Source organism: Balaenoptera ricei, chromosome 15 (assembly GCF_028023285.1).
Source record: "Balaenoptera ricei isolate mBalRic1 chromosome 15, mBalRic1.hap2, whole genome shotgun sequence".
Taxonomy (NCBI): domain Eukaryota; kingdom Metazoa; phylum Chordata; class Mammalia; order Artiodactyla; family Balaenopteridae; genus Balaenoptera; species Balaenoptera ricei.
In genome coordinates this window covers 73,384,287-73,496,686 of record NC_082653.1, presented here as the reverse complement: position 1 = coordinate 73,496,686, position 112,400 = coordinate 73,384,287, and the positions used below count along the sequence as shown (strand labels likewise).

At 48.6% G+C, this 112,400-nt stretch overlaps 6 protein-coding genes and 1 non-coding gene across 18 annotated transcripts; 2 read left to right on the top strand and 5 right to left on the bottom strand.

The window, feature by feature from the left end:
• The first annotated feature begins 3,151 nt into the window (after positions 1-3,151).
• ZNF629 (zinc finger protein 629) lies at positions 3,152-11,971 on the top strand. 3 transcript variants are annotated; one of them, XM_059897446.1, is made up of 3 exons: positions 3,152-3,307; positions 5,815-5,922; positions 6,077-11,971. In XM_059897446.1, exons 2-3 carry the CDS (start codon positions 5,850-5,852, stop codon positions 8,608-8,610), a joined length of 2,607 nt encoding a protein of 868 aa, XP_059753429.1. In that variant the 5' UTR covers positions 3,152-3,307; positions 5,815-5,849; the 3' UTR covers positions 8,611-11,971. The 3 variants fall into 3 exon arrangements, with proteins under 3 accessions (XP_059753429.1, XP_059753432.1, XP_059753431.1); XM_059897449.1 differs by lacking the exon at positions 5,815-5,922; XM_059897448.1 differs by lacking the exon at positions 3,152-3,307 and having other exon boundaries at positions 5,826-5,922; positions 6,058-11,971.
• Positions 11,972-15,383: 3,412 nt separating this feature from the next.
• On the bottom strand, positions 15,384-27,436 carry RNF40 (ring finger protein 40). 2 transcript variants are annotated; one of them, XM_059897444.1, is made up of 20 exons: positions 27,355-27,436; positions 27,043-27,246; positions 26,447-26,614; positions 26,171-26,312; positions 25,311-25,517; positions 24,628-24,749; positions 24,360-24,506; positions 24,186-24,260; positions 23,328-23,447; positions 23,051-23,230; positions 22,709-22,844; positions 21,748-21,869; positions 21,234-21,661; positions 21,030-21,147; positions 20,758-20,907; positions 20,372-20,584; positions 20,166-20,291; positions 18,779-18,919; positions 18,586-18,687; positions 15,384-16,650 (listed from the first exon to the last, which is right to left on the bottom strand). In XM_059897444.1, exons 2-20 carry the CDS (start codon positions 27,172-27,174, stop codon positions 16,474-16,476), a joined length of 3,006 nt encoding a protein of 1,001 aa, XP_059753427.1. In that variant the 5' UTR covers positions 27,175-27,246; positions 27,355-27,436; the 3' UTR covers positions 15,384-16,473. The 2 variants fall into 2 exon arrangements, with proteins under 2 accessions (XP_059753427.1, XP_059753428.1); XM_059897445.1 differs by lacking the exons at positions 27,043-27,246; positions 27,355-27,436 and adding an exon at positions 26,769-27,014.
• Positions 27,437-27,751: 315 nt separating this feature from the next.
• Positions 27,752-32,365, top strand: CFAP119 (cilia and flagella associated protein 119). 4 transcript variants are annotated; one of them, XM_059897458.1, is made up of 9 exons: positions 27,752-28,142; positions 28,475-28,506; positions 29,089-29,154; positions 29,327-29,496; positions 30,039-30,109; positions 30,294-30,410; positions 30,492-30,561; positions 30,640-30,729; positions 32,142-32,365. In XM_059897458.1, the coding sequence occupies exons 1-9, from the start codon at positions 27,939-27,941 to the stop codon at positions 32,318-32,320; spliced, it is 999 nt and encodes a 332-aa protein (XP_059753441.1). In that variant the 5' UTR covers positions 27,752-27,938; the 3' UTR covers positions 32,321-32,365. The 4 variants fall into 4 exon arrangements, with proteins under 4 accessions (XP_059753441.1, XP_059753442.1, XP_059753440.1 ...); XM_059897459.1 differs by lacking the exon at positions 30,294-30,410; XM_059897457.1 differs by having other exon boundaries at positions 30,294-30,561.
• Positions 32,366-32,435: 70 nt separating this feature from the next.
• On the bottom strand, positions 32,436-44,548 carry PHKG2 (phosphorylase kinase catalytic subunit gamma 2). Of its 3 annotated transcripts, none has more exons than XM_059897454.1 (10): positions 44,471-44,548; positions 43,954-44,066; positions 37,097-37,272; positions 36,787-36,841; positions 35,692-35,757; positions 35,446-35,609; positions 33,553-33,643; positions 33,304-33,457; positions 33,106-33,231; positions 32,436-33,007 (listed from the first exon to the last, which is right to left on the bottom strand). In XM_059897454.1, exons 2-10 carry the CDS (start codon positions 44,046-44,048, stop codon positions 32,714-32,716), a joined length of 1,221 nt encoding a protein of 406 aa, XP_059753437.1. In that variant the 5' UTR covers positions 44,049-44,066; positions 44,471-44,548; the 3' UTR covers positions 32,436-32,713. The 3 variants fall into 3 exon arrangements, with proteins under 3 accessions (XP_059753437.1, XP_059753436.1, XP_059753438.1); XM_059897453.1 differs by lacking the exon at positions 44,471-44,548 and adding an exon at positions 44,398-44,467; XM_059897455.1 differs by lacking the exons at positions 35,692-35,757; positions 44,471-44,548 and adding an exon at positions 44,398-44,467.
• Positions 44,549-48,922: 4,374 nt separating this feature from the next.
• TMEM265 (transmembrane protein 265) lies at positions 48,923-52,374 on the bottom strand. Its single transcript, XM_059897467.1, has 3 exons — positions 51,878-52,374; positions 50,658-50,828; positions 48,923-49,393 (listed from the first exon to the last, which is right to left on the bottom strand). Exons 2-3 carry the CDS (start codon positions 50,823-50,825, stop codon positions 49,232-49,234), a joined length of 330 nt encoding a protein of 109 aa, XP_059753450.1. The 5' UTR covers positions 50,826-50,828; positions 51,878-52,374; the 3' UTR covers positions 48,923-49,231.
• A 62-nt stretch (positions 52,375-52,436) lies between these two features.
• SRCAP (Snf2 related CREBBP activator protein) lies at positions 52,437-85,688 on the bottom strand. Of its 4 annotated transcripts, none has more exons than XM_059897436.1 (33): positions 85,605-85,688; positions 83,864-83,937; positions 83,037-83,299; positions 80,925-81,176; positions 79,417-79,602; positions 79,039-79,179; positions 77,706-77,928; positions 77,313-77,590; positions 76,583-76,676; positions 76,355-76,444; positions 75,674-75,862; positions 75,257-75,585; positions 74,604-74,781; positions 73,562-73,698; positions 73,166-73,335; positions 72,855-73,047; positions 71,164-71,300; positions 70,889-71,075; positions 69,185-69,354; positions 68,494-68,759; positions 68,003-68,290; positions 67,310-67,474; positions 66,366-66,632; positions 64,513-66,020; positions 61,109-61,374; positions 60,769-60,971; positions 58,449-58,618; positions 58,103-58,299; positions 57,893-58,007; positions 57,565-57,684; positions 55,901-56,095; positions 55,661-55,744; positions 52,437-55,557 (listed from the first exon to the last, which is right to left on the bottom strand). In XM_059897436.1, exons 3-33 carry the CDS (start codon positions 83,088-83,090, stop codon positions 52,867-52,869), a joined length of 9,543 nt encoding a protein of 3,180 aa, XP_059753419.1. In that variant the 5' UTR covers positions 83,091-83,299; positions 83,864-83,937; positions 85,605-85,688; the 3' UTR covers positions 52,437-52,866. The 4 variants fall into 4 exon arrangements, with proteins under 4 accessions (XP_059753419.1, XP_059753417.1, XP_059753420.1 ...); XM_059897434.1 differs by having other exon boundaries at positions 85,379-85,686; XM_059897437.1 differs by having other exon boundaries at positions 57,565-57,681; positions 85,379-85,686.
• LOC132350050 (small nucleolar RNA SNORA30/SNORA37 family) lies at positions 76,765-76,891 on the bottom strand. The gene has a single exon (XR_009497807.1). It is a non-coding gene; the product is annotated as a small nucleolar RNA SNORA30/SNORA37 family (small nucleolar RNA).
• Positions 85,689-112,400: the final 26,712 nt, after the last annotated feature.

Genomic DNA, 112,400 nt, shown 5'->3' with positions numbered 1-112,400 from the left:
GAGTGGCCTCCTCCGGCTTCACCTTCCCAGTCCTTGCATCATGCCCTGAGAGCGTCCCCATCCATAGAGCAGGGGATTGGAGTGTCTAGTCGTGGCCCCAAGTCCTCCCAGATTACTCAGGACATGGTTTCCAGACTCCTGGCTCTCCTGCCCACCAGGCTGAGGGCTGTGCCCTCTGATGAGGAAGACTGAGGCAGACCTGGCTAGAGCTGGTCAGCTCCAAATTCTTGCATCATCTCATTTAACCCTCCAGTCCCTTGGAAACCAAGGCTCATCCTCTTTCCAAAGAAGAGGAAGTTAAATCTCCAAGAGGCAAAGTGAGTTGCCCAAGATCATACTGGCAGTGAGGATGGAGCAGGGTTTGGATCAGGATCTACCTGAGGACCTCACTGCTCTCAAAGCAACCTGGGCCTCAGGGCACAAGGCCCTGTATTAAGGGGCCATGTGGGAGGCTCGTGAGCTGTGACCAAGAAGAACATGGCGGTGGGTTGTCCATGAAAGGCGGGGAGTCAATCCAATCCTCATCCTTCCAGGAATCCCCCTGCCAGGAGGGTCTCCTTCATGGCCACTGTGCCATCTGACTATAGGCAACAGGACAGCACACTGTCGTCTATAGTCAGAGCGCCCTTTGCCTCCCTAGAAGCAGGACAGGAAACTTTCTGGAAAATGGCTTGGCCCACCCGGAGTGCCCTGCCCTTCCCGATTCCTCTCTCCAGCTTCTGGAGCAAGATGAGGAGAGAATGGCGGGGCTGAGAGGCTTACCCTGTGGTCCCAGAAACACATACACACACAGACACGGACACACACACAGACACACATACACACGCAGCCAACCTGAGCCCTGATGGTTCTGAAGTCAGCATGCCTGGGTTTGAATCCATCTCTGTCACTAGTAAGCTGTGTACAAGTGACTGACTCTATCCTCAAATAATAATTATATTGGTTTCATGAGCTCTTTTGAAGGTTCATGGAGTTACTACACGTAAACCCTTGGAACAGTGCCCAGCACGTAGTGAATAATCAAAGGAACTACGTCAGCAGACATCATCCTCCTATTTATTACTCTGAACCTGGTAGACACAGATCAAGGGGTACAGAATCAATAGCTACAGTTAAGTGGGTGCTGGAGCATCAACAGTGAAAGATGATTAATATACTGAAACCACCTTTCAGCCTCACGGTTGGGGAACACAAGAGGAGTGACAAGTACTGTGACAAACTGGAAAGCCAGTGCCTCTCTAAAGAAGGAAGCCACCGCCCAGCCAGTTGTTGCCATGTGAAAATTTGGGTGATGTTGCCACATCTTTGGATTTTCCAAAATTTGAATTTTTATATGAAATGTACCAATTTTTAAATGTGGCAATTAATTCAGTTTAAAAAAAACCCCAAAACCTTGTAGGCCAAATTCAACTCTTCTGTGAGCCTCCAGGGTACAGCTTTCCTGTTGACTTACTGCCCCAGGGCCAGGTCAGGCTTTTGCAGCCCTGGGAGGGCAGAAGAGAGCCCTGGGGGCCGGATCTGCCCACAAGCCTCTCTGATCCCAAGTCGGCCTCCTTCTCACCTGTCCCTCAGAGCAAAGGGGAGAGTGGGGATGTCTGGGAACGAATGTGATTGTGCAGTGGAGGCTCTGCCCAACTCTGCCCCATCTGTCCAGCCTAGGGATTAATCCAGAAACAGATGGAAGATGCAGGAGGATGACTTCATTCCACGCACTGAGCACCTACTACCTGCCAGTTACTGTTCTAGGTGCAGTGGAGACAGCAGTGATTACAAGAGGCCAGGCCCCTGCCCTGATGGAGCTGATCTTAACCCCTGTGTGTGCGGGAGGGGAAGGCAGTGCCAGAGGTGATACATGCTTCGAGAAACAGAGCAGGGGAAGGGGGACCAGGAGGAGCAAAGGCCCTGAGGCGAGACTGAGGTGTCAAAGGTGACAGAAGCCAAGGATAAGATGGAGATATGCCTGCTAGGGAAGGTGGAAGGAGACAGCTCTGATAAAGAGCAGAGGCAGGGCCAGCAGGGCCTCTTCGGCTGGTCACACTCTCTAAACCGCAGATGTAGGCCCAGAGGAGTTGCGTGCCCTTAGTAATTTCTGACAGTTTGTTCCTCCCCTCACTCCCTCACATCTCTGGACAGATAGCCCTTTTCACATTCTCTCTGTGAATGTGATTTGTAATTCCTTTGTGTTTATCACACACACACACAAACACACACAATCAAACCCCTTGAGTTCTTGAGGGTAGAGAGCCCAATTTTTGTTCAGCTCTGAGGTCTCCCTGCCGTTATGTTCCCCACAGTGCCCAGAAATAACAGGCTTCCATATACCAATGTGTTAAACTGAAATAATGGCATGGTCTTAAGCACGTTCCCTCACTTCTCACACCTTAGTTTCCTCTCCTGTAAAATGGGGATAATCATTGATTGTGGTGAGGAGGAAAAGAGAAAAAGGCTATAAAAATTGGGGGCCTAGAAAACCTGGACTTGAGGCCACCAGGGTTTCCCTCTTGCTCTGAGCTGGGTGCCACTGGAGCTACTGGGAAACGTTCTTGCCCTCCTCCCTCCTGCCACCACGGGGCCTCAGTTTCCTCCTCTGAAGGGAGCTAACTGGGGAAGAGGGGCCAGCACACACGTCCCAGTGAGGCTGGGGCTAGGGACACAGGCTGCCACAAATCTCTCCTGGCTGCGCTGGTCCCCTCAGCCCAAATGCTTGTTGCTGTGACTTCTTATTTCACCTAAGCCATTTTTGGTCTGTAGGATGTTCCGTCTCCAGGTCTGTCCTGCTAGCCCTGGCTCCCACCCCACAATCCAGGCATCCAGGACCCATGCCTGGGTCTGAGTCCCAACAAAGGCAGGCCCCGGAGACCAGCAGCCAACAAATCTGAGATAGGGCTTTCTGGGAGCGGCAGGCGGAGCCCCTGAGAAATGGAGGGTGGCCAGAAATCCGGAACCCCTCACTGGTATCTGGGTTCCCCCGAGAACTGGCTTCCACTGGAGACGGAGAGAGGGGCGTCGTCTCGGCCACCTCCCTGCTTCCCCGTCCTCTTTTTCTCCCAGGCTGTGGGAGGCAAAGGGTTAAATCCCATAGAGCTGATGCTCTGACTCCAGGCTAGAGGGGCCCGGGAAGCTGGGGTCACTTCCTGCTCCGTCCCAGTCACCCTGAACTGGTCCCCGGGTCCTCAGCCTGGGATCACCCCTTGAGAAGGACCCCAGAGTCCTCGGCATCTAGCCCGCCCCCCGAGGCAGGGCATTCAAGGGGTTAAGTCCCCTGGGGCTGGATTCTGCCTTCCGGCCTTTCCCAGACCCCAGAGCCGTGAGTTGGGGGCGCCTGGGTTCCCGGGGGGTTGGCCAGGAGGGCCCGGGACGGCCGCCGGGGAACAATGGGGCGCGAGAGGCAGGGGCCGGGCGCGGGACTGAGCCCCCTCCCCCGCCCCCGGGCCGCCCGGGTTAGGGGTGGGGGCCGGGAAGGGGCCGTGAGGGCCGAGGATTCTGGGAAGAGCGCGAGGGTCTGGCTGTGGGGGAGGGGAGGGCGTGAGCATTCTGGGAAGAGGGAATTCGGCCTGGCCGGCCGGGGGCCGGGGCGCCGCGGGAGAGCCGGGAATCCTGGGTGCCCCGGGCGGGGGAGGGGAGGATGCCAGGCTCGGGGTTGGGAGCCGGAAGGAGGGTCGTGGGGACCGGCTGGAGCAGAAGTCCAGGGTCCGGGCTGGTGTGGGCGTCGGGGGGCCGGGGCCAGGGTGGCTGTATTCCCGCGGCTGCCTCCATGTCAGGGTCACCCTGGGCCGCTCTCCACACCTCTCTGTGAGGCAGCCTCCTCCTCTCCTTCCCTCCCTCCCTCCCTCTCTCCGCAGTGGGGCTGGCCTGAGGTCGACGCCGCTGCAGGCCCAAGCACTTCTTGCCTCCCTCGGTCTCCCCACTTTCATACTCCATGTCGGCCTTGTCATTAACCCCTTCCCTTCTACCCTGGACCGCTGAGTTTGAATTTCTCGAGAGACGATCATGGTACATAAATTCTTACCTGTCCTCAGCAAACACAGCAGGCCTCTTCAACATAGTCAGGCAGCCCCCAGCTTGGCAGAAGTCCCTGCTTCCACCTTCCCAAAGACACTTACAGATGGGGGTGGGGGATTCTCATAGCCTAAGGAGCTGCGGAGATGAAGAAATTCATTTACTTCCTAACATCTAAGTCCTGTCTCTCCTACTGCTGTTTGGCAGGCTTCAGCTAGCTCCTGCTTCACTTTGGTCACCACGCTGCTGCCTTCTCACAAGTCCTTGCACCACCGCCCTCATACACAGAGTGGTCATCCCACATGGCCACTCAAAGCCCAGGCCCTCCCCAGGGTCTCTCTTAAGGGTCTAAACTTTGTGGGGAGTTCTCCTCCTAGCACTTAGCTCCTGTGGCCCTGTTCCCTCATCATGGAATCATATCACTGTCTCTGAAGTGACAGCTGCCTATGTTTTACTCTGAACTCCTGCTCCTCTGCTGCCATCCCCTTTAAAGGCATTGGACCAAACAGGTTTTCTAGGAGCAAGGGGCATCTCATTCATTCATCTTTCGTTCATTCAAAATTTACTGAGCACTTATTACGTGTTAGGGATGGGATACAGCAGTAACAAAAGATGGATTAGAAGAAGGGGTACCAGGATGGGAGTGGTAGTGGAAGGCTTCAGTGGGGCAGTACTCTGTTTCGAGTTCACAGCTACAGATTGTCAGGATCCAACCCCTCCTTTTACAGCCAGGGAAACCTCTTGATCCCAGGAATTTCTCCATCCCGTTCCCATGGCCAGCAGGCTCTGTCTGAGCTTCTTTCCCCAGCTGCCCACGTTTATGAGTTTCACATGACTTTCAAGGTCATTTCCCTCTCTTAGAGGCTGCGACAAGCCAGACACAGAGCCTGGCATATCTGGTCTTAGCTCTGCCACTTCCCAGCCTGTGACCTTGGAGAAATCTCCCTGGGCATTGATTTCCTCATCTGGAAAATGGACAACCTGATTCCTGGGTCTCCTCACAGGACTGTGGGGAGGATCGGGTGAGACAATGAGGACAGCACAGCAGGCACTGTGTCAGCTAGCTGTCAGCTGCCAGGTGGTCTCCACACACTCATCCCGTCTCTCTTTTCCTTTCCAATTCCCTCTCAAGGTAGTTCCTGCAGAAGCCCCCGATGGCTTTAAACTGCCCCCTCTCCCTACCTCTGGCCCGAGCTTCGACCTTCTTTCTGTGCTTGGATAACGGGAAAGTGCCCCAGTCTTTTGGAGGGCCCTGTCCCCTCAGGGAAATCAGGGTGGTTACTTTCTTTTTTTAACTCTTTAAGTGTTCCAGGCAGTCTTGATTGTCTATGGGGCTCATAAGGAAAGTTTATTGGTCCCAATTAGCAGCCCCATTAAGGAGGAAAATTAGAGTCTTTAATGAACTTCCTCTGATTAGCAAAATAACAGGTTTCCCAGCCTCTGGGCATCAGAGGGGTAGGGTGAGAGCCTGCTTCCCCTGTGGGTGTCAGATAATACCTCCCCAGCCCCCAGTCTGGGTTCAAAGGGTTATGACTGATGAGCTTTTAATTACACTCTTAAATTCACCTACTTGCTTAGTTGTGATCTGAAGATCTGGAGCAGGAATCTGGCCTGCGGGGGCGGGGGGGGGGGAGGGGGGAGGGGGGGTGGGCGCGGTGAGAACTGATGCCCAGAAAAATGGGGAGGTAGGAGACTGCAGTTCAGATCAGGAGAAATAGGGGCTGGGGGGTGGGCAGGTGGGGAAGTGGGGCTGGGGGAGTAAAGGAAGGCGGGAGGTCAGCTCCCATGGTGTGCTCTCTCCCCTCCCCTCCCCAGGGTCCCTGGAGCACTGGGCAGTCCTGAGTTCTGGGATGGAGCCCGAGGCAGCGCTGTGGGGCCCTGATCTGCAGGGTCCTGAGCTGAGCCCCGACGATGCTCATCGAGGTGAGGGACACAAGAAGGGACTGCGGTCCTGACAAGACAGTGGCCCCAGTTCAGGGAGGGGCGCAGACTCTGGGGGAAACCCAGGGGAGGGAAGTGACGCTCGGCCCGTGTTCTGAAAGGAAATGGGGGCTGGAGACTCCCTTTCTCTCTGTAGGTGCCGACAGTGGGAACGAAGAGGAGAGCCCTCAGCAGGAAAGTTCTGGGGAGGAGGTCATCTTGGGAGATCCAACTCAGAGTCCAGAATTCAAGGACCCACCAGAGATGCCCCTGGAGACACCCTCCCAGGATCCCTCAGTCCCCCAGGACCCCCCGGCCCCGCTGGGTCACTCCAACCCCTCAGACCACCAGACCCCTCTGGACCCCCCCACCCCCGAGGTAGTCCCGACTCCGTCTGACTGGACCAAGGCCTGTGAGGCCAGTTGGCAGTGGGGGACTCTGACCACCTGGAACAGCCCCCCGGTGGTCCCGGCCAACGAGCCCAGCCTGCGGGAGCTGGTGCAAGGCCGCCCTTCCGGGGCCGAGAAGCCCTACATCTGCAACGAGTGCGGCAAGAGCTTCAGCCAGTGGTCCAAGCTGCTGCGGCACCAGCGCATCCACACAGGCGAGCGGCCCAACACCTGCTCCGAGTGCGGCAAGAGCTTCACGCAGAGCTCACACCTGGTGCAGCACCAGCGCACGCACACGGGCGAGAAGCCCTACAAGTGCCCCGACTGCGGCAAGTGCTTCAGCTGGAGCTCCAACCTGGTGCAGCACCAGCGCACGCACACGGGCGAGAAGCCCTACAAGTGCACCGAGTGCGAGAAAGCCTTCACCCAGAGCACCAACCTCATCAAGCACCAGCGCTCTCACACGGGCGAGAAGCCGTACAAGTGCGGCGAGTGCCGGCGGGCTTTCTACCGCAGCTCGGACCTCATCCAGCACCAGGCCACCCACACGGGCGAGAAGCCCTACAAGTGCCCCGAGTGCGGCAAGCGCTTCGGCCAGAACCACAACCTCCTCAAGCACCAGAAGATCCACGCCGGCGAGAAGCCGTACCGCTGCACCGAGTGCGGCAAGAGCTTCATCCAGAGCTCGGAGCTGACCCAGCACCAGCGCACGCACACCGGAGAGAAGCCCTACGAGTGCCTGGAGTGCGGCAAGAGCTTCGGCCACAGCTCCACCCTCATCAAGCACCAGCGGACTCACCTGCGCGAGGACCCGTTCAAGTGCCCGGTGTGCGGCAAGACCTTCACGCTGAGCGCCACGCTGCTGCGGCACCAGCGCACGCACACGGGCGAGCGGCCCTACAAGTGCCCCGAGTGCGGCAAGAGCTTCAGCGTCAGCTCCAACCTCATCAATCACCAGCGCATCCACCGCGGCGAGCGGCCCTACATCTGTGCCGACTGCGGCAAGAGCTTCATCATGAGCTCCACCCTCATCCGCCACCAGCGCATCCACACCGGCGAGAAGCCCTACAAGTGCTCCGATTGCGGCAAGAGCTTCATCCGCAGCTCCCACCTCATCCAGCACCGGCGCACGCACACGGGCGAGAAGCCCTACAAGTGCCCCGAGTGCGGCAAAAGCTTCAGCCAGAGCTCGAACCTCATTACGCACGTGCGCACCCACATGGATGAGAACCTCTTCGTGTGCTCCGACTGCGGGAAGGCCTTCTTGGAGGCGCACGAGCTGGAGCAGCATCGGGTGATCCATGAAAGGGGCAAGACCCCCGCCCGAAGGGCTCAGGGCGACAGCCTCCTGGGGCTCGGGGACCCTGCCCTGCTGACCCCACCCCCCGGAGCCAAACCACACAAGTGTCTCGTCTGCGGAAAGGGGTTCAATGACGAGGGCATTTTCATGCAGCATCAGAGGATCCATATTGGAGAAAACCCCTACAAAAATTCAGATGGCCTCCCTGCACACCCCGCCCCCAAGCCGCCTCAGTTTCGAAACCCCAGGCTCCCTTTTGGAGGAAATTCCTATCCAGGTGCTGCGGAGGGCAGAGCTGACCCCCCAGGACAGCCCTTTAAAATGCCTGATGGGCAGGAGAGCTTCAGCCAAAGGCTGGGTCTGCTGTCCTCCAAGTCCTATATCTGTTCCCACTGTGGAGAAAGCTTTCTGGATCGCGCTGTGCTCCTCCAGCATCAGCTCACCCACGGCAACGAAAAGCCCTTTCTCTTTCCTGATTATAGGATTGGCCTAGGGGAAGGGGCAGGGCCCAGTCCCTTCCTAAGTGGAAAGCCCTTTAAATGCCCCGAATGCAAAAAAAGCTTTGGCCTCAGCTCCGAGCTGCTGCTGCACCAGAAAGTCCACGCCGGCGGGAAACCCCAGAAGAGTCCGGAGCTGGGGAAGAGCTCTTCGGTCCTCCTGGAGCACCTCAGGAGCCCGCTGGGGGCCAGACCCTACAGCTGCTCAGATTGTGGGGCCTCCTTCCTCGATCGCCTAGCCCTCATCCGGCACCAGGAGACCCATAGCCAAGAAAAGTCCCCCAAACCTGAGGACCCCCTCCCAGAGCCAGGCACCCTGTCCACAAGCCAGGAAAGTGAGGAGGAAGCCCCCGTCCCCACAGAGAGCAGCAGCCATGGGGAAGGCGGAAGCCCCAAAACCCTTTTGGAAGAAAAGCCCTATTTGTGCCCCGAGTGTGGAGACGGCTTCACAGAAGTCGCAGCCCTCCTCCTCCATAGGAGCTGCCACCCAGGGGTCACCCTGTGAAATGGGTCTGGAGACCAGGGGCCTCTCTCTCCTGAGAGGAACACTGGATCTCCCCAAAAATTATGTGGGGAAAGGAGGAAAACTCTATCAGATTGTAGAGAGGCAGAGGATAAAGAATGGTGGGTAAAAATAGTGCTTTTACATCAGTGATGAGAAACCCTTTAAAATTGTTGGTGGGAACCACTTATAAGGCAGTAGAGAAAAACTGTTGGGTTAGAAACCCTATAAATACGTAGGAAAAAAAAGCCCTTTAAGTCTGTAGCAGAAAAACCCTATAAACCATAGTGGATAAAAGCCCTATTAATTGTAGGAAGAGGTCCCAATATGTCTCTAGACAACCCTATAAAACTGTATTGAAATCCTTGTGAAACTATAGGGTCAAGGAAGTGCAGGGAATATGACAATGGCGTTGACTTGGGAGGAGTGACCCTTAGAAGGTGTAGAAGAACCTCCCATGAACTTGCTCCACAGCATTCTCTCCCCTTGGAGTATGGGAGGGAACCTCTCTCCCAGAGCCGTGGACAATTACACTGAGGAAACTGCTCGTCTGGGGAGGAGCGCGGGAATGGGGTGGAACCAGAAAAGGAAGAAAACAGGAGAAAAATAAGTGATGAGGAGCCCTCAGATCCACAGAGGAGAAATGACCCAGGAACTAGGAAGAGAAGGTGTAGCTCAGGACACTGGGGGCTCCTTGGGGTACGAGGGCAGTCTTAGATGATTGTGTGTGTGAAAGGAAGAGGCCCATGGAATTCCTAATCAGAAAGAACCCAAAAATGGGGAAGAAAGAAATATCCAGCCTTTTTAAAGGCTGAAGTTTGGGGTGCATAAAAGCTTTAAGTATAAGGAGACCAGAAAAATTAGGGAGGAAGAGTAGGGGGTTTGTTAGAGTGCTTTGAGGAAAGCAGACCAAGGTGGAGAAACTGTTCCGATGGAACCCAACAAACTCCAGGCTGCCCAGTCTTCCCTGTCTCCAGGAGCTTGTTAAACTGCAAGTACAAGCAGATCCCAGCTCAGGCCATCAGGGTTCCCCCCACCCCCAAAGCAGGCAGGACTCCCCTCTCCCCAGCCCAGCTGGGGACGTCTACTCTCAGAGGCCTCCAGGGATGGAGGGTCCCTCCTGCCACGTTCTCAGGTCTCACTGTCAGGAGGCTTCTCCTGAAATCTAACTGCCACCAGTCCTGCTGCAGTGGCAGCCCGTTTCCTCAAATTCTGTTCTCAGTCGGAGAGGGAGAACCGCTGCTAGTCGACCTCCAAAGAATAAAGCCCTTCAGAGACTCAAGGCCTATGTGTGGTTAAATCCTCCCCAGACTTCTCTTCTCCAAGTCAAGAGAGCTATGTGTGGGCTCTCTGTGGCAACGAGGGACAGCAAGTTGACAGAATAGAGAGCTTTCATTAGCCAGCAACCTGATTTTAAACCTCACTCTTTCATCTGAGCTGTTAGCAAGGCTGCTGGCAGGACAAGCCAGCCTGCACACTGTGATGGGTGTCCAAACACCCCACAGACTGGACCGTGGGTCTCTGAAGAGTATATGGAGACCCGACCACCTGGCCACCTCACCCTGGTACCTGGAGCCCTCTGAGGTTGTTAACAACCCAGCCCGACTGTGGGCTTGCAAAGGGACAGATTCCACCCACTTGGCTCCTCTCCTCCTTAGCCAGAAACCTTCAGAGGGAAATGGAAGGATGAGAAACACACCCCCTGGCCAGGCTTGTCTCCAGTCCTCACACACCACACACAGTGACATACTTTCATTAACCCAGCCAAACCCGCTCACATGACTGCGAGTGTGTGGCAGGGGAAACAGACGGTTTTCTTCTAAAATGGTTGAAGAGAGAAAACTCTTGAAACATCCGTAACGAGAACCCCATCCCCTAACCCTGGATACCCTTAAAGAAGGAGAGGACTCCGTCCAGTGCTGGGTTCAAAGGAAGTGCCCACTGACCCCAAGCTGGCCCCAGTAACGCACTGTGGTCCTGAAGTAAGAGGACTGAGATGCCAGGTGAGGAGTCACATCCCTGGAGAGGGTGACCCAGCTTCCTACAAACCTGTGGAAGAGGCCTCTGATTCCACTACCTAAAAGTTCAAAAGGTGAAAGTCCTTCACCCTTCGTCTATCCTGTTCCCAAAGGGATGACCCTCAAATTCAAAGATCGAAATCTAGAACGCTGTAGGAGGAAAAAGGGAGGCCTGCTGGGGAGAAGGAAAAGGCAGGCCTTGGATGACTACGGGGAGACCCTTGTTAACACCTGCATAAAGCCCCACCCCACCCAAGTGCCAGGTCAGAGAGCACCACCGAGAGGGGAGAAGAAGGCTGCCTGCCTCTACTGACAGCATGGACCAAGACGGTGTCCCTCTGAGACTGAGGAAGAGGAGACGATTCTCCAAGCAGGTTTTTTTCCCTGTAAGATGGCAGCAAGAAAGAAACTTCAGTTGTAGAGACAAACCCCTTGTAAAGCTAGAAGCAGATCCTCTCAGAAACAGGTCTGAGGAATCTGTCTCCAGAAGGGTCCTGGAGAGCCCTTGGGGCTCCAGGGTCAGTCCAGGGGAAGATGGTCAGTGTGGTCAAAGGCCGACTGAAGGCCAATTGAGGACTAGGGTGTGGCATACGTAGTAGGATGCTCGCATGTTGTAGGGTGAGGGCCAGGGGTCTTGGCTCCGGTACTGAATGGATGATGTGGACACAATTAGTTGGGGTCTGGGGTTTCATAGCAAGAAAGGGGGCAGAGTCAGAGACCTTTGGGGTGTGACCTGTTCTCTGTTGCCCACCTCCCCAAACTCTTTTAGCTGGGTACTTTCCTCCCAGAGCAAGCTACATCTTGGGAGGAACTAAGCAGGGAACAGGCTGGGGGAGGTGGCAGTGTCCAGAGTCCCTCTGACCAGCTCAGGCCAAGGCCCAGGGGTCGTGGCACTTTCCCACCAGAACTGGGTCTGGAAGGCAGAGTGTAGCCAAACCCTCTCGTTCAACTCCACGCAAGCCTGACTCTTAAGAAGTGCCCTCGTGGAGGAGTGCGACACAGGGTCACAGCGTCATTGGTGAAAGCAGAGGGGAGAGTAGAAACTGATCTGAGCTTAGGCTGAAACTTGAAACTGCTATGGATATGGAGGTCACAAGGGAGCATGGGCATGAATCCTGAATGGTGGGGCAACTCGAAACCATCACAACCAAGAGGTGGGTTCCATGGCACCCGCCCCTCAGGTGAGCAGCCCCGACTCCTTTGCCCCCGTGAGGGAAGCCCCACTCACCTGACTTGTCCCCCTGGAGTGAAGAGAGGCCCCACTTTTGAGTGTTGTGTGTCAATAACAGTGTTGTGTCACTGGTGGTCATGTTGATTAGTTGAAGAGAATAAAGGGAATAAGATTTCCCAGGTGTTTTCTGTCTTCTCTTTCAAGCCTAGAGCCGGCTGAGAGAGCCCGTCCTCTCCCAGGGCAGCTTCCATGTGTAACCTCAAAAGCTCAGCCCAACCCCAGGCCGCCCTTGCAACCCTCTTCCCAGAGGCCTAAAATCCCCATCCAGAGCTTGCTGGTGGGAGCCTGAGGGTTTATGGAGTTTTAAAATCTGCCCCCTTGGGAGACAGGGGGAGAAATGTGTTGAGAAGGTGGCAGAGCCAAGCAGCACGACATGCCGACTTCTGGATGGCAGCCTGGTGACTCTGGCACTGGCTGACTCGGGTCCAGCTGTGCTGCCCCAGGGAGGCCTCTCGGGCCCCAACACCCGCACCCTCCCCAGATGGCCACAAGGCAAAGTGCCTAAGATTCTAGTTCCAGAAGCCGGCAGCCACCTCCCGTGGTTCGCCTGGGTCCTGGACCTGGCCCAGCCCTTCCTCTGGACCAGAGCCTCCTAGACCCCGGGGAGAGGTGGGTGGAGACCTGGCTCGTCATCTCACTCTCAGGATGTAGCCCATGAGCCCTCAATGTGTGGACAGGCCGAGGCTAACAGGAGGCAGCCATTTGCCTAAGATCTACTGCAAGGTGGTGAGGGAAACCAGAATGGCCAGGAGCAAGCTCTGCACCCAACCAAGCCTCTCCTCCCCCACCGCTGGGCCTGCCTGGGCCTGGCCTGGGCTCCACACTATCTGGGCCAGGCAGGGGTTGCTCCGCTGAATCCGCCTTGCAGGCTTGCCTCAGCGCTATCTCCTGAGCCTAGACCTGGCCATGGCCCCTGAGTGGCTGCTTGAGGTCAATACTTGCTCTGACCCGTTGCCTGCCTCTGCCCCAGTCTGCCGGGGGGCCCTGCCCCAGCCAGGAAGCTGTCTCCCCACCTTCCCTGTGCTTCTCTGACCCAGACTCCCAAGGCAGACTCAATTGTCTCTCCTTCCCCTTTTCCATCTGGAAAGCAAGGGGAGGGGGCGGTGGGGAAGGGGGAAAGAGAGGAGGGAATTGCGTTTCATGTAGAAGCGAGTAATGAAGGCTATTCTATATTCCCTGGGGACACTGAGGTGCCTCAGCACAGGAGGATCCTCAGCAAAGTGAGGGGACTACAGGGGAAGAACAGACACTGGAGCACACTGCTTCATACTTAGCAGAAGGGGCTGTGGATCCAGACGTGGTACCTGCCACAGCAGAAGGTCAGGAAACTGGCAGAGGAAGTGACCTGAAGGTTGAGGGCTGCAGGAACAGGAAATAGTAAGTGTAGAAGCCAGGGGTGTGGTGGGGGATAGAGGGTGCATAACAGTTAGGTGTAGGCTTAGAGCATAGTGGAGTGGGAATTGAGAAAAGGGAGAGAGCAGAGCCTGGAGTGTAGAGCATCCTGTTTGAGTAACTTGGGAATAAGGGCACCATTGGCGGGCGGTGTGGGGGGCTGGGTGTTAAGGAGAGTGACATGATCTTATCCCCCTCCCCCAACCCTGGCCACGAATGATGGTGATTTACCAGGTCTGGAGCTTAGGAAAGACAACTGGGTTGGAGGAGTTGGGCCTTAGCAGCCTAGCTGTAGCCATGGTCCTGGATAAACACACCCAGGGAGAGCAGTAGAGTAGAAAGGAGAGGGTCTAGCTTATAGGTAGAGGAGGAGGACCATGAGAAGATAAAAAGTATGAGGAAAAGCAGGAGAGTGTAGCACCACAGGGCCCAAGGGAAGTTTTAAAGAGAGTGGTTAATGTCAAATGCTCCCCTGGACCCTGTGGCCAATCACAGACAGTAGCCTTAATTCTGGCTAAAACACGTAACTTTGCCACTGAGGCCAAACATCTGCTTACCCCCAGAGGCCAGCCAAGGTCAAGATTCAGGAGGAGCTTTGGCTTGCCCATCTCAAGGGCCCAGGGTATCACACAGCCACTGAGGTTACTGGGGGTTGTAAAGGGATCAAACATCCTGAGTGGAAGGGCCTGACCAGCCCCTAAGGCAGATCCTCCCAGCACCGGGCAGGCTCATTGCAAACCAACGTTTATGGTGAGTTTACTCTGTTCTTCCTGCAGCATCAGTGCTTGCTCCTCCCACAAATTCTGGGATTTTTATTCCACTCCCTTGGTCTGGAGCTTGAGAAAGTGGTTTGGTGCCGACTTTATTAAGCATGGGGACTCAGAGATTTTAGCCCTTCTGGATATGGAGACTAGCCCAGGAGAGATATTTGGAGAGGTGTTGCAGTCACTTGCATTTATTAAGGAGCCCACGTGGAGATGACTCCCGGGAAAGAGGGTAGTGCTCACAGAAGATTGGCTGACTCCGAACCACTCCAGGGCGCAGCGCTCCTCTCAGAGCCAGGCGGCATCTCTATGATGCAATATGCTGCGTTTTTTCCCACCCTGGCCACCACTGCCAGGGGCCACGGACACTTCCTCGACGGCCCGATGCCATCTCCCGCCACGGCTCGCGCCTCGGGGAGCGCATTCTCTGCCGCCAGCCCTGCGCCGGAAGTCACTGTAGCCCGCGTCTCCGTCTCCGGTCCGACCTGGTCCAACCGCTGCGGCCCCGCCGAAACCTTGGGCGCCAGGTGCAGCCCGAAAGCGGACAAGGCCGCGAGCCCCAGCGAAGGTGCGACCTCTGATAAAGCCGCAGCGTCGCGCAAGGGCGTGACTGCTGACATGTCGGCTGCCGCTCCCGTCGCCATGGCTGCAGTTCCAGCTCCAGCTCCGGCACCAAGCCCGGTCAACAGCGGCCCAAGCGCGAGCCCCAGTGCAGCCTCGGTGAAGGCTCCGGCCGCGGACGCGACAGCACACTGAACCCACAGGCGCCGCTGGACACACGGTTCCCGAGAACAAGGCCAGTGGCCAGTGCAGGTCGCAATGAAATAAGTCACCCGCTGAGGCGTCCTGGCTGTCCGTCCGACGGGGAAGGGCGGCTGAAGCCACTGGGGAGAGACGGCCCACAGACTGGGTCCAGGCCCGCCTCTGGCCAGCACAACCGGGGACCCGGCTCTCCCCTCCGAGAATCTTGCCTACAGGTGCCAATACGGAACTACATTTCCCAGGATGCACTTCGGGGCTCCCAGCATCCCTGCCGCCAATGACTGCGCGGGCTGTAGCGAGCCCGCACGGACCGGGCCGGCAGAGCTGCAGAGATCCAGGGTGTGTCAGCCTTTCCCCATGGGAACAGGAAGGGCCGGCTGGCGACAGAGTGCTGACCAAGACGCTTTCTCCCTGCAGACGCGCCCCTCCCACGGGCCCAGTCTGGGATGACGGACGACAGTATAACCAGGTGTTGGGAGTGGGCAGGAGTGGGGTCTCATCTGTGCAGGCCCTCCAGGTTCACATGCCAGCCAGGGCAGCGCCGGGAACAAGTGTAACAGCCAAAATCCAGAACCACATTTAGGTCAGGAAGCCTGGCTACTCGGACTATAGGCTGAGGGTTGGACGTTTATTCAAAACAATTAACAGCCTATACAAGACATCTCTAGAGCAGGGGCTGTGGGTCCGAGTGGAGCCTTGCACCTCTCAGCAGCTCCACCTTCCAGGCCCCTGCATACTGCCTTCACAGCCCATAGTGTTTGCTTGGGCAGGCAGCACAGGAAGCATTGTGGGTATAGGCTCAGTCACAGGGTGTTAGATGAAGCTCTTCTACCTGGAATGATTGGAAGTTGGCCCAGCAGGCTATGTCTGTCCCTTTCCCCCTGGAAGTTCGGCCTCCACTAAAGTTAAGGCCACCAGGATGAAAGCAGGGTCAGGGCTGGGGACCCAGCGGAGCCCTGGGAAGCATCAGGTGGGTTTAAGTGGGGCCTGGGAGTGAAGTAGAGATTGGGAGGGGTCTGATTAGAATAGAAACTGATGATCTTAGTTCAGCACTCCCAAGATGAGTGCAAGGTGACTGCAGCAACCTTAGAGAGCTTCCCAGAAGAAGACAGTGCCCCAACCAAGGAGGTGCTCTTAGTATAAGACCAGACCAAAGAGCCCAAGGAACTCCACAGGAGGGAAGGTCTGCCCAGGCCTGGGGAGCAGAGGGTAAAGAAACTCCCCGGGCCCCAGAGCCCAGTCTCAGAGCAAGGAGCTGAGATCTGACCCACCCCTGCTCCTTACTTGTGGGTGTGTAAGCAGGTAGTGAACTTCCACTTGCGTGGGAAGTCACAGCCTGGGGAATTTCCCCTTTAGGGCTGGGATGGGCCCGTGGACTCAGTTGGAGAAGGTTTAGGGCCAGGTTCCAGGAAGTTCCGTTGTGTGCTCTGGGCCCCTCAGGCCTCTCACAGCAGACCTTTCGTGCAGGGGAAGTGCCCCCTAGGCTGTAGTTCTGACCTTGGGGAAAAGGTGAAACTGAGCTTGGTTAATCCCACTCCCACTAGCATGCACTGGGGCCCCCAAAACCAACTACATGGGGAGGGGCTGGGCCCACAGGGTCCGGAATGGAGGGTGGGGGCCACTGGGTGTGGGGTGGGGAGGGACTGGAGGCACAGCCCCCAGGGTCCATGGGTGTTCCAAAGTCCCCTGAGTTATGGGTTCAGCTGATGTAGACACGGTGGAAGTCATGGGCACCAAAGGCTGCGTTGCACTTGGGGCACTTCCTCTGGCGGGCCTCATAGCGGCCCCGTACACACTCGAAGCAGAAAACGTGGAAGCACTTGGTGAGGACTGCATCCTTCTTGCGGGTGTTACAGCAGGGGCAGGTCAACCGCGCCTGGGCAGGGCAAAGGCATCAGATCAGGAACAATCCTGACAGGGCCCGGATCCCAAGCTGATAGCAAGAGGTGGTCCAGACTAAGCCCACCACAGAGCAGACTGCACCTAACTCTCACCATAGCCCTAGGAGGTAGGGATAAGCACTCTCCAGATGAGGAAACTGAGGCTCAAAAGCCCAGGTTTCAAAACTAGAAAGTAGCACAGTCTAGACTCTAACCTGGATGGTGATGGCCAGTGGTCACATGTCCCCTCTAAAGGTCAATGACCCACAGGCTCCAACCTGAGCTCCTCTGCCCTGGGGCTTCATCTCTTGCCCCTCTGGCCTTCTCTGGCAAAACCCCAATCCTGGCTTTAAGCCGACTGTCTACCTTCTCTCCACCTGCACCTGGTAAGTCACAGCTGGGCATGGCAGTGCCACTAGAAATCTGCTGTTCTCAACCCTCAACTGGGTCCATCCCTAGTGCTGCCCAGAGATCCTGCTGTGGGTCCCGGGATTCATTTCTCTCTAAGGAGGTTTTACAAATCTACTCTCCTATCTTGAAACTTCCCACCTGCCACCAGGTCTCACTTCCAACTCCAGACAGGAAATTCCCTCAACTCAGCATTCCCAACATTCATCCTCTGCCCTGCCTGAAATCCTAGCCCAGCCGCCACCTCAGCAACTCCCCACAAGCATCACCTCTTCCCTAGCTCTCAGAACCCTATCCATCAGCATGTGAGAGGCTGCAAAGTCTGCTGCTTCTCCAAAAACCCTTCCCTGCTCCCTCATGGCTGCCTCGAGCTGCCTCTGCCCCTTCAAGGCCAAACTGCTTCAACAGGTTGTCTATTTACTGACTCACTCTCCACCCTTTCCTCACTCCAGTAGGTAAGGGTCCAGGTGATCCGACCTCCACCTCCACCTCTGCCCAAGAACTCCCGCCAAGACTGCCAAATCCAAGAGGCATCTCTCAACACTTGCTTCATTTGCCTTCTTGGCAGTTCTGAGCTCACCCCTGCCTCCTTGAAACTCTTCCCCAATCAATTCCCTCTAGATCGCTCTCCTTCCTCCTAAGCTACAGGCTTCTCTTCCTCTGTCCATCATTTAAGTTTCCAGGCTCCTCAGGGGGAGTGACCCCTGTTCCGTGTCATGCCACAGACCCTCCCTGGGTGACCACAGTTATATGTGTCTTCTACCTTTGCCTCTGTTGACAATCCCCCACAAACTCCTGTCCTCCAGACCAGCCCTTTTGCTTTGAGTGCCTTCCCAGACAGCCTCCCAAGAAGTCCCACAGGCACCTCATCCTCAACATCCTTGAGATGTCGCTCTCTCCACACTGATTACAGGATACGCCAAGCAGCTCAACCTGGTTTACAAACCCTTCAGGATCTAACACTGCCCAACCCCCACCAGGCTTGTCACTCACCACAAAACCCATGTTCTGTCCTCCAGCACGCCTCTCTCAACCAAGGGCCTCCACCTCTGCCTTTCCCTCTGCTGTAACCCTTTCATCCCCATTCATCACGGCCAACCCTGACTCACTCTTCAGTTTTCCTTTGGATGATATTCCTTCCAGGAAGCCTGCTGACCACCAGGGCTGTTAAGGGGCTCCCCTGATTTCCCACAGCCCCTCTGGCCTCTGCCATCACACTGCTCATCACTCAGATGGGAGAATTCCTTGGCTGCCTCCTCCAACAGACTGTCACTTTCAAGAGATCTGAGACCAGGTCTAGTGCCTAGCCCTCTCACACCTAGCCAGGCACTCTGCCTGGCACATAGTATGTGTACCATACTTGATAGTTATCTGATTCTCCACAACGGGTTCTGCCCAGGTTTTGCCATCCTGCCTTATTTCTGGGTTCCCCAGACTACCCACCAGAGCTCTCACCAACCCCCCATCTAAGATTCCTAGGTCATGTAAGATTCCTGGAGCACAACCCAGCCCCAAGGCCCCACCTTGTACTCCTTGATCTCCTCCTGGAGGATTTCATCGGCATCTGCGTAAACCTCCACCTTCCTCTGCTTCTCCAGCTTGCGCCGCAGCCGTGAGATGTCCTCCTGGGGCAGGAGAGGGGCTAGGCTGAGTGCAAGGGTCCTCAATCTGAACCTCCTGCCCCCACCCCGCCCCCACCCCCTGCCCGCCACACACCTGAGCCCTCTTGAGGTTGAAGCTCTCTTTCTCACGGGCAGCCCGGCTCTCTGCCAGGCAAGGCTGGATCTCTCGCAGCCGTGTCTGCACGTGCTCCAGCTGCACCTTCAGGTCCTCGGCCAGCTGAGCTGCTTCCACAGCCTGAGGTGGGTGGAACGGGGAGGAGGGGCACCGTTTGCCTGAGCCTGGGGAGTCAGGCATGTGGAGCCATGGCCCGCAGATGCTTGTGTCAACCATCCAGTGATTCCTGCTCTCGGGATAAGTCCAGTATCTTCACTGGAACTGGTTCTGGCTCCCGACCTCTGAACCCTCACCTCCTACTAGTCTACCTCATTCCCAACACTCTCAGTTCCTCACCTGCATAACGCTCTCTCCTGTCTTTGAGGCTTCACCGGGCTCCTCTCTCTGCTCCCCTCAACTCCCTCAACACACGTATTTTTTTCCTGCAACCCCCTGAGGCCTCAGCTCAAATGTCACCTCCTGAGACAGGCTGTTCTATTTTTCTTTCATCCACCTCTATTTCCTTCATAAGACACACTGGGAGCTCCCTGGTGGCCTAGTAGTTAGGATTCCAGGCTTTCACTGCCATGGCCCGCAAGCTGTGCAGCGTGGCCCTCCCCCGCCAAAAAAGACATGCTATGATCTGTAATAATGTTACTTTATCTGTGGGATTATTGGCTTGCTATCTGCCCCTCAAAACTGGAAGTTCCCACTTCCAGCAGGGCGTTCTTGTTCCCGTGATCTCCCCAGCACTCAGTGCAGGTCCTGGTATGTAGCAAGGGTATGACTAATACTGCTTAAATGAATGAGCCAAATGGAGAAGAAAAAAAGTCCAGGAGGGGAAAAAAGATGAAAGTCAATGTTAATCTTAAGCCTTTACCATAAGCTAGAGGAGTGACGTCACCAAGAGGGTGCCACAGGTCATTCCTAACTCTGTTACCCTCAGAAGAAGAACAACTACCACAAGCTAAACATTTCTTAGGTTTAATACAACTACATGACAGAGACCACCATGCCCATTTCACAGCTAACCAATGCAGTGGTCAGGACGTGGGGCTGTGGAGCCAAGGAGACCCGGGCCCAAATTCCAGTTCCACTCTTGAGCAAGTCAACTACCTCCCTGAGCCTCAGTCTTCTCACTTATGAAAGGTAACAACGAAAACTGTTGTAGGATTATTTTCAGACTGAAATGTGACCAAGCATGGAAAGTCCTCCAGCACACAGTCTGGGACACAGTAAGTGTCTGAGACATGACCTGGGCTGTGAGATGAAGCAGAGCCAGACTTTGGCCCAGGTCATCTGCTTCAAGTTCTCTAGGCAGAGTCACAAAGTGAGGCTGTGAGCCAGCATCCCAGGTTACCGTCCCCTCCCATAGGTCTGGCCTCACCTTCCTCTTGTTGAGCTCCAGGGCCTGGCTGCGCAGTGTCAGCTCCTTCTCCACACCCCCGAGGCTGCCCTGCAAGGCCCGCTCTTTCTCCTCCAGCTTCTGCACGGTCAGCAGCTGGGCATCCACCTGAGGACAGGGGTGGGGACTCAGTGCTAGGGAGCCCCTGCCTCTCCAGCTCCACCCTAACAAGCCCAGGGCAGCCATACCTGGGACTTGAGGCCAAGAACCTGCTCGCCCAGCTCATCCTTCTCCTCCCGCAGTAGCTTATGAATCTGGTTGGCCTTGATCCGCTCTGACATCAGCTTAAAGTTGGCATCGTCCTTTTCCCGCAACTGCTGTAGCAGCCGCCCATTCTGCTCCTGCATGTCTTCAAAAGCCTGGCCTGTCACATCCATCTCTGAGAGCAGAGCCTCCTCCTCCTGCAGCAAGTGGGCAGGGACAAGACGGAATGTAGTAGATGGACGACAGTGGGGAAACCACAGGAAAACATGGCTGAGCAAAGAACCACAGAATGGACCCAGGCCATGTGCTAGAACAGGAGGTTAAGGGAATTTCAACATTCAGAAGCAAGGGGACCAGAACGGGGTTGCACCTGCTTGGTGGCACCCAACTTGCGTTGCAGGTGTTCTATCTGCTCCTCTGCCTGACGAATGCGCCGCAGGGCATCCTCATCCGCGATCTTCTTGCTCTCCCTCCGATCCCTCTCCTCTAATTCCCGGATACGGCTCCGTAGCTCATCGACCTATAACCACCAGAAGGAGGGAGCTCTCTTGTCACTGCTTCCTGCTGACCTAGGGCTCTGCTCTGGTTACAACCCCCCTGGGCAGCCTCTCTGCACACCCCATAGGCCCTACCTGCCCTCACCTCAGCCTTTGCCTTGCGTTCCGCTGCCATGAGCTGCACCTTATCCCGCTGCTCCTTGGGTGCAGACTTATACATGTCCAGCAGCAGTTTCATCTCCTTCTGACTTTCCTGGGCCTTCCTGGGGGAGGCACAGGAGGAAGGCTTGGTGAGTAGGGTTGGAGGCCACTTGGCAGGGGTGGGAAGGAGAAAGGAACAGGGCCTCACTTGAGCTCTGCTCGTAGACCTTTGAGGAGCTCTGACTCCTTCCTCTTGGCCTCCTCCACCTTGACTTTCTCCCGATCAGTCCTTGAGAGAGCTGAGGCTACAGATGGGGATCCCAGCCCAGGCCCTTCCCGCTCCCGAAGCTCCCGCTTGGGTTTGGCCTCAGGTTCTCGGCCCCGGGAGGAGGGGCCCTGGGCCCCGGGGGTCAGGGCCTGGGCCTCTTCCTCAGAAGGGACCAGGTCTTCCTTCTTCACCAAGGAGGTAGTAATGGCAGAGCCAGGCATTGAAGCCATCTCCTTTCTGGCATCAGGGGCACCAACAGGGCCTGGCCCACCCTCTTCTTTCCCTGCAGCTGGGGCACTCAGGCCAGAGTCCTCTGGGTGGCCCAGGGTGGGGATGGAGTGGGTAGAGCCACTGGCCTGGGCCCGGAGCTGCAAAGCAGAGACAGAACAGGGCTGAGGTGAGACGTGCTCACTGGGGTCTAGCCGCAGCTTTCCCCAGGCAGCCCCCTCCTCACCTTGGCAATCTCAGCCTGCACTTCCCGCAGCTTCCGCTTGTATCGCTGAGCGTCCCCCTTTAGCTGGTGGTTGTGGTTTTGGAGGCTGCTGATCAGGTGGCGCATCTCCCGGTTGATGGGCCCTGGAAGAGGACAGGAAACCAAGGCTGGACTGGTCCCTGGGTTAGGGGCCCAGCCCCTCAGCGGGGGAAGAGGCAGTACCAGAGCCATCACTCTCATTACAAAGAAGATAACAACTGAAGCCTTATGTAGAGTGTGTGATCTCATCAAATAAACGAAGAGAATTCACCTGAACATAACTTGACACTGCCTATGTGTGTTATTTCTGCTAATACAGATTTTTTAAATATTTGCAAATTTCCTCTCGAAGGAACACATAACTAACTGTAAATTCACAAAAGTAAGTTAGTCCACTTCTTTTAACTTTTTAAACAAATATCATCTTCTTAGTTACATTTCCCTGGCATTTCTCATAATACTTCCTGCCTTCCCTCCCTGCTTTATTTTTCTTGGTATATTTGTCACAACCTAATACACACGTTAATTTTTTCCTCCTTTGTTGTCTGTCTTCCCTCACTATAACACTGCTCCACAACAGGGATTAGTCGTGTTTTGTTCACTGGTATCATCCCAAAGCCTAGAACTGAGCCTGGATCATAGAAAATGTTCAATAAATCTGTGAAAAATGAATTAGTTTCTCAGAGAGGCACCATAAGGCCAGAGAAGCATGGATGAGGGTGAGAGCTCCCGTTCTGGCTGAGTCTGCTCCATGAGCCACCTCATCTGGCTGTAAGCCTCACTGCGCCTTTGAGCCAGGTGGTGTGGTCCCCATTTTCCACAGAGAGACGAGGCTCTGAGAGAAGAAATGACTTAACCTCCTACATCTGGATAAGCATCTGGCCACACCAGGGGCCAGCAATCCCAGATAAGGCCCCACCTCAACCCTGTCCTCACCACATACCCGCCTGCTCGTTGGCCGCCAGGTTCTGTTCAAACTCGATGCGCAGCATCTCGTACTCCTTGCGTACCTGGGCCAGCGTATCCTCCAGCTGGATAACCTCTGTGCGCAGCTTCTTCTGCAGCCCCAGCTCATCACTCTGTGGGATGAGGCATTAAGGACCCACACAACCCCTTAGCTACCGGCAAGCCCCCCCTACCTCAGGCCTCAGCAGCTCAGGAAGAATTTACTCCCAAGGGACCTCTGGCAGGCACATAGGGCCTCTGACACCCTTGACCCAGGAACAACCTGACCCTAAGGGTCTGGTCTTTACCCCTGTCCCCGGCCCCTGTTCCAAGGGCATACCTCCATGTGCTCAATGTGCCTCAGGTGGGAATTCTTGGTGGCCAGCAGCAGCCCACGGGCCTCGTCCAGCTGGGTCTTCACTTGCAGAGACTCATTGTAGAGCAGTGAGAACTGCGCCTGCAGCATTCGGTATTCCCCTGTCTCCCGTACCACCTCCTCAGGAAGGCTCCGCAGGGCTACCTAGGGGTAGGGATGTCCAATGGCAATCAGCAAAAGGTTTCAGAGCCAGCTCCTACCGTGTAGGCTCAGTACCCTCCCAGCCCCAAACACAGCTCACCTTGAGGCGCTCATTGGTCCGCACAGCCCCCTGAAGTTCGGCCTGCAGCTTCTCCAGCTCTGCCATGCGGCTATTGGCCAATTCCTGGTTTTCCTCCAACTCCGCATTCAGCATCTCAAACTGTGGAGTGGGAAGGGCCAGGCCAGGATGCATGCTTCCCTCATAGCCCCACCATATGCCCTACCCAAGCTCCCCTCTGCAGAGCAGTGATGTATTCTGAAGGCCCAGGGACAAGCCGGACCCAGGCACTTCCCTAAGGGCTCCCAGACAAGTAGGAGAAAACTCAGTACTGTCTGATCAGTGCTGGGAAGCAAGGCTTGTAACTGACAGGGGGTCAGCGAAGCCTTCCTGGAAGACCTGAAGAGCAAGCTGAGCAAGGGGAGACAGGGCCCAGTGACCCTGCAGCACCAAAAAAGTGTGCAACGACCAAGAATTGAGAGAGCAAAAGCAGGACAAGGAATGAGACAGCGGCAGCAAGGCCCTTTCTCAGCTAAACAACTGAGAATGCCAGTTGACTCCAACATACCCCAACATCTCTTTTCTAAGTGGTACTTTTAACCAGCTAATGTACGACCTTACCTAATTGTCAGTTACCCAAACTAGAACTTAAGCTCCATGAAAGGTTTAATTCCTGTTTCGTTCTCCAAAATGCCTGCTTCCTATACAGTACCTGGCACTTAGTGTTCAGCAATTATTTACTGAATACACATATGAAAGAATGAAATAAAGAGCACTGTGAGTAACGGGGAAAGACCTCCGAGACCACAGTTGGACGTCTGTCCTTAATTCTGAGGGGACGTTCAAGGGTAGGGTAGAGAAAAGGTTGTAGGAGGGACTAGGAAGAATGCTGCTGCTCACCTTCTGCATGCTGAGTGTGATCTGGCCCCCATGAAAGCCTGAGGAGCTCCCAGATACATAGTAGCCAGAGTTGAGCTGTGGAGAGAAGACAGAGGAACAGACAGGTGTGGAGGAGAGAAGCGAGGGCCCCAAGTACCCTGCTCTGGCTCCATGTGACCCAGTGTCTGACCCTACCTGCTCCAAGGCCTCCGCTAGGTGCTTATTGAGCTTTTGCTCACGCTTCCGCAACTTCTCAATGTCCCACTGCAGGTCTTCTACTGTCGTCTCCATCTCCAGCACTTTGGTCTCTGCAGATGTCACTTTATCCTGGAGCTCAGAGTACTGGGGACAAGGAAGGGGATAGGTGCTTAGATAAGAGACCCGGCTCCCTGAGATCCTCGGGTGCCCATCTAATCCAAACCCTGCCCTGGTTCTAATCCCACCCTAAAAGCCCAACTCCCACCTCCAACGAGATGCGGTGGTGCTTCTCCTGTAGCTGGGTGGCCAAGTCCTGTAGTCGTCGGTTCTCACGGCCCAGCTCCCGGGTGCGTGCCCGAGCCGCCTCACTGGGGGGCTCACTGTCCCCTGGGAAGGCAGGGCTCGGGTAAGAGCCAAGTCCAGGGCAATGGGTCAAAGTACTAACTCATTCTGGAGTCTGCTATGTGCCCAGTGTGATCCACCAGCTGTCTTGCCATTTTCTCATGACAAAGCCAGGAGTCTTTGTCCCCACTGCACAAAGGAGGAAACCAGCTCAGAGAGGAGAGCCATCTGCTCAGAACGCCCAGGCTGGACTGACAGAACTAAGGCTGGGAGAAGTCAGTCTGCCTGCAAAGCCTGGGCACTTGCTGCTATGCCTCGTGGATCAGCAACTGCCGCCAAGATTTGTGCACAATGCTCCCAAGAGGTCTCCAGCCACAAGGGGGAGGCTCCCCCAGCACCAACAACTCCTCCCACCCATCTCTCTAGAGCTCAACTCCAGGAATCAAAGCGAGAGCCACCATCAAGCCTAACCCTTCCCCTGAAAACATGGCTGATTTATTCCTTGCGGAACTGTGGCTGCCTCTGGGCCAGAAGCACTGAGGAGGGGATACCATGAAGATGCAAATGGAGTTGGACACCTCTGGGGTGGGGGCACAAAGAACTAACCTCGGCTGTATACTCGCTGACAGAGTTCCTCCACCTGGCGCTGTAGGCGGTCGGAGGCCTCCACGACACGGGACACAGCTGCCTTGGAGAATTCCATGCGGCCCTGCAGCTGCAGCTCCACCTCCTCACTACTGCTCGCACCCAGGGCCACCACAAAAGCCAAGGCTGGCTCACTGAGAGGTGGCCGCAGCTGCATTGGCAGGGGCTCTGGGAGGGACGGACAGACCCTCATGAGGATAATGGTAACAGTTACCACCACTCTGTACCAAGTTTCAGATCGCCTCCTTCAACTCTCTATAGCTCACTGAGTCAACATAACCAACACCTGTAATACTATGTTATCCCCGTCTTAAAAGTGAAATAACTACAGTTCAGTGAGGTAATTTCCTCAAAGCCAGAGAGCTACCAAATCACTTCCTCAGGGAAGGTCTTCTCTGCCTTCCCAAGCTAAACTATGTGCACACACACTTAATTCCCATTCAGAGACCCCTATACTTTTTTCTTTTGGTTTATAATCACTTTCTCCCTAATGGTTGGGGCAGTAAGTATTTCTTTTTTATTTTGTTTGTCTCCTCCAAAGCTACAACAACGTCAACTACACAGTCAACGTTTAATACTTTTTTGAACTGAGTATCAAAACATGAATTGCACTCTTAACCATGTCACTCAGATTCCAAAACGTGTGTTCTTACCCACTGCCCTTTGCTGCCCAGATATGAAATCAATTTGTGTGTGTGTGTGTGTGTGTGTGTGTGTGTGTAGGCAGAGAATTCAGTAGCCTAATGTCAAAGTCCCCTTCCTCTCCAGGACCTTCCCCAGAACTTAATTAAGCTTCCCAGATCCCAGGGCTCTGGCCCTACCCCTCAGCTCCGATGTCCCTGGCTCTGTGAGAGGGGTCTCATCACGTGTTGGCCCCTCCTGGGTCCCAGGCGCCTCTGTCCCTGAAGACAGGTCCCCCTGGTTCTCATGGTGTCGGAGAAGGGCTTCCACAGTTTCATCCAGCTGAAGGGAGAAAGCACCAAAAATGTTATGAATCCCTCAGGTGCTTCCCAGCATGATACTCCTTTCCTAGCAGAGGAGTCTGAGGATTGGCAGCTGGATCAAGGCCAGGTCTTGAAAAGTAGAAGGGCATCCACCTGGGCCCAGTAGCGATTGACAATGAGGAGTGTGGCATCATCTGTGGCCTGCCGCTTCTCCAACTTCTCAATTCGTTCTCGGAGTTCATCTTCACAAGCCTGTCTCTGTTCCAACCGCTCTGCCAGTTTCTTATTCTTGAACTGCAAAACCTTCAAGTCCATCTCCTCCTACCAATGAAACAAAGGGGCCGAGGAGATGGTCAAGCAGGGACCAAGAACCCAATCACAGCAAGAGACAAAGAAAAGCAAAATGGAATGGGTGGGAGAGGGGAGTATCCCCATACTAACTGCTAACAGGATTTAAAGAGGCTCAGACACCCACAGAGAAAGCGTCTCGGTTGTGAGGAGGGTCACGTTCTGCTTCTGCCTCTTCCTAACTCTGAAGTCTTTGACAAGTCACACGCCCTCTGGGAACCTGTTTTCCTATCTGTAAAGGGAAGGCAGATGTCGTGTCCTCGGTTTCTTTCAACAGAGTGTTCTGAAAAGTGGATCTTGCTAAACCTGGGGAACTGGGAGTAAGGTTCTGGACGACGTGGACGGAGAACAGAGATGGGAGTTCTGGCAAGTTGTGAGGCCTGAAACAGGAGCCCACGAACCGTGGAAGAGATGCCCCCAAGACGAATGGGCTCTATAAGCGTGGTTGTGGTCTTCTCCTCGCGACTCAGCTTCTTCTCTGGAGGCCCCGAGCCCCCATCGCCGGCGGCGCGTTTGTTGCCGGGCCCAGACATGGCCGCGGCGGCGAGGAGCGGCGCAGGCTCTCCCGAGGCACGTCAGGCAGACGAAGGCGACGCTTCCGTCACCTGCAGAAGACAGAGAGCAGAGATGTGGAAGCGGCCGAAGCTCCGTGGCCCCGAGCCTCCCCCGCACCCACCCTCTGGACCCCGCCCCGCCGGCCCCGGGCCCCTCACCGGCAGCAGAATCAGCCCAACACCGCCATCTTGGACTCCCCTGGACGTCACTAGCCTCCCCAGCACAGAGCGCAGGCGCCACAGGCAGTACCGGATGTGGCGAAATCTTCTCCACTTCCTGTTTCTATTGGTCGCGCTTTGTCCCGCCTTTCGGGTCCCGTTTGGTGTCTTTCTGAACACCGCCTCTTTCTCTCAGTGATTGGCCAGTAGACAGTTTCTATGGTAACCGACAACACACTTCTACTCTCCAGTCCTAATGACATCGCCTGCCTCAGAATAGCAACTTTGAAGCGAGGGCACGGGGGCGGGCCTTGCAGCTTATTACGCACGCGCATTCCCTTCTCACTGATTGGCGAGCGCCGTACGCTTTCTCCCTTGCTCCAAGAACCCCCTTAGCAACGGTCACTGTTGAGACGGAGGAAGACGCCCCCAGCGGATTGGCTGCACCGGGCCTCTCTGCAGCGTAGATTGGCTGAAGCGTCGATAGAGGGCCAGACCTTGGCAGCCGCTGCCGGAGAACCGGCTGTCCCAGAACCGAGGCAGGACAGAACCTGTGGTGCCCCGCGGCACAGAGGAGCGACAAGATGATCCGCCGGAAGTCCAGCCAATTCCAGGGACTGAAAATGCAGTCGGAGCTTGAACAGCACTACGAACTGCGGAGAGAACCCAAGAAAGACCTCAGATCATTGGATGAATCGGCCACGCGGATGGGAACAGGTGTGCATACCGAGTCGGGGACCGCGGCTTCGGTGAATGCGGATGAAGATCCTGCAGCCAACTTGTTCCCGGTGAGGACTGGACAGAGTGGTCCACTCATGAATGTTTATAAAAGGGTTCCCCAGCAGGGCGCCACCCGTCGTTATGCTTTCTAACGTTCAAGACGTTTCCCGGGCTGCCTTGGTGAAGAGACAGGGGTGTGTGACTCCCCCTGTTAATATGTTCATGAATAGTACTTAGGGGTCGCTGAAGCCTAGCCCGCCAGCATTGCTCGTAGCTTAGTCTTTAAGATGAGAAGGCAAGTTAGCGCGTTCTTAGGCCCGCTAGAGATTCGCAACGGCTCAAGAACTAGGGGCCATGAACAACACAGCTCTGCCTTTCCCAATCCGCTTTCTCTCTGCAGCCGCCACTGCCCCAGCCCCGGATCTGCATATGGTGAGTGTGAAGAGCTTTGGGGGAAAGTTACCCTTCACACTTGTATTATTCCTTTAGGGCTTCCCCACAATCCTGTCAACAGCGACGGTATCCTCAGTTTACAGATGAGGAGACTGAGGCCCAGAGATGCAATTACCCGAGATGACTAAGTCAGGTCTCCTGCTGCCCCAGTCCAAAGAGAGTGTGAGAAGAGGGGAGCCAAAGACTGAGAATGTAAATGTAGTATCAACGCCTCTATGGAGCATTGTACAAATGGGGACACTGAGGTTCACAGAGGGAGACTTGACCAGTTATACAGTAAGGGAGTGGCAGAGACCAGAACTCAAGTTTCCTAACCCTACGCTTTAGAAATGAAGAGGATCATAAGAATTCATTTTGGCCATACCCTCTGTTTACAGATGGAGAAAGTGAGGCCCAGAGAGGGAAGTGACCTGCCTAAGGTTACACAGCAATTTAGTGGAAGGGCCAAACCTCTAACTCAGGTCTCTTGGTTCCCAGTCCAATGCTCTAGCCATCATAGCCCTGTCATGAGATTAATGCATAATGGCCACCAACACCTTTTCCCCTCTTTTCCTATGACAGGAAGTACCTGGACATCCATTCCATGCACAGGCTGGAGAAGACAGCCAACGTTGAGGAGATGAGGGAGTATGCAGGGGGAGCAGGGAGGGGAATAAGAGCTAGCTCTTGGGGAAGGCTTGGGGGTGGGTGGGCTGGGAAGGCATGAGGAATGCCTGGTTCCAAAGCCTGCTGTACACTAGTGTGGGGCGGTGAAGGGAGGCTCCGGTTGTCACTCATTCCTTCCTCTCTCCCTTCCAAGGGTGCTGGCCGAGCTGTTGGGGCTAGGCTCTCCTGCGCAGAGCCTTCGGGACGCCATCACCCTGGACCTCTTCTCCCATGCACTCATCTTCTGCCGCCAACAAGGCTTCTCCCTGGAGCAGACATCAACGGCTTGTGCCCTGCTCCAAGATCTTCACAAGGCCTGTATTGGTAAGAGGAGGCCCCCGAAGGCTTTGAGTCCAGGGGAGAGGAGAAGGCTGGCACAAATGACCAGGGGAAGTAAAAGCAGGATTAGCACCTGAAATCTTTGTTCCGTCATCACTAGCAGCAGAATCACACCCAAGTTATTTCACCTTTGAAATCCTCTATTTCCTTATCTATAATAAGGCTACAGCACTAACATTAGGAAACTGTTCTGAGAAATATTATATATAATATATGTAGATATATGCACAGTGCTCAATAAAACAGCTCTTGCTTTACTCCTGGAACTAAGTTTCTACAGAATGTTTAACGAGGGCTAAACTATGTATTTCTTGGTTTACTGTCCGTCACTTCCACTAGAATATACGCTTCTTAAGGGCAGGAACTTGTCTGGTTCGGTGCCCAGAACAGTGCATAGTGGGTACTCAATATTTGTTGCCTATATCTTTCTACTTCTAAAGCTCATGCTCAATAAGTAGCTGTTGAGTGACTAAAATGAATGATTATCAGGGAGGGTACTCACTGTCACATCTTGCCTTCCCTCCCAGCAACCCCCTTGGGCAACGTGGAGGAATGTTACCGCTACTTCACCAGTGTTCTTTTTTGCCATGGAATCAGGGTCAGTTTCACTCTCCCCCCAGATAAGGTCTAGCCCAGCCTCCCACCCTGTCTTACACACATGACCCTCATCTTCCTCTGAAGGCCACAGTGGGCTCTTCCTGCTCCTGGATTGCTGGGCACTTGGAGAAAAGGTGAGGGCTTCAGGAGGTGGTCAGTCCTCTAACTCCCAATCATCCCAACAGCGGCCCCCTTTCAGTATCAACCTCTTTAAGGAGGAACAGCTGCTGGCCCTGGCAGATTATGTGGTCAACACCTACTTCCGCCACTTCAAGCTCTACAAATACGTCTTCACACCCCAGGTACTGGGCCATGGACTACAAGAGGCCACCCCTCATCTCCCCCCTTTCCCTCAGTGCAGACGTCTTCCTCCCTCTTCCCAGGTGCGGCTGGATCTATCTTTGACTTACGTGGGGCTACAGGCACCCAAGCTCTGGCCAAAGGATGAGACGGGTAAGGGAGAATGCCGGGGCGAGGGCTGAACTGCGCTGGGGCTGGGGCTGAAGCCTCCTCCTGCCTTCTGGCTTGCAGAGAAAGAAGAGGGCGAAGAGGTGGAGGAGCAGGCAGTCACCCCAGAGGAGGAGGAACCGGAAACAGTGGTCCAGCCAGAGCCAGAGCCAAGTGAGGACCTGGAGGGGTTAGGGTTCCCTGTGACTTTGGGCAAGTGTGAAATGAAGGGTTTAGACCATATCAGGACTTCAGACTTTTTGTTTTAGTCATGGTGTCCTTTCTCCAAATGATTCCTTATGCAGAAGTCCAAGATGGCAAACAGATAAAAGCACAGCTGCTGGGGGTGAGGCAGGAATCCCAGAAAAGGATTATAAAACCAATGACAATAGGGCTTCCCTGGTGGCGCAGTGGTTAAGAATCCACCTGCCGGGCTTCCCTGGTGGCGCAGTGGTTGAGAGTCTGCCTGCCAATGCAGGGGACACGGGTTCGAGCCCTGGTCTGGGAGGATCCCACATGCCACGGAGCAACTAGGCCCGTGAGCCACGATTGCTGAGCCTGTGCGTCTGGAGCCTGTGCTCCGCAACGGGAGAGGCCGCGATAGTGAGAGGCCCACGCACCGTGATGAAGAGTGGCCCCCACTTGCCACAGCTGGAGGAAGCCCTCGTACAGAGGCGAGGACCCAACACAGCCATAAATAAATAAATTAAAAAAAAAAAAAAAAAAAAAGAATCCACCTGCCAATGCAAGGGACACGGGTTCAAGCCCTGGTCCGGGAAGATCCCACATGCAGTGGAGCAACTAAGCCTGTGCGCCACAACTACTGAGCCTGCGCTCTAGAGCCTGTGAGCCACAACTACTGAAACCCGCGTGCCTAGAGCCTGTGCTCCACAACAAGAGAAGCCACCACAATGAGAAGCCTGCACACCACAAGGAAGAGTGGCCCCCGCTCGCCACAACTAGAGAAAGCCCACGCACGGCAACAGAGACCCAACACAGCCAAAAATAAATAAATAAATAAATAAAAATTAGAAAAAAAGCCAACCCAATGACAATAGCCAGCACACATTTGACAACACTATGTGCCAGGCAGGCCCCATTTTAAGCATATATATATATACTTTTTTTTTTTTTGCCTGTGCCATGTGGCTTGCAGGATCTTAGCTCCCCGACCAGGAATCGAACCCATGCCCCCTGCAGTGGAATTGTGGAGTTGTAACCACTGGACCGCCAGGGAATTCCCACATTTTACATATATTAACCCATTTAATCCTCTCTCAATCCTAGTTGCTAGGTGCTATCACTATCTGCATTTTACACAGAGGAAACTGAGGCATGGATAGGTTAAGTCACCTGCCTAAGGTCACAAGGCTACTAAGTAGCAATCCAGAAAATGCAGCAGCATAGCTACTCTGCCCATCTTTCTCTCACAGAAGGGCTGGCTGACATTTCCTGAATTGAAGCAACACTGCCACTAGTGTAGCTCCCAGGGGCACCCTGGAAGGTTGTGTTTGCCTGGCTAGGGGCAGTCCCTCAGCCCCAGACGGCATCTCTTCTGACCCATCCCTTCTTCCCTGCCCCTGCAGGCCAGGTCTCCGTCCTCCGGGCCTACATCAAGACCCAGATGAACAAGGAACTGGAGCAGCTCCAACAACTGGTGGAGGAACGGCTCAAGGCCAGTGAGGAAAGGCTCGGCAGCAAGCTGACCGCACTCGAGCGGCCCCTCCAGCTACCTCCAGGCAAAGGCAAGAACAAGACCAAGTGACCCCCAGCGTCTTCCCCAATAAAGGCCTGGACCAAAGTGGCCCTACCCCGCCCCCCTCCTGAGCACCTTTCTGGGCTTCCCTGCCGAAGCCAGACACCAGACACAGGACGCTGGCTCTCCCTGGCGTGTAGCAGGTTTTATTGCATACGTGGCACAGGCAGCATGGATAAGGCCAGGCATGGCACTCTGGGTGGCTCTCTTCCACCTCAGCTCTGATCTCAAAGCCCTGGCCAGTGGGGGTAGGTGTACAGGGCTGGTCTCTATGATAGTTTGATCAGTGGCGGGCCTGGCCAGGCATGGGGGGGGCCTGAGGCCAGAGCCCAGAGGAGCTGGAATGATAAAAATCCTCCTCCTGGAGAGTTCTGCTTCCTGGGATTCCTCAGGGCTGAAGTACTAGCCCAGCACCAGCATGGCCTCGTCTTCAGTGATAGTAGCTGAGTCCCCCTCCTCTTCAGGGCCCATCATGGGAAAAGGCCCTGGGGGCCGGTGCTGGAAGAGGGCTGCCCGGTTCTGCTGCTCACCCTTCTTCACCCAGTGTCCATAGAGCCGGAAGGCACAGCTGTCAATGAGGCGCCGCACTGGCCGCAGCGCATAAGGGTCCCTCAACAGTGCACTCTTGGTCAGTGGCCGTACACGGTGGGTGCTTAAGGCCACCCGTCCAGCAGCCAGCACTGTCCACACTGCCACCTGGGAAAGGGGGCAGTGTGAGCTCCACTGGCACATCCACCACAAGAAGAATCATGGGACAGAGGAGCAGGCCCAGACCCTGACACTCTCAGGCTTACCCGGAACCGCTGGCGGGGGGTGAGGTTCCAGGGTTGGCTGCCTTCACAGCGCTCAAAGAATGGGTGCTGTAGGGCTTGCTCAGCTGTCAGGCGCTCCTCAGGATCCACCTGCAGCAGCCTCGAGATCTACGGGAAATGCCAGAGCATGAGGGGCAGCTCTTGGGCCTCCCTCCTTGCCCTCTCATGGCCCCAGCTCACCAGGTCTTTCACAGTGTCAGAACGGTCATCCCACTCAGGTGAACTAAACTGGTACTGGCCCTCCATGATCATGCGTAACATCAGGATCTGGCGTCGGTGCCAGAATGGTGGTGAGCCAGCCAGGAGTGTGAACAAGATCACCCCACAGGCCCAGCTGAGAAAGAGACCACAGGCAGGGAGGACTAGGTGAGCGAATGTGTTGAAGGACACTACACGAAGGAGGAGGGAAGGGGGAGACCAGAAACTCACAGATCGACCTCCTTGCCGTAGCCTGGGTGGGTTTCATCCATGGAGCACTTAAGGATCTCTGGTGCTAGATACCCTGGAGTCCCACACAACTCTGGGGAGAGAGGCCTGAGATTGATGGGATGTCACAGCCCCCTCAAGGACCCTTAACACCAGACCTCTGCTGGAGCCTCAACACCACCAGGGCCCCAAGTGTTCCCATTCTGCTCCTGCCTGCCTTCTGCCAAGTCTCGATATTAGACCCTAGCCCTGCTGAACAATTCAAGGACCCACCAAGGCTCCTGGTGGCCTTCCTGGGAAAACCTGATTTTTAGATTGACTTCAAGGTGCTATCCAACTGTACCACTTGCCTCCCCCAACCCTCCAGCCAACCCACTCCTTACACAACTTTTTATCACGTTTTTACATATATACACACATAGAAAACAAAACTTAAATCTTTTCTGCATTCCTTTCTGCCCAAATCTATTCCTCCTCCTATAATCTCTACTGCGGTTATTGGAACCACCACTCAACCAAGGGGAATGAGTAGGAATATGGGATTTCTTAAGGCACATTCTGGGTAAATTGTTTGTTTAAAACCCTTCCCTGGCTTCCCATCATGGCCTCAGGATAAAGTCTAGATTCCTACAGCACAGAGCCCTCCATGACTTGATCTAATCCTGTATTTTTAGTTTCTTCTGGCACCAATTCTTCCATCCCAGCAATTTCCAAACTGTGATCCATGGCACACTTCCAAGAGATCTTAACAGGCCTGAATTGAGAAATTGAATTTCTCTTGGGAAATTCATTCCAACTCAAACTATTTACTGAACGCCTACCATGTGCCAAGCACCACACTAGACACAGTGGCGAATTTGATGTGCCCTTACCAAGCTCACCACCTACCAGAAAGCAAACAAATAACAGAGTAAGACAGGTATCATGAAGTGGGGGAGATATAAGAGCAAAAAGCAAGGGCTCTAACCTGACATAGAGCTTTAAAGTAAAAGTTGAATTATCCAAGCCAAGGGAGAGGCTGGAGTGGGCAGGGGCAGAAATGATTCAGAATAGGGAAGTGTATGTGGCAGCCCAAAGGTACACAAAGCACAGCATCTGGAAGATGTGTAAGTCCACAGATTAAGACCATGAACTCTGGAGTCACACTGCCCACGTTCAAATCACACCTACGTGACCTTGGGCAACTCACCTCACCTCATTAAGCCCACTTATAAAATAGAGACACAAATACTATTTCAGAGCTGTTGAGAGGATCTAGAGAAATAAGCCATGTAGACTCAGCGTGGTGCCTTACTCACAATAAGTGCCCAGTGAATGTTAGCTATTATTAAGTCCAATGCAGAGCCACTGAAGGAGAGGAAGTAGTATATTAAAGGCTCTGAGGAGTCTCACAGTTGAACTTTGTTTAGTTTTCCACTTGCACTAGAAACGGCTGTCACAACAAATGTGTGGGCACCAGGTGACAAGGGCTGTCGCGCCACACCAGGCTCCTCATAGCACCTAAGCAGCACACTGTGGACCTGCCTCCGCCAGACCCCAAAGGCACAGCTGAGCCCTGCTATCCCTCACTCCCTCTTTTTCCTCCTGCGACAAGCCCAGCCTCCCCAGGCTGAGGTCCAAGCCCCTTCCTCTGTGGGTCCCTACAGCTGAATCAGGTACTCCTTCCTGGCATGGCCCCTTGCCTGCTGTGTGCCATGATCTGCTCACTTGTCTGCCTCCAGGTCAGGAAGCCCACATTGATTTGCACACAAGGCTCTGCACCCAGTGGGGACCTGGCAAGCGCTCAATGACCTTCCTTTCCTTGGTACTTGGGACCCAGTTCTCAGACCCAGCCAACCAGCCCCAGGCCTGAGCCTCTTTCCCTCCCAAGCCTCTCAGGGTACCAGGTCCCCTCACCTCGAAGCTTCTCGTCAGGTTCCAAGTGGCAGGAGAACCCAAAATCTGAAAGTCGGATCTGCATATTGTCATCTAGGAGAATATTCTCAGGCTTCAGGTCTCGGTGTACAATGTTGTTGGCGTGGAGAAAGCTCACTGCTTCCAGCAGAGACCTCATGATGGACCTGAGGGAGGCACAGTCTCCTTTGCTTCTCCCTGCCCCGCCCCACCCCTGCTCATCCCAGGGGCTGCAGGCTCAGCCATTACCTGGTTTCCTTTTCTGAGAGGGCCACCTTCTCTGTGAGATAGTCAAACAGCTCTCCCTTCCGCATCCTAAGGGATAGGAGGGGTTGGGAGATAGGTGCACCTCACAGTGGCAGCTGAGAAAAGAAGCCAGTGCTCACAGAAAATACCATGGAAAGGGCCAGTAAAGAGATCCCTCTGTAGACAAATGAAAGGGTCTCGAGACAGAGCACTCCAAGAGCGAACCGGATGTCAGGGGCACTTTGGCCCAATGCGGTGGCCGTCGAAATATCTGCACTGTGCCACAAGGGGGCTATTTTAGCAAGAATAAGTGCCTTGTGATAATAATCATTTACAGGAAGTCTGTGTTATCTGAGAATACACTCAAAAAACGCCTTTTGAAGTGAATCTATTTAGACCACGGACCAAAATTTTACAGTTAATAGTAGCAAGAAAGTTGAATGGGACTTTATTTTGAATTTTGCTTATTTTATCTTGTCTTTAAAAACTGAGGCTATAATTGCAACTCTGCGTCAATCCTTGAAATAAAGAACACATCAGGTTCCACAAAGTTGCATGGTGGTGTAACAGATACTTCCCACTTCCCCACAACTCTTGCAGAGGGTCATTTCTGTCTGAAGACTTTGTAAATTTCTTCCAAGGGCCTCTCTTAAACATCTGGTATCCAAACCATTCTCTTTTGAAGTACCTTTGCAACTGGTTTGCATTATAGCACTGTATAATATCTGACATTCAGCTTTAGACCGACCAGAAAAAGAATTGATGGGCAGAGAGAGACTCCAGTGGAGGGTGTTGAACACCGGGCGACTGGTGAGGGAGAGTCAGTTTATAAGTGGTCAGCTCACGGATGAACACTCTCCTCCTAAAACAGGGTCTCATGAAGACCCTTTGTACTTAGCTGGTCACTATGACTCCTGAAGAACTTGCCTCAATCTGGGCACCTAGGGAGAAGGGCCAGAGCCCTGAGCTGGCAGGCAGGCCTGAGCGGGAGCAGAGGAAGGTGTGAGCAGGGTGGTCTTCAGCCCACTGTGCTGTAAGGCTGGGTCCATGCATGGAGGTGAGGAGGAGGCTTCTCGATTGGGGCCGGGAGATACTCACAGGTCAAACACCAGGAACATGAAGCTAGAAGACTCGTAGGAATCGATGAGAGTGACTGGGGAAAGAGGCAGAAAGGCAGAGAGACAGAGATGGAAAGGAGCAGATGCATATTAAAGGGCCTTTTCCACCCTGAGGCAGCAGTGGGCTGTTACTGGGAAGGAAGGAGAACCAAAGGAGGCAGTAGGGACCCAAAGGCTGGCCACACTTTGAGGTGCAGCGGAGCCAGGAGTAAGGGAGCAGAGGCGTGGAGGCAGTGCTGGGGGAAGTGGGCTGTGGGCAGGGCTAACAGGAGCAGGGAATGCAGCCTCACTGATGTGGGGGTGGCCGGCGACCTGGCGAAGGATGTGTGTCTCTCGCCGCGTGGCTTCTCGCACCTCCTCCAGCTGCTCAGGACTCAGCCGCTCAGCTGTCACCTCCATGATCTTCACCGCAAACTCACGGCCAGTAACTCGATGAACGCAACGGCGGACTACAGAGCTCACTCCTCTGCCAGAGTCAGACAACACACAAGTCAGGGCCTCCTACTCTCTCATTTCCACGCAGAGTAGAGCCTCGGCAGCCTCACACCCACTACGCCAGACTCTGGAAACCCATTTAGACAACAGGGCGAACTCCCAAGGAGCTCACCCTGGCCTGCAGGAGCTTCACAGTAGCCTCAGCAAGCAACCTGGGCACCCAGCAAGGTGCTACACAAAGCTCATAGGGCAGGCAGGCAGGGGTCCTGGGTTCCAGTCTCTGCCACTCCCTCCATGGGTGAGCCTAGGCACTGGGCCCCAGAACCTGCCCCTTGCCCTAGAACCCCACAAGGAGAAAGTGGGAAGGCTCCCTCCAGATTTTACCCACTTCCACGGTTACCCCCATCTAAATCCCAAAGTTCCCCTACAATACCTCAAGTGAAGGAGGCTCCAAATAAATATTGGGCCACTGACCAGAAGACCAAAGTTGAGAAGTAGGAGATCTGGGTTTAGGCCCCAAATCTGTCACTAATTAACCTCCAAGTGACCCACTGACATAATAAGGTCTCTGGGCTTCCACTTCACCTGCTCTGAAATGTAGCCAACAATATCTTGAAGGGATGCTGAAAGGCGTTAATGAGGTAGAGACAGGAAAGCCCATTTGGCTTTGTAAAGACAAAGTCCTAGGGAATTCCATGCGGTCCAGTGGTTAGGACTCCACGCTTCCACTGCAGAGGGCTCGGGTTCGATCCCTGGTTGGGGAACTAAGATCACACAAGCCGCATGGCACGGCCGAAAAAAAGAAAAAAAGACAAAGTCCTAGACAAGGATCTCCTTGCTTGGGCTCTGTCACCAACTCTGTGTGACCCTACAAGTATTTCAGGCTAAGGTGCAAATCTCTCCAGGATCTGACCTCATACCACATTTCGCATGCTGCTTCCCTGGCTGCCCTTCACACAACCTCACTGCTGTGCTCCCAGGGCCTCCTTGCCTTTATGTAACTCCTTTTGCTTGAAATGCCTGTCACCCACATCTCTGGTTCAATCAGTGGATGCAAACTATTGACCCTCCAGGCAAACACAGCCCACAGATATATTACACTCTGGTCAGTGCATTGTTATTTACAAGTCTGAATTCACATACCTTAGTTGGAACAAGAACGCTCCAGCTGCCACAATGCTCACCACTTCCTACTCTTTTACTCTTGGTCACTTCACAGTTTTCATTTTCTGCCCAACTACTAAGGGCACCTGAGTTTGAGGTCCCTGGTCTAATTATTACTCATCTTTTAATGAACCTCTGAGAATTTGTGGAAAGCTGGAGACCTCTGCCACATATATCCAACATTTTTATTATTTCGGGGCGGGGGGGTGGTCAAAGATCCTTTGAAGTCATAGAGCAAAGAATCCCTGCTTTAAGGCCCAAAATGAATGCTGCGTCTACCAGTTCTTTGTTTATTCTCCAGGAGGGAGGGGCCACTCCCTTCGCTGGTATCCTATAGCATTATACCTGTAGGAGCATTCCCCTTTTTTTTTTCTTAATTTATTTACTTTATTTATTCTTTTTTTTTTTTTTGGCTGCATTGGGTCTTCGTTGTTACACGCGGGCTTTCTCTAGTTGAGGCGAGCGGGGGCTACTCTTCATTGCGGTGCGCGGGCTTCTCACTGCAGTGGCTTCTCTTGTTGCGGAGCATGGGCTCTAGGCAGGCAGGCTTCAGTAGTTGTGGCTCGTGGGCTCTAGAGAGCAGGCTCAGTAGTTGTGGCGCATGGGCTTAGTTGCTCCTTGGCACGTGGGATCTTCCCGGACCAGGGCTCGAACCCATGTGCCCTGCATTGGCAGGCGGATTCTCAACCACTGTGCCACCAGGGAAGCCCCTACCTGTAGGAGCATTCCCTTTTAATTAAGCCTTCCTACTATGTGTCATGACTATCTACCTGGGAAACCTGGGTCTTCAAAGTCCAAACTCTTCCTACTGATGCACCCCAGTACCTTGTTCTCTGCCCACCCCTTAAATGTTAAGACTTCCCCAGGATCCCATCCTTGGCCCTGTTCTCAGGCTATATACACTCTCAGTAATCTTATCCACCTCCATGACTTCAACATTCATGCCCAGATTGTCTACCCCAACCCCCCAGCCATTTTTTTTTTTTTTTTTTTTTGGCGGCACCACACAGCTTGCGGGATCTCAGTTCCTCAACCAGGGATTGAACTCGGGCCATGGCAGTGAAAGCCCAGAAACCTAACCACTAGGCCACCAGGGAACTCCCCCAGATGTCAGGCCAACACATCTCACTGAATGAATTGCTTCCCAAGGATCCTAGAGACCTCTCACTGTCATCATGACCACTGAACACTTCATCTTCCCGACACTAGCTCCTCAATTCCTGATCTCAATTAATAGCAATGCCATTCAATCCGACTCCCAAACTAGAAACCCTGGTGCCATTCTTGGCTTCGCCCTCTCCTCCACAATCTACCACATCCAACCAGTCCAGCCCATCTTGTATTATCTCTCAAATCTGTTTCCTAATACTCCATCCCCACCACCACAGTGGTCTCCTAACTGATCTCCCTGCTGCTAATCTCAACCACTGCCACCTATCTGCCACACTGCTTTGAGAACTAGCTTCTTAAAACAGCCCCAATCGTGTCATTCCCTGCTTAAAAACTTCCCTGTTTAAATTCTTTACTAAGTTCTGTGTCCCCTCCTTCCTCAGCAGTACCCCTAAAGCAACTGTCCTCTTTTTAAATGATACCTAATACTTTCAACCTTACAGTTACCTGTGGAATGCATTCAAAATTCTTGTTTTCTTTCCATACTGCCTCCCTATTACTTACAAGATAAAAATCAAATCCGAATTCCTTCATCTGTCACTCAAGGCCTTCACCAACTTCTTAGTCTCTTTTCAGCCTCATCCCTGGCTATAACCCTGCTCTTCAACCTTTGTTTCAGTGACTTATAACTTATCACCAATTTCCAGCTCTTTTAAAGCTTCAGGTCTGAAATTGGTACTCTGGAAAAAGTAATTTAGTTAGAGCGTGCAGGTAATTTACTGTGCAGGAAAAACAAGAGGGAAAAGGTAGAAGAGAGAGACGAGGGATGATGCTACCACAGTAATCTTGGAATGAAATGATAAGGACCCTACTCTCTGATCTGCCTTCTTCAAAACTGGTCTTTCTGTGCCCTTGGCAGTGGAACCACTGTTTTTACCTAAGGGCTCTTCCTAGCCTCAGTGCATCTTCCCTCACCTGGTCCTGAAACCTTGCAGCATCTCAGGACTTGGATCTCAGCTCTCTTCTTTTCCCAATATTCTCTCTTCCCTGTGACCTCCATCCAGACCCAGGGGCTTTTTTTTTTTTCAATTTTGGTCACACCACGCGCAGCATGTGGGATCTTAGTCCCTGACCAGGGATCAAACCCATGCCCCCTTCAGTGGAAGCACAGAGTCCTAACCATTAGACCGCAGGGAATTCCCCCCAGGGGCTTTAAATACCAACTATGTGCAAATGCTTCCTGCTACGCTGTCTCAAGCCTTGATTTCTCTCCAGAATTCCTGATTCCAACAACCTTTTTGACATCTCCATGTGCTATCTAAAAGGAGTCTGAACAAATCTAATGGTCACACCCCCATTGGATTTCCTGGCCTCAGCAGCATGTGTCACAGCAGACCACGCCAACCTTCCAGAAACATACTCTTCCTTTTTTTTTTAAAGTTGGTGGTTTTTTAAATTAATTAATTAATTAATTTATTTATTTTTGGCTGCGTTGGGTCTTCGTTGCTGCGCGCGGGCTTTCTCTAGTTGCAGCGAGCGGGGGCGCTACTCTTCGTTGCGGTGTGCGGGCTTCTCACTGTCGTGGCTTCTCTTGTTGTGGAGCACGGGCTCTAGGCGCGCAGGCTTCAGTAGTTGTGGCACGTGGGCTCACTAGTTGTGGCTCACGGGCTCTAGAATGCAGGCTCAGTAGTTGTGGCGCACGGGCTTCGTTGCTCTGTGGCATATGGGATCTTCCTGGACCAGGGATCGAACCCACGTCCCCTGCACTGGCAGGTAGATTCTTAACCACTGAGCCACCAAGGAAGTTCCAAACATACTCTTGTGTTTTTCTTTTTAACTCACAGATGGCATCTCTATAGTTTCCCTTGCTGGCTCCTCCTTCTCTAACTCCTTAATGGTGACATGCCCCACGGTCTGAGCCTAGGCCTCTTTCACTACTCTACATTTCTCTTGCCAACTACTATCTATATGCTGATGCTTCCCAAGTTAACAGCTCTAGCCCAGCGCTCTTGCTTGAGTTCCAGACTCACACGCCCACTGGACAGCTCCAGTTGGTGGAACTCTTGACTTGCTCACACCTCCCTCCAGACTGATCTTCCCCAGTCTTCTTCATTTCAGTAAATGGTACTCAAGCACTCAAATCCAAACCTTAGAATTTATTCTTGTTTTCTTCCCTTTCCCTTGTGGTCCATATCCAATCCTTCAGGAAATTGTATCAACTCTCCCTTCAAGCCATCACCTAAATTATCCACTTCTCTCCATCTCTACCACTACCACTCTAGTCTAAACCATCACCATCTCTAGCCTGAATGAATCAGTAGCTTCCTAGCTGGTCTCTATGCTTCCATTCTTGCCCCTCTCCTATGCACTCTCCACATAAGAGCCAGATGATCTTTTTTAAATGTAATAACACATCTGTATTGAGCACTCACCATGTGCCAGGATGTGTCCTGAGAGTATCATATTAACTCTTTCCTTCCTCACAGCAACCTACAAGGTAGGCTCTTTTCCTAATTCTCCCATTTACAATGGAGAAACTTTGAGGCATAGAAAGATTAGGTTCCTAGGCCCCAAATCACAGAAATGTAAATCAGATCACATTACTACCCTACTGGAAACCACCAGTATCACCAGAATAAACTTTACATTCCTTATCCTAGGGAATTCCCTGGCGGTCCAGTGGTTAAGACTTTGCCTTCCAATGCAGGGGGGTGCGGGTTCGATCCCTGGGGAGCTAGGATCCCACGTGCCTTGCGGCCAAACAACCAAAACATAAAACAGAAGCAATATTGTAACAATCAATAAAGACTTTAAAGATGGTCCGCATCAAAAAAAATCTTAAAAAAAAATTCCTGGGGCTTCCCTGGTGGTGCAGTGGTTGAGAATCTGCCTGCCGATGCAGGAGACACGGGTTCGAGCCCTGGTCTGGGAAGATCCCACATGCCGCGGAGCAACTAGGCCCGTGAGCCACAACTACTGAGCCTGCGCGTCTGGAGCCTGTGCTCCACAACAAGAGAGGCCACGATAGTGAGAGGCCCGCGCACCGGGATGAAGAGTGGCCCCCGCTTGCCGCAACTGGAGAAAGCCCTCGCACAGGAACGAAGACCCAACACAGCCAAAAATAAATAAATAAATAAATAAAAATAAAAAATATGAATATCTGCTTAAAAAAAAAAAATTCCTGGAACTTCCCTGGTGGTGCAGTGGTTAAGAATCCGCCTGCCAATGCAGGGGACACGGGTTCGAGCCCTGGTCCGGGAAGACCCCACATGCCGTGGAGCAACTGAGCCCGTGCACCACAACTACTGAGCCTGCGCTCTAGAGCCCACGAGCCACAACTACTGAAGCCCACGCGCCTACAGCCCGTGCTCCGCAACAAAGGAAGCCACCGTGATGAGAAGCCCGTGCACCGCAACGAAGAGTAGCCCCCACTCGCCGCAACTAGAGAAAAGCCCGAGGCAGCAACGAAGACCCAACACAGCCAAAAATAAATAATAAATAAATAAATAAATTTATTTCTAAAAAAATTCTTTATCCTGGCCCAAGGCTCTACATAATCCAACCTCTATGTACCTCCCCAACTTAATTTCCTCCACCTTTTCCCACTCTTACAACATTCTAGTCACTACGATCTTCTATCTATTGCTTGAAGAGGCCCTTTCCTATCTTGAGCCTTTGCACACGGCAGTTCCCTCTGCTCGGAATATATCCTGCCTCAGCTCATGACCTGTTCATTCTCATCGTCCAAGTCTCAGCTCCATTAATTACTCTTGTTCCATAACCCTATTTATTTTCTCCCTAGCACTTACACTGAACTTTAACTTGTTTTCGTGTTTACTGTCTCTCTCTACCACTAGAACATAAACTCCAGGAGAAAAGAAACCTTGTAAGATGTTAAGGTGTGGGTCTTACATCTCCAGTGCCTAGCACAGTGCACCCAGCACATTGTACATGCTTAGGAAACCTTGATGAATAAATGTATCGGCCACTGCCTCTACAGGTGACGGCTTCCTTCTATTTGGTGTGTGCTGAACTCCTACTCATCCTTCAAGACCCAAATATCACCACTTCTGGGAAGCTGTGGTTTTCTGAGACCCAGCAGCACTTTTTACACAGCCTGATACTTTTTATACGTTCATGTGTCTCCTTCAGTCACATCACTTGGAGTACCTCCAGGGCATAAACATCTCTTCTACCCTCCCCATATTTACCTTTGTGTCTGGCACCCAGCAGGTGCTTGAATTATGTTTGTTGAACACATAAATGAATGAATTCGTGAAAAAATGGGGGCTGACCCAGAATAAGAGTCTAGCCACCAAATGTTCCTCCACTCACCACTGACCCTTCCCATTTAGAACTCTTCACCCCTCAGAGGGAACTGTGTACCCTAGCTAGGACCTGACCTCTCTGGACCTCTGTTTCCCTGCCGTGGGCTCACCTGCCAATGACGTCCTTAGGGTCGTACTTCTGGTAAAACTCCTTGGCCGCAGCCCAGTCAGGCAGCTCATCCTCCGGCCCCACGTCCAGCGTCATTTTGAAGTAGGTGGGGGCCTGTGTGGAGGAAACGGAGGGCAGTGAAGGCAGGGAGGCCCACAGGCTCTGAGAGGACGAACATCGCGGCTCGCGGAGGCGCAGCCCTTGCGGCTGGGGAGCCAGGATCCTGTGGGATGGGGACGGGGTGGGGGAAGGACAGGGACTAGGGAGACCCCACGAAAGGGCCTTAGGGGTCGGGACGGGATGGCAAGGCAGGGAGGGGGGCGGGGGAGAGGAAGGGAAAAGGTGCGGAGGAAGAGGGGAAGGGGTACTCGGACTGGTGGCTGTTGCTGCGCAGGCGCACTTGGGCGGGCGCTGGGAGGGGGCGCGGGGTCTCGCGCGGGCTCACCCGGGGGGGCGGGGAGAGAAGTCAGAGTCGACGCGAGGCCGCCCTGTTGCCGGGTTCGCCTCTAGTCCCTTACCTTAGCCACAGGCAGTGCCGGCGACGACCTCAGGTCCCGCCCCCATCCTGTCCGCCAATGGCCAGCGCCACCCGAAGACTGAGGTTCAAACACCCTTCCGATTGGAAACTGGTAGTCCAATAAGAAGCCGACAGTCCCGAGGCTGGCGCGGGAGTTGGAGCTCGGAGTTACCTGAGGTTGCGACGCTAGGGCGGGGCTTCAGATACGGCCAATCAGGGCATGGCATCTGCTGGGGCCAGCAGGGGGCGGAGCTTATTGACCAGTGGGGCTGGAGGCCTGGAACGGGACCCGGAAGTTAGAGTTACCGGTAAGTGTGACCTCCGGGTAGCCGGTACGCGGGGCTTGCTGCGCCTCCGACTCCCGGACTTGGGCATGGTCCCCTCAGTCTCTCAGAATCTCTATCTGAATTCGGCTTTTAAAAATATTAGCAGCCTAGTCCAAAGCGCCTGCTTTGAGGGGCAGAGCATGCAACTTGGACCTCAACTTGGCTACTTGGTACGAGCTTGTACGAGCCACGGCCCGTCAGCCAGAAGAGGCTTTCTCGTCCTGTGGCTGCTCCGACTCTTGAATACCTCCAAAGCCCTAGTGCTCACCATCTGGGGTTATACATTTTCCCAGTCTTCCACCACCACCTCCCGAAAGCCTTGGGGAATATCACACTTGGTTCGAAGCCTACCAGGTTATGAGATTCTGCCAGGAGCGACTCACTTCATAAATCTCAGTGCACAGCTCAACCCTGGCATTCACTTACTCATTCAACAAATATTTGTTGAGCGTCTAAGAGTTAGACTAATAGCAATGAAAAAAAATAAGGTCCCTACCCTTGTGGAGGTTGTGTTCCAGGAGGCAGAGAATGAATTCATTTAATCTTCTAAGTATCTTAGAAATGTCACTTTGGGATTGCAAGCATGTAAGAGGAGAAAAACGAATCCAAGTAACTTTTTAACAGAGTACTTTGACCTTATACCATTAATCTAAAGACAAAATAGTTGCAAAGAAATCTTGTACTTTACTTAGTAGACTTGTTGTTTGGTAGCATAATGGGATAATTATTTTGAAATTGAGCAAGTGAATAAACACTGATGTAGTTGGCAGCCTAGATTCTTACTGTGGGAATATGGAATCTGGAATAGGGAAAGGAGAGCACCTTATGATTGATTGAAATTGGAGGTATGATTTTAAGAAATTACTTTAGATAAAATTAGATATTTTCTAGCTCTAACCTCTGAAAGGGCCTAGAAGCAATAATGTCCCAGCAGAGTGAGCAAAGCTAGTGTCTAGATACTGATTTCAAAGTAACAGTCCTCAATAAAAGAAACCAGGGCTCCTTGGGAGAAATGGCCAATTCCCAGGCTGGAGCAGAGAAAGTACAAAATGAGCCTGGAATAATTTGTGCCAGAAAGCAAGTGAAGAAAGATGGGGACTTAGACACAAGAACCAGGTTGAAATCAGGGACAAAAATGATAATGAGACTGAGAGGGCTATGAGGGAGCCTTCTGATGTACTAGAAATGTTCTGTTCACCTAGGTGGTGATTACACAGGTGTGTTCGTGTAAAAACATTCACCATTCGGCACACATAAGATCTGTGTACTTTACTGTAAGTAAATTATACCTCAACAAAACAATTTAAGAAGCCTAATGACAGTAATGGATATAACAAATTGAATTTAAAAACAATCTGAGACCATACTGACACTAAAAATTGTAAATAAATAAATGAAAGCGAAAAAGACCTTCTTTATAGTAGAGTGCCAACTAATAAGTATAGAAAGAATGATAAAGTTAAATCATCAACATTTTGTAAGCCTCAGAATAAATGACTTGGGCAAAATGGGCATTAAAGTTACTGGTAAAAATTTGCTGAGGTATTTATACAGATAACTTTTTTTTTTTGGTAAATTTATTTATTTATTTATTTATTTATTTTATTTTTGTCTGCGTTGGGTCTTCGTTGCTGCACGCGGGCTTTCTCTGGTTGCGATGAGCGGGGGCTACTCTTCGTTGCGGTGCATGGGCTTCACACTGTGGTGGCTTCTCTTGTTGCAGAGCATGGACTCTAGGCTCGCAGGCTTCAGTAGTTGCAGCACGCAGGCTCAGTAGTTGTGGCGCACGGGCTTAGTTACTCCACGGCATGTGGGATCTTCCCGGACCAGGGCTTGAACCCGTGTCCCCTGCGTTGGCAGGCGGATTCTTAACCACTGCGCCACCAGGGAAGTCCCTATACAGATAACTTTTTAATTACAAAGGAAAAAAAGTATCTTTACCTCTGCAGAAATCTGACAGACACTACCTTAAAATCAAGTTGTCAATGTTACCTCCACCAATAAAAGGGCAAATTGACATATGCCTCTCAATGTGATGTATTGAGGACATACAGCTTATGTAATATTTCAGCCAAAAATGCATAACCTGAATTCAGTCATAAGAACCCAAACTGAGAGACATTCTACAAATGGCCTCACCTCAAAAATGTCATGAAAGACAAAAAAAGAAAGGGTAAGGACCTACTAAAAATTGAAGAATGCTAAAGAGGTATGACAAACTAAATGCAGTTAAGTGTTCCCACACTGGACCCTAAAGCAAAATTGCTATACAGGACATTATTGGGACAACTGGCAAGTTTGAATATGGACTATATATTAGAAGATAATATTGTACAGATGTTAACTTCTCTGAATTATATAATTGTACTGTAGTTATGTGAGAGAATATCCTTGTTCTTAGGAGATATAGATCATGAGGTATTTAGAGATGAAGGGCCTTCAACTTACCCTCAAATGATTCAGCAGTAACAATTATGTATATTTAGAAAGATATAAAGCAAATGTGGTGAAGTGTTAAACATTATAAATCTAGGTAAGAGTACACGAGTTCATTGTACTGTTATTCTATAGATTTGAAATTTTTTCAAAATAAAGAGTTAAAAAATAGCAAGACCTCATGTAATCAGTTTGGGGAAATGGGATATTCTAGTTAAACTGAAGCTGCTAATTAATCAAATACTAGCTTTAAAAATTTTTTGTAAAAAATCTCTCTAAAATGAGTTATCCTGATGCCCAGGCAGCACCTCACACAAATTAAATCAGAATCTCTGGGGGGGTAAAGCTCAGGCATAAGTTACTTTTTAAGGCTCCCCAGGAGGTTCCATTGTGAAGTCAAGGTTTAGAACCACTGCTGTTTATATGGCTTCTACCCATTGTTGTAGTTCTAACCTCTGGACCAACAATGGATTCCCTTCACTTTTCCTTCCTGAAACACTTTGGAACACTGAAAACAACCATCATGTGCCCCTCCTTCCCCTTTAATCTTCAGTGTGCAACATCTCTAATTCCTTTAGGTGCTCTTTTGGTCTCTCTGCTGGTGAAATAACCCCAAAATTTCATTCCCAGGGTACATGTACTTCAAAAAACATGTACAAGAATGTCCAAAGCAGCATGATTCATAATATCCTAATGGGAAACGTTCCAAAAGTCCACTAACAGAAAATGGGTAAATTGTAATATAGTCATATAATGGAATACAATACAGTAATGAAAACTACAGCTACACCAAATATTGATCAATCTCACAAGCAATGTTAAGTAAAAGAAGCAAGACATAAAAAGAATACATATGATTCCATTTATATAGTGTTCAAATGCAGGCAAAACTAAACTACATTGTTAGAAGTCAGAATACTTGTGGGTAACAAACAGAAAGTTACCTCTGGGAAGAAACGAAGGTGTAGTGATTGGAAAGGGTATAAAGGAGGCTTTGGAGTGCTGGCAATGTTAAATTGGTTAAATTGACTGAATGGTGGTTTTTCAGATGTTTTCTTTGTGTTAACTTATTGAGCTGTATATTCTGTTTTGGATATTTTGCTTTATGTACCTCACAATTTTAAAAATGTTTAAAATATTATCACAAGGCCCAAGATAAAGGATATGAAAATTCATTATAATCATACAAGTTTCTACATACAGGGTGGTGGTTGCTATTATCCAATCCTTTCACTCGTCTCTCAGCTCTGGAACTAACTGTCTAGGTTGAATTCCAGCTCTGCCACTTACTAGCTGTGTGACCTTGGATAATCTGTGCCTGTTTCCTCAACTATAAAATAAAAACAGTAGTACCTCCTACTGAGTGATTTTGAGGACTGAAGAAGTTAAGAAATATAAAATGCTTATTAGCACACAGCCTGGAATATAGTAAGCACTCAATAACTAGTAGCTGCTGCTACGACTTTTCCTCTGTGGCCTAAGGGTCTCTGTTGATAGGTAAGGGAGAAGCTTGGGTCTTTCCAAGAAGGGAAACTTCCAGAAGAAGAAGGAAAAGGGGGAAAAAAATCCTTTCCTCCTCTTGAAGCTCCTAGGTAAGGGGAGATGCAGGCTTCTGCCATCAGTCAGATGTCCAGTCTGGCTCTCACTAAGGGCCCAGGGAAAAGCAGGGGAAGAACAATTAGACAGGAGCATTTCGCCACTAAAAAAGATTTTTATTACAAAACAAATACTAATAAAATCAGGCCTGGGCTTCAACCCCACCTCCTAGAGGCCCCTAGGATGGAGGAGATTGGGGGGAATAGGGGATGGTGGGCACTGAAAGAACAGAGCAGGCTGACCTCCCCTCATCAGTCTCAGCTGCTGCCTCTCTCTTCCAAAGCCCTTTGAGAGAGGCACCATCCTTCCAGCCAGGAAGTACCATTGTTGGCACCAGACCCTAGCAATGCCGCATTGCAGGATCCAGGATGTCTCGGCTGACTCTCAGCAAAGGCCAGCCAGGGTCACTCAGCCTGGGCGATGGCGTAGGAGAGCAGCCATAGAAGCAGCGGGCCCAGAACAAGGACAGCAAGCCAGACGGCAAAGCTGGCCAGGATGAACCTCCGGGCCCGGGACCCCCAGTGCACTGCCTCCTCCAACCGGCCTGCCTTATGCCGCTCTTCCGCCTGTGGGGGCAGGTTTTTGGTTAGGTTCTCCCCCTGCTTCTGCCCCAAAATGCCCACTGCCCCACTCCAATCCTATATCCTCGTCTTGGCTCAAAATCTCACACCCAAACCCTCCACCTCCCTTTCCAGTTTCTAACTCTCATGTCTCAACTGCAAAGTAAGGTACCCACTCTGCTCTGCCTCCTTTTCAGGACGGCTGTTGTTTGCTCAGAAGATCACATATGGGAAAATACTTTTCATTTTATTCCCCATCCTTTTCTCATTTCAGATTCATTCAGAATTTGGAATTCTTGGCAAGAAACAGTGAGCAATCTTGGAGTATTTCACTCATGTCCAACCAAACAGCACTCCATTCTCATTAGCCCAATGGGCCTCATCTTTTTCATTAAGGATTCTTTTTATGATTTTGCCCTAATGAAACCCAGAAATTATGATGATAAGAAAACAGTTTGATAAAAATACAACTAGGGTCGAGGAAATTCCAAAAGGTACACGTGCGGTTTCTGTTAGATGTTTTGAAATGGTGAAGCCCTCTCAAAAACTTCATAGCTTCTTCTGAACTCCTATACATTGTTCTAGTTACTGCTCGGCTGCCCTGAGTCTTGCCCCTTCCCATTCTTCCTCTTTATAGGCCTTGAGAGTGGACCTTACTGCAACACAAATCTGACCATGTCATTCTCCTTTGCAAAAATCCTTGAAAGGCTCCCTAGTACTTCCCAGATAAAGCTGAAACTCCTAAGCACAGCACTGGAGGCTCTTGGGAATCTGGATCCTCTGGCTTCATCTCTCACTATTCCTTACTGGTTCAGTCATGCTGAACTAACAGTCCAGGTTGCCTTTGTATAGGCTGCCTGTGCTCCCTTCGCCTGGAATGCACTTTTACCCTTATTCACTCATCCTTTAAGATTACTTTCTTTTTACTCCCTTAGGATGCCTTTCCTGTCACCTACTCTATTATACACGTACATGTACTTACATACATATACATACACATACATAGCTCCTGGAATACCCTGTGCTTCCTCTATCATAGTACTGATGAGCTGTATTCCATTAATAATTACCTATTTTCACAGCCATCTCTTTTGCTAGACTGTGGGCCCTTTGATGGCAGGAACCATGTCTTATTCCTATTTCTGGCACGAGGCCCACAGCCAGGCTCTGGCAGGTACTTATTGTTTGATCAATGTAGATAGATCAGGTATACAGAACCATTGCCTTACTACACCCACACCCCTGCTCCCATAGGAATTGCTTTCCTCACCTTGATGGCAAACACAAGGGCCACGACTCCCAGGCAAGAGCAGCCACATATAATGCTAGTAGCTGCCAAGTAGCGGAGGCGGAGCGAGCAGCAGCGAATGGGGGATGGAGAACAAGCAGCTTCCGTGTTGCTCACCAAGCTCTCCACTGCCTTCTCCTCGTCCTCCATCACCTGTGGGCGATACAGTCAAGATACTTGTAAGCCCAACAACTGAACCACTGGTAAAGTCTTGCTCAGACTCTACCCGTCTCTCTGATCATGTCATGGCCTAGTCGAACTCTCAGGAATGCTGCCTTACCTGGGGAATTCCCCTAGTGACTCATAGACTGAGAGGAAATGTGTGTCTGGAATCCTTTTTCCTCAGCCTAAGGTTCCCAGTCTTTAAAGGCAAGCTGGTGTGAATGTAGCATTATCTGTATTACTTACTGTTTTGGCAAGTGGGGAAAAGCAAAATGACAGGTGCATGCTGAGAGACAGTAGAAAAACACAGAATCTCAAAAACTGCTAGGAGTCTGAGACTACCCAATTCAGTGATTTTAAACTGTATTTCAAAGGGCCCTGAAGTTCCTTAGAGGCTGCCCTCAAATATTAAGGAGGAATCAGAGAATGGCATCCTAGGTCCTGTACTCCACTTTAAGAAAATCAGCCATTTCATGTGAAAACAGTCCTGGGGATGGGGGAAAGGAGGGGAAAAGTACCCATCTAAGCTCTCTTTGTAGCTGAGGAAACTCAACTTCAGAAACACCTCACCCTCCCCAAATCAGAGCTTCCCTTGCTATGCTCCCTTCCACTTCCTCTCTCCATTTTACCCAGGTCATACAATACAATCAGATTAACACCGAGTCCAAATGACCTCATAAGCCACACAGAAACCTGCATAATGATGCCCTACTTAATCATTTTTCATCTCCCTATTTCCCAAGCCCTCAGAGCCCTGGCATCAAACTGCCTTTCTACCTTCATCCCCAACCATTCCCCTTCACCCTAGACAAAATGAAAACATTTGCAGTTCTCAGAACACAAGTAACAAAGGATAGGAAAGGTTAAAGAGAAGAGGCAAGACAAGAGCCAAGAATGATATGTGCCACAAAGCTGCAGGAGAATGGATATGAGGAAAGAACTGAGATGAGGTAAACAGTACAGTCATCAGGGGAGAACACAAGGAGAGGGTCCAGGGAACTGAGATCAGAGAAAATGTAAAAACAAACGGGGACTCTTACCTGGCTATTAGGCCTTGAGGAACTGTGAGTTTCGGCTCCTGCCTCAGGTTTGATTTGGCTTGGGTGGAGATGGAGCTGACTCAGGGCTCCAAGCCAAGCCCAGGGGTGGGGTTGGGTGGCCAGCCACCATCCGAAGAGCCCCAGAAGCTCAGAAGGGGGTGTGGCTGATTCAAACCAGTCTGGCTAGATGGAGTAACTGGAGGTAGAATGCCTGCCTTCTGGAAAGGGAGTGAAAGCACCTGAGCAAGAGGGATTAAAGCAGGGAAAAGTCTGAGGCATCAGATAGCTCCCAAGGAAAGTCCAGCAACCAAGGGAATAGAAGGGAGGAGAGGAAAAGTATGAGTCTGAATGACTTAAAATTGAAACTTTAGGGAAAGGTACCCTACCAGATAAGATTTGCCATTCTTCCCTCTTCTTGCGTGGAGATTTCTGCCTCAAAGATACATAATTCTGAGTTAGAGATCAGGTACTAGGGTCTTAGCAAGAGCAAGAGAGAAGAGAAAAATGATACCCAAGTTCCCACCCAACCCTCCACCAGACCAGAAAATCAGAAGCCTCCTTACGCGGATGCTCATACAGAAACTAAGTTTATTATTTTTTTCTTCTTAAAAAAAAAAAAAAAAAAGAAAAAAGAAAAAAAGGAAAAAAAACTCATTGTAGAGAGAAGCCCCTCCCCCTTCCCCTAAGGGTGGGGGGCTGTGAAAGATAGCTGGGGAAATCAAGTACAAGGGGGTGGGGACAAAGACTATCTTGCCACCCTTAACACTGCCCAGCCATGTGGGGTGGAAGGGAAGGGGATATGTGAAGAGCCCCGTTTCCATGACAACCAGTTGCCTACCCCCTACTTTGGTGGAAAGAAGGGAGAAGGCCCCTATGTCTCCCTGGAGGATTCCCCCCTCAAAAGACTTCAAGTAGTGGTTAAGAGCCAGGCCTGGTCATGGAGGGAGAGGGGCCATGGCAGAAAGCCTAGGTGAAGGGGGGCAGCCCACTCACGTCTTGGCTTTACGGCCTCTGTGACTAATGGTAGGGCCAGCCAAGTGGGAAGGGGCACTGCTGCGCAAGATACGCTGGTCCCCTTGGTTGGTGGCCCCACCAAGCCGGCGGGGGCCAGGCCGGCGCCGTGGGGTCCCATCCCCTTCCTCCTCCTCACCTGAGGCTTCAGCCTCAGACTCCTCTACTGAACCCTCAGGCCCCAGGGGACTTGGGGGCTGCAGGCGGCTCCGCTTTGCCAGCCCAGGACCACCACCAACTGGGGCTCCTGCCCGTTTGCGAGGCACCTTCTCAGTCTCTAGTGGGGGAACTAGAGACCCTGGACGCAGCCGGGTCGAGCGCAGTTTTGGAGCCAATGAGACCACGGGAGGTGTCAATTCTAACCCGCCTGGCCCACTATCCGCTAAATCCAGATCATCCTGAATTACAGCTACTACCATGGACCCTTCACTCTTTCGTCCCCTCATTCCTTCTGCTTCAAGACGTAAGCGGGCCAGGCGGGTGAGGGGGCGGCTTCCATCCTCATCAGATGAACTACCCTCACTCTCCCCCTGGCCCTGGGGTTGCCGCTGCTTCCCCAATCCACAGCTCTCAAGGACAGAAGAGCTGTCGCGGTCCAAGACAGGGAGCTGGCTGGGCCGAGGTGATGGCGGATTCTTGGGAGGTCGGCCCCGCTTCCGCTTGGGTGGGGATGTTGAAATGGTGAGAGTGGTGACAGTGTTGGCGACAGTAGCAGTGGGACAGGCTAGGAGTGGTGGGAGTGGTGGCAGGGGTGGCGGTATCGGGAGTGGCTGTGTCCGGCTCTCTAAGCTGCCATCCCCTGGAGAGGAAATGGTCCCAGGAATGGGCAAATCTCGGGCCTTAGGGGGCCGCCCACGCCTTCTTTTCTCCACAGGTGATAGGATGACAGGCTCGGGTCTATGAACTGGCTGGGGTCCAAGAGGCTGGGGCCCAGGAATAAGCTGGGGTGCCAGGACAGGCTCCGCAACAATAAGGGTCTCAGCCCCAGGGACTGAGTCAGCCCCATTGGTTTTTCCCTTAGAGGTGGATGAAGGTGCCTCATCCACCCCTCGCCCAGCATCTGCTGGAGACCTGTTCTTCTTGGGGGGCCTCCCCCTGCGACGTTTCACAGCAGGAGGGGTGATGGCAAGTAGTGCCCCTTCTCCATTTTCTGGGCTGCCCCCACCGGTCAGCCCCAGCTCAATGCGACGGCGAGCTATGAAGGGCTGCTGGGTTGGGGTGGGCAGTGTGGATGGGGGAGCAGCTTCACAGGGACCACTGGTGGGAGGTGAGGATTCTGGCCCCGACATGCTGCGGGTAGATGGGCTTCCCGGGCTGGCACCAGTCTCAGAGACCCCAGGCACTAGGGTGCTGGCAGTTCCCCGCTGCTGTCGCCGTCGCCTCACCAGTTCCTTTTCCTCTACCACAGTCACTAGCCGTCCTGGCAGCTTGCGAAGCACTTTGGGACCTGGAGGCTGCCCTGGCCGACCAGCCCCCTGACCCCTAATTTCTACATCGGCACTGGTGCGACGCCGAGGGGGCCGGGCAGGCGAAGGACCCTCAGGTGTGGAGGTGGCCGAGGATGAGGTTGATGGGGCTGCGACCTCAGCTGAAACAAGTTCCTGTGGTTTCTCTGGGGTAGACGTTGGGGTCTGGGCCTCCACCAGCTCTTCTGAGTTCTTGTCAGCCTCCAGTGGCTCCTGAAGTAGCTCATCAGATGCTGCTGAGGGTGGGAGCTCCAGCCTATTGCTCTCACTCAGACACGTGGCCACTTCCTCACCATCAGGCAGCACTGAGAGGATGGTCGCCTCGGCAGGCTCGGGCACCTCCTGCTCTTGACCGTTGGGGACGCTGCCAGCTGCCAGGTTTGGGCTAGGTGCAGAAGAGGTGAGAGAAAGGTTCTTCTCTGACATAGGCAGGATCTCAACAGCAACTGGCAACAGATCCTTAGGGGGCACAAGAGTAATTGGGGAAGTCTCGGAACTGGCCATATCAGCCAGCTCCAGGGACTCAGTAGATGCCATTGCTTGTGCACACAGCTCTGCCTCAGGCCCCATGCCCAAGGGGAGGTTGGTGACTGGTGGGGAAATGGGCACAGAAGGTAGACCAAGCAAGAGAGGGGAGGAAGGAGTTAAGAGAGAAGTTTGGGCTGGAGGTGGGGTATGAGCTGGTGGAGGGGTACAGGCAGGAGGAGGGGTACAGGCAGAAGAACAAGAGGGAGGAATCTGTGCAGAAGGAAGAGGAGGAGAAGGCAAGATATGGACAGGAAGCATGGTTATTGGATTTGGGGCTGAAATGGGGATTGGGGCAGAGACTGGGGCAGGGACTGGGGCAGGAATTGCAGCAGGAGCTGAAGCTGGAGTGGGTCGAGGCCTAGGCGCTGGCCGGGGAACTCGGTCCCTGGCAGGGCTGCAGCGGGGGGGTGTGGAGGTGCTGCGGGTATGATGCGTGGATGTGACAGGAGTGTGGTTTGCCCCTTGAGTTTCAGCCCGGGCTCCACGAAGACGCTCACTGACGCGAGTCCCTGGCCTTTCGGGGGCCTTGGCCTTCTTACTGCGCCGGTGGCTGCCTCCACCAGTCCCACAGGAAACCTCATCCCCAGCCCCTGGCCCCTCCTCCTCCTCCTGGGGTAGGCGGAACACCTCCTCCTTCGCTTGGTCCAGGTCCTTGCGGGCAGCTTCCACTTGCTCCTACCAAAAACAGAGCCCAAGGAGTGGTCAGAGGGAGGCAAGCGGCATGGGAAGTGGGTGGAAAGCAGCCACTTTCCACTTTTATCCCCACCCCCATACTCACTTCTGCCTGCTTGAGCTCCTCTCGGCTCACCTCCTCCAGTGAGGCTTCCAGGAATTTCATGGCATAGCGCTCAATGGGGGTCAGCTGTGGGGAAGAGCAGCGATGATGAACATAGGGACCTGGTGCCCAGGGCCCATCACCCTTGATTATTTTCACCAGAGAAGACAGAAAGAAGGTCGCAGAGTCCAGAGGAAGGAGTTGTGGAGGGTGAGGTTGAGAACTAGTGGATCCAACACTGACCTGTTCTACAAGGGCAGCAATTTCCTGCTCAGCCCGGGACATCTCCTCATCTTCAGCCCCAGGCCGACCAGCCTCCTCTCCGTCAGCAGCAGGAAACCCATCATTCTCATTGAATTCTGCAAGCTCAGCCACCTGTTCAGCCTTGGCCTGGGTGGCCGCACGGATATCCTCTTCATCCTCTGCCCGACACAATGCCTATGAGGGTGTAGGGAAGAAAAACCATGAGAATTAAAGAACTTTACATCTTGTGATTTGATTCTGGCAAATGTTTGAGGCCGCGTTTACACCAAACCAGATTTAAATCAGAACTCAACTCTCTCTGGGCCCCCAAAATTACCAAAGCAACACAGTGGTCCACATAGGATGGAACAGATTCAACCAGGAGTGCCACCAGGGACAAAATAACTGTTTTAGAGACCTCTAGTTCCACTTACTTTCTATTCAAGTCAGCCTCAAATCTCTTTAAAAAAGCAATCCCAGAAGTTTTGAATACAAAATAATCCACAATTCTTTTTTGCACTGAGATGCCTCATGACAACAGATTAACATATGATCATTCCCCTGAGGTGAATATCCAGGGAGATCACACCAAAGTCACTGAGGGAAGTAGCCTAGAGCATGAGAGGAAGGCACTTGGTAGGGGAAAATTTCTCCATGATAATCCACAACTATAGTTCCTAAACATCTGTCTACTTCTGAAAAAATACAGATGCCCAGACCTCACCACTCAAAATCATGATTTAAGTAGACTGTGAGATGGGACCCAGGAATCAATCTTTTTCAAAGCCTTCCAAGTGATTCTAGTATGCATTAATGTTTGGGAAATGAGTTTTACACCATATACAAAGCGCTTCTTACATCCACTATGCTATTTAACCTTCAGTTACTTCCTTCTAATTTAGCATTTCAGAAAAGTGGGAAGTGAGGCTCAGAAGATTAAATGGATGTGGCTTAACGAACACTATTAAGAAGCACTGTTGGGGCTTCCCTGGTGGCGCAGTGGTTGAGAATCTGCCTGCCAATGCAGGGGACACGGGTTCGAGCCCTGGTCTGGGTAGATCCCACATGCCGCGGAGCAACTGGGTCTGTGAGCCACGGCTACTGAGCCTGCTCATCTGGAGCCTGTGCTCCGCAACAAGAGAGGCTGCGACAGTGAGAGGCCCGTGCACCGCGATGAAGAGTGGCCCCCACTCGCCACAACTAGAGAAAGCCCTCGCACAGAAACGAAGACCCAACACAGCCAAAAATAAATAAATAAATAAATTTATTTAAAGAAATAATAATAATAAGAAAACAGGCCCATAACGAAGTTGCTTTAAAAAAAAAAAAGAAGCACTGTTGGAGTTCAAACCTAGAACCGTGGACTCCATATCCTGTGTTTCTATCTATGAAATCACGTGAACCAATAAGCAATCTACTCACAACTGTCAAAGGCCAACTGTAATCTGGGAAGCAGAATAGTTCTTTCCCCTTGGACAAACTCAAAAGACAGAGAGACGACACACACTGCAACCATTAGCTCTACTCTAGGGACTGCCTACTCTTTTTCTGCGGCGGGATCTTTGTTCCCCGACCAGGGATCGAACCCGTGCCCCCTGCAGTGGAAGCACAGAGTCTTTTAACCACTGGACGGCCGGTGAAGTCCCTGCCCACTCTGTTTTCACCTGCTCCAGGATATGGGTCTGCTTGCTGGCCACAGTCTCTTCCTCATCTTCAGGGGCAGAGGGTATAGATGAGCCAGATGGTTCCTCCAGAGGCATATCAAACAGCTCTCGGATGGTCTGCTTTGGAAAGAACATATGAGAAGTGTCAGAGCCAACGGAATGTTGGTCCCAGGTCTATAGCTATGAAGCTGATAGCTCTTAGTAGTATCAGAAGTACCACTGGTTGAAGAGGCAGATCTGTGGAGGCCAAAGCATCCTTTTTAATAAGCAGCAGTAACTCCTACAGGCATAGCAGTTCTCTCTTGCACAGACTGGAAGATCTTAGTACCTGTTTAAAATAGGCTGTGGTGAAGTTGCCTCCCTCAATTGCCATGTCTCCCAACATTCTCTTCTGGTTTGCCTTTTTTAGGATGTTCTCTTCCACTGTCCGTTCACTGATAAGCCTAGGGGGTGATAAAGGACATGTATAAACAGCCAAATACATCAATAAAACCCTATTAGCAAAGGGAAAGTAAGGTAAGGGGAGACTAGGCAATACCTATATATGTGGACATCTCGGGTCTGGCCAATTCGGTGACAGCGATCCTGGGCCTGAGCATCCATGGTAGGATTCCAGTCGCTGTCATAAAAAACAACAGTGTCTGCCCCCGTCAGGTTCACGCCCACACCCCCACTCCGAGTTGAAAGGATGAAGCAGAATATGCGTTTGTCTGCATTGAATCGTTCCATCAAGGCCTAGAGGAAAAGGAAAAAAAGATAGTATTGGGAGACATATCCCCAAAAACAGACCAAGGCTTAGTGGGGGCCCCTCCTGGGACTCTGAGCCCTGGAAAAAGGAGACAGAGCTGAGGCGAGCCTCTAAGGGCCGGAGATGCCTGGGTTACCTGTCTCTGTTCAACTCTAGTAGACCCATCCAGACGCAAGTAGAGGTGGCCATGGTAGGTGAGAAACTGCTCCAACACATCCAGCATTCGGGTCATCTGGGTGAATATGAGCACCCGGTGGCCCTCTGCCTTGAGCTGTCGCAACAGCACTGCCAACGTCTGCAACTTTCCTAAAGAGATATGAAGGGGTACAGGAAGCTAGCTATAAACTGGAGTGGGAAAAACACAGCACTGGAAGCCTGTGTAGTTGAAAGATCAAGTTTTACGCCAGGGTTTCGATCAACCCAGGGGAATCAAAAATATTTAACTTTATATATTTTCTTCCCTTAAGGGTTCTTCCTCTTCAGTCTGCTCCTGTCTTGGATCTGACTTCTTTCAGTCTAACTAGGGGTAGGGTAATACAGACCCTCAGAGGGAAAAAAGAAATCCTCAATGGTGTATGAGCAAGAAAAGACCTTCAAGTACTACACTGAGTTATACCAGCTGCAGCACAAGCCATTCACAAGATAAACATCAACAAATCCACTTATGTCATAGCTCACTTGACATAATGGATGGAAGGTCACTGAGATAAGAACCAGAGAGGCAGGATCTTATGAGGTTATCTAGTTTAACCTCCCATCAAACACGAAAATAGTGATTCAATCAGCTTGAACACTTTTAACAAAGACTTTCAACCAATCAGCTTGAACACTTTTAACAAAGACTTTCAACTCACCTATTCTGAATGGTTTCAAATGTTACAAAATTATTTTTTTGCTAAAATATTTATTTAACACATATTAATAAAAATTCTGCTGACTTTCTTATGTTCTAAGACATTTAAGAAATCTGCAAACATGTTACTATAGAAATACCTGTGCACAGTTGTGGCAGAAACTATTCACTACTGTCCAACAGCCATTCTCGGTTAACAGAACCCGATTAATCCTATGGACACCTGGCAGAGATCCCTTGATTCCCAGGGAAGACGCGCCCCAAACCAACCCCAGAAGATGAATCATTATTGTTCTAAATAAGCCACAGTTCCTTTTTCCCTTTGTCAGTGATTACTCTAAGGATGGGCATATGGCCCAATCTGAGCCAATGAATTCTGAATCAAAGTCAACTGGGAGGGCTCTCTTTCCCAGAAAAAAATGAAAGACTTGCGAGAAGTGTTTTGTTTCAACCCCTTGCTTCCTGCTTGGAGCATGGGTGTGCTCCCTGGAGTTATAGCAGCCATCTTAAGACCATGAAGAAATAACCATGAGAATAAAAAGATAAAAGCTAAGGATAGTAGGTAAAGTCCTGGGTCCATGAAGACACCACTAAGCTGCTAAACCAGCCATATACCACCGTTCTCGGCATTTCTCATTTAGTAAACAATAAATGATCTTGTGTGGGGCTTCCCTGGTGGTGCAGTGGTTGAGAATCTGCCTGCCAATGCAGGGGACACGGGTTCGAGCCCTGGTCTGGGAAGATCCCACATGCTGCGGAGCAACTAGGCCCATGAGCCACAACTACTGAGCCTGCGCGTCTGGAGCCTGTGCTCCGCAACAAGAGAGGCCGCGATAGTGAGAGGCCCGCACACCACGATGAAGAGTGGCCCCTGCTTGCCACAACTAGACAAAGCCCTCACACAGAAACGAAGACCCAACACAGCCAAAAATAAATAAATAAGTAAAATAAAAAGTTACCTGGATTAGTCCTTTAAAAAAAAAAAAAAAAAAGATCTTGTGGTTTAAGCCGTTGGTTGGTTTTCTGTTACCTGCAGCCAAATTCCTTCTAACCAATAAGATTCTATTCAAAAGACAAGCATCCTTGTTCAAATCTTTCCCCAAAACAAAATCTACTATTTACTTTTTTTTTTTTGGCCATGTGGCTTATGAGATCTTAATTCCCCAACCAGGGATGGAACCTGTGCCCTCAGCAGTGAACGCGTGGAGTCCTACCACTGGACCGACAGGGAATTCCCCCAAATCTACTATTTATTGTGCAGTCTTATACCACCACACACCTTTCCCCATAAATCTGAAAACTCCACGCTGTGCTATGTCATTTGCCATTGTATCCCAAATGATGTAACAGATGTTCACAAAATAATCACTGAATAAATGAGTTAGCAAACATTTTCAACTTTCATCAAAGTCAAATTCATGAATGCCAAGAATCTATCATGAGGCCTACATTTCTTCATCTCACCCAGAAGCATAACCTAAAAGACTATCTAATGTTTAATGAAATCCACAGAGACCTTATGTACAGCATCCCTTTGATATAACAGTCTTCAGGCTAAGACAAGAAAAGAGGTCAAGAGACCCTCACTGGCCAATGAACTCACCGCAATCATACTGGATAAGCCTCAAGTCAGGAAACTGGGTACGCATGTTACACACAATACGGTGCAAAGGACGAGCCCGGGGCCAGAGCTCACGAGCCAATTGCTCCTGAAAGGCTGCCTGACGTGGGGCCAGCCAAGGAGGTGGGTGGCAGGCGTGCAAGGAAGGGGGAGGTGCCTCCACAGGAGGCATGACAAAGATGAACCTGTAAAAAGAAGGCAAGCAGTATAAAATATGGAACTCTGAATGGCCCCAGAAGTTAGCACCTTTACCAGCCCTAACCACTATATCCACTCAGAGGCCCCAAGACCCACTTCCCATTAAGCACTTAGCCCTGCCAACCTCTCAATGATTTCTGACAGCTGGTCTAGTCGTTGCTGGGGAAACAGTACAGCCTGGCGGGCAGCCTCGGTATAAGTCCAAAAGGTGGGGTGGCTGGGGCCAGGAGAACGAGGGCCGATGGGGCTGGCAACAGGTTGGGGCAGGGTACAGAAATCCAAGACTTCAGTCCCATACACGGGTGCCAGGGCCCCATGAGCCTCACTAAGTTGGAAAATCCGTTCCAGGCGTTCAGACCGCTGCTGCTTCCGCTTTTCCTCCAGAGAGTCCTGAGGATAAGAGGAGAAAAACACAGAAAAAGTAATCAGCGTCCTTATAGAAAACCTGGCAGTTCCTCCAGAATTAAACATAATCTGTGGAAACCATAAGATTCAAAAATACACTATTTTAGTTCTTCCAAATTGTCAATAATGGGAGTTATTCTTTTCCAATGTTAAACGAAATAACTTCTCTGCAAAAGAAAACTGATCTTCCCTGTATGCTACCAAAGCAGATGCCTGAATATTCAAAATTAAGATCCATATGTTTGACAGACTTATAGAATGGATGATTTGCGTGAGTTTTCCCATGTAACACTTAAATCCAGAACATCCAAGTTAATTTATCTTCTTGCAGTAGATCCAAAACAATTATTAAAATCCCTCCTCAAACCACTGACCAGGATACAGAGAGGCTAATCAAATCCATGGCAGGTTTCTGTCAAAGGTCAAACTGGAATGGGGTGGGATGGGAACAGCTAACCAGACATCTAGGTAACCCCGAGAGAGAAAAGTGGAGTGCCCTGGCTGACAGGATACCTGTATGACTTTGACCCAATTGTTTCCCATCTTTGTGCTTCCAGTTTCACAGGCTATAAAACCACCTCTTTTGTAGCACTTATCACACTTGTAGTTTTACATGTATAGGATTCTTTGATTAACATCTTCTACCCACTAAACTGTAAGCCCCTCACTGTAATCATCCAGTATCCAACTCAGTATCTGGCACAAAGTAGGCTCTCAATAAATATGTTATTAGAATGAACAAATAATGAAGGAGACTGGACCCTACAAGATGGTCCTGAAAAAAAGCAGTGTCCCAAATCTCCCTTCCTGACTGCTACCTTAAGCTTGACCTCTTGGCTCCTGGTGGTCTAAGTGAGGAAGGAAAGCATCCTGGCAGAGGGAAAAATCATTAAGGACAGCTCTCATTAAGTAGTAGCAAAGGAGACAATATTTGCAAATCATCTACCTGAAAAAGGACTTGTATCCAGAATATATAAAGAACTCTTACAACTCAATAACAAAAAGGAAAAGAATAAAATAACCCAACTAATAAAGGGAAAGGATCTGAATAGACTTTTCTTCAAAGAAGATATACAAATGGCTAACAACCACTGAAAAGATGCTCAATATCATTAGCCATCAGGAAAATGCAAATCAAAACCACAAAAGGGACTTCCCTGGTGGTGCAGTGGATAAGACTCTACTCTGCGCTCCCAATACAGGGGGCCCAGGTTCGATCCCTGGTCAGGGAACTAGATCCCACATGCATACCTCAACTAAGAGTTCGCATGCCACAACTAAGGAGCCGGCGAGCTGCAACTGCAGTGCCCTGGAGCCACAACTAAGGAGCCCCCCTGCTGCAACTAAGACCCGGCGCAACCAAATAAATAAATATTTAAAAACCACAAGATACCACTTCAAACCCACTAGGATGGCTATAATCAAAAAAGACAAATAATAACAAGTTTTTGGCAAAGATGTAGAGAACGTGGAACCCTCACAAGGGCTGGTGGGAATGTAAAATGGTACAGCCACTTTGGAAAACAGTTTGTCAGTTCCTCAAACAGTCAAACATAGTTACCATAACCCAGTTAATTCCACTCCTAAATTTACATCCAATATAACCAAAAACATATGAAAAGATACAAAATCTTATACATGAATGTTCACAGCAGCATTATTCATAACAGCCAAAAAGAAGAAACAAACCAAATGTCCCCCAATCAACTGATGAATAGATATATAAAATGTGGTATATTCATACAATGGCATATTATTCAACAATTTTTAAAAAATGAAGTACTGATATATATACATATATATATGTCAGTTATAGCATAACATGGATGAACCTCAAAAATATTAAAAGAAGCCAGTCACAAAAAACCGTCTATTATATGACTCCATAAATAAATCTACAGATGCAAGTTACTTAGAGCTAGGAGGGATGGAAAGGTCAGCGATGATGGCTAAGGGTGTGGGGTTTCTTTTTAGGACCATGAAAATGTTCTAAAGTTGATTGTTGTCATGGTTGCGTAATTCTGTGAATATACTAAAAGCCAATGAATTGTATGGTTTAAATAGGTGAACTGTATGGTATGTGATTTATATCTCAAAACTGTTTAAAGAAAAAGGATCAAGAAGCTGCTACCTACTTGCAGAGCAATGAAAATTTTAACAAGACCATGGGGTTGCACCCTTGGGCTAGGATCTAGGCTCTCTTCTCTCTACTTCCAAAAAGCCAGACCAACCTGGCAGCATTAGAGAAAGACCAAAGGTGGAGGCAAGTGGCAAAGATGGAGGGTGGGGGACTGGGGCCGAGAATAAGCAGCAGCTCTATTATCAGAGTGAGAAAAAGACAAGAGGGCCTGGAAGGACTCACTAGATCTTTCTCATTATTAGGTCCTGGGTTATACTCTGAGTTGCAACTTTTATTTAACCAAATATATATACAACTATATATATGATAGAAAAAAGTGGCTACCAGAAAGCTCATGAAGGGACAGAGAAGAGTTTTTATTGCCCACTTAATCACCACGGAGGTAGAAAACTACAGCAAATGACCGTCAAAGTCAAACGCTCATGATCTTCAGGGAACTGTATTCCATGGTGTCCTTTCTCCCCTAGAAGTTCAAATACTTAATGGTGACAGTTTTAGCAACTGAGAAAAATCCTCCTGTCTCTGAGGACTGCCTCTTGTGGGGAAGAAGAGAAAGCAATGGAGTCAGCACATCTGTGTTCTCACAAGTTGTATGAATTTTAAAACATCATTTAGTAGGCTAGTTTCATCTGTAAAATGGGGCAATGAGATGCCAACACTAACTCAAAAGAGTAAGCAAGAACCAAAGAGACCAAATGTAACAAGTCTTGAACACATCAGTGAGTAATAGTTTTAAAAGCACATTATGTCCTCAATTACTCCTCTGTGAAAAGTAGGACATGGATTATTCTTCCCATTTTACAGGTAAGAGTAAAGGCCCAGGGAAGGGCTTTGTCCAGTGGCATTCAAGTATTAGGTCCACAAAACTAGGCTTTGTAATTTACCAAGATAAAGGTGACATTATTTTGTTCCATCCACTCTGTAGCAACACTCCAAAGAAATTCAATTTCCTGTTCCCTCTCCTTTGAGGCAGTAAAACTTACCAGATAGAAAGGGGAACGAGGTGGTGGTGGGGGCTGGCGTCGAGGTCGGGGACCACTGAACGAGGTAGCAGTGGAGGGAGGGCTGGGGGGACCAGAGCGTAATGTCAGTGTCTCAGGCTCATCCTTGGAAACAGGCAGCCGGGATACCATGGTGACAGGCAAGGGAGCGGCACCGGTTGCCGAAACCACGAGGGAAGATGCCTGGGAAGCTGGGGCCTGTGTTGAGGCTGGGGCCAGTGCCAGAGTCTGAGCTGCCGCTGGGCCCAAGGTGGGCACCGGCACTGGGGCAGGGCTCAAGGTCAGTGTTTGCACTGAAGCTGGGGCCAGGAGTGAAGCAGATGACGACACCGTAGCCAAAGTCAGTGTGTGAGCTGGGGCCGGGCCCATCGGAGAAACTGGAGCCAGAGGGGGTGCTGGAGCCAAAGACAACGTCTGAGATGGACACAGTGGTGGTCCTGGTGCCAAAGACAGTGTCTGGGCTGGAGCTGGTACTAGGGATGCTGCTGGAGTCAATGACAATGTCTGAGCTGGAAAAGAACCTTGGGGGTTCCCAGTTCCCAAAGACAGTGTCTGAGATGGAGACGAGCCGCCAAGAGTGGATGCTAAAGCTGGGGGTAAAGCCAGTGTCTGCGTAGAAGCCGGACTCGGGAGAGGTGACGGAACTGGGGCTGGTACCATAGTTTGAGCTGATGATGGAGCCAACACAGGAGCTGGGGCTGGCACCAGTGAGGAAGCTGAGGCTAAAGGAGTTCCTGGAGTAGATGATGAAGCCAGAAGTGGAACCGAAGTCTGCGATGGAGCCAGGACAGGAGTAGGACCTAGTGATGGAGCCAGGACTGGAAGAGGAGCCAGAGAAGGAGCTGGAGAAGGAGCCAGGATTGCTGTCTGTGGAGCCACCATGGGAGCCAGAGAGGTGGCTAGAGCCTGAGATGCAGTAGGTGCTGGAGCCAAAAGGGAAGCCTGAGCTGGAGCTGGATTTGATGCTGCCGGAAAAGGACTGGCCAGAGCAGAAGCTGGCACCAGCACAGGTGAACATGCTGGGGCCACGGCTGAGTTCAACCCTGGAACATGTGAAGAGGCTGGAGCCAACAACAGAGGATGACCAGGTGCCTGAGATGGGGACAGGGATGGAGTTGTGGCCAAACCTAGAGTCAAGGCTGACGCTGATGGAGAAGCCCCAACTGGTGCCAAAGAGGGAGGTCCAGTAGCCGCTGAGACAACAGGTGCCAGTGTTGGAGTCACATTAGTCAACAGAGCTGGGCCCGAAGCCGAAACAGGCAAGGGGGCTGAGATGGGGATGGTGAGTGGAGCTGAGGCTGGGGAAGGAAGCGTTGTGCAGACAGAGATGGGGAGTGAAGATGATACCGGAACTGGGACTGTAGAAGACACAGGACTAGCAAGGGGAGAGGAGTTGGGAACTGGCATTGGAGAAGAGGCTGGCCCAGGGAGTGAGGATGGCACGGGGAGAGGAGAAGAGATGGTCAAGGGAGCAGCTCCGGGTGCTGAAGCTGTGGAGACAGAGGATAAGTTAGCCCCAAAATTCTTTTTTTGCTCCTTCTATTACCCTGTCCCACCCCTTCCCTTACCCCCAAGCTTCACCTGTTTCCCAGAAGACCTTCACTCCCACACCATGAGATCAAAGATTCAAGGAATCTAACAATTTAACATTTCCTTTCCCTCCAAAGTTCCAACTTATGTATCTTGGAATTAGGCAAGGGCTCAGCAGACCATTTGGGGGGCTAATGCAAATCAGTATACTGATAACGAAAGGATCTACTGTGACGTAGAAACCCTCTGGGCCACCCTATCTCCATTCCTGGCAAAAATTTTTGGCCTCAGCCACCTGAACTCACCACTGACTTCAGGCGTAGGACTGTGGACCAGCTTGAGAAGTGGCCTCACCAGAGCGGACGTGGGTATGGGGGCTCGGGCAGTACCCAGAGCAGGTGTGGGTAGCCGGCCAGGGGTTAATGTGGGGCGTGGAGTCAACACAGCTGGAAGCCCAGAGCTCGGAGGCCGGGGTGCTGGGGCCAACGGAGGAACAGGAGTCAGTCCATCCCGAGGGGCCTGTCTCACTACAATCTTCACCACGCCTGTATTATTCACCATGGTTGGTGGCACTGCAAGAGGAAGCTAGATTGAGGGGAAGGTAGAAAAGAAACAAGAGACCCAAAGGATGGAAGAAGTCCAAGGGCAGGAGAGGGTAGCAGACAGATATCAGAGATACTGGCAAAGGAAAACAACACTGAGGGAAGGCTAGACAGACAGTAGCCCAGGGCACGCCTGGAAGGACCAAGGCCAGCAGGGCTAAGTAAGTAGGAAGGCCAGAAGCCTCACCCTGGTTAGCAGCAAGCGGAAGGCTGAGGCCAGTGGGGGCAGGGGTGGTGCTGGGGGTCGAAGAAGGCAGCACAGAGACAGGGGTAGGGCCAGGGGTCGGGGCCACGGCCTGGATGAGGGCCACATGGGCAGGCTGGCTGATGAGGTGGTGCTGCCCCCCTGCTGACACCAGGTGCACCACATTCCCTGGGTTAAGGGAAGAGAGAGAGAAAGAAAGAAGCAGCTATCAGCCGGAGGAGGGCAGAGGCAAGAGAAGAGAGAAAGAACGAAGAGGGAATAACTTCTCCAGAATAAACTCATACCTATCTTGATCAAAAGACACCCTCCAACCATTCCCCTTGGCCCCACCCATCAAAAGGTAGGGAAAGAAACATAAAGGCTGACATCTGAAAAGAGCCACAAAAACAAAGGGACAAAGAAGAGGAGGAAAAAGGCAGGACAGGGGGTGGGTTTTACCTACTTTGCAGCGGGCGGGGCTGCCCCACAGCAAGCTGGCGCACCTGCGCACCAGTCAAAGTCAGCTTGTTGCCCTGGATTTGGAAGGTGAGAGGTTTGCTTCCCCCTGTACTAGCCACTGGCCGTTGTGCCAGTGAGGCTAACTGCCCGATGCTGACCACTTCACCTGCTATGAATAAAGAAGAGGCTTAATGTACATGGGGCTCACTCTGCTCAACCTCACTTCACAGACCTTCATGAGGCACAAGTCTCCAGTTTCTCCAACCCTCCCCCTCAACTTACCATGTTCCAATAAACTTAGCCTCCACCTACAGCCTTTGAGCTTTTGACATGCTACTCCTTCCAATCCCACCTGTTTGCTTTGCAATCTCCTTTACATCCTCTAACAGCTTTCCACCATACTGAGCTAATCACCACCTGCCTCCACTATGCTGCCCTTTTACCCCAAATAATTGTTTACTGGTAGGCTTACCACTATTTATTCATCTATGGGTCATCTCCCCAACTAGAGACTGTGAACTACTTGAGGGCTCTTACTTGATTATGAATTACCAGTGCCTGGCAAAATACCTAATATACGTTAGCTACCTAGAATTTGATACACTCATGGTCCCGAGCTTTTCTTCTCCAGCTCCATGGCATATAGGCTTTCCTCCCATCTCAAGTCCTTCACCCTCACAGAGCCCTGGGAACTTACAGGGCAGGCGAGCTTGCATATCAGGAGACAGGATGAGGCGCTGTGGAGCAGGAGTAGGAGCTGGCACTGCCGTGGTGGGAGCCGTGGCTGTGGTGGTAGAGGTGGTGGTGACAGCAGCAGAAGGGAAGGTATAGCCTGGTGGCACTGTAAGGGGCTTCAACAGGCTGGAGGAGCCTGGGGGTGGGGCAGGGCTCAGGCGAACAGGAGCAGGTGGGGCCGGCTTCAAGGATAGGGTTGGCGTGGGAGGTCGTGAGGTCCCACTCAAGACCCCCAGAGGGGATGGCATCACTGTAAACACAAAGCAAACACCTGTCAGATATACCTTGACTAAAGCCTCAGCCTGGTCCTAGAAACCTCCATACATAATCCCTTGTAGCCCATCAAACACCACACCCCTGTCTCCAACCCAGCTCCTCAAACCATTACTTCTCCTCCAATCCGAACAATCTGCCTGAAGTACCCTCCAGCATCCTGGCTCCCTTGCAACTCACCCTGGGGGAGAGGCCCACCGTTTGGCTGCAGTGGGGGCAAAAGAACAGGGCCAGGAGGCCGGGATGCCGGAATGAGTGGGGGTCCGGAAGGCGAGGCCGACACCATCAGTGGTGCTGGCAGCACTGGGGGGGTTGGGCCAGGGGTGGGCTGGGCTGAGAGCTCAGGGCCTGGAGGGGGTCGGACTGGGACAGGGCCCAGGGGAGTCCGTGGACTGTTCACCACCACCACTGTCCGGCCTTCTTGCTTGGGCATTGGCTGCAGCATCCTATGAGGAAAAAACAAGGGGATGGGTAGGGAAGGAGGGAGAGTGAAGAGTAGGAAAAGAAATTAATAAGGAAGATGAGGCAGAAAAACAGACAGATTATAAAAGCAAAGGAGGGAAAGGTAAGACCCAATGGAGAAAGAGCGAAAGAAATCCGATAACCAAAAAGCACAAAGCAAAAAAAAAAAAAAAAAAAGCACGAAGCAGGGAGAGGAGGGAAAAAAAAAAAAATCAATGACAAACACAAGGGCCTCTCCCGAAACCATCTTCTGGTTATTCTATCCCCCGATCCCTCCAAGTATTTTTCATCCATCCATATGAACATTCCAGCCTAGCCTCCAACTCTTTCCTTTCCACCCCAATTCCCCCCAGCCAGCTGCAGCCACTTTTTTCTAGGAACCCACTTCCTTATTCCTCAGCCCTGGTACCTGTTGACCTTCATCTTGACTGGCTTGGGCCGGGGTGGGGGGTCAGGAGCAGTAGCCACCTCCAGCAGAACCCGGCGGGAAAGGCGGTGCTGGGGTAGAAATGTGTCAGCCTCATATCTAGAGACACGACCCTCCAGGCCAATGAGATCAAATCGACCCATGTCTATCCGCTGACATAAGAAGGAACACAAGAGCACAGTGTCAAAGGAGCCAATCTGGCAATGATTTCTTGGATATCACACCAAAAGCACAGACAACAAAAGAAAAAAACTGATAAATCAGACTGCATCAAAAGACACTATTAATAAAGTGAAAAGGCAACCCATAGACTAGGACCAAAATTATTTGCAAATCAGGTATCTGGTAAGAGGCTAACATCCAGAACACACAAAGTCCTACAACTCAACAAAAAAACCAAACAATCCAATTTAAAAACTGGCAGGAATTTCCTGGCGGTCCAGTGGTTAGGACTCTGCACTTTCACTGCTGAGGGCCCAGGTTCCAGCCCTGCTCGGGGAACTAAGATCCCATGGGTCCCACAGCGTGGCCAAAAAAAAAAAAATTAAAAATTGGCAAAGGTCTTGAACAGACATTTCTCCAGAGAAAACATACAATAAGCACGTGAAAAGATGTTCAGCATCACTAATCATTAGGGAAATCAAAATCAAAATCACAATGAGATACCACCTCACCTACTGAGACAGCCGTTATCAAAAAAACAGAAAACAGTGTTGGTAATGATGTGGAGAACTCAGAACCTTTGCAAAATGCTGGTAGGAATGTAAAATAGTGCAGCTGCTATGGAAAACAGTATAGCGGTTCCTCAAAAAATTAAAAATAGAATAATCATATGATCCAGCAATTCCATTTCTGGGTATATATACCCAGAAGAATTGAAAGTAGGGACTTAAACACATATTTGTACACCTATGCTCACAGCAGCATTATTCACAGTAGCCAAAAGGTGTAAACAACTGCCGTGTCCACTGATGAACAGATAAACAAAACGTGGTATTTGTCTCTAGGTATGTAAATGTATACATGTGTATACTCACATACATAGACACATACATGTATACACATACACAAAAACATGTACAACAGAATATTACCCAACCCAAGGAAATCCTGACACATGCTTGAAGACATTCTACTAAGTAAAATATGCCAGTCACAAAAGGACAAATACTGTATGATCACACATACATGAAGTACCTAAAACAGTAAGTTTATAGAGACAGAAAGTAGAATGGTGGCTGCCAGGTGCTGGGAATAGAGGGAGAATGGGGAGTTATTATTTAATGGGTATGGAGTTTCAGTTTAGAAAGATGAAAAAATTTCTGAAGATGGATGATAGTGATGGCTGTACAACTATGTGAATGTACTTAGTGCCACTGTACCATATGCTTAGAAATGATTAAAATATTTAAGCATTATTAACATGCCAGGCAATTCTAAAAATATTAACACAATTCTCACAAACATACTGCAGAATAGGCCTTATAACCCCCGTTTTGAAGGGCAAGCAAATTTAGGGTTAAAGGTTAATAATTAGCTTGCCCAAAGTGACACAGTTAGAAAACGATGAAACTGGAATAGTGCTGAGGTGACAGGGGAAGTAAGGATGCAAAAGGTCAGACTCCAGCATAAAGAAAAGAGGTGCAGGGTTGGGTAGGGCCAATAACCTTGGAGGCAACTGCTTACCTGGAGAGGGTGGACATCAGTGGCCCTTAGCACCAGAGAGGCGGTGCTGAAACAGATGCCTGGAGTGATGAAGGGGGAGGTAACGGGTCGAGGGTCAAACAGGTTTGGATGATTGCAGACTTTTCGCAGCTGCATCAAAATGTTGATGACGCTCATGAAATGGCCCGTGGCTAGTGTCTCCTTAGTTCTGGGAGAAAGGAGAAATAAATGGGACATCTTGATAGTCACCTCAGCTCCATTGTAGGGTCCCAGGCCCACCCTCAGTCCTCCCTTACGTGGTCTGTGCCATGAAGTCATCATAGAGACAGCGCTGGCGCTTGGAGAGCCGGCAGCGGATAACATGCTCATATTTTTTAGGCATCTGCTTCTCAACATCCACCTTAACTCGGCGCAGCAAAAAAGGCCGCAAAACCTAAAAGCAAATAAGCAGAAGGCTGACAGGAGAACAGCGGGCACTATGCCCCAGCCTAGACCCTCTACCTGGGTCTTGGCCTGATGACCAGCAGAGCGCTGGCTTAGCCCATCAGTAAACTCTCATGGAGCCATGCAGCGTGCCGGGAACCAAACACACAAAGGTGAATCAGATGCAAGCCCTCCTCTCAAGGAATTTACTATAATGAAAAAGACGAACATAAAGATAATACCACAACACAAGAAGTGATAAAGCACTGAGGACAGAGCAACTAACTAAGCAGAAGGGATGAGTCAAACTATAGTTCCAAGGAGTAACTGTAAATTTACAAGATTGTGAAAGTAAATCCAGCCAAGAAGCTGAGAACAAATCTGTGGCACTGACAGCAGCACAGAAAACCAAAGGCAAATCTGAGATCTCAGGAGATAAAATCTGATATGACATAGTCATCAAGTTGACATGGAAGAAGTGAAAAAAGAGAAAATAAAGAAAGATATAGTTTCACTAAATCTAGTGTGGTAATCATTTCATGATGTATATAAGTCAAATCATTATGTTGTACACCTTAAACTTATACAGTGCTATATGTCAATTATATCTCAATAAAATGGGAACAAATAATATTAAAAATATTTTAAAATTTTAAAAAGGAGGAAGTATAGTTAAGACTTCTTGGTTTCTACTGATAGTGTGATTTACCAAAATGATGGTGTGACTGACCAAACTGGAGTAGAAATAATAGGCTATAAGGCTTGAGATGTTTGGCTTATAACAGAGTGAGTTCAAGAGGAACTTTCTGGCAGGGTAGGCGACAGCTGCCAAGGCAGGGCTGAGCCCCAGGGGCTAAGGAGAGAGGGAAGTGCCCCCTGCATTCCAAAAATGTCAGGCTGAAGGCACCAAGCTGAGAGGGAAATTTTTATTGTTTTCTGTATAAAAATGTCCATCAGATGGGGGTCAAAGAGGTTGGGGGCAGATAACAAAAATAAATAAATAAAATTTTAAAAAAAGAGGAACTTTCAATTAAAGACGTTATCAGAAATTTAACTACAGGTTGAGTGGTCTAGAGAGTCAAGGAATTATATAAATCAGTATGCCGATGAGATAAGTAAATTGGGTGACAAAAAAAAAGTAAAGATCAGAATGCTGAGAAATGTTATTTAAAAGCTGGACACTGGACAAAGGAAGAGGAACCAGAGAAGACCAAAAATAAAAAAATAATAAAAAATAAAAAATGAAAAGAAAAAGAGAACACAACAAAAATATGTAGTTGTGTAAAGTCAGTCAGGTAAAGAAAAACCCAAGCCAGGAACTGATCAGCATTATCATTCTACTCAAGGAATAAAAACAGAAATGCTACCATTAAAGAAAACAAGCAGAATGATGACTAAGATGAGGTCACTCAATCTGGCAATGAGTCAGTCACTGGAACACTGCAGCTTGACAACTGGGTAAATTCAGCCTAGCACTGACTTCCCTGTTCCTAAGGGTTTTCTGGGTATTGCCCTTAGTTCCTTGCCATTCCCAATGCCCTTGACAAACTGGTACAGGCCCTACCTTGTGAAGGCGTTTGACTAGACCTTCATTGTACTCTTGGCTGCCCTCAATCATGCCAGTTAGGGGATTAGAGAACCATTCTTTGAACTCGCGATGAGACTGGAAGACATGGGGCATCAAAAAGTGCATCAAGGACCACAGTTCCATGAGGCTGTTCTGCAAGGGTGTTCCTGTCAGGAGCAGGCGTCTCTGGCTGCAAAGAGACAGAGGGAATTACAGGGAGGATGGTCAACCAAGTCCCAACTGTCCAAGCATCCCACCAGTCAGGCCAAGTCAACCCTCCCACGAATCTCAGACATCTCCATCTCCACCTGTTGAAGTTGAGCAATGACTGCCAGCGCTGAGACTTGAAGTTCTTGATGTTCTGAGCCTCATCCAGAATGAGATAGCGCCAGTTCTTACGGCGGAAGGCCTGGTGGTCCTGCAGCACCAGCTTGTAAGATGTGATACACACATGGAAGGCATTGGGCTTGGTCCAGCCCTGCAGTATCAGGAGAAAGTAGCAGAAAGTGGGGTGAAAAGAAAGAGCAAAAAGAAGACATCCTAAGATCTTCAAGGGACAGAAATCAGGTTGGGAGAAAGGAGAAAAGTCCCAGGAGCAGAATGGGGTAACAGAAAGGGAAGGGAAAGGAACTCACTTGAGGAAAGGGCCTAAAAATATAGGAAACATCAATAGGGGAGGGGAGCAATCACATGGGGAAGCAAACCTGCCGCTTGAGCTTCCTCTCTTTCTGGGCTCCATAGTAAGTAAGGATTTTAAAGCTGGGGCACCAACGTTTCAGCTCCATCTCCCAGTTCAACATCACGCTGGTGGGGACAATGATCAAATGGGGACCCCAGTTACCTGTTTAGCAAAAGAATGAGAGATGTACAACACGGTGACTGCAGTTAATAATACTGTATCGCACATGTGAAATTGCTAAGAGAGTAAATCTTAAAAGTTCTCACCACAGGAAAAAACAAAACGTTTTGTAACTATGTATGATGATGGATGTTAACTAGTCTTACTATGATGATCATTCTGCAGTGTATACACATAGCAAATCATTATGTTGTACATCTGAAATATAGTGTTAAATGTCAATTATACCTCAGTTTTAAAAAATAAAGTAAGATTCGGAGAGATCTGGGGCAGAGGAATTTTAAAAAAGATGAGAGAGAGTAAGGAAATACAAACTTTGGGGTTCTGGAACTAAGGTATAAAACCCTGACGATTCTGTCCTAATGGCCCTTCCTAAGAATCCTAGCACCATAATACAAATGAACTTATTTACAAAACAGAAACAGACCTACAGACACAGAAAAGAAAATTATGGTTACCCAAAGGGAAAGGGGAGAAGGGATAAATTAGGAGTATGGGACTGACAGATACACACTACTACATGTAAAATAGATAAACAAAAAGAATTTACTACATAGCACAGGGAATTACATTCAGTATCTTACAATAACCTAAAAGGAAAAGAATCTGAAAAAGAACATATACATACATATGTATAACCAAATCACTTTGCTGTACCCCCTGAAACTAACCGAAAATTGTAAATCAACTAAGTCAAAACTCTGGGGTGGTGGTGGTGGGGGGTTAATCCTAGTGCCTACAATGACCTCTCTATACAGTTACTGACCAGAGTCAATGAAGCTACTTAGCAGCGAGACTGTTTCACCGTGCTACAGCTGAAGTCATTAAATAAGCTTCCCAGGAAATTGGCCAAGGGAGACCCAAGAAGAAGGGCCCGGCCTAGTTACCTTTCTCACAGGCCAAGTGGGCAAGCAGGGAAATGGTCTGGATCGTCTTGCCTAGCCCCATCTCATCAGCAAGAATGCCATTAAGCTTCTTCTCATACATAGTAACCAGCCAGTCCAGCCCAATGTGTTGGTACTCCCGGAGCTGGCCCCGTAGGAGCAGGGGGATGGGTGTCTTCACCTAGTAGGTAGGAAGAGAGGTAACACAATGGAATTGAGGAATCTGTCACTGAGAAACAGGAGAGTCAAGATACGAGAAAGCAGGGGCTTCTCTGGTGGCGCAGTGGTTAAAAATCCGCCTGCCAATGCAGGGGACACGGGTTCGAGCCCTGGTCCGGGAAGATCCCACATGCCGTGGAGCAACGAAGCCCGTGTGCCACTACTGAGCCTGCACTCTAGAGCCCGCCAGCCACAACTACTGAGCCCGAGTGCCACAACTACTGAAGCCCGCGTGCCTAGAGCCCATGCTCCACAACGAGAAGCCACCACAATGAGAAGCCCGCGCACCACAAGGAAGAGTAGCCCCCACTCGCCGCAACAAGAGAAAGCCCGCACGCAGCAATGAAGACCCTACGTAGCCAAAAATAAATAAATAAATAAATTTATTTAAAAAAAAAAAAAGATATGAGAAAGCAGAAGCTTGGGCCTGGAAATACCTGGGTAGTGGCTAAGGTGTAACCCTTGGGCTGGAGACTTTCAGCTGCTGCAGCGATGTCAGTAATTTCTTTCTTAGGGCCTAGAGTGGTGGTGGGCCCTGGGGTGGGAGGTCCACTGCCCCCATCTGCCTCACTCTGCTCTTCGTCCCTGGCAAGCAAGTACTCCACCCCAAAGTCATCATCTTCCTCCTCTTCCTCATCTGCTTGGCTCTGTGATTGGGACTCCTCAGATTCCTCAGACTCAGATTCCTCCGATTCCGAACTCCCGCTCGTTTCTTCCTCTTCTGAATGCTCATCTTCCTCATCCTCACTCTGTTCCTCAGCAGAGTCTAAAGCACAGATCAAGGCTTAGTGTTCACCATACCTACTCCTCCAGTCTTGCCCTCCCCAGCTCTTGCCTCATGACCACACATTCACCTGACTGACTGCTACTATCCTCTTGAGTAGCCTCTTCAGCTTCTGTGGCCCCCTCTGCTTCACAGTCAGAGCTGTTAGCATCAACTTCATCTTCATCTTCCTCTTCACTACTCCCAGAACCTGGGGCAGAGGCATCAGAGGCATAGGCTCCTGCATACTGCTGCAGTAGCTCCTCCACAGACAGCTCACCTGGAAGAGAAGTGAAGGGTAAGCCTTTACGTGCTTCATGGGGAAGAAGGGGAGGTCTGAGTGGTGCCAGTTCATTTTACCTCAGCTTCTACAGACACTGCTAGGCCCAGGTCTGAGGGGAGGCAAAAGAGTTTACTTTCAGCACCAGCTATTCTCAGCCAAGCCCCGTAACATGGGCTAGAACTGTGGATGGCCCTGCCTTCCATTGGGAAGGACGGTATCAATCTGAGGAACCTCCCCTTTAAGGTTCAGATCAAACATGGCCACTATCCTCTTCCAATAGTTCTTCCCTCCACTCAGTTCTCCCATCACTTTGTTCAAACTTCCATCATAACCAATCATAATTTTCTACTTATAACCATCTATAAATCTGTCTCTGTCATTAGATCTGGAGTATCTCCAGGAGGGATAAAAGTGTCTTATTCATTTCTTTATCTCTGGCATTCTGCACAGAGACACCAAGTGGATACTCAGTAAAATGTCTGGTGTCACCTTCTCGAGCCAACTCGCTCAGCTCCATGGCATGATCCACCTCCCCTTCCAACTGCTCCTCAGCTGCTATGGTATCCTCTTCATCCTCCGCTAGGAAAGAGAATGAACCAAGATCAATGGGGACAGAGGCTCAGAACACAGTCCAAGTGGAAGAGGTGAGAAAGCCTGAAATATTAGGTCCAGACAATTCAAGGGGTAAGAGGCAAGAGGACTGAGAACAGGCCTGACCTTCATCTTCATTGGCAGCAAACTCTTCATCATCCTCATCTGGATGCCAAGGCTGTTTGTTGCGCTGTGTGACAGAGGAGGGTGGGGGCTTTACCTGTTTGGCAGAGGATGAAAAAGGAGAAGGCCTATGGTTAGAGCAGCAAGAGAAAGACACAACGTTGAATAAGATGTCACAGAATAGTCTCTGTCCCACTGACAGTTGCCACTGACACAGTCCCAGGGCAAGGATACAATCAAGGGTTTTCAATTTCAATACCAGCTACCAGATCCTGGCCCCACTGCCCAGGGGAGGACCTGTGAAAGTGCTAGAAGAGAAACACAGGCCCCCAACACCAACCCCATGCACTCGGACACATGGAGAAACAGAAAGCTTAGGTCCAAAAGAGACTTCAAGGTTACCATCTCAGCTCCGAACCTACAAACCAGCAAGTGAGTATTAGGGCCATTTCACAGAAGCAACAAGGACCAAAGTAAGTTTTTCTTCAAGCTCACACAGCAATTCTAAGAGTACAGTACACTCTTCCATGCATCAGAAATCTGCCCATCTCAGACTGTAACTTGCCCCAAACCCAGGTTCTTTCCTATCCATCCTCAAATGAGAGCCCAACTGCTCAGACCAGGGAGGACTCCTAAAAATCACAACCAACCTTATAGACCGGAAGAACTCAGTCCTTAAGGCTCTCCCTTTGCTCCCACTCTGAACCCACCTTCTATCCCCTTCTGCCCATACCTTCAACACCTGAGAGGACTCTTCTTCACCACCTTCTTCAGGCCCATCTCGGGTGTCACTATCACGAGATGAGGGGGTTCTTGAGGGGCTGGAAGGCCCTCCTAGCAGCTGAGGGGGGAGGGAACGGAGCAGCTCTTCCAGTGGCAGTTCTCCCTCACGTCGAAGTAGCTCAATCTCACGCCTCTGGGTCTCTGCATCATTGCCTTCCTGTTGTTCTTCAACCTCAATCGTCTCCTCATCATCCTCTTCCTCCTCCTCTTGGGGTTGGAAGTCCCCATCTATAGCAGGAGAACAAGGTCACAAAGTCCACGGGGCCCTGCAAGCCACAGGGTGGGTTTTCAGCTCTGGAAAGGGTACATGAGGAAGAGTAACAGAGCTAAAGAGGACACACACCTTCATCATCCATCCGGGAAACTGGGGGTGGAGGACTAGAGGCAGCTGAGGAAGAGCCAAGGCAAGGGGAGGAACCAGCTTTGCTGGAGGTCAGTGGCTGGTTGAGGCTTTGAGACAGAAGGTCTGAGTACTTTTCAGTTTGCCCCACGATGAAGTCCAGGTGCAGGTCCAGGGCTTTTTTCCGCTTTTCCTCGAGCCGGGACTGTTGTTTGAATTGCACCACCTGACACAAGCATGAAACGGAGGGATCACCAAGATAATCTTTTACTCATGTATTCTTACTCAACATTTAGGGAAGCCTCCTCTATGCTAGGCCCTGGGCTGGCTTTTCAGGAAGGAAGAGCTAAACGACCTTAAGGGTGCGTCTGAGGAAAGCAGAAAGGAAGCACAGGATAGAGAAGAGCCAGCTTAGTCTCAGGCAGTGGGGAAAGACTTACAAATGTATCTGGAGCTGAATCTTAAAGATTAAGTAGGTGTTCCCTAAGTGAAGATGAGGAAAAAGGCATCCCCTGCAGCAGAAGAAGCATGTGTAAATGGCCACGGACATACAAGAGAATGTTTGAAGTGGAAAGAAGAAAAGGAACTGGCAGAATACAAGAATGAAAATATAGACAGAAGCCAGGTAATACTTAAGAAACAATTACAGGGACTTCCCTGGTGGTCCAGTGGTAAAGAATCCCCCTTATAATGCAGGGGACACGGGTTCGATCCCTGGTCAGGGAACTAAGATCCCACATGCCGTAGTTCAACTAAGTCCGCACACCAGCGCGCCTCAATGAGAGAGCCCACGTGCTGCAAACTACAGAGCCCATGTGCCCTGGAGCCCGGGCGCCACAACTAGAGAGAGAAAACCCACACGTCACAACTAGAGAGAAGCCCACACACCGCAACTAGAGAGAAGCCTGTGCACCACAACGAAGACCCTGACGCAGCCCAAAAAGATAAAAAAAAATAAACAAAATAATATTAAAAAAAAAGAAACAATTACAACTTAATAAATGAGAACAATTAACGAGAACTTTGATGGTATTTAAGCAGGTAAATGGCACACACATGAAAAAGCATACTGAATGGGCTGCAAAGGACAGATGGCCTAGGGGAGTCAAGAAGTCCTATTAGCAATCCCCAAAGGCAGGGCCCATATTTTTCCACTGTACTTCTCTCTTCCGCGTAGAACTCAATGCTTGAAAGGTCCAGCACGCAACAGAAATGTCATCAGAGTTGCATGAAATAATTATCCACTCTCTCGAGGAGAACTTTAGATCATTCCTGCTACCATGCTACCCACCAGTCAACCCCAAGGCATTTCCCTTTCCCAATCTCTGCTGCCTACCTTCTCCACATTGCTCCAAAACTGCCTAACATCCTTGGCCATGGTGGAGGCGATTCGGCGCAGCTTGGCCTGCTCCTCCCTCCGGGCCCGTTCCTCTTTCTGCCGCTGCTCCTCGTGGTGCCGGATCACCATTCGCACCACCTGTGGGAATGAGGTGAAAACACTCCAAGGCCAGACCCTTGGCCCGTCCCCAAGTCAAGGGTAAAGAGAAAAGTCAAAGTCAAGAAACCTGGGAAGTCAGAGCTTGCCTCTTGAGACTAGAAGCATTTACAAGCACTGTACACCATTATGTTTGGTTCCCTTCCAACCAACCTACCCATCAAGAAAAACCAAACCTGAAAACAAAATGGAAGGTAGTAGGTCCAGTTGAGGACATACCTTACGGGCCACACCCCGTTTCCAACGGCGCTCCTGAGCAAAGTCGGCAGAGAGCCACTGCATCTCCTCACACAGATAGTCCCAGTGGCCCTTGGGGCGGGGAGGCTCAGGCACTTTAGGCAGTCTCTTCAGTGACCAGAAACCCTCCTTCCGCAGCTCAGCAATCCGAGTCTCAATCTCAGCCTCCTAATGAGGAAGAACTAGGTCAATCAAGTTACTTGACATATACTTTACCTCATGACCATGGCTGAATCCCTGAGCTCTGACTGCATACAGGCACTGACTGGACTGAGTGTTATATGCTTGTCTTGAGTCCACATACCAATCCTACGAGTTGATATTATATGCTCTTCAGGTGAGCAAAAAAAAGATCAGGGAGACTGAGTGATTTACTTGAGATTACACAGATAGGAGGTGATAAGTACTGGGAATTAAAAATAGGTCTGACTCCACACACCAGATTTCATGCTTTTTCCATTTTTTTACACTCCATACCTTATGAATATAGGCAAAACTTAGGAAAACATATCCCAAGGGAAGCTTCCCAGAGAACAAGGAAAGCATGCTTCCTTACTGACTCTAGATACAGTGAAGGGACCTTCACGGCCGCAGAATTCTACTTACACAAGAATATGTTCGTACTTAGAAATATGCTATAAAATCCAATTTACACAATCCTGTTTCTGCTTTTGAAAAATATTATTTTTATAAAAATGTACTTTTTTGTGGAAAATACCGAACAGTTATACACAAAAAGATTAACAGTGGTTAGTATTACAAAAAGATAACACTGTTTCTACATTGATTATATCTCATAAAAAAAAAATGAAAGCACTTGAAATTTTTATTTAAGAGGTGACTTATAAACTCAGGACAATTGCCCTCATTATTTTTGTCCTCTCCTGACAAAAACTAAATCAAAGGAACTAACAGCCACAGATAAGACAAGGAACTAAATGGCCTGATGGTCACCAAGGAAACACCAAGAAAGACATGGATATTAGACCAACGGCTCTCAAGTTTGAGCATGCATCAGAATCATCTGTAGTGCTTTTTAAGACAGTGCTAGACCCCATGCCTAGAGTTTTAAATGGGTAGGTAGAAGAAAGGTACGAAGAATTTGCACTTCTAATAAGTTCCCAAGTAATGCTGATGTTGCTGGCCCAGAGACGACATTTACCTCTGGTAAGTTTATCAGAGACTATAGAAGAAAAACGTGAAGTAGAAACCAGTAAATCTTAGGAGGCTCAGAGCTTACAAAGCACTTTTTTGTCTATTTTCTCCTTTAACTTAAACCTTTTAACAGCCTATTCACTATTACACCATCCCTATTTTAAAAAAAAGAAAATGAGGCTCAGAGTTCAAGCAACTTGCTCAAGATCACGTAAGTCAAAGCAGAGCCTGTATTGTAAATCAAAGATAAGGAAAGAAATGTAAAATACCCATGGGACATAGGCGTTCAGGGAAGAAGCCTCCTAAGAAGCCTCATGGGCCTTCCCAATACGTACATGCTTGGCCTGCTCTGCAATCTCAGCATGGCTCTTCTCCCACTTTGGGCCCTTGTTAGCCAGGTCAGCAGCCTGGGGTAAGCTGAGCCCCTCCAAGGGCACTGTGGCACCATCTGGGGGCCCTGGAGGTCCATCCAAAGAGGAATCTTGAGCTATATGCTGGGGGGAGATGCCACCTGCCCCACTAGAGGCTGGGGAACTGGATGAGGCAGGGGACACAGGATTGCTGCCTGTCATGCCGTCCGACACCATCTAGAAAAGGGAGAAATGATAGATAAGGTGAATGCTTAGCAGCACTCTACCATGGGTTTTAAGTACATTACTTCATTCTATCTCCACAAAAAAAAAGCTCTGGAGTAAGGTATCAACCTCATTTTTATAAACACAACATTTGGGATAAAGTTTTAATAAGGTACTCAAGATGGCAAAGCCAAGTTTCCAGTAAACATATGCCAGAGGAATTAGAGCCTGACATTTACACAATTCCCAAATTCAAGACTACTACTATAGCACATGACTTCAACTTTTAATGATCTTTTCAGAACCTCAATGATTTCACTCACATAAACAACTCCCTATTTTTCCCTCCTTTTCACAGCAAGTATGGCAGATTCACCCATGCAAATAAATCTGAGCTACCACCAAATTCAAAAAGCATCAAAAAGTCCAAGACCACCTAAACCTCTTTATGTTCATCACCAGTCTCGGTAGTTTCCTTTACTGGAGAGGTAAGAGGGGAAAGGGAGGATTGATCACTGTTCTCGAACATCCACCTATTACAAGGTACCGCATAAGCAATAATAAGTAGAGAACAAAGTCCTACTTAAATGTGGATAGTGAGGGAACTCATGAAATTCACTCTGGCACACAAGCCTCACAGCGTGCCACTCAAATTCCTTCCTCAACTAAATGAAGAAAGACATTATGTCACATAATTTCCCAGCTGCTCAGGAAAATAATATCAAACCCATAACCATCAAAAGCCTACTGTACGGGAAACCTAGGTCTGTCCAGTTTTTTAAAAGTCATGGTTTTCCCATAATTCAAAAAGAGTCATGTACCAAAATGTTCATTGCCGCTCTATTTACAATAGCCAGGACATGGAAGCAACCTAAGTGTCCATCATCGGATGAATGGATAAAGAAGATGTGGCACATATATACAATGGAATATTACTCAGCCATAAAAAGAAATGAAATGGAGGTATTTGTAATGAGGTGGATGGAGTTAGAGTCTGTCATACAGAGTGAAGTAAGTCAGAAAGAGAAAAACAAATACAGTATGCTAACACATATATATGGAATCTAAGGAAAAAACAAAAAAAAAAGGTCATGAAGAACCTAGTGGCAAGATGGGAATAAAGACACAGATCTACTAAAGAATGGACTTGAGGATATGGGGAGGGGGAGGGGTGAGATGTGACAGGGTGAGAGAGTGTCATGGACATATATACACTACCAAATGTAAAATAGATAGCTAGTGGGAAGCAGCCGCATAGCATAGAGAGATCAGCTCGGTGCTTTGTGACCGCCTGGCAGGGTGGAATGGGAAGGGTGGAAGGGAGGGAGATGCGGGAGGGAGGAGATATGGGAACGTGTGTATATGTGTAGCTGATTCACTTTGTTATAAAGCAGAAACTAACACACCATTGTGAAACAATTATACTTCAATAAAGATGTTTAAAAAAAAAAAAAAAGTCATGGTTTTCTTCTCCTACCTCCAGCACTCCCTCAGTATGAGAAAAGAATGAATACTACACACCATCCATAAGGCTTACCTCGTTCCAGTTCCAAAAGAAACCAAGCTATTCTCAAAGTACGCAGTCTTAAAAGCATTTTGTCACAAACCCCATTTCCAACCTGGCTTAATTCAACTTTTTTCAGGTAATGAGAAATTTCCATGCTCTTAGAGATCAACATTACACTAATGTCAAGTAGAATATGAGTATCCAACAGGCTTGACAGCCCACCTGAGCAGCAAAGATTCTCCAAACTCAGCTACCCAGGTAGCTAGGATCATGGAAACATGGCTAAGACCTGCCACATTCCTTCTGCCTCAAAGCCAACAGCCCACAAAGCAGAAGCAGAGAAGGAACCCTCCCCACTTTCAAACCTGTGTTTGCAAGATTGGGAGCTGAGGGTGAGCAGGGGAGGGGCTGCTCTGCATGGTCCCACTCCCAGGCTCCTCTTTGGATGCCTGAAGAACGACTGGGTCGTTGTCACCACTGCTGCTGGCCGAGGGGCTGGCGTCCGGCTGCAGGGCATGCTGGGAGCTGGCCTCATTCTGGGCCACCGGCCACCGGGACCCGCCTTCCAGGGCCCGGGGCCCACTAGGGCGTCCCAGCCTCCACTCAGGTTCACCGGCCTCTGGAGCACCTAAAGTAGGGTAAAAAGAGTAGAAATGGGATTTAGAAAGATTAAAGAATCTTTTTAAAAAACAGGGATAACACTAGCAAATAAAGATAACCGAACACAGTGATTATAGCTTATGTTTCTTGAGCATCTACTATGTGTCAAATACTTTACTGAGTACTTACTTGATGTGTTGTATAATCCTCACATCTACCTTATAAACCAGATACTTTTCATGCTATGATAAATGCTTAGTTCCTTCTACATACCAAAAACAGAGCTATGCAGAAAGACCACTGACATAAATGTAGTTTACATTCTAATATTTCCTCTGTTTTATAAGTTAGGAAATCAGAATACAAAGAGACCAAAAGACTTGCATAAGGTCACAGTAAGGAAGTAGGAGGAGGAGGACAAACCTAGACAGTCTGATGCCAAAACCAAGAGAACGTGCTACTCTCCTTGGTAGAGTCAGGGTGATCAGATCTTTCTCTCTCCATAGTCCCAGATCTGTTGTTGCACCACAATCATTATCTCAAACATCTTTCCCATTAGCATCAGCACATGAAATGGTATTTGAGCCCTCACCTGTGTGAGCTGAGACCACACCCCCTGTGAAAGTCTGTACTTCCACGGTGCCGCCGTACTGAGGGGAATCACGCCTGAAACAAACAGGGAAGAAAACAGCAGTGAGGAACTAATCCACATTTACCAACACTCATCAAAGCCTTCTTTACACCATCTTTTGAGGCTTTTAAATATACCCAAACCAGTTCAAAGGTGGAAGTGAATTACAGTAATAAATAAAAATCACATTTCAGGAAAATAAAATCAAACCATGTTTTGTGAAAACAGAATTCCCTAGTAACATGAGATTCTGGCTGGGGACGAGAAGCAGGGAAGTGAAGTCCCCCAAACAAGTTTAAAAAGCTTAAGGGTAAAAGGCTCCAACTTCTGAATGGAGGACAAATTAACAAAGCCAAAAAAGCTGTCACATCCAGAAGCTCAAAAGGTGCTGGCTGCCTGGCAGCCGGCTCTCCTTTCCAGTGAGGGCTAAACATAGGAGGATCCACCCTTCCTCAGGGCAGGCCCTGCGACTCCGATACCTGCGCCATATGACACTTCCCCAAACACCAGAACTAGAGCAGGAGACCTTAGAGAAGCAGAGGTAAGGAAGCCCGAACAGCAAAGAACCATACCCCGGAAATAGGCAGGGTAAACCCACACAAGGCCCGGAAGTGTTTCCCCAGTGTTTAAGGAAATTCTTTAACCACGGTGCAGCCTTCGATTCACTCCACCTTCCACAACAGAGTCACTGGAATCGAGCTAACCAGAATCCAAGAAGCTTGAACTCTCGACCCCCGGCTTCATTACCGTCTCCCAACCCGTCCCCACAGCCTGACCCAGCGTGACCCCTGACCTCTGCCCCAACTTGCCACTAGCCCTAAGATAGCCCCGCCCCCTCCTAGACTCCCACCCCACCCAACGTGCGCGACTGGGGGAGGGGCCCGCGCGTGCGCGCCTGGAGGCGGAGAGAGCCGGCTGCGCGCACCGCCCGGGGGCTCCCGCCAGAACCCAAACCCACGCACCCAAGGGTCGCAGGACTAGGAAGCCTCTCATCCCTGCCTGTCGGGGAGCCCCCACCACCAGACCGCGAAAAGCTGAGATAAGGGAGGGCTCGTGCCGCCAGGTCCTGGCTCCTGACTGGATATGGTGGGCGCGGGCCCCGACTATTCGTCCCACGCCCCCCTTCCTCTTCCCGCGCGCCCCTTAGGGGGGACTGGGGTTGGTGGGCGGGCAGGAGCGCACCTGGGTCCGTCCTCTCAGGGCTCGCTCGCTCGCTCAGGCACGCGTGCGCAGACGGGCGGGAGGGGAGAGAAGACGCGCCCGGGCCCAGAGCCGGCCGGCCTGGCCCCCCTCAGCCTGTCTCTATGGGCGCGCGCCGATAGCCTCGCGCACCGGCCCCGGGGCCCCGGCCGAAGGTGCGCGCGCAGCACCCCGGGAAGGTGGGAGGGGAGGCGGTGGCGGAAAGATGCGCGCGCAGTCACCCGTCAGGGGAGGGGGAGCTGTGGGGCGTCCGCCATCTTGTCTCCCTCTCCTTACCTGCGTCCTCGGGGGCGTGCGCACCACCCCCCTCCCGCCGAGGAGGGGGGGAGGGCCCCCTCTTGGCCGCCGCCTTCGCGGCCTTTAAATTCCCCTGGGGCCCGCGGTTACTGCCACCGCCTTGCTTCCACTGCTTCCTCTCGCGGCACAGAGATGCGGGCGGTGGGTGGGAAAAATGGGAGACGCTACTCGCAGCGAACCGCCACCGCCGCTTCCGAGGCCTCACCAAAATGGCCGCCGCCGTCTCGGCCGCCACCACCAACACCACCGCCACCACCACAGCTCACTATCGCTACCGCCAGCGCGGCCCGTCCTCTCGCGAGAGACAGTAACTGGAGGTTCGGGGAGCGGAGAGGTTCGCGTGCTAGCGTAGGGCGCTGCCCGACGCGCAAGGCAGGTTGGGAGGTGTAGTCCGCCCGGAGGCTCGGCGCTTGCCCCGCGGCAGAAAGCTTTTACCCTACACGGCGGAACCTGCCGTTGGGGCTGCTTTGCGGCTGCCAACTCGGATCGATGCACCCCACTTTTTTTTTTTTTTAATAGATCACCCAGAAAGCTGAAGCAATTTCTCAGGTACTTTCAGCAAGTTAGCAGTGGAACCTGGGCCTCTGGATTCCCACGACAGTCCACTTATGTAGAGCTGCTTCGTTTTACGCAAGGGTGGTATTCCCAGTAACTCCTAAGCACTTATGCCATCTGTTAGCCAACTTTTTAGGTTAAGAACCCCTTTGAGAATATGATACCCTCACCCCGGAACAGAATAATAATAATAACAGATACCTTCTATTAAGGCCACTTTGTACACTGATTATCTCTTTTAATCCTAGCAGTGCTCCATTTTACAAATGATTTGAGGCTCATAGATTAACCAGTGACAGAGTCCAGAACGAAGGTTCATAACCAAGCAGTCTAAGTCACAGGATACAAACACAAAATTTACCACCTAAAGCCCACCTTAGGAGCCAGGTACAGAATCCCAGATAAAGCTCTCATTCAGCTCCTCTTCATCCACTCACTTGAGCTCTTCCCCATTCTACTCAAAGGGTTGATTCTCTCTCTGCGTTGTTGATTTGAAGTCCAGTTTTTGTTACAGCAAAGACCAGGGGTTGAAAGCTCAAAAACCTAGGAGGACCAGGAAGGTAGTGTAAATAAAGCAAAGAGGGGCAAAATACATCAGATTCAGCCACAGGCTGTCAGTTTGCTACCTCTGTCCTATGCTGGAGCCTCAGGGCACACAGAAGCATCCAGGATGAATTGTTTGATTGAAAAAGTGGATAAGTGCCCATCCATTTAGGCCCAGTTCAAAATCTTTCTTTCCAGGCCAAGCTTACATATTTCCGAGACTCCATAGAACCACACTGAGCTCCCAAGAATCTCAACATTTCTTGGCCTTCCCATATACTTTTTTATCCTTTTTCAATATTTTTCCTTCAGAATTTAGCTCAAGGGCCACAACCCCCAGATGATCTCTCTTGACTACCCTTAGTCTGGTTTAATACTCCTTCTGGCTCCCATAGCCTCCTGGGCTTCATAAAGAACTGATTGCATTGTATCTGGATTCATGGTCTGTCCACCCCACACCCAAAACTGTTGTTAACCCCTTGAGGGTAAGGACGTGGTTTATACCTGACAATTCACTATACCAGTCTCAGAAAGATTATTCAGGAAATTTACTAGTATTATCATACCTTATGAAACACAGAAATAACTGGTATTGGATATGTGAGCTCAAACTCAAGATAAGTCTAAAGTCTATCTTCCATTTTCATTGACTATAACCCTGGTCCAGCCACCGTCATCTCTTGGCTTGGATTACTCCTGACTGGGCCTCCCACTTCCACTCCTCTTTCCCTTTACTCCGTTCTCCACACAGCAACCAGAGTGACCTTTTCATATAAATCAGATCATGATGCTCTCACACTTAAGATCATCTTAGTTCCCTTAAATGAAAATTATGTATCATGGTTTAAAATTCCCATAGGACAGACATTATGTTGAGCTGAAGAAGCCAGACACGAGAGTAAATGCATATGATTCCAATTATATAAAGTTCAAGAGCAGACAAAATTAACTGATGGTGATAAAAATCAGAAGAATAACCATTGGGGGAGAAAGATTTTAACTGGAAAGATGCACAAGGGGGATACTAGAAATGTATCAGAGGTTGGTAAACTATGGCCCAAAGGGCAAGTCCTGCCCACCACCTGTTTTTGTACAGCTGGCAAGCTAAGAATGGTTTTTACATTTTCAAATGGTTGAGGAAAAAATCAAAAGAAGAAAAATATTTTGTGATACGTTAAAATTACAAGTAATTCAAATGTCAGTGTCCGCAACTAAAGGTTTATGGGAATCTGACCATGCCTCTTCATTACATAGCAACTATGGCTGCTTTCCTGCTATAGTAGCAGAGCTGAGTAGTTGCAGCAGAGACCATAGCCCACAAAGCCTAAACTATTTTCTATCTGGCATCTTACAAAAAAAAGTTTGCTGACTCCTGTTCTATATCTTGATCTGGATGAGGTCACATCCATGGGTGTATACAGATGTAAACATTCCCTGAAATGTGCACATAAAATTTGTACACTTCATGTATCTCACAACATGTATTTTATACTTAATTTTTTTCAATAAAATAACCGTACAGGATATGATCCCTGTCTATTTTTTTAACCTCATTTACCCCTCGTTCACTATACTATAGCCACCATGCCCTTCTCCAAACCATCCATCCAATTCACTTCTGCTTCCAGAGTCTTCATCTCCATTGTTCCCTCCGTCTAAAAATTTTTCTTGGAATTCCCTGGCGGTCCAGTGGTTAAAACTCAGCGCTTTCACTGCTTGGGCCTGGGTTCAATCCCTGGTCGGGGAACTCAGATTCCCAAAAATAATAATAAAAATAAAAATTTTTCTCATGGCCAACTCTCCCTTTTCATGAAGGTCTTAGTTCAAATGTTGCCTCCTCAGAGAAATTCCCTGATATTAAATAGCCCTTTCACTGCCTGTCGCTCTTTATCACATGGCTTTTTCACAACACTTACCTGAAGTTATTCATTTATTTGTATGTTTGTTTATTGTCTGCCCCCTTCCCACTAAAAGATAAACTTCTTGAGAGCAGGTACATTGTCACAGCGTCACAGTATCTCTAGATAATTAATATATGAAAAACATTTCAAACAACCCTGTGAAGAAGAGATTGTTCCATTAGACAAATGAAATTTTGGTTGAATGAAAAGTGAATAATGAAGACTCAATATTGTCAAGATGTCAGTTCTTCCCAACTTGATCTATAGATTCAATGCAATCCAATCAAAATCCCAGCAAGTCACTTTGTGGATATCAACAAGCTGATTCTAAAGTTTGTATGGAGAGGCAAAAGATCAGAATAGCCAAAAGACTATTGAAGGAGAACCAAATTGGAAGACTGACACTACCAGACTTCAAGCCTTACTATAAAGCTGCAGTAATCAAGACAGTGTGGTATTGGCAAAAGAATAGACAAATCAATGGAACAGAATAGAGAGCCCAGAAATAGACCCATGTAAATATAGTCTACTGATCTTTGATAAAGGAGCAAAGGCGATACAATAGAACAAAGGTAGTCTTTTCAACAAATGGCGCTGGAATGACTGGACATCCACATGCAAAAAATTTAATCTAGACACAGATCTTATACCCTTCACAAAAATTAACTCAAAGTGGATCACACACTTAAATGTAAAGCACAAAACTATAAAATTCCTAGAAGATAACACAGAAGAAAATCTAGATGACCACTTGTATGTGGCAATGATGACTTTTTTTTTTTTTTTTGGCTGCGTTGGGTCTTCGTTGCTGTGCACACACTTTCTCTAGTTGTGGCGAGTGGGGGCTATTCTTAGTTGCGGTGCTCAGGCTTTTTTTTTAAAATAAATTTATTTATTTATTTATTTATTTTTGGCTGTGTTGGGTCTTCGTTGCTGTGTGCAGACTTTCTCTAGTTGCAGTGAGCAGGAGCAACTCTTCGTTGCGGTTCGTGGGCTTCTCCTTGAGGTGGCTTCTCTTGTTGCGGAGCACTGGCTCCAGGCGCGCGGGCTTCAGTAGTTGTGGCACGTGGGCTCAGTAGTTGTGGCTTGCAGGCTTCTAGAGCGCAGGCTCAGTAGCTGTGGCGCACGGGCTTAGTTGCTCTATGGCATGTGGGATCTTCCCGGACCAGGGCTCGAACTGTGTCCCCTGCGTTGGCAGGCAGGTTCTTAACCACTGTGCCACCAGGGAAGTCCAATGATGACTTTTTAGATGCAACAACAAAGGTATGATCCATGAAAGAAATAATTGATAAACCGGATTTCACTGAAATGAAAAACTGCTCTGTGAAAGACAATGTCAAGGGAATGAGAAGATAAGCCACAGAGGGAAAATATTTGCAAAAGACCCATCTGATAAAGGACTGTTATCCAAAATATACAAAGAACTCTTAAAACTTAAAAATAAGAAAACAACCCAATTAAAAAAAAATGGGTCAAAGACCTTAACAGACACCTCACCAAAAAAGATACACAGACAGCAAATAAGCGTATGAAAAGATGCTCCACATCATATGTCATCAGGGAAATGCAAATTAAAACAAAAATGACATACCACTACACATCTATTAGAATGCTCCAAATCCAGAACACTGACAACATCAAATGCTGATGAGAATGTGGAGCAGTGGGAACTCTCATGCATTGCTGGTGGGAATGCAAAATGGTACAGCCACTGTGGAAGACAATTTGGTGGATTTTTACAAAAGTAAATATACTCTTACCATACAAACCGGTAATCACTCCCTTTAAACACCCAAAGGAGTTGAAAATTCATGTCCACACAAAACCTGCACATGGATGTCTACAGCAGTTTTATGTAGAACTGCCAGAACTTAGGAGCAACCAAAATGTCCTTCAATGGGTGAATGGTTAAATAAGCTGTGGTACATTCAGACAATGGGCTATTTATTATTCAATGCTAAAAAGAAGTGAGCTATCAAGCTATGAAAAGACATGGTGGAATCTTAAACGCAGTACTAAGTAAAAAAAATAAATCTGAAAAGACAGCATACTGGGACTTCCCTGGTGGTGCAATGGTTAAGAATCCGCCTGCCAATTCAGGGGACACGAGTTCGAGCCCTGGTCGGGGAAGATCCCACATGCCACGGAGCAACTAAGCCCGCGCGCCACAACTACTGAGCCTGCGCGACACAGCTACTGGAGCGCACGCACCTAGAGCCCGTGCTCCGCAACAAGAAGAGCCACCACAATGAGAAGCCCGCGCACCACAATGAAGAGCAACCCCTGCTCGCCGCAACTAGAGAAAGCCCGCGCAGCAACGAAGACCCAATGCAGCCAATAAATAAATGAATTTTAAAAATTAAAAAAAAAAGACTGCATACTATATGATTCCAACTATATGACATTCTGGCAAAGGCAACACTATGGAGATAGTAAAAAGATCAGTGGTTGTCAGGGATTGGGGGTGGGGAGATGGGACGAATAGGAGCACAAAATCCTCTAAAAATAGAGGATTTTTAGAGCAAAGAATACTCTGTATGATACTTACTGGCGGGTACGTGTCATTATACATTTGTCCAAACCCATAAAATGCACACCAGGAGTGAACCATGATGTAAACTATGGACTTCGGGTGATAATAACGTGTCAGTGTAGGTATGTCAATTATAACAAACGTACCACTCTCATGGGAGATGTTGAAAATGGGGCGATACTATGCATGTGTGGGGGCAGGGGCTATATAGGAAATCTCTGTACCTTCCCCTCAATGCTGTGAACCTAAAACTGTTCTAAAAAATAGTCATGGGGAATTCCCTGGCGGTCCAGTGGTTAGGACTTGGTGCTTCCACTGCAGGTACCTGGGTTCTATCCCTGGTCGGGGAACTAAGATCCCACAAGCGGGATAAATAAATAAATAAATAAAATAAAGTCTTAATTTAAAAAAAGGTGAATGATGCCCATCTTTTTAGACCCTCCTCCCATCATCCTCAGAAGATGAGGCCAAGCCAGAGTCTGAATGGATTGAACATAGCCTTGTACTACTAATTCCTTACTATGTGACCTTGAGCAATTCACCTCACCTCTCTGAGCCTCTCTCTCCTCATCTGTAAAGTGGGGATAAAGTTGCTGATGTAAACTTGCTTTGAAAGCTCTAAAGAACCAGCTAAATGCAGGGGGTATTTTGAACCTCTATTTCAGAGTCTCAAACTCATGATCTTCAGGTCAAGTTTAGCCTTCAGATGTGCTTTACATAATGTATTGATATTCTGAGTATTATTAATACTTTAGGCAGGAGAGTGAAGGTTCTTACTTGCCATAAGCCCCACCATTTCTAATTGTCTTTTACTGGGCGACCTCACACATTCGTCATATCTGCCTGGCTCCTGAAGGCAGTTGAATCTGCAACTTCTTGTTCCTACACGTGAGTGGGAGAGACGGGAGCAAAGATGACACAGCCCTTGCTCTCAAGAATTTAGTCTCATTGCGGAGTGAGCTGTGAGCTTGGTAAAAAGTCAGGGCAGAGCGTTTTGATGCCACGGTGGTCAAGGGTTGTGTCAGATCCAGTGGGGAGGACTTCCAAGGGAAGTTGTCGTTTGAGTCTGACCTTGAAAAATTTAGGCATGAAGGGTAGGCACTTCAAGAAGATGACATGGCCTCAGTGAAGCTGAGGGTTGTGGGGGACAGTGAGTAGATCAGCTTATTTTCTTTATAAGGGAACAGATTGAGACAGATAGGTCACCTGGAGCCAGGCTGCCAAAGGCCCAGCATGCCACGCTAGGTAGTAAGGGATTTGTTCAGAGGTTACAGGGAGCTATTGAAAGTTGTTGAGCAGGAATTGGCATGGTCCAGCCTCCACTTTCCAAAGGACAATCTAACAGAATGAATGGGGTGGCTGTAAAGATAGCTGTAAGGCTGGAGATAAGAGAGGCCAGAGCTGTTACCCAGTTGTAATGGGGGCTACTGGCCAGCAGGTGGCAGTGGAGATGGAGGGAGAGACACTGCAGAGGAAGAATTAGCAGGATTTGGCAGACAGTTTACTGCTAGTGATAACGATCCTCTAAACAGCAGTTCCTCTTGCCTTCTGTGAAGCTAGCCTTTCCCAGTCTCCTCCTACCTCCCACCTCCCTGGACGCTCCTTCTCAGTCTTGCTTACAGGCCACTTCTCCTGGACACCTCCATCAACTGTAGGGGGTCCTCAGCATACTTCCCTCAATTGCCTTCTCTCATCCAGCACGTTCTCAAGGGCAGAGGCAGGTACCCCAAAGCTTCAGGACCCCTCCCTTACAGGGACCCTTAATTACTCGAAGTATCTGGGGGTTATAGAACAGTCTAGGTGAGGTGGGAAAGCCAGGTTGCAACCCGAAAGCATTTGCACGTAAGCATTTCTGATAATTTGCCTAAAGAGAAGAAAAAGACACTAATCCCTAAGGCTCCAGTAATTTGTCATGATTTCATCATGCAGTCTAATGACCACCTCTTAAGCCAAGGACTCGCAAGGATTATTCCCAGCTTGGAACTTGGTTTCCCATCTAACTCGTGGATTCCTCCTGCAGGCATCCCAGGCACTTTGGACGCATACATTTAAAACTAACTCTGGCGGTCCAGTGGTTAAGACTCCAGGCTTCCACTGCAGGCGGCGCAGGTTCGAACCCTGGTTGGGGAACTAAGCTCCTGCATGCCTCATGGCGCGGCCAATAATAAATTAATTAATTAAACTGAACTCATGATCTGAACCACAAATCCGCTCTGCAGTCCACCACTATCCACCCAGTTCAAACCAGAATGGAAGGCAACACCTTCCCTTTCCCTCACACCTCACATCAAGCCACCGAGTCTTTTCCATTACATCTGAAATATTTCTCTCCAATGGATATTTCTATCCATTTCCCTCCAGTCCCACACCCAATTCTTAGCCCTTGATGACTTATAATCAGTGACAGTACCAAGAACTGGCTTGTTGGGACGGCAGGGACTTTAGTCCTCCCCTGCCCCACTACCAGTATGTCTAACTGCCTCCCCACCCCATTCTTTGATGTGGACAATGACTGTTTTCTCAGTCTTACGTAAAGTGATATGCAAACGAAGCTTCTAGGGGAGTCTAGTCCTCTAGCCTCCTGCTCTCTACCAGCCAGCCAGCTGTTCCTAACCCTCCTAGGGCTTGGGCTGTCTGCACCAGCCTCCTGAGTGGTCTGTCTCCCTGTGGCCAGTCTCTCCTCCTGCTAAAGTCCCAGCTCTGGCAGGGTTTCCATTCCAATGGGGGTAAACAGAGAACAGGCATGAGAGAGTGTAGTACAATGTCAGGGCCTCATAACGTGGTAAAGCAGGTGGAGAGGGGCAGAGATGGGGGGTCTGGGAGATGCCATTTTAGACGAGGTAGTCTCTGGTGAGGTGGCAGCTGAACAGAGACTTGAAGGTTTCTCCTCCACGCAGCAGCCAGGGAAAACTTCTCTAACTTCAAAGCTGATAGAGTCACTCTACTTCAAGTCCTTTTATGGTTCCCATGAAACTCCTTTCTGAGACCCACAAAGCCCTGCTTGGTGGCCTTTGCGAAATCCTCCAGCCTCATCTCTCCCAGCCCTCCACACTCCAGCCACACTGGTCTTCCCACTCGTGTCCCTTTATAGGCTCTTTCTCTACTCTGGGCTTTCTCACACATGGTTCTCTTTCCTTTCCACCCAGTCAAAGCTTACAGGGTAACATCACTGCCTCCAGAATCCTTCCCTGGTTCTCAGACTACATTATATCTCCTATAACTTTCTGTGCTTTTTTTTTTTTTTTTTTTTTTGCCTCTCAGCACTTTAACACTGGAAGTAATTACTCGACTTCCTGAAGGCTCATGGCAAGAGAGGGGTCACATCTGTCTTGTTCACTTATGTGCACATGTCTATACTCATTGTCTGGAAGAGTGACAGGCACATACTAAATATCAATGGATAGGGGTTGGTTGTTGTCTCTATGTTTTTTATTTATTCTTTTTTTTCTTTTTTTTTGGCCGGCTTGGGTCTTCGTTGCTGCGCACGGGCTTTCTCTAGTTGTGGCGAGCGGGGTCTACTCTTCGTTGCGGTGCGTGGGCTTCTCATTGCGGTGGCTTCTCTTTGTTGTGGAGCACGGGCTCTAGGTGCACAGGCTTCAGTAGTTGTGGCACGTGGGTTCAGTAGTTGTGGCTCACGGGCTCTAGAGCGCAGGCTCAGTAGTTGTGGCGCACAGGCTTAGTTGCTCCGCGGCACGTGGGATCTTCTGGGACCAGGGTTCGAACTGGTGTCCCCTGAATTGGCAGGCGGATTCTCAACCACTGCGCCACCAGGGAAGCCCGGTTGTTGTCTCTATGACCCACATGTGTGAGATTCACTCAAAAATTATAACAGTGACAAACACTGTAAGCACCAACCTGTGTTTTTACACAAATTAATTCACTTAATTCTCACAAAACCTTACTGAGTAGATTGTCATCCTCTATTTTACAGATGATAAGAAAAAGATGGTTAACTAACTTGTCCCAAGTGACAGAGCTGGAAAGCAGCAGAGCAGGGACTCGAACCCAGAGAGACTGGCTCACGTGTGTGCCCTTAACTGCTGTGCAACACAGCCTAACGAATCCAGGTCTATGAAGCTCCAAGTATTATTCTAGGCACCAGGAAGACAGTATTGGAAAAACAAACCAGTAAAAAACTTAACATTCAGGTTTTTATTGAGCTGATATTCCTGATGGAGAAAAACAAAAAACAAATTTATAAGCAAGTAAAAGTATAAAATAACGGTAGGTAATACGTGTTATGAAAAAATAAAGTGGGTTGGGGAGAGGGAGTGAGGGGCACGGGTGGTGATTTTTTGGACAAGGCGGTCTGGTAAGGCATCTCTGGTGTGCTGACATTTGAACAGAGAATGCTTTGGGGGAAGAACATTCTAAGTGAAGGTAAGTTAATACAAAGAGGCTGCCCAGCTTATCCTGACAGGAAACAACCAGAAGGCTCAGGATGCTGCAGGGGACAGGAGAACAGTAGGAGATGAGGCTGGAGAGGGGGGTCAGGCTTGGATCTAGTAGGGTTTTGAAGGAGTTTAGATGGAATTATAAGTGTAGCAGGAGGGCTCTGAGCAGAAGCCAGTGTTGAGAATGGATTATAGGGGTGAGATTAGAAGGCGACTGCTGTAGCCTAGGTGAGAGGTGATGGACACCAAAATGTTTAAGTAGAATGGGAACCCGGGGATAGGGTTGCCAGATTTAACAAATAATTCCTCCAGGGGACCTCCCAGAGGAGCCTCCAGAAGTCAGCTGTGCAGTGGGTGAGGTCCCAGGGGCCTAGGAGAGGGTGGCAAACTGCTAGAATACCTCTCTCGTCTCTGGGAGGACTGGGAACTTGTGAGAACACAGCCAAGTACAGAGACTTTATGGGTTGATTCCAGCACATCTTAAGTAAGCACAGCAATCAAAAACATCCCCAACCCTAAAAGAGGGAAACTAAAATCATGATGCCCGGTTCTAGGAAGGGTGTGAAGACAGGCACTCACATGCTGCAGGGGGAGTGTACATGGGCACAATCATTTTGATTTGGTGTGTTTTATTTTTTTTTCTTGGTTGTACCAGGTCTTAGCTGTGGCTCGCTGGCTCCTTAGTTGCGGCTCGTGGGCTCTTTAGTTGTGGCACGTGGGCTCCTTAGTTGTGGCATGCAAACTCTTAGTTGCAGCATGCATGTGGGATCTAGTTCCCTGACCAGGGGTGGAACCCGGGCCCCCTGCATTGGGAGTGCTTAGTCTTATCCACTGCGCCACCAGGGAAGTCCCAATTTGGATTTTTTAAAAAGACTGTTTTTTAAAAAAGAAAATAAAGGTATTAAATTTTAAAACTATTCTTTGGGACTTCCCTGGTGGTGCAGTGGTTAAGAATCCGCCTGCCAATGCAGGGGACACGGGTTCGAGCCCTGGTCCGGGAAGATCCCACATGATGAGGAGTAACTAAGCCCCTGCGCCACAATTACTGAAACCTGTGCGCCTAGAGCCCGTGCTCCGCAACAAGAGAAGCCACCGCCATGAGAAGCCCGCTCACCTCAACGAAGAGTTGCCCCCGCTCGCCTCAACTAGAGAAAGCCCACACGCAGCAACGAACACCCAATGCAGCCAAAAACAAATAGATAAATAAATTTATTTTAAAAATTAAAAAAACACTATTCTTTCCCCAGAAATTACACTTTTAGAAATTTATTTAAGGAATCAATCCGAAAAATGAGCAAATATCCATGGACAAAGAAGTCCATCACAGCATTGTTTATAAAGGCAAAAAAATTTGGATATGACATAAAGGTTCAACAAAAGAAAAATACGGAATTCCCTGGTGGTCCGGTGGTTAGGACTTGGAGTTTTCACTGCTGGGGCCTGGGTTCAATACCTGGTCGGGGAACTAAGATCCCACGAACCACAAGGTGAGGAAAAAATAAATAAATAGAGACAAGTATGTGAAGAAGTAGTTGGGAGACAAGGAAAGTCAAATCACCAATAAATATATTGAAAAGATGGTCACCCTCATGAATAATCAGGGAAATGTAAAAGTGATAACATTACCATTTCACAGAACTAAGAGGACTTCGCCTTTACCTGTAAAGTTGCATTTTATTTAACAATTCTGCACCCCAACAATGCACCTTAGCACCCAGATTATGGTCTCTAACTAGGGCTGGTTGCAGAAAAGGCCAAGTCTGTGTCTAGGGCTGAGAGGTACAAGATGAGCCTGGAACATCTTGTAGAGCCAGGAAGCAAGGAAATTTTCAAAGATTAACATAGTCTTGTTGGAAAGACAAGAATCTTGACAAAGGGGCTCCCACTGGCCAACGCTAAGACCATTAAAACCCTAAAAAAAACTGTTGGGCTGAGGTCAGTATTGGGCTTGGTCCACTAAAATATTCACAGAAGAGTGAACATAAAGTACTAAACTCTTTAAAAAGGGTGAATAGAATAAAATACATCTTATTTTGTTGTCTTGTTAGTGAAAAAAAAATTTTTTTAATGGAAGCAAAAACATAACAAAATGTGTGTTTGTTAATTCTAGGAGATGGTACACAGGTGTTTGTTTTAGTGTTCGTTTTTTAACTTAAAAACAATTTTTAAGTGTGTCTAGGATAGAGGTAACACTAATGTTTGCTTTATAATTACTTCGTAAGAAGTACATACACTTTATACATTCTTCTGATGTATGTTGTATCTTACAATTTTAAAGTTTTTGTTAAAAAAATTCAACAGCTAGGGATTGCTTGATTAAATTTCAGTGTAGCTGTTACATGGTATAATGTGCAATCATTAGAATGATGTACTGACATGGAACATATTGAAAACAGCAGGGTACAGAGTAGTGCATTTTGTATAATTGCAACTTATAAATTGAGAGGATGAATATATTTGTATAGGCAGACAAGGAAATGTGAGCGTGCTCACCAATGTGTCGACTGGGGTTATCTCTGCGTGGTAGGATTTGGGATAATTTCAATTTTTTGTGAGCTTGTCTGAATTTTAAAGAATTTTGATCACAGGCATGTATCATCATTATAAAAGCAACATGCTATAAAAATCCAAACAACCTCAATCCAATCTCCCATACATAACTACTCTAAACAGAGTTTAATGACTATTCTCCTCGACTGTTTTTTCAGACCTTACACACACATGTTTTCATTTTTCTTTTTTTAACAAAAATGAGAGGACACTGTACCTATTGTTCTACAACCTGCATTTCTTATTTAGCAACACAGTTATAGAGATATTTTGTTTCTGAATCACACTTGTACAGTCAGAAAAAAGTACAATTATTTATGGTTTTGGAAACAAATAATGCTGTAGGTATATATTATTAACATGATAAAATGTGAAAAAAAGACTAACAACATATGTAATATGATTCCATTTCATAAAAATAACTAAATCTAAATAGGCAAACAAAAAAGCAGACAAAAATTTTTAGAAGAATATACCAAACTGTTAAATGTGATCATCTTGTTGAGGATGAGAAGGCAAAAGCTGTTGATCTTTTCTTCTTTATATTCTTCTTTATTTTCTTTAAAAACTTTTTTGCAATGAGCATACATTGCTTCTTTTTAATTTATGAACTTTACCCCCTCCCCAGATTTATTGAGATATAATTGACATTGTGTTTTGAACTCTTAAAATCTTTTTTTTTTTCATCGCGGTAATAAATGTTTGCTCTTTGTCAAACATAAAATCCAGTACTTTGAAGTATAAACCAAAAGGTATGTCTTTCCTTCACCTTCTTAATTCACTCCTCAGAGGTAATCAGTGTTGTTACTTGTATTTCCTCAGAAATTTTCCATGAGTATGTCTTTTATACCTAGAAATGATATCATACTGTATATATTGTTTTACATCGTGCCTTTTTACACTTAATATATGTGTAACATCTTTCCACATCAATACATACAGACTTTTCTCTTACATTGTTTTAAGATAAATTTATTTATTTTATTTTTATTTTTGGCTGTGTTGGGTCTTTGTTGCTGCACACGGGCTTTCTTGAGTTGCGGCGAGCCGGAGCTACTCTTCTTTGTGGTGCACAGGCTTCTCAGTGCAGTGGCTTCTCTTGTTGTGGAGCACGGGCTCTAGGCACGTGGGCTTCAGTAGTTGTGGTGTGCCTAGTTGTTCCTCGGCATGTGGGGTCTTCGCGGACCAGGGCTCGAACCCGTGTCCCCCGCATTGGCAGGGGGATTCTTACCCACCGCGCCACCAGGGAAGTCCATATCTCTTACTTTTAAATAGCTGCCCGTCAATTGTGTGCGTATAACATGATGTCTAGCTAACTTTGTACCATGCTGTGATGGACAACGTTGTACGTTTATATCTTGAGTTGTACAAGTAAATCTATAAGGTAAATTCTTAAAGTGGAAGAGAATTGCTGGGTCAAAGAATATGTGCATTTAAGATTTCCATAGACACTACTAAATATTGCCCTCCTAAGGTGCTACACTAATTTCTAGTGCCACCAACAGGGTACGAACGGTGCCTCTTTGCCCCTCCCTCATTAATATCACTAATTAGCAGGCTTTTATTTTTTTAATAAAATTATTTATTTATTTTTGGCTGTGTTGGGTCTTTGTTGCTGCACGTGAGCTTTCTCTAGTTGCAATGAGCAGGGGCTACTCTTCGTTGCGGTTCGCGGGCTTTTCATTGCGGTGGCTTCTCTTGTTGTGGAGCATGGGCTCTTGGCGCTCGGGCTTCAGTAGTTGTGGCACGTGGGCTCAGTAGTTGTGGCTCGCAGGCTCTAGAGCGCAGGTTCAGTAGTTGTGGCGCACGGGCTTAGATGCTCCACGGCATGTGGGATCTTCCCCGACCAGGGCTCGAATCCGTGTCCCCCGCATTGGCAGGCGGATTCCCAACCACTGCACCACAAGGAAAGTCCCTAGCAGGGTTTTTTTTTTTTTTTTTAATCAGTCATCAATTTTATACACGTCATTGTATACATGTCAATCCCAATCTCCCAATTCAGCACACCACCATCCCCACCCCACCGCGGTTTTCCCACCTTGGGGTCCATACGTTTGTTCTCTACATCTGTGTCTCAACTTCTGCCCTGCAAACCAGTTCATCTGTATCATTTTTCTAGGTTCCACATACATGCGTTAATATATGATATTTGTTTTTATCTTTCTGACTTACTTCACTCTGTATGACAGTCTCTAGATCCATCCACGTCTCAACAAATGACCCAATTTCGTTCCTTTTTATGGCTGAGTAATATTCCATTGTATATATGTACCACATCTTCTTTATCCATTCGTCTGTCGATGGGCATTTAGCTTGCTTCCATGACCTGGCTATTGTAAATAGTGCCCTAGCAGGCTTTTAAAACATCTCCTGTGAAACATCAACTCTACCGAATAAAAAGCTTGTTTTTATTTTAATTTTTTCATCTTGACACAAACCCTTGTTGAAAAGACATTCTATGCACAAAGTAAAACAAAAATTCCAAACATTACACAAAGGTATACAGTAAAGAGAAAGTCTTCCTATATGACCCTCCTACCCCATCCAACCCAGATACCCTGTGAAAGGCTGGTGTATAAAGATAAAATTTTCTGTGCATAGGGAGTGAATATTTTCCCCACTAGTGTTTTTTAGTGTAAGGTACCTGCTTTTTTTAGAAAAGACTTCAGGTACTAAGAATTGGATTAATTAAAATCCTTAATAACACATTGTTATTATCTGTTTATAGCCCTCTTTTATTTCTTTATCCACTTGTTTTATGTTTTATGTTTTTATTTCTTTATTCATCTATTTATATATTTACTTATTAATATTACAATAATATTGACAGTAATTCACATCTTCTGATGGGCTCTACTTTTGTCCTGTTCAAGCTGCTTCCCCTTCCCCACACCAGGAAAGCACTATCTGGAACTTTGTGTTTATTGTTTTCTTGCCTTTAGTTTTGTAGTTTTGTCCTATCTATGATGATTAAACAATATATTGTTTAGTTTTAGTTATTTCTGAATTTTTTAAAAAGGTTATCATGGTGTAGGAGTCCTCAGGTTCTCACTTTCTGTTTTTACACTCAATGGTCTATTAATGAAATTCATTCGTACTGTTATGTGTAGCTGTGGTTAATTCCAATTTCACTCTTGTGTAATATTTCATTTTGTCAAGGTGCCCCAATGTATTTATCCATTCTCCTGTTGAAGGGCTTTTCGGGTTCATTCTGGTTTTTGGCCATTTGTTCACTGCTCTTATGAATATTCATGTACATGTCTCCTGGAGCACTTGAGCAAGACTTGTTCCTGGATACCTGCCCACGAGTGGAACTGCTAGGCTTTAAGGTGTGTAAATGTTCAATTTGACAAGGAAGAATGATGAATTGTTTTCCAAAATGGTTGTATGGATATATATTCCCACCAGCAATGTATAGAAGACCTACTGTTCTTCTCCAGTACTTGGTGTTTTAATTCTTTCCATAGACTGGATATCTCATTATGATGTTGATTTGTATTTCCTTGAATGATGTTGAACATCTCTCAGTAAGTTTCTTAGCCATGCTTCCTCTTCTTTGAAATGCAAGTTCGAGTCTTTTGCCCATTTTTCTGTTGATTTATTATGCTTTGTTGGTTCATAGATGGTCTTTAGATCATCTCAATATATATATCCTTGAATAGTGATATGTGTTTGCAAATATCTTCTTCAAATTTGTAGCTTATAATTTTGTTTTAATTTTAATATAGTTTTATTTATCAATATTTTATTTTATAACTAACCTTTTGTGTTTTGAGATTCGTTATTACTCCAAGGTCAGAAAGAAATTCTCTTATATTTTCTCCTAAAACTTTTAATGTTTTGCCTTTGATAATTAAGTCCTTATATCTGGAGTTGGCTTTTGTGTATAGTGTGAGGCAATGATCTAATTTCATTTTTTCCTATAGGGAGGACTTTTTTTCCAGCTCCATTTATTGGATAGTCCCTCCTTAGATCTGCCGTGCCACCCCTGTCATTTATCAAAAAAATTTTTTTTAATATGGCAGTGGTTTTACAACTATCCTTTCAATCTGGAATGAGTCAGTATTGCACCAGGCAGCTGGGGAGTTGGGGGGCAGCGGTGTTGATTTCATTCCCTTTACTATCTGAATGTCTTTTGGAGAGAAAGAGACTGAATAACATTTGTGGACCAGGAAGGTTTTTTTTTTTAATTAATTAATTAATTTATTTATTTATTTTTGGCTGTGTTGGGTCTTCGTTTCTGTGCGAGGGCCTTCTCCAGCTGCGGCGAGCGGGGGCCACTCTTCACCACGGTGCGCGGGCCTCTTACTGTCGTGGTCTCTCCCATTGCGGAGCACAAGCTCCAGACGCGCAGGCTCAGCAGTTGTGGCTCACGGGCTTAGTTGCTCCGTGGCATGTGGGATCTTCCCAGACCAGGGCTCGAACCCGGGGCCCTGCATTGGCAGGCAGATTCTTAACCACTGCGCCACCAGGGAAGCCCTCAAAATTTTTTATATTCATTAGTTAATTTTGGTGAATTTCTATCCCTACCAACACCATCTTGTCTTCATTGCAATAGCTTTTTAACAATTCTGGTAGAGCAAGTCTCTTCTTTTTATTCTTCTTCGGAAGTATCTACCTGTTCTTAGCTCCTACTTCTCTGTATATATTTTTTAATTGGCTTGTTGAGTTTCATGAAAAACCCTGTTGTAAGCTTTATTAACATTGCATTGACGGTTACAGATCAATTTCGAGAGAACTGTATCTTTACAATATTGTCTTCCTATCCATGAACGCAAGATAGCCCCACTTGCTTATTAATAATAAATCTTGAAGATTATCCCAGATCTGCATGTTGGGATCTACCTTATATTTTATTTTATTTTACATTTTAAAAGGCCATACTAGACCATTGTGTGAATGTTGAATGATTTATTTAATCACTCTCCTATTTTGGACAGTTGAATTATTTTCATTCTCTAGCTCTAGGAACAATATTTTTGTGGAAAACCTGTAGTGAATATCTTCACATACCTGAAAAACAGTGTTTGATTTTGTTTTTTAAGTCTCTCTTTATTGCTAACTTTAGCCTGTTCTGCACCCAGCACAGTGGCTCTAGATGTCCTCGGTCTTTTTTCATCACCGTCTTCCTCCCGCTGTGTCTTCCCCAGGAGACTGGCAACGGCTCTGTGATCCCTAAGTATTGGGGTCAGGGTCCCCTAGAGAGTCTACAATTGCTTCTCCTGAAGCTAGGGGTGGGGTGGGGAGATTTGGAGTAAAATAAAGTGATTTTGTTAGGTAAGAAAAATTGCTTCATTTCTAAGGTGTGTCAAGTGTTTCATACACATTTCATCACAGCCACCCGGCCCAGCCCTGAGAGGTGAGCATCATTACATCGCTGTTATTCCTACATTAGCCTGAGACACTGAGGCCCCAGTTCACCCAGCATTTTAGAGACCTCAACTGGATTCCAAGCTGGGGTTGTCCCAGCTGGCCTCAGGAAATGTTTATTGACAGTAAAGCAGGGTGTGAGTATATCAACAAACACTATTAACCAATCTTTCTCCTTTTTCAAAGTTCCAAACATTTCCATCAAGGGCTCATTGTCTTGTTAATGAAAAAAGTCAATGCTCATTTGCATCACTGAAGACCTCTCCTCCTTCACAGCTTGGGAGGGCAGGCGCTGGTATAAGGGAGAGAGTTAGAGACCACGAGACCCGGTCTCTAGTTCATCTGATCTCGGCACCTAACATAGGGTCTGACACCTGGTTCCATAAATGTTATAATCATTCAGGACATTAACAGAATAATGACCTTAACAGCTGCTATTTCCTGGGCATTCACTATGTCCCCAGCACTGTGTGAGGCCTTCTTCTTTTGCCGCAGATTTTAGTCCTCCAGGCTTTTGAGGTCCAAGGACTTGTCCCTTTTTTGGTAGGTGTGGTTAACTCTCAGGTTCAGAGAGGTAACTAGCCTAAATCACAAAGCAAACAGCTAGCAAAGCAGGGATTCAAACCCATATTTTGTCTGACCCTAAAGTCTGTTCCTCTTGAATTTTTCACTAAATTTGCATGAGCCTTTTTCATCGTTGCATCTCAGTATAAAATGGGGATACTCATCCCAGTCTTACCTGCCTTGCAAGCAAGACTTGTGGGCATTACATTCTTAGTATTAAAGAACCAACTCAAGCAAGTTGGTGCTAGAGGCAGCCTAATATCAGTAACCATCTTAACCATTTTTAGAACACCAGTGATTCTCACAACAACTCCATTGAGATACGCTTTATTATTATTCTCATTTTGCAGATGAGGGAACTAAGGTTCAGAAAGGTAAAGTCATTTGCTCAAGGTCACTCAGCTCAAGCCTACTCTGGATTTGATGGGTCCTGGGGAAAAGGTGGGAGAAGGGGGGAAGGAAGGCAAGAGAGAACTCCCTCCAAGAGCCAGGGTAGGGCCTCCCACCAGTTGGTGGGAGGGTTTGGAAGGAACTAGGAGCTTGGTGAAGGCATTTGTCAGTCTTACCCACCACTGCCCACGCACAACCCCACAGCGAAATGCCTGGCATGTAGAAAGCGCTCCACAAACACTCCTCCCAGGCTCTTCTTCACTTGGTAGCCGGCAACAGCCCACACGGCTCCCCTCGCTGAGGCTCCAGCTCACCCAGCACGTTCCCACCTCAAGGACTGGGCACTGCTCCCCCTTCGGCCTGAAGCATTCCTCTCCCAATTTTTGTATCTTTAATTTTTGTTGTGATAATTAAATTTTATGTTTTTGGAAAAGTTTTACATATAAATATATATTTTTTCAAGTAGAAAGAGTAGAACATGATCCGTAAAGGTGAAACCCTATCTCCACTCCCTAGAAGTTCCTATTGAGCAATTCTCAAATATCTTTCTAGAAATACTCTATGCATGCATGGATGTATACTTTTCTCACATAAATGGTAGCAAACTATACACACAGTTCTTCCCTTAATTTTTTTAACTTAACACTACATCACAGGGAGCTTTCCTTATCTGCCACGCCAACCAGTACAGACACACCTGATTCTTGTTAACTGTTCCATATTTATCCATTGACGATCCTACAAGTTTAACAGACGCCTGTGGCTAGACATTTGGGTTGTTTCCAGTCTTTCCACGATAACAAACAGGGTTTCCGGGAACATTACTATTATTATTGACTTATAATTCATATACCATAAGTTCACCCTTTTAAAGTATACAATTCAAGGGTTTGGGATTTTAGTATATTCACAAAGTTGTACAACTACTACCACTATCTAATTCTGGGAACATTCTTTTTTTTAAAAACAATATTTATTTATTTATTTTTTAAAAAGTTCCAACTCACTTCTTTTTTTTAAATTAATTAATTTATTTATTTTTGGCTGCGTTGGGCCTTCGTTGCTGCCCGCGAGCTTTCTTTGGTTGCGGTGAGCAGGAGCGACTGTTGCAGTGCATGGGGTTCTCACTGCGGTGGCTTCTCTTGTTGAGGAGCACAGGCTCTAGGACGCGCGGGCTTCAGTAGTTGTGGCTCATGGGCTCTAGAGCGCAGGCTCAGTAGTTGTGGCCCACAGGCTTAGATGCTGCGTGGCATGTGGGATCTTCCCAGAGCAAGGTTGGAACCCAGGTCCCCTGCATTGGCAGCTGGATTCGTAACCACTGCGCCACCAGGGAAGCCCCTTTAATATTTACTTTATTTATTTATTTAGTTGCACCAGGTCTTAGTTGTGGCTCTCTGGCTCCTTAGTTGCGGCATGCATGTGGGATCTAGTTCCCTGACCAGGGATCGAACCCAGGCTCCCTGAATTGGGAGCCTGGAGTCTTAACCACTGCGCCTCCAGGGAAGTCCCTGAGGACATTCTTGAACACATATTTTTTTTTGTTTGTTTTGTTTTTATAAATTTATTTATTTATTTATTTATTTTTGGGTGTGTTGGGTCTTCGTTTCTGTGCGAGGGCTTTCTCCAGTTGCGGCGAGCGGGGGCCACTCTTCATCGCGGTGCGCGGGCCTCTCACTATCGCGGCCTCTCTCGTTGCGGAGCACAGGCTCCAGACGCGCAGGCTCAGCAATTGTGGCTCACGGGCCTAGTTGCTCCGCGGCATGTGGGATCTTCCCAGACCAGGGCTCGAACCCATGTCCCCTGCATTGGCAGGCAGATTCTCAACCACTGCGCCACCAGGGAAGCCCCTTTAATATTTACTTTATTTATTTATTTAGTTGCACCAGGTCTTAGTTGTGGCTCTCTGGCTCCTTAGTTGCGGCATGCATGTGGGATCTAGTTCCCTGACCAGGGATCGAACCCAGGCTCCCTGAATTGGGAGCCTGGAGTCTTAACCACTGCGCCTCCAGGGAAGTCCCTGAGGACATTCTTGAACACATATTTTTATGGCCTTGCCTGAATGTGTCAGCAGGAGGCACTTCTAGAGGTGCGGTGGATAAGCTTTAGGGAGATGATTACTTCCAATGGGAAAAAGGGTGGGGCTTATTTATTACCCAGAAGCAAAAGCCCCAGGCCTAGAGGCTTGGGATCTCTGCATTACCCTCTCCACCATGAGCACATGCCTATGGCAATGACCACCTTGTCCCTTAGAGAAAATTAGGTCCATCTGGATTTTCACACATTGGATTTGCTTAAAGCGGGCTAGGCCCCTAAATAGTCCAGTTAGAACAGGCTAATGATGGGAAATGCCCCAATCACGTGTGGACTGTAACGACTCCCTTCACAGACCTTACTGTTGTGCCGTTGTGTGGTCCTTTAAAAAACTAAATCCGGTAATGTCTTTCCACTGTTCTGAAATTCTCCAAAAAAAAAAAAAAAAGTACAGCCTAAATAAACTGTAATGGCTAGCATCTCACTCAGAGTAGAAGCCAAAATCCTTAAGTCCCTACAAAGGCCTGCCAGCTCCTACACGATCTCGTCCCCGCACACCTCTTGGATCTCATCTCCCAGCCCTCTCCCTCTCACTCACTCTGCTCCAGCCACGCTGGTCCCCTGGCTGATTCTCCAGCTCACCCAGCACATTTCCACCTCAAGGACTTCACCCTGCTCCTCCCTCTGCCTCAAGCATTCCTCTCCCAGATATTGCATGATTCCTTTCCTCACTTCATTCCCACTCTGCTCCCTTGGCATCCCTTAGAGAAACCTTCTTTGATCTCTCTATAGAAAATTGCACCCCAGGGACTTCCCTGGTGGTCCAGTGTTTAAGAATCCATCTTGCAATGCAGGGGATGCCAGTTCGATCCCTGGTCAGGGAACTAAGATCCCACGTGCCGAGGGGCAACTAAGCCTGCGCTCCACAACTAGAGAGAAGCCTGCGCACTGCAACAAAAGATCCCAGGTGCCGCAACTAAGACCCAGTGCAGCCAAAAAATAAATAAATAAATAAATGTTAAAAAAAAAAAAAAGAAAATAGCACCCCAGAACTTTCTAGCCTATATTCTACTCTTTTTCCGTAACAGTTATCGCCAACTGACATATATTTATTTCTTTACTCTTTCTGCCCCCTCTAGAATTTTAATCTCCCAGAGAAAAATACCTTTGTCTTTTCTGTTCACTGCATGTTGCTATAACACTGTAGGTAATCAATAAATACTGATGGACTAAATGAATGAGTAGCTTTCACTGAGGCACAAAACAAAGATTAGAAAAAGTCTAAAGGGCAGGGGAGGGGGGAATGGGCAGAGGATCTGAAGAGACAATTCACAGAAAAGGAGAATACAAGTGATTTGTAAATGTTTGGCAAGATGTTCAGCTTCACTCATAATAAAGGAAATGCAAATTAAAACTTGTGAGTTACCATCTTTCACCTATCAGATTAACAAAGACCAAAAAGCTTGTTACTTCTCCATGTTAGCAAGGGTGTGGAGAAACAGGTCCTCTCATACACTGTTGGTGAGAATGAAAATTGGTGAAAGGTTTGTGGAGGACAATTTAGCAGCATCTAAATCTTGAAAGCATATTCTCTGGCTTAGCAATTCCTTGTCTAGAAATTGATCCTGCAGGTTTATTTGCTCAAGTATACAAAGATGTGGGTATTCACTGCAGCACTCCTTGTTCTAGTAAAAGACTAAAAAGAACGTAAATGTCCATTGATGGAGACTGGTTAAATATATTATGGTATAGCCTTACAATGGAATACTATGTAGAGACTAAAACGGAGATGGATTTCTATGTGCTGAAATGGAATAACCCACAAGAGATTGTTAGTTGAAAACAGCAGCGTGCTGAACAGCATGTACTATATGTAAACATTTGTTTCAAAGAAGGAAAAAAAGGAATTGTTCTGCAGAAACAAACAAGAACTCAACATGATGTCTCCGGGGAAGGAGAAATGGAGCAGGGTACAAGCCCTCAGGGGAAGGAAGGAGACTTTTTTTTCTACCTTTTTAAATAAGCTACAAATTTTTATGTTAATTACCCTAGGCATAAAAGCAGATAATACATGCACATGAGACAAAAATCCAAAGACACAAAAGGATAAATAATAAAAAGTAAGTCTCTGCTAAAAAAAAACAAAACACCCAGAACAAAAAACACAGTGATGGGGGTACATCAAAGGTACACAGGAGCCAACTGAAAACTGGAGAGTAATAATTAAAGTAGTACTAGTGTTTAACCTAAAGTATAAAATGAATATCTATGAATCCATCATAATATAAATAAATAGTTGAATAAATAAATTCTTACCGTACAGAAGAATTCCAAATAGTTTATGTAGATATTTTTGCCCTCAAGGAGGTGGAGCATAATTTCTCAACTCCTGTAGTATGGGCTGCACATAGTGACTTCCTTCCTAAGAGGAGAATAGGGAAAGGAGGAAAAGAGTACTTTTACAGTGGAATCTGACCAGCACTACCTCAGCCAGGTGATTAAAGTTAACATCAACAGTGATAAATCATCTTGGGCCTTCCCTGGTGGTCCAGTCATTAGGACTCCGTGCTTCCACTGCAGGGGGCACGGGTTCGATTCCTGGTCAGGCAACTAAGATCCTGCATGCTGCGTGGTGCCGATAAATAAATAAACACAACCTGAAAAAAATTGCAAATTAAAAAAAAAGTGATAAATCATCTTGAAGGCAGGTACCCTTGATATGATGAGATGAAAATGGCATTTTACCTCTGCCTACTCCCCAAACCTATAACCTCTAGTCTACTTCTAGGGAAAACAACATACAAATCTCAATTAAGGGACATTTTATAAAATACCTGACCAGTAATCCTCAAAGTTGTCAAGATCATCAAAAACAAGGAAACCTGGGATTTCCCTGGTGACGCAGTGGCTAAGAATCTGCCTGCCAATGCAGGGGACACGGGTTCGAGCCCTGGTCCGGGAAGATCTCACATGCCTCGGAGCAACTAAGCCCGTGCATCACAACTACTGAGCCTGCGCTCTAGAGCCTGTGAGCCACAACTACTGAGCCCGTGAGCCACAACTACTGAAGTCCGCGTGCCTAGAGCTGGTGCTCTGCAACAAGAGAAGCCACTGCAATGAGAAGCCCACACACCACAACAAAGAGTAGCTCCCTCTCGCCACAACTAGAGAAAGCCCGCACACAGCAACGAAGACCCAGCACAGTCATAAATAAATAAATAAATAAATAAATAAATAAATAAAATTAAAAATAAAACCACTACATTATGCCAAAAAAAAAAAAGAAAGAAAGAAAAGAAAAGAAAACAAGGAAACCTGGAAAACTCACAATCAAGAGAAGCCTAAGGAGACGTGATGACACTGGGACAGACAAAGGGCATTAGGTAAAAACTAAGGAAATCTGAATAAAGTATAGACTTAATAATGTATCAGTACTGATTCATTAATTGTAACAAACGTGAGATGTTAATAGAGGACTGAGTGGGGGGACATATAGGAACCCTCTGTACAATCTTTGCAATTTTTCTGTAAATCTAAAACTTCTGAATAATAAAGTTTATTTTTTTAACATCTCCACATAAGAATGTCTCCTTTCTTCTCCTGAATCCGTAAGTCATATAACTTCTCTGAACTTCAATTTCCCCATCTTGAAATAGGGAAATTATTTTGAATCCTTCCAACTACAATCAATAACAACACTCTCATTTAGTGAATGAATGTTCACTGTGTACTAAAATCTGTGCTAGGCACCCTTTACATGCATTATTCCTGTGTAACCATCACAGTGAAACTGTGGGTTAAGATTGTCATTTTTCTTCTTTGTCCACCATGGAAAGAGGCTGCAACTAGACCAAGACACAGAGCTTTGGTTGGTGGAAACCAAATTCAAACTCCGTTATATCTGATGTAAAAGGCTCTAAACCTGTGTTCTTCACTGGCTCAGATCCCTCCTTCCCTCTTCTATGCCCGTTGGTAGATGCTTCCCATCCCAAAGCCTGTTTTGAAAGATGTGCCTCCCCAGCAAACTGCTTGTAACTAAGCATTCTCTTTCATCAGTCTCTAAAAATCTCTTTCTTAAGGTTTCTTTCTTTTTTTCTTTAAATTTTTATTGGAGTATAGTTTATTTACAATATTGTGTTAGTTTCAGGTGTACAGCAAAGTGAATCAGTTATACATATACATATATGCACTCTTTTTTAGATTCTTTTCCCATATAGGCCATTACAGAGTATTGAGTAGAGTTCCCTGTGCTATACAGTAGGTCCTTATTAGTTATCTATTTTATATATAGTAGTGTGTATATGTCCACCCCAATCTCCCAACTTATCCCTCCACACACCCCCCAACCCCTTATCCCCTGGTAACCTTAAGTTTTCTACATCTGTAACGCTATTTCTGTTTTGTAGATACATTCATCTGTACCCTTTTTTTAGATTCCATGTATAAGTGATATCATATGATATTTGTCTTTCTCTGACTTACTTCTCTCAGTATGACAGTCTCTAGGTCCATCCATGTTGCTGCAAAATAGCATTATTTCATTCTTTTTTATGGCTGAGTAATATTCCATTGTATATGTGTACCACATCTTCTTTATCCATTCATCTGTTGATGGACACTTAGGTTGCTTCCATGTCCTAGCTATTGTAAATAGTGCTGCGATGAACACTGAGGTGCATGCATCCTTTCGAATTATGGTTTTCTCTGGATATATGCCCAGGAGTGGGATTGCTGAATCATATGGTAGCTCTAGTTTTAGTTTTTTAAGGAAGCTCCATACTGTTCTCCATAGTGGCTGTAACAATTTACATTCCCACCAACAGTGTAGGAGGTTTCCCTTTTCTCCACACCCTCTCCAGCATTTATTGTTTGTAATTTTTTTGGTAATGGCAATTCTGACCGGTGTGAGGTGATACCTCATTGCAGTTTTGATTTGCATTTCTCTAATAATTAGTGATGTTGAGCATCTTTTTAGCCATCTGTATGTCGTCTTTGGAGAAATGTCTATTTAGGTCATCTGGCCATTTTTTTGATTGGGTTATTTGTTTTTTTGATATTGAGCTGCATGAGCTGCTTGTACATTTTGGAGATTAATCCCTTGTCGGTTGCTTCATGTGCAAATATTTTCTCCCATTCTGAGGGTTGTCTTTTCATTTTATTTATGGTTTCCTTTGCCATGCAAAAGCTTTTAAGTTCTTTTTTATGGTTTCTGATCAGAAAGGCATCACCAGCAATGACAGCAATCATTCTTGGAGCATGTACCCTGTGCCAGGCACAGTTCTAAGAACTTTACGCTTACTAACGTAGCAAATTCATACAGTAATGGTAGAAGAAACCATTAACACTCCAGGTTCATATATTGTTGGTGGGAATGTAAAATAGTTCAGCCACTTTGGAAACTAGTTTGGCTGTTCCCCAAAATATTAAATGTAGAGCCACCATATGACCCAGCAATTCCACTCCAAAGTATATACCTAAGAAAATTGAAAACATGCCTTCATACAAAAACTTGCACACAGCAGCATTAATCATAACAGTCAAAAGAAACAACCCAAATGTTCATCAACTGAAGAATGGATAAACACAATGTGGCATATCCATACAGTGGAGAATGTTACTTGGCAATAAAACGGAAAGAAGTGGGCTTCCCTGGTGGCGCAGTGGTTAAGAATCTGCCTGCCAATGCAGGGGACACGGGTTCAAGCCCTGGTCTGGGAAGATCCCACATGCTGCGGAGCAACTAAGCCCGTGTGCCACAACTACTGATCTTGCGCGTCTGGAGCCTGTGCTCCGCAACGAGAGGCTGCGATAGTGAGAGGCCTGCGCACCGCGATGAAGAGTGGCCCCCGCTTGCCGCAACTAGAGAAAGACCTCGCACAGAAACGAAGACCCAACACAGCCAAAAAATAAATAAATAAAGTGAAATTCTTTTAAAAAAAAAAAAAAAAAAACGGAAAGAAGTACTGAGGCAAGCTACGACAGGGATGAACCTTGAGACCATAATGCTAAATGAAAGAAGCCAGTCATAAAAGACAGGTTGAATTGTAGGGTATGTAAATTATATATCAGTAAATTTGTTTTTAAAACCCTCCATTTTGCAAATAAGGAAACCATGGCACCGAAATGAGCACACTGCTTAAGATTACACAGCTACTCTGCTGAGCTCATTC

Coding starts and splice junctions, on each gene's coding strand:
- ZNF629 (XM_059897446.1), top strand. CDS start 5,850: ATGGAGCCCGAGGCAGCGCTGTGGGGCCCTGATCTGCAGGGTCCTGAG. Junction 5,923..6,076: donor CCCCGACGATGCTCATCGAG/GTGAGGGACACA, acceptor TTCTCTCTGTAG/GTGCCGACAGTGGGAACGAA.
- RNF40 (XM_059897444.1), bottom strand. CDS start 27,174: ATGTCTGGGCCCGGCAACAAACGCGCCGCCGGCGATGGGGGCTCGGGG. Junction 26,313..26,446: donor TCAATCGCTACTGGGCCCAG/GTGGATGCCCTT, acceptor TTCTCCCTTCAG/CTGGATGAAACTGTGGAAGC. Junction 20,585..20,757: donor AGTTGGGTGCCACCAAGCAG/GTGCAACCCCGT, acceptor CACTTGCTGCAG/GAGGAGGAGGCTCTGCTCTC.
- PHKG2 (XM_059897454.1), bottom strand. CDS start 44,048: ATGACGCTGGACGTGGGGCCGGAGGATGAGCTGCCTGACTGGGCTGCG. Junction 36,842..37,096: donor CGCCGGCCACCCCCACATCA/GTGAGGCTGCAT, acceptor CTCTTTCCCCAG/TCACTCTCATCGATTCCTAC. Junction 33,644..35,445: donor ACCTGACGAGAAGCTTCGAG/GTGAGGGGACCT, acceptor CTCTCTCCCCAG/AGTTGTGTGGGACTCCAGGG.
- CFAP119 (XM_059897457.1), top strand. CDS start 27,939: ATGATCCGCCGGAAGTCCAGCCAATTCCAGGGACTGAAAATGCAGTCG. Junction 28,143..28,474: donor CTGCAGCCAACTTGTTCCCG/GTGAGGACTGGA, acceptor TTCTCTCTGCAG/CCGCCACTGCCCCAGCCCCG. Junction 29,497..30,038: donor TCTTCACAAGGCCTGTATTG/GTAAGAGGAGGC, acceptor CTTCCCTCCCAG/CAACCCCCTTGGGCAACGTG.
- SRCAP (XM_059897436.1), bottom strand. CDS start 83,090: ATGCAGAGCAGCCCCTCCCCTGCTCACCCTCAGCTCCCAATCTTGCAA. Junction 79,180..79,416: donor AACGGGGTGTGGCCCGTAAG/GTATGTCCTCAA, acceptor TCATTCCCACAG/GTGGTGCGAATGGTGATCCG. Junction 57,685..57,892: donor CCACAGCCTATTTTAAACAG/GTACTAAGATCT, acceptor TTCTTTCCAAAG/CAGACCATCCGAGAGCTGTT.
- TMEM265 (XM_059897467.1), bottom strand. CDS start 50,825: ATGGAGGACGAGGAGAAGGCAGTGGAGAGCTTGGTGAGCAACACGGAA. Junction 49,394..50,657: donor CCCTTGTGTTTGCCATCAAG/GTGAGGAAAGCA, acceptor CTGCCCCCACAG/GCGGAAGAGCGGCATAAGGC.